Genomic DNA, 126,040 nt, shown 5'->3' with positions numbered 1-126,040 from the left:
CTAAGATACGATATGTTACGTTACGTTACGTTACGTTACGTTATGATACGTTACGTTATGATATGTTACGTTATGATACGTTACGTTATGATACGTTATGATACGTTACGATACGATACGATACGATACGGTATGATATGATACAGTATGGTACAATATGATAGCTAAGATACGATATGTTACGTTACGTTACGTTAGCTTTTGGACCTGGAGGACAAATGCCAGCCCATTCAGGAGCCTCTAATTGTGGCCCGGGAAGCTCCACAAAGCCCCCCTGCCTCCAGCTTCAATGGGCTGCCCTGCGGAGGCCCTGCGGAGGCCCGTGTGAACCGCAGCGCCCCTTCTTCCTCCCCATCCTGCCCCAGTATGGCGGCCCCCGCCCCCTCCTCATGTTAATTAATAGGCCTTACTGGCAGATCTGGATCCCGCTCGGCTTTGATTGAAGGCGGCCATTAGCATCTATTAATTTAGCCTGTGGCGTTTTATCACCAGCTCTGAAAGAGGGAATTAAGTGGTGTGAGTTATTGTGAGGGCTCGGGGTGTGAGGCTGAGTTAAAATGTGATTATTGTCCCGCAGCCTGGAGCCAGCTAACTGCTGCTAAGCCCTCTTGAAAGTGAAGGGGCGACTCCTCTCATTAGAGCCCAACAAGGGAAAGATATTAACAGGAAATAGCTGCAAATTTCTTTTTTCCCCCACTTCTAATCTCCTCTCTTTATGCTCCTCGTGAAAAGGGCACTTCAAAATGTAGAAAGTGGAGCGCGAGCGACGACGTGGCTAAACAGCCACAGTGATGATACAGTAGTCCAGCCGATGGACGTCACCCTCTTCGGGTTTTATAAGAGATTTAGATTTAATTGGGGCGAAGAGGAGCAGCTGCAGGAGGGTCAAACATGGCTGCAGTTTGGCGTCGGTTCTTCTTCATGTTCAGCTTGTTTTAGGTTTCTGCTCCACAAAAAGACTTAATTGCGATTAATCGCAAATTAATCTCACATTGGAGATTTGTCAAGTATTTAATAATCTTATCAACATGGGAGTGGACAAATATGCTGCTTTATGCAAATATATGTATATATTTATTATTGTAAATCAATTAACAACATGAAACAATAACATATATTGTCCAGAAACCCTCACAGGTACTGCATTTAGCATAAAGTGTGCATGTCTGTAAAGGGGAGACTCGTGGGTACCCATAGAACCCATTTACATTCACACATCTGGAGGTCAGAGGTCAAGGAACCCCTTTGAAAATGGACATGACAGTTTTTCCTCACCAAAATTTTGCGCAAGTTTGGAGCTCGAGCTTTAAAACTGAGCCCGCTACACCCGCCGAAATATCGATTGCATTAATGAAATTAGTGCGTTAACACGTTATTATCGCGTTAACTTTTAGACTTTTCTTCTGCCTTACTTCGGCCTTTTTTCAGACATTTTTTGGACATTTATCCAAATTTTTCACCCTTTTTTCAGACATATGTCAAACCTTTCTTCTGCCGTTCTTCATACTTTTTTCAGACATATTTCACCTTTTTTTCAGACATTTTCTGGACATTTTCCAAATTTCTTTTTGGACGTATGTTGGACTTTTCATCTGCCTTTCTTCGGCCTTTTTTTGGACATTTAACCGACATTTTTTTGGACATTTTTTTGGACATTTTCTGACTTTTTTTCGGACATACTTTTGGGCTTTTTTTCGGACATATATTGGACATTTCTTCTGCCTTTCTTCATACTTTTTTGTACACTTTTTGGAAATTTTTCAGACATTTTTCAACCTTTTTTCAGACATATGTTGGACTTTTCAACTGCCTTTCTTTTGCTTTTTTTGGACATTTATCCGACATCTTTCGGACGTTTGTTCGGAGATATGTTAGACTTTTCTTCAGCCTTTTTTGGACATTTAAAAAAAAAAAATTTTGGATGTATGTTGGACTTTTCATCTGCCTTTCTTCGGCCTTTTTTTGGACATTTAACCGACATTTTTTTGGACATTTTTCTGGAAACATTTTTTTTCAGACATCGCATTATTATCAGGTTAACTTTGACAGCCCTAACAATAACATAATATAGATTATTCTGCATAATGAGTACTTTTACTTTTGGTACTTTAAGTATTTGTTAATGCTTGTACTTTTGTGCTTTTACCTAAGAGTTTGAATGCAGGACTTTACATGTAACAGAGTATTTCTACACTGTGGTATTTGTACTTTTTAGCCTCATAGAGCTGCTAGCATGACTGAAGACAGTACCCAGACTCTTGATATGGAGGCCCAGGAGGAGGCTCACCATGCTGACCTGCAGCTAAAGACGCCACTCTGTAAGTGTGAGCGTGCAGCGCTGAGCGGATGTGAAGGGATCAGTGTGTCAGTGGCTGTTTGACAAGCTGAGACAATAACCTGAAAGCTGCAGGTCATCTCCTGCTGAGTGTGTGTGAGTGAGTGTTAGCTACGGGTCAGAGCCTCGGCTGTCATGTCACGGCGTTCCCAGGGCACTTCACAGCCACCTGGACTCACCTGGAGCAGCGAGGAAGAGTGTGAACGCAGAGGAAGGACGCATGAATGAACAGCAGGTATAGGAAAGAGATGAAGACGTGTCAATCAGAGGAGGATGTGAGATCTGTGGGTGGAAAGAAAAGAAAAACTGTAGCGAACATAGAAACATCTTAAACATTATTATTACAGTCGTCATAAACATACAGGTGAAATTTAACCTCTGCATTTAACTCATCCTCAGCATTTATTTTTGAGCTGCTGTAAAGCGCCCGAGGAGCAACTTGGGGTTCAGTGTCTTGCTCAAGGACACTACAACATGCAGACAGTAGGAACCGGGAATCAAACCGGCAACCTTTTTGTTTTTATAACACTCAGCAGGACTTTCAACGGCGTATTTTTCATACGTTTTCCTACGAATGTCCAACAACACGTGACACACGGGTCAATTTCCGCTCCAGTCATTTCAAAATAAAACTACTGAGTTAGGTTTAGTAAAAGATGGTAGTTTAAGTTATAATAACACCAGAAGTGGCGTAACTAAAGTACGGAAGTTACGGAACAAAAACTACTGAGTTAGGTTTAGTAAAAGATGGCGATTTGGGTTGCATTCAAACTCTTAGGTAAAAGTAAAAAAGTACTAATATTAAAATATACTTAAAGTATCAAAAGTAAAAGTACTCAATCTGCAGAATAATCTATATTATATTATTATAGTATTCTAATGATTGATGCATTAATGTGTTCATCACTTTAATGTTGCAGCTGATAAAGGTGGAGCTACTTTTAATTACATTATACTGTATACTGCTGGTAGTTTAATCTATAATATAATATATTTGCATTTATTAGTTAATCCACTATTTTTTCTATTTTTTTTCTCATAAATGTACAACTTTATAATCTTGCAATATAATCGTTTTTTCTTTTAAATTTGCCACTTTAATTTCAGAGAATATCCACATTTCTTTCTCATAAATTCAACAACTTTAATCTCAGAAAATCTCAGAGCTTTTTCTTGGAATATTACCCCCTCTGTAATTATTGATTCATTTATTTTTTTTACTTACTTTCTTTTCCTTTTTCTTATTACATAAAGTTGGGAACATAAAGTTGGGAATATACTTGAACTTAAGTTTACTTTGTAAAATTAACCTGAAGTTTACTTCTTTTTTCTAAGGGTACACCAATGAAGTGTTGAAAGTACATATAATGTTTGTCCAAGCATGTAAAACATAAAATATAAAGTACTCTAAACTGATGATCTTCAGCGCCTCCTGTAGACGGATCTCTGATTATTATTTGTTGTGATCTCATGATGTTGATCCCAGTGTGTTCTGTGTGTTACTCTAATCATGATGATCTGTCATGTTGTCAGCAGGCTGTCAGAGCTGCAGACATCCCAGCATCCTTCACTCACTAATTACACTAAAGAAAGAGTTCACGTTGTGGAACTGAACCGGGATGTTAAACTTTAGATAAGCACCGTGACAGTCGATGGTAGAAACGTGTCCAGCAGGTCGTCCTGTAATATAAAGTTCACAGGTTCAATCCCAGCAGCATCATGAGCACACTGTCCTCTGCTGCTCTCTAGAGGTCAAACAGCTGCGTTACACAAACTGACCGGCTTTTACTCTCAGCTTCCTCCATGAAGGACCGTCAGCTCTGGAACTAATATATATTAATATATATATACATATATATATATATGTATATATATATTAATATATATATATATACATATTAACATATATATATAAATATATAAGATTAAGCGCTGGCTAAAAGCAACTTTACTGTGTATTTCCGAGGTGTATCGTGGTATATGTATTTTACATATATACATTGAAATTGAATATATTGTTGTTAATATAGAAATTATACTCAACAGTCAGTTTTAGTTGCAGCTTTTTATTTAGTCAAGCCAAAAACAAAAAGGAAAAACAAAACGCTGGATTTAAATCCAACCAAGAAAAGATGAAATAAGTTTTTACACGTAAGAAGCCAAATTTTTTTTTAAATCTATACAACATGGAAAAACAATCTCTCTTATACAACCCCCTGGTAAGATACTGGTCAAAGTGCTAGTGCATAAGGAGAAAGAGTTGTCAAAATACTGACAAATGTTTTTTTGGCAATACAAACGTCACATCCCATAAAACCATCCTCACGTTAACAAAAACAATACTAACAACATGGCAATAATTCACATCTTTAAAAAGTAACGCAACGCAATATATCTGACAGTTATCGAGCTTTTTAAAGGCAAGATGAATACAGTGATTATTGATCTGTGACTGTAAAACTAAACATTATGGAAACCTTTATGACAGTAAACAAGCAGTTCCATTTAAAACATTTCTGACCTAAATCATTTCACTGTTATGTAAATGTAAATACTGCGATTAGTGGACTCAGTCACGGAAGTGAAAGAAACTAAATGGCGGAAGCGATCACATTCGCGGAGTCACTTCGTACAATACTCTGCTTTGCTGAAGTTTAAAACGAGTCGTCTGATAAGAGTTATCTGTTTAAACTGATTGTCTAACTAGCTGGCTTGTTAGCTGGTACTTAGCTAACTGGTAGAAAACATTGTGAGCTATTGTAACTTGCTATTGCCAGATTGTCATTTACCATTTACCATTTGTTAGCGGCTAGCGAGCATAAAATCCGTTATCTAACCACAGTAGCCTGCTAACTAACTCCTCAAGACTGAAGCTAACTACGTCCCCATGCGTTGCTCATTACACACCTGAAAACAAAATACTATGATGGGTGAAATGTTTTAAAACACTGTAATGTAAGATGTTTTACCACTGATGGAGCTAAAACACCGGACTCAACTTTTACTATTCTGAGCTGTAATTTTGCTGAACGCTAACATGCTAACGGTATATGTTAAACGTTTTGCTGACTAATGGATGTTGAGACATGGATGTCACATTCAGTGGTTTGCCATGTGAACAGTTACATGCTTCCACTGCGTATGGTGACGTGTTTTAGCAGGTTAGAGTTCTTACGTTATCACGGCACACCTTGAGCCAAGACGCTAGTATGCTTAAACTACTAAGATTAATTTTGCTGAAGCAGAAATACAGAAAATGTTTGATTCTGAAATAAAACATAAAAAGGGCTCAATGTGGTTTTTCAGCTCCTGAATACTCAATATACACTTGATGCTGAAAGTGAAGTGGTGTCTTCCCCGACAGCAGCAATATTAACTATATTAAAATGTGTCAGCTGACTCCAGCAACCAATAACATCAGTTTGTGATAACGAATGAGAAACCTGAAGCAAGGCACACAAACAGGAAAATACCTGACTACAATAGAAAGACAAAACATTCGGCTTCCGGTCTGAACAGAACAGAAGAATCAGATGATAAAAGTTGAGTGGGAGCGTTTCAGTTCGGCTTTGTTTAGTTTGTTGATAGGTTCGTGAATCAACAATACTTGAACTTGAACTTGAACTTGAACTTGAACTAGTTTGCAATCGTATGGAAACCCGCGATGGTCCTCTATGGATCACTTAGGATTGTGTTTGATTGTGAGGATCTCTAAGACGGTTATTGACTCCTTGGTCCTCACAACAACCTCCGGTGGACATTTACCAGCCTGTTCGCACGAAAGAGGCCTATAAATGCCACGACACAAATACCGGACTTTTAACCAAGAGACCCTCGTTCAAGACCTTTGTCGACCGGTTAAAATACGTCAGTGATGATTGTTTTTTACTGACGTTCGTGACGTTGTTTCCCGTAGTTGTTTCCGTAGTTGTTTCTGTACGTGTTTTACTTAGTTTACGTTTTTATTTTAAGCCCAACCATGACGTTTTTCCTTAAGGCCCAATCAAAGGGAATCCTTTTTGGATCACTTAAAATTGTGTTTGATTGTGATGGTTATTGACTCCTTAGCAAGGTGTTTAGCATGGAATAAGTACGCCTTTCTTGATTTCCGCGTCTCATTTGTACGCCATGTATCCTGTACTGACTGCAATCTGAACGTATCTGCGTATTAATGCTACGCTAAGAGTTAGTGACGTTGTATAACAAGAGAGAAAATGGGGGGAGGTGGATGGGCCCAACAAACACCGGACTTTTAACCAAGAGACCCGTGTTCGATACCATTGTTGACCGACTACGTTAGTGACGATTGTCACGTTTTTCATTGACATTTGTGATGTGTTTTGTCCGTGTAATGTCGTGGTATTTATGCGCCTTCCTGCGAGACTGCGTCGTACTTACACACCCTTTATGGGAACCTGCGATACCTTTGGGAGGATCTTAAGATCGGAACAGTTAGGGGACACTTGAAGAATCCATTTATGTAACACTGATTGTACTTTCTTTAAAAAATCTGGTAGTTCTCGGAGGAACCCTCGATGGTTTGAACCGTCAAGTACCTGAACTGGACGTCCAAGATTAAGTGGAACACAAAACCAACTCGAGTGCTTCTCGAAGCTGTATGACTTGGATACCAGGACTGGATCGGTAGCGCTCTCCGTTCAATCTCTTAACTATAATTTGAGTGCCAGTGGAGAAAGACTGGTTTTATCCGGCATGAATTGATGTGATTTGAGGATTTTCCCCCGAGACACAGAGACGTCTGGCCTCCTCCATGGAGTCGTGGAGTCAGCGTTGAGTGACGACTCGTCCAGTTTGAACCCTCGGAGGTTTTGAGGTAAATCGTGTCGGATGTCTGCTAGCTTGGAAACCAGAAGATCCGAAGATTTAAGTCGACATGATCGGTCATTATGTGAGTCTCTGCATAGTTAGCCGGGATGGTCTGAGGTCCAAACTGTTGTCTGGCTCAATACAGCGTGTTCACACAGGAAGCAGCTTACAGTCGCTGGTGTAGCCGAGTTGATGCGATACTACTTCAGGGACTGACGTGGGTCCGGACTCATTTTGAAGCCCTTGTTGTTCAGCTGTAAACCCGCTCAGCTGCATGCTAGCAGAAGAACATTTACCAGTGGAGTTGCAGGATAAAATGGGAAACATCCGGTCTCGTGGATCCATTAAAAACCCTGGAAGTTGAACCTGGATCTGCAGAGTTGTGACGATGCTTCCTGTTAACAGCCAGGTGCTCGGTAGGACCGGCAGCCCAATACTGAGCGGTAAACCAGGACCGACTGCATGCTACCTTGTGAATAATTACAAGTCTGTTTCCTATCTACATCGAGTGACGCGTGTGGTCACGTGATCATCTGGGAGCGATCTCCTGCATCATGGCGGGCAGGTGGATGGTCGGACACGAGTCTCTGTGTCTCAGTTTGAACATCAGCTGCTCTTTTTCCTGAGAAAGATTCTGGTTTATCACGGCCTGCCTCTCCAGCGCCACCTTCAGGTCCTGCTGCTCCTTTGATAACTGCCTGGAAACAGAGAGAGAACAGACGGAGTTCAGAATCATTGTTTATAACCAAAATAGGGAGGACGGAACCTGCCAAAATAAAAAATAAATACATAAATGACTCAATAGATAAATGAATGTCATTAAATGTAGAAAAAATAATATGAAAAATAAATGTAGCCATTAATTAATTGATAAAATGTGACATAAATTGATATTTCTGTTTTAATTTGCTTTTTTATTTATGTATCTTTGTATTAATTCCCTTATTTATTTACTCTTCTGTTTAATTTTCCTTTTTATTTATTCATGTAATTATTATTATTTATTTTTTTATTTATTTATTCTGCATTGGTTTTTATTTATTTAATATTTATTTTTTAAATGTATGTCTTTATTTTTGTATTTATTTATTTCTGCACGATTTTCCCTTTGCATTTCACCCCTTATTTATTCCCCCAAACTTATTTATTTCTGTATTCTTTTCTTTATACATTTCAAACTAAATATACAATAAATAAAAAATAAATGCAAAAATAATTAAATAAATAATAAAAGCAAAAAAAAAAAAAAAAAAATCCCCAAATAAATAAAAGAATAATAAATGCAATAATAAATAAATAAAAGGGAAAATGTATATAAATAAATACATAAATAAATAAAAGGGAAAACTAAAAAGAAAATTAAATAATAAATAAGGGAATTACTACAAAGATAAATAAAGCAAATTAAAATAAAATCTAAGCAAATCAAATATCAATTTATGTCACATTTTATCAATTAATTAATTTTTATTTTTAATATTATTTTTGCTACATTTAATGACATTTATTTATTTATTGAGTCTTTTATGTATTTATGTATTAATTTATTAGAAGATCTGTGTTCTTATTTAATCCCCCCAAAGTTTGAGACCTTTGTATTTTGAAACTGACTCTGAAAACGAAGCTGAAACTGATGTTTTGGAGGTGAACTGTCCAGCAGGTGACGCCACATTGCTGCAGAGAAGAGAAGACACTTACTGGATGAAAGTCTGGCTGTTGTCTATCCGGACTCTGAGATCCTCGTTCTGCTGCAGGGTGTGAATGATCTGATCCTCCAACAACAAATTCTTCTCCACCTGAGAACCACGAAGAAGAAGAAGATGAAATGAAAAACAAGGAAGTGGAAAGAAAAGAAGAAAACAAAGAGAGATACGTAGAAAGACTTCTGTTTAAAGACTACGACAGCGTTTTCCTACCAGATCGTCCATCTGCTGCAGCTTCCTGCTCTGCTCCTGCACTCGCTCACTCTTCATCTCAATCACAAACAGCAGAGACTCCTGCTCAGACTCCCAGAATGCACCTGGGCTGCCATGGGCCTGGAGACAGAAATTACTCACTTTAACGTTTATTTCAGACACAGATATTTCATCAACAGACCTTCGTTACATCTTTTAGTCATTAATAACTGAAGTTATTTGTTAAAAGCTGAACCTTTAGTGCTGATGCTGTTACACCTGAACACACCTTAATATTTCTCTGCAGGTCCTTCTTAAACGTCGACTCTTTGACTCTCCTCTTCAGCTCGTTATAAACCTGCAGATCTGCAGTCAGCTGCTCCACTTCACCCTTCACAACACAATTTAACAAAATAAAAGCATGAACACTGATGCTGCAAATAGAAAACAGCGGGTCAACATCATTTCTTCTGCTTATCTGCTGGTTTCTTTTTACCTTGAGGACGTTCTCAGCAGCCTGAAACTTTTCAGTCAGTTGAGTTTTCTCTTGTTGGTGTTTCTTCTGCAGCGCTGCAGCAAAAACAAATAATACTTTTCAACATCATAAAACCCTCTACAGACTTGCTGTGCATTCATTTTTGTTTAGCAGCTTATAATCGGTCCTCCCCCCCCACATGCATGTCTCCTTTAAAATAAATAAATATGCCATTAAATGTAACAAAAAATAATATTTAAAATAAATGAATGACAGACCCCTCATTTAATAATGAATAAATAATTATTTTTTAAAATAAATAATAAATAAATAAATATATAAATTTAAAAGTTATTAAAATGGGAAGATTAAATAGAATAGTAGATTGGGTAATTAATACAAATGTAAATAAATAAAGCAGCAATTAAAACAGAAATATCAATTTATGTCACAATGTATCAATTAATTAATGCCTACATTTATTTAAATAAATACATAAATAAATACATTTAATAATGAATAAATTAAAATAAATAAAAAATAAATGCAAAAATATACGTAAATTTAAAAGTTAAAAGGGAATATGTAATAGAATTAAAGATAAATAGGGGAATTAATACAAAGTTAAATAAATAAAGAGGCAAATAAAACAGAAATATAAATTTTTTGTCACATTTGATCAATTAATTAATGCCTACATTTATTTTTTATATTATTTTTGATACATTTAATGGCATAATTATTTATTTATCCAGTAATTTATTTATTATTTTGGCAGGTTCCGTCGTCCATACTTCTCAGCTCGTCTCTACATGATGTATAAATAAAGTCTTGTTACTATAAATAAAACACGCTCACTGAGATGGTTTTAAACTGGTCGATTAAACCTGATACGTCTGTGCCGAAAATAATCTCAACAAAAACAACTCGGCACAGAATCAGGGAGCTCTTACACTGTACGTTACAGACTTTACTCATCAGAATGATGCAGAGTGGTGCTTCTGTTTGGAGGAAACCCATCTTTGTCTGAGTGGATGTTGTACAGCAGCCAGCGTGCAGAGAGCACGTTAACACGTTAAGGTTAACAGCTACTGCTGACGGGTGAAATCTAAATAAAACTTTCACCATATCAGACATTAATAATTATAAGTTATTTAAATCGTTGCTGTTAACATTAAAACCCAGCAGGTGTCATTACAGCTACTTATTTCTAGAGCTCTTCATGTAGTTTGTTACCTTCCACGTTTCTCTCGTGTTCTTCAGTCACAGATTTACTTTTCTGTTCGTGCAGGACGTTCAAATCAGCCGTCGTCTCTGTTTTCACCTGAAAGAAATTACATCAGATAAGAGACTCGTTTCAGTTCAGATAAAAGACAAACTGACTTTGAAGAAACATTAATGACGTCTGTGGAAAAACAGCAGAAACAACCTTCCTACTGACAATAAATAATAAATAAAAACATCTGAATTAAGAGTTTAAAAACAGAGAAACATGCAGAAACACGGTAGTTTATTGAGAAGCAGTAATGAGAGAAGAACATGTGATATACAGTATATGATATGATATGTTGCTGCTGCACAGCTGCTGTCTGTCTGTGAGTCTATGAATAACTCCTCTGATCAGGAGGTCATGTGACTGTGACTCCAAGTTCATTAATGTGCTGCTCTAACAGGCTCCTCTCTGCTGGTTTCAGCCTGTAAACCAGATGTTGAACCTGCTGCACTCAGAGCATCAGTGACGTCCAACATCTGCATCTCATGTATTAATGTGAGGAAGGTCACAGCCCCGTCATGCTTCACGTACGTCATCATTCATTCACCAAGTCTGTTTCCACTGTACTTTGTCGTGTTTATCGCTATAATAATAATAAATATAATAAAAATGAAATGTTCATCTTTATTATTCTTATTTTTATTAAGTCATCCATTCATCCATTAACTTCCGCTTAACTGGGGCCGGGTAAAATAATAATAATGATAATATTAATATTAATAAAATAATAATAAATATAATAATAATAAATCAAACAGATAATAAAAAACAATAACTGATTATATTAATAAAATATGAACAATAATAAATTAATACAAATAAAATAATAGTAAACAAACAATAAATAAATATGATAATAATAATAATAATATTTATACAATTAAAATAATAATAATAATAAATTAAACAAATAATAATAAATATGATAATAAAAATGAATATTGATAAAAATATGAACATAAAAAATACAAATAAAATAACAAACAATAATAAATATGAAGATAATTAAATTATAATTATAATAAATATAATAATGATGTAATAATAATATAAATTAAACCGATAATAATGAATATGATGATAATAATAATAATAATAAATAAATGAAAACATAAATAAAATATGAACAAAAATAAAATACAAATAAAATAATAACAAGCAAAAAGAATGATGATAATAATATATATGTAAATGTTAAAAATTGTTTAAAAAGGCAATAAAAGCAAGACAAATGAAGTAAAAAGTAAAAACATAAAATGTTCGTGTCCTCTACTTGTAGTTTACTGATCGGTCAGTAAACTGCAGTAGAGCGCCCTCTGCTGACAACAAAACTTTAAGTGATTTTAATTTGATTAATTGTGTTGTCAGGTTAGTTTAGCCTCACCTGTGACCTCAGCGATCCAAATCAAATCGTTATTCTTTAATCCGGCAGTATTTCGCATTTCCAGACGTATTTTTTACAACCTTTAAATCCAACATTTCCTCAGCAGGCTGCAGGCACAGCTGCAGCCTGCTGAGGATACACAGCTGGACTTCAGAATAAGTCTCACTGTATCTTTACTGTATCCTCTTTGAACAGGTAAAGATCAACGTCCCCACACATTGATCGATAAAGTTTTATTGCTCCTGATAATTGCCCTCCTCACCTTATTGAGGATGCTCAGGACGAGGGCGCACACGTCTTCATCGGCGTGGTCTCTCAGCAGCTCCGCCCTCTCCGGGTTCCCGTTGGCCTCCTTTAAAATCCTCAGCTGCCACTCGAAACGCTCCAGCTGCTTCTGCAGAGTGACGTCCGGCTCACCTGACGTACGTTTACCTGAACACATGATGAGGAATACAGCATGAAACATAATAATAATAATAATAATAATAATATCACTGATAAACCGGCGGGTAGGCCAGTAAAATGTACTGTTATTATTTATTATTACTGATGCATTAATGTAAAAGTAGGATTTTACTGTCGTAGTTGTTGAGCTGGAGCTCATTCTGAACCATTAACTAATGATTATTTTCATTATGGATTAATCTGCTTATTTTCTCCATTAATCGATTGATTGGTTTGTAAAAATAGTGTTAATAGTGAGAAATGTTCATCACAGTCACCCAGAGCCCAAAGTGACACCTTCACTATCTTTGTTTAGTCCAACCAACCGTCCAAACCTCAACAGTATTACTACTACATTAAACATGAGAAAAAAAGCAAAACTTATTATGAAACATTATCTGTAAAATATGTGAAAGAATCAGAGAAAAATATCCAAAACATGTCTGAAAATTAGTCAAATAAGTAAAACATATAAGTGAATGAATGTCCAAATAATATCCAAAAAAATATAAGTAAAATATGTCAAAAACAAAATAGTGAAAAAAGTCCGAAAGATATTTAGAATTCTTCCAAAATATGTTTGAAAATTAGTCAAATATAAGTGAAAAATGTCCAAAAATAATTAGTACAATATGTCAAAAAATATCCAAAAAATGTCCGGAAATTATTAAAATAAATGAATAAATATAAAATGTGTGAAGAATATAAGTAAAATATGTAAATGTCAGTTATTACAATTATTAAAAGTAAAAGCAGCATATTATTATAATCTTCACATTTCTGAATCTGGAACCATGAAATGATTTTACATTAAAACATAAATCATCAAAATAGTTTCACATTAATTTTCTGTCAATCAACTAATTGATTAATGGACTAATTGATTAAAGGACCAATTGATTAATGGATTAATTGATTAATGGACTAATTGATTAATGGACTGATGGTTTCAGTTCTACTTGAACATTTGTATATGTTTTGTGTTGTAATAATCTAAATTAGTAAAGTAACTAAAGCTGTCAGATAAATGAAGTAGAGGTAGAAAGTGGCATGAAAAGTAAATACTCTAGTAAAGAAAAGTACCTTATATGTACTTAAGTACAGTACTTGAGAGTTACAGTAGTACTTCTATTTCATGTCTCTTCAGGAGCTGAAGGGTTAAAATCCTCAACGTTCAGGACGTGTTTCTGACTGTAATCTGATTTCAACCCGTCAATTACATCATCGACATGTAGACACAGGCTCACACACACACACACACACACGCACACACATTTAGTGTCAATGACGTCTTCAGTTTGGACTTCATGTCTTCGGGGTTCAACACTAAACAAAATGTCACAAACATAATAACACTGTAAAAACCTGAATATCAACTCTTTTTGAGCAGATAATGAAACAGGAAATATCTACAACTGAATAATGACAACTGGTGAATATTTAAAATGTGCGTACCGTTATGTGACACGGTAAAAAACTAGTTTTATAACGAGTAATAAATGTGACTTAATAAACTCTGTGGAGCCGCTCAGCCTCATTTAAAACAGAAACACACATGTGAAACTGATGATTCATGTTTCACAGTTTATATGTGAAACATCTGAGAAACACATGTGCACGTACAGTATGTGTCACACGTGATAAACATGAAATGTGAAGCTTAGAGCTCAACGTTAAAGTCATCGTACGTCCTCAGTGATTCACAGACGAGTGGCGACGGCGTTTTAAATGAGCGGTTTAAACTGAACAATCTGCTCGTAAACGGGAGGAAGTGATGGAACGGAGAGTGTTAACGGACTGACGGTCAGCGGTGACTCGCTGCTTCACAACAGATGCTTCATTCAGTCACATCAACTCTGAAATCACAGACCTGTAATCACCTGTAATAACCTGTAATCACCTGTGATTTCTCTCCAACACAAACCTGTTATATGATCATTCAGAGAAACTCCTGCAGCCCCGACAGTCCTCACTTTAGCATTTAATCATTTCATTATATTCTCCATATTTAATGCTTTAAACTCCCGGCTGATTTTTCCTTTTACACTCTTATAGCAGAGTTACCACGTCTTAGCTATGGAAGTTTTTATTGGACTTTAATAGTTGTAATCCACAAATATGTACCATGATCTACAAATATTTCACCATCCACAAACATGTATTTTTGTATTTGTGTTGTGTAAAGTCACATCCACAAAAATACAGGGCAATTTGCAAATATGCACGACTTACTCTGTAAACATGTATTTTAATTCCACATAAAAATGTTATAGGTTTACATGTAAAGTGATATATACGCATTTGTGCATCCATTTGAACACGTGGAATGATATTTGCGCATTTATGGATCACTTCCCGTCGCTCTGCGGGCCACGTGACATTTACAACTTCCCTCCTGTTTGTTTACATCATTTTGTCTCATTGCCCTGAAGGGGTTTATTTCACAACAATGACCCGCTAGCTGAACATTATCTCGCTTATTACACGGCTACTTACTTAAGAAATCAATTATTTAACACAAAAACGGTCCTCCAGAGTCCGACATCAGAGCTGCGCCCATAGCAACCGTCTGTTACACATAGCAACGGTCTGTTATACATAGCAGCGGTCTGTTATAGAGAAATAATCAAGTATAATCAAGTATTCAACAACGCCCTGTAATAACGTCCAATAAAAACTTAGCTAAACATGCCATATATTAATATTTTTAGGCTACTCAGAAACACCACTCTCCATGTTCTGGTGCAATTTTCTATGAGAAGAAAACATTTTTCCGTAATAAAATTAGCTTGATATTCTTGCCGGATGTACAACACAAAGTAAAGTTACTACGAGGAACTTTAATTTTGAGTTGATTTTGGCGTTAACAACCCTGTCCCCTGTGGATAAAAGCGGTCGTGTTTCTGAGCACCAGAGTCCCTTTAGAAAGAGAGAGTCTTCTATCAGATGGATTCTCATGACTTTGATTCAGAAAACAGGAAGTGAGAGAACAGAGGAGCTGAGATCAGAAGAGGAAACTCGCACACAAACATATACATATATAGATATACTGTATATATTTAACCCTCTCACCTCCTTCATCTCGGCGGCTCTTGTCTGTCTGGTTCTTCTCTCCCTTCTTGCCTTTGCTTTTCTTCTGATAACGACAGGAAGAGAAGAAGAAGAAGAGGAACGTTTCAGTGACGGCGTCAACAAACAGAGCAGATATGAACCTGAACACAGTCTGGCAGGTTTCAGTTCACACCAGACTGTTTAAACACTTTACTTTAGCATCAACAACAAAATCAATGATCAATAATTCACCTCACACATTTTCATACTTTTAGGTCAAAGAGTTTCTAAGAAGAACCCGTTGAGAACCAAACACAGAGTTCATGGAGAGTCTTTAAGTTACAAGTGAATGACAAAGCACAGAAACATTAGCGTATACAAACATCCAGCTGAAAGGATGAGGTTCAGCTGGATTTATTTTTAAATATATGATCATGATTAACTTAAATTAGAAAGAAAATTTAAGTGTCATTTACTAATGAAATTCATTTTTAAACAAAAATGCTTCATGAATGTGATAATAAACATCTTTGGGGTTTTTCGACTGTTTGTTGGATAAAATGAGACGTTTGAAGACGTCACCTTGAGCTGCTTTCTGACATTTTATAGACAAAAGAATGACATCTGTTTATTAAGAAATAATAATTAGTTGTAGCTCTATCTCAAACAACAACTAAATAATAAACTTGTATTTCATAGAGCCAGTATTCTGCCTTTAAATCAACTATTTCACACCATTTATTATTAGAAATCATATAACGGTTAAAAGAATATTTGTTTCCTGAGCTCACGGATACAGACTGACGTGAACTTATCTCTAATACTAATATAATATAATAACAATAAGCGTGTCAGGAGGAGCCTGAAGCCGGCGGTTTGGAGGGAGCTGAACCGGGTGTCGGACTGAGTCCTGGTTCAGCTGAGTCCTGGTTCAGCTGAGACCCGGTTCAGCTGAGACCTGGTTCAGCTGAGTCCTGGTTCAGGTCCCGGTTGTTAAACCGGGGCAGTGATGTTGTTATGAAAGCAGCCGATGGAGGTCTGACTCTCTCGTTAGTCTCCACATGACCGACTCTTTCTCCTCCGTTACATAACTTCAGAGAGAGCCGTCTGACGGGAGCAGCACAAACAACGATTTTAGACATTTAAAAAAATCTATATCAGTTTAATCCTACTCTATATTTAAAGTATTTTCACGGCTTTACCTCGCCGTCAGACAGTCCCTTTGTGACGGGGAACTGAAGCCGTTATATCTCTCTCTTCACCAGACCAGACTCCATTCACAAAACTAGTAATTCAACCTCTCAGAACAGGAGAGTAGCTGGTCTACCGCTGCATCCATCGTGCATCCACAGCAGGACGTTGCTGAGCTTCCTGCCGGTACTCCGGTCTGCTTCTCCAGCCTGGGAGCACGCCGACCGCCAGCTAAGTTACTGTATTAATACACGACTATAAGGATGTGTATATATATATATATATATATATATATATATATATATATATATATAGATACTGTATTAATACACTGGCTATAAGGATGTATATAGATACTGTATTACTACACTGATATATAGATATACTGTACATGTAGCAGCGTCATCATGCAGAAACCTACGTCAGGTTAAACGTTTTTAGAAGAGCTTGAAGGGGAAATAACATTGTGATGATAAAACTGATGAACTTTGACCAGAATGACATCGACGTTTCACCTCGTTGCACAAAAACAATCACAGACAATACGCAGTGAAATACCGACTGTATTGCCTCACACACCCGCACATTGCTCAAGCACAGTGAGGCCAAACAATCACACCCTGCAACCCTCCCGCTGTATAAACACCACTAACTCCGCTCAGCCAACTGGACACACCAACTTTATTTAAACTCTGAGCTGAAACAATAAATATCTCCGGTTTAAACACGTCGCTGGGTTCAGGAGGAGACTCGCTTTAAACCTCTGAGGAGGACGAGGAGGAGGAGGAGGAAGAGGAAGAGGACGAGGAGGAGAAGGAGGAGGAGGAGGAGGAAGAGGAAGAGGAGGAGAAGGAGGAGGACGAGGAGGAGGAGGAGGTGGAGGTGGAGGAGGAGGAGGAGGACCAGGAGGAGGTGGAGGTGGAGGAGGTGGAGGTGGAGGAGGAGGAGGAGGAGGAGAAGCATGTGTTCCTGCAGGCGTTGGAGGCCCCTGCTTTTAAAAAAACGTCATAAATCAGAGCGGAGGCTCGTCTCCTCTGTTTGTACAGCACTTCACCGTCAAGTTAAACCTGTCTGCACCAAACGGAACGTCTCTTTCTCAGTTTAGTTTCTGCTGAAGAACATAAATCATCTCATTGTTGGATTTAAAACCAGAAGTGAAACTAGAGAGTTAAAGTTAAAGTTCATTATTCAGAAGTTAGAAGTCATTGAGTTTGAGCTAAAAACTGGATCTAATTCTGTCACATGTCGAGCTACAACTAATAATTACCAGAATTACCAGATTAGATAGACTGATTAAACAGCTGTGATATAACGTGTTAATTAGTCATTATAGCCGAATCGATCTGAACATCTAACTCTCAAATAATTTCCCAAAATGTAGAATTATTCCTTTAAAGTTGAAGAATTAAAGCACCTTTTCCCGACGGCACCGTCTCCGCTTCTACTTTTGTTTCCACTTTGAAAGACTTTGTTTGAGCTTCACTGAGGAGGTGATACTCTAAGCCCGAGGTCCAGGTACTTTCATAGTACTACAACAGTACTACAGAGTACTACACAGATTCATCACTGCACTCCTGCAATAATTATCGTCAGAATTGATGCAGCAGAACCAGAGATGTCGTCTTTTTACTCCACACATTGTTCTTCCTTCTTGTCAGAAGCTGCATGGCGCCTACATTACCCACAATGCACCTGGACCAACACAAGGCAGAACCTAGAACCAAAGGGTTCTTTAACGTTATGAGAAGATCCAGGTCGGGGGTCATGTAGTGATGAAGAAAATGTCCAAGAAGAAGACGTCAGTAGACGTCCTGATTTGTCAGGACTCAACGGGCTTCACACCAGAAACCACAGGTTGTCTGAGGTAGAGCTCAATATAAAGTTCATAGAATAACGGGTTTGTTCGTTAACGCCACACAAAAACAGCTTCACCGTCCAGGTTGTTTCGGGTCAAATCAGTCAATTAAAAACCTGATAAATGAAAACAGTCAGTCTGACGCTGCTATAGAGCAAAGATATCAGTACAACACAGGATGCTGACTCATCACTACATTAAGACATCTCCATTATCAAACACAGAGTATCAGTGTTTCAACTGGCTGACGGGGCACATTCACAGTTAAAGCTGAACAAAGCTGACCTCTGACCTCTGAGAGGCAAAACAGGAAACACATCCTTTTGATTGAACAGGGTTCAATTGATAAGAAGAGGAGACGTGAGAATTATTAGGTTGTAGCGGCTCAGTTTTAAAGCTGGAGTGAAGATACTGTATCATATGAAACTAGAAAAACCTGATGAATCCATCGGTACCAACCAAGGGGTCCCTTGACCTCTGACCTCCAGATGTGTGAATGTAAATGGGTTCTATGGGTACCCACGAGTCTCCCCTTTACAGACATGCCCACTTTATGATAATCACATGCAGTTTGGGGCAAGTCATAGTCAAGTCAGCACACTGACACACTGACAGCTGTTGTTGCCTGTTGGGCTGCAGTTTGCCATGTTATGATTGGAGCATATTGTTTTATGCTAAACGCAGTACCTGTGAGGGTTTCTGATCAATATCTGTCATTGATTTGTGTTGATAATTGATTTACAATAATAAATATATACATACATTTACATAAAGCAGCATATTTGTCCACTCCCATGTTGATAAGAGGATTAAATACTTGACAGATCTCCATTTAAGGTACATTTAGAACAGATAAATCGTGATTCAATATTTTAATCGACCGACAGCCCTAGTAATAATATTAAAAAATGTTTGACTTTGATATTGAAGAAAACTTAAAAACATGAAGATTCTCAGTGAAGTTCTGCAGAGTTATTTTTCTCTGATTTGTAAGTGGACTTATGGACGTTTATTCTGTATAGACATTAGACATAATGACATCCTCTGGAAGTGTAAGTCACATTGAATCTAAAAATAAGTGTTTGATTTATGTGTGTTCAGATTTCACTGAGTTATGAAGAAGAGAAGAAGTGTGCGTTTCGTCTGTCAGAAGTCCATCAGGTGAACTTTGTGTTTCTGGGTCAAAGTTGAGTTAAGTTGAAAAACTTCACTTCTGCAGCTGTTTTTTATTTTTAAAGTCTGTTAGTCAGATGCTGTGCAACCGAGTTAGTGACAAACATGTTTCTGTACAACAGTAATGACTGTTTTCCTCCTCTGCAAAACCACAAAACTACACAATGAAGAAGGGATGTCAAAACGCTGCCAACCTACGAGAAACGCTTTGACCTGTCTTATTCTAGTTTGATTTCATTTCCAGACAACAAACACGTCTCTGTCTGACGTTCAGGACACATAATCTCAGCTACATGATGAAATGTTCGCCCAGGTGTTTAAACGTCCCCGCGGAGCTCGTCAGGATGAGATTTAATGTCCAGAGAGGAACGAGGTTAAACTCTCACACGGAGACGAAGAGCAGCTCTTTGATTTCCCTTCGACTTGTCAAATATCTCAGCAGCAGACGGAGGAATCAAACGATAAACTGAAGCATCTTTTAACCTGAAGTTCATCACAAACACTGAAACGTTTCCTGGTCTTTAACTAAACCACAAAGTCGAGTCATTTAACTGCTCGCTGTGGGGAAAAACATCTAAACTCTCATATCAAAGAGAAACCGTTCTAAATACGAGCAGAACTACTGAGGTTTGAGTTTCTCTTTATTCACGCTTCCTGTGAAGGATTACAAGCCCAGTTTATCTCCATTAAAGCTGCGATAAAGAGTTAAAGAAGCTCATAAAAGAGCTCATTAGATTAGAGCTGAACGATTACAGGAAAACATCTAAACGAGACTCTTCTTTAAATTATTTTCCATAAATTAAACTCCATCTGAGTGAAGAACATGGTCTTATCTCACTGATAGAAGAGAAATAATCCTTAAAACAATAAATACAGTTTGACATTTTGGTGAATATGCTTCTTCTCTTTCTCTCTGAGAGTCAGATGTTCAGATTGATTCCTCTCTCACGTCTGTGCAGTCAGTGAATATGAAGCTACAGCCAGTTAGCTTAGCTTAGCATAAAGACTGGAACCAGAGGGAAACTGCTAGCCTGGCTGGCTTTATGTAATGACGTCTGATGTTGTTTGTTTTCGTTGTTTTTCTGTCTCTCTCTTGCAAAAGAGCTCAGCTGATCTTACCGTGTCAACTTAGCAAATGTAGCGATGATGACACTAATCAATGTCACAGTTGTTCAGTAGCAATCAATACATTGATAGGTTATCAGGAAACACCTGGTCCCTTGGTGATATTTTGGGTAAAGTTCACGATCCAACAGCTGCTCTATAAAGTCTAAATACTCAACACGTGAGAACAGTTTACAAACCGCCGCTCGCTGCCTCTCTGTGGCAGGAAGTGGCTTCTGAGCTCTGGAGCTCAACAGGGGGGTCGGGGACCTGCAGGGGGTCGGGAGGTCATGGCTATTTGTTCACACTGCAGATTTGATGCCGTTGCCTGAATATTGAACTTGTTACTGCACTACATTTATTAGAAGCGTATTAGTTAGTGGTTACTTTACAGATTTACATGTTTCTTATTTATACATGATATGTTTATTATATAATATAATATAAGTAAAATAATGAAAAATATTCATAAATTATTAGTAAAATATGTGAAAAAATATATATGAACAATGTCAGAAGATCGTTAGTAAAATATGTGAAAAATGTCAGAAAATGCCCAAAAATTATTAGGAAATGTGAAGAAAAAGAAAAAGATAAATATATAAATAAAGTGAAATATGTCCAAAAATTATTTGGAAATATGTAAAAAAAAAAAAAAAAAAAGATAAATAAATGAATAAATAAATAAATAAGGTGAAAATGTCCAAAAATTATTAGTAGAATATGTAAAAAAAAAAAAGTCCAAATATTATCAGTAAAATATGTGGAAAAAACAAGTGGAAAATATCTGAAAAATGTCAATTATTATTATTATTATTATTATTATTATTAAAAGAAAAAGCAGAAAATCTGGAACTATGAAATGTATTTATTAGGGCTGTCAAAGTTAAAGCAAATTCATTTTAACGTATTAACACAACTTGTGATTTTTAGCTCGTAGCGGCTCAGTTTTAGAGATGAAGCTCTGATAAAGAAGCTCCACCTGGAGCCGCTGCTATTAACTATTATTATTATCTAATGATGTCACATATAATATTACATCAGTCACAGGAGACGTTTATTTTATACTATCGATACTTTCAGTCCATTCTGCTGATAATATTTATGTGTTTTTACTTTAATAGGGTTTTAAAAGCCGGACTGTTCGCCCTCCCTCGGGTCGTTTCTCCTCGTTTCCTCGGATGCAGATTCAAGACAACAACGTGATATTTACTCGTTGCCACGGTAACGCGGATAATTTCTGAATTCATGAGTAAAAAAATGAACAGAAGTCACAAGAAGGACTTGAGGCTTCAGCATCTCTGCAGACTTCAGGTCTGATCAGAAGACATCACATGAGGCCGTTTAATAACAGAACATAACATAAGCGTCCGTCTCTGAGCTCCACAGCTGATATCCATAATTAATACACTGTTGGGTTAGATCCACAAAACGTTCCTATTTTGATGTGTTTCAAACTAAACTCCAGTTTGATGACACAACTACCATTTAGTCATTTCTTCTGTTTAAAGTTTGAACGCTCTCTAGAAGGTTTAAACTTCCTGTTTTCTTCACTTCCTCTACTTCTTCTTCTAGTTCTTACAATGGAAACTAGTGTTAAAGTTGTAGCTGCAGTGTGACTGTAAACATTAAAAGGTCAAACTAGCAGAACTCCATTCAATTATTTGGGGTTTTAAGCTGTAACTCAGCCAGCTCATATTTTCATAACACTCTGGTCACACTGCAGCATTTCATGTTTTAAACAAGCCGTCGGCTCGGTGTGTAACACCTCACCGCCGCTCAGACATAAACTGACTTCAGGTTTACAGCGGGGCGTTCAGGTCCGCCGGTGGAAAAGTGTAACCTCAGAGAGTTGACGGGGGCGGCAGACGGACCATCTGTTGGCTCAGAGACAACTGGACGAGCTGGAGGTGAGAAATAACCTGCAGCAACATGAGAGCTGCTGAAGTCCACAGGTTCAACAACACAGACGCAACGTCTACAGCTGTTTTAAAGGCTGTTCTGCAGCTCTTTTATAAAACTATGTTGAGGTTTAATGAGACGTTTATGGGTCCTATTTAGAGCTGCAGCCAACAATTATTTACTTACTTCACTATTTTTATCTTATATTTTTGGATTAACGTATTAAAGTTATTTTTAATATCTATATCTATATAAGAAGTGGACGTAGTCACCATGACGTCACCGATTGGTTTGTGGACTGCCGTTTTGAAGCCTTGAGTATGTCATTTTGGTCGTCTCCATCTTGGTTTTGGCCGTCTCCATCTTGGTTTTTGGTTGTCGCCATCTTGGTTTTGGCCGTCTCCATCTTGGTTTTTGGTTGTCGCCATCTTGGTTTTTGGTTGTCTCCATCTTGGTTTTTTAGCCGTCTCCATCTTGGTTTTTTGGCCTTCGCCATCTTGGTTTTGGCCGTCTCCATCTTGTTTTTTGGTTGTCTCCATCTTGTTTTTTTAGCCGTCTCCATCTTGGTTTTTGGCCATCGCCATCTTGGTTTTGGCCGTCTCCATCTTGGTTTTTGGTTGTCTCCATCTTGTTTTTTTAGCCGTCTCCATCTTGGTTTTTGGCCATCGCCATCTTGGTTTTGGCCGTCGCCATCTTGGTTTTTTAGCCGTCTCCATCTTGGTTTTTGGCCATCGCCATCTTGGTTTTGGCCGTCGCCATCTCGGTTTTTGGCCGTCGTCATCTTGGTTTTTTAGCCGTCTCCATCTTGGTTTTTGGTGGTCTCCATCTTGGTTTTTGGCCGTCTCCATCTTGGTTTTGGCCGTCTCCATCTTGGTTTTTGGTTGTCTCCATCTTGGTTTTTGGCCTTCGCCATCTTGGTTTTTTAGCCGTCGCCATCTTGGTTTTTGGTCGTCTCCATCTTGGTTTTTGGTTGTCTCCATCTTGGTTTTTGGTTGTCTCCATCTTGGTTTTTGGCCTTCGCCATCTTGGTTTCTTAGCCGTCTCCATCTTGGTTTTTGGTGGTCTCCATCTTGGTTTTTGGCCTTCGCCATCTTGGTTTTTGGCCTTCGCCATCTTGGTTTTTTAGCCGTCGCCATCTCGGTTTTTGGCCGTCGTCATCTTGGTTTTTGGTTGTCTCCATCTTGGTTTTTGGTGGTCTCCATCTTGGTTTTTGGCCTTCGCCATCTTGGTTTTTGGCCTTCGCCATCTTGGTTTTTTAGCCGTCGCCATCTCGGTTTTTGGCCGTCGTCATCTTGGTTTTTGGTTGTCTCCATCTTGGTTTTTGGCCTTCGCCATCTTGGTTTTTTAGCCGTCTCCATCTTGGTTTTTGGTGGTCTCCATCTTGGTTTTTGGTGGTCTCCATCTTGGTTTTTGGTGGTCTCCATCTTGGTTTTTGGTGGTCTCCATCTTGGTTTTTGGTGGTCTCCATCTTGGTTTTTGGCATTCGCCATCTTGGTTTTGGCCGTCGCCATCTTGTTTTTTTAGCTTTTTTGGCAACCAGAAGTGACACGAGAGGGCGGAGCTAAGTACAACTGTAAGCTAAATAAGAAATTTTTAGGCGACCAAATAGGTTATAATTAACTTTGATGAAGCACAACACTGAAGCTCTTTGTAAATGAAGCAAATTAAGCTTTTTGATTAAAATCTTTCTAAAAACATTTTACAGATAAGTGAATAAAACCAATGACTCAGCGTTTTTCAGACTCACAACATGTCTGAGCTTCATATGTTGGCAGTAAAAGCTGAAGCCGTTGCAGCGTTCACACATGAGCAGCAGACGTTCTGGAGGTGAAACGCAGCTTTGGCAGATTTAGAGATGTTTAATTAAACGTCCACGTTTACAACCACAGAAAGCCTCCGTCATTCAGAACAATGAAGTTCATGATTTTCTTTGTTTACTTTTTGTCTGAAGGATGTTTTCTTTTTTTCTTTGCATGATGTTTCTGCGAGTGTTTCATCAAATATGTGAAGTTGGAGCTGAATTTAGCATTTTTCCCAGCAGTCACTGCTGCTGCGTATCTTTGTCTTTGCACAAATGTCGGCAGTAAATGACTGAAGGTTTTACACATCATGTCACAATTCTTTAAACAATTACTCAAATCTCTAAAATGTTTGTTTACGTTAAAGTTACTACGAGGAACTTTAATTTTGTGTTGATTTTGGCGGTCCCTGTGGACAAAGGCAGTAGTGTTTCCGAGAGTTCCTTTAAAAAAACTCTAATTTTACAGCAGCAGGGTCTGTTCCTATAAGTATAACTTAAAATACCAACAATGAATGAATTAATGTTAATCAAAACAAGCCGTCAGCATGTCGGTGATCTCCTGCAGCAGCAGCTCAGACTCTGAGCCTCTAAATCTGTTTCTATTCTGAGATAATCAAAAGCTCCACTGGACTCCATGTTATGCAACAGCTCCTTAAACTGGTCTGTGATTAAACTAACTGGTTTAAACATCTGAATTATATGTTTATTCCAGCAGGAAGGTGATGATTGACGGTTCTGTAGAAACTCACTTTATCAGATAAACTCAAACTTAAAATGTGATTAATTTTCTATAGATCGATTAATCTGCAACTATTTTGATACTCAGATACATTAAATGATATTTATTATCATCTTGTGACAGGCAGCAAACGTCAGATAAAAACACAGACAACTATAATACCACCACCAACAACATTACTACAGTCACCTCATATCATTAAAGTGCATTTAAGCTAAATGTTTTCTGGTTCCAGCTTCTCTAATGTTAAGATTTGATGTTTTTCTTGATAATAAACTGAATATTTTAGGGGTTTTGGAGAGTTGGTCAGATAAAACAAGACATTTGAAGGCGTCACCTTGGTTTATGGGGAATTATAAAAAGGCAAAAACCAACATGGCGACGGCCAACAACCAAGATGGCGACGACCAAAAACCAAAATGGCGACGACCAAAAACCAAGATGGCGACGACCAAAAACCAAGATGGCGAAAGCCAAAAACCAACATGGCGACGGCCAACAACCAAGATGGCGACGACCAAAAACCAACATGGCGACGACCAAAAACCAAGATGGCGACGACCAAAAACCAAGATGGCGACGACCAAAAACCAAGATGGCGACGACCAAAAACCAACATGGGGACGACCAAAAACTAACATGGCGACGACCAAAAACCAACATTGCGACGACCAAAAACCAACATGGCGACGACCAAAAACCAACATGGCGACAGCCAAAAACCAACATGGCGACAGCCAAAAACCAACATGGCGACGACCAAAAACCAAGATGGCGACGACCAAAAACCAACATGGCGACGACTAAAAACCAAAATGGCGACGACCAAAAACCAAGATGGCGACGACCAAAAACCAAGATGGCGATGACCAAAAACCAACATGGCGACGACCAAAAACCAACATGGCGACGACCAAAAACCAACATGGCGACGACCAAAAACCAACATGGCGACAGCCAAATACCAAGATGGCGACGGCCAAAATGACGAACTCGAGGCTTCGGAAACGTAGCCCGCAAACCATTAGGTGACATCATGGTGACTTCGTTCACTTCTTATATACAGTTTATGATGTTTAATGTATTTTCTACAAGACAATGTTAGAAAGAAACGTAACAGACGTTTTGTAGTTCAGGAGTCTCAGAAAACTGATCAATAACTGACTGTTTCTGCATCGTCAGCCAACAAACACAGATAACACAACTTTGATTTATAGTGTTGATAATGTTGACAGCAGCACTCTGCGGGTTCGGGAAGCATCTGAATCTGAATCTTGATCAATGTTATCAACCATCCAACCACACAGCCCCCCAGAGCTCCTCAGTCTGGAGACCAGAGACCACATGAAGACTTCTATCAATAACCAGAGGAAGACAACAGATGTCCCACTGTTCACCCTCTGTGAGGTTAAACACATTAATACTACAGTAATACAGCAGGATTACTGTAACTCTCTCCTGACTGACTGACACATGGAGGAAGTAAAATAAAGAGTATTAAAGTGTTGATATCCTTAGAAATTAAACAATAACTACTAATGTTATCATAAAGCTGTCATCTTAATACCCATTCATAAAGGCTGATGAGATTACACAGGATTATAACACAATACATATCACTGCAGAGTATCACACACAGTAGGAACTCACAGGAGGATATTACGACTATTAAAGTGATAAAACACCATAAAAACACACTTTATCTCAAATTAGGATTGTAAAAGATTAAAACGTGTTAGTGTATTAAAGTGTAAAAATCACAGTTAACGCATAACAACACACTTTATCTCAAAATGAATTATTTATTTAAGATAGTTAAGAGATTAAAACGTGTTAGTGTATTAAAGTGTAAAAATCACAGTTAACTCGTAACAACGCACTTTATCTCAAATGTAATGATTATTTAAGCTAGTTAGTGGATTACATCGCGTTAGACCTGTTAAACAGCCTCTCAGCAGCATCGTGGGAAACACAGTCAGATCAGAACCAGATGTTCAGAACAGAGAGGTTCTCGGTGTGATTGTTGTTTTGTCTGTCTGCAGGTCGGTAGATTGTAAACTGTGATTTAATGGTGAACTAGTTTAGATCTGTTAGAGGCTCATTATTAACCACAACTCGTCTCGTGTCGGTTCCCAGAGAGCAGCACCACCCGAACACACCGACCACCGACCACCGACAGCCTGCTGATGAACCTCCTCCTCCCGACACACAGTCCCCTTCTACCGACTCTCTCCCGGTCTGTACCCGGGTTCTACCGGGTTCTACCGGGTTCCACAGGGTTCTATTGTTTAGTGTTCAGTGTTTGTCACCTTGCTGTGGCTGCAGCCCATCTCCTCCTCCTCCTGCCGGTGCTCAGAGCTCTCTGTCCGTTAGTAGCCGCGCTCTCTGCTACTCTTCCTCCTCTTCCTCTTCTTCTTCTTCTCTGTTGACAACTTTCAAAAACTGTCCCGTGAACGCACCACTCGGTCCGCCGGCCTCAGGGGGCGGGGCTTATCCGTGCTGCCTTCAGGGACACTTCGTAAACTAGTCAAACCAATGAAAAGGTAAACAACAACAAAAAACACATTCAAAACATTAAATAAAACTTTATTTAACAGAAGGAATAGGATATACATATATATATATATATATATATATTGCCCTTTTTCTGACTTTTTCTGAATATATTTTTGGTATTTTCTTTGAACGTCTTCAGACTTTTTTTTTTTTTTTTTAAATATGTCAGATTTTTTTCTGCCTCTTTTTCGGACACTTTTCTAACTTTTTTTTAAGACATATGTCAGAATTTTCTTCAACAATTGGCCTTTCTTTAATATTTCTTTGGTATATATATATATATATATATATATATATATATACATATATATATTAATGTTTTATTGTGAATAAAAGTAATTGAAATTAGTTTTAATAACAAAATAAAATAATTTGGTGAATTTTAGAAAAATAATAACAGTAATAATTTCAATAAAATAAGATTAAATAAGTACATGAAAATAAAACTGAATAATTCTGATTGACTGATTTGACTGATTTTATGTTTTCATTACAAACAAGAAAACAAAAATGAAAATACAATTTTATTAATTACAAAATAAAAGGTATAAAAATAAAATAAAATAATTTTGGTGAATTTTGGAAAAACAATAATAGTAATAATAACTATAAAATGAGATTAAATAAAAATAATAATAAAATAAAATAATTAGTTTAAATAATAGTTTTTTATTTGCATTAAAAACAAACAGCTAAATGAAAACTACAAGTTTAATAATTACAAAATTATAGTAATTAAAAGTAATAAAAACTCAAATAAAATAATTTGGTGAATTTTAGAAAATTAAAATGTGATAATTATTTAAAATAAGATTAAAAGGTAAATAAAAATAAAACAGAATAATACAGTGAGTTTTATATTTGCATTAAAAACAACAAAACTAAATGAAAAAAATAATTGTAATAATGCAAAATAAATTAGTTAAATAAACAAAAAAAAAATTTGTTGAATTGTGAAAGTGAATTTCAAACTTGAAAATAAATTAAAATAAAAAAGTAATAATAAATAGATAGATATAGGACTTCATCCAAGGGGCTCATTTTACTGTTACAACAGTTCAGAGCAAAAAAAACAAAGGTAAGAAGCAAAAAAAAAGTACAATACTTTACTGGATGGTAAATTATATTGTTTGCCAAATGAAAACAAAATCATACAAATATTGATTGCTTATACATCAGATCATGTGACATGAGCAGTAGCGGGTCTGTGATGTCAGCGTCATGGTCACTGTGACGAACCGGCCTGAAAACCCCCACAAACTTTAAATAGTGACAAAAAAATCCCACATTTCATGATATTTATGAGCATGAACTGTTTATTGATGTGGAGAACATTCCTGATTAGTGCCGATATTAAACACAGAGACTGTAGACGTTATTATGCTGCTTAATGTCATTTAAAATCTGGCGTTCAGCGTGTCGTCACAGTTTGATGTAATTTCTTCTTCTTGATTATAAGAGAAACTTTTTCTTACGGTGACTCTCATCAGTTAAATGTTGTAATCATTAGAAATATAATGATTACGACATAACAACCGTGTTTTATTGAGATCTTAAAGTTGACCCGTTCCTAATGTGTGTCACATGTAATAAACTCTGCATGGTAAAGTAACACACTATTAGTATAAATTAAAAATGGCAGCTGTAGTTTTTGGTTGTAGTTTGAGGGCGAAGCTGCAGATTTATTGTCCCGCTGAGCTCTGCAGGATTTTCTGTTTAAGCCCATAAAACAACATTCACACTTCAACTCTGACGACTGTGGAGGAGGTTTGTCGTCTTTATGTTCTTGTGAGGACCAAACACACACACACACACACACACACACACATCGAGTTAATCAGCCTCCCAGTCTGCAGGTGAGATGATTAACTTTGTCTTACTGGAAGAACAACGTCAACATTTCAGTTTAAAGCTGCTCATCATCCACTCAGTGTCAGAGGTTTTAACCAGTTTAATAAACCAGTTTAATAAACCAGTTAACCAGTGAGTTGTTCATTTACAACACCGATTCTGTTGGTTCAGTGTTTTATCTAAATGTAGACTACGGCTGAAGAGAGGCAGAAGAAAAGTCTGAAAAGAATTCTGAAAAAAAATTCCCAAAAATGTAAAAAAAAAAAAAAGGCTGAAAAATGTCTGAAGAAAATTCCGACATATGTCCAAAAAAAGTTTGAAAATATCAGAAAAAATATAAGAAAATAAGCCTGAAAAAAAGTTAAAGAAATTACCAAAGAAAGACCGATGGTTGAAGAAATGTCTGACATATGTCTGAAACAAAAGTCAGAAAAATGTCAGAAAAAAGGCCAAAAAATGTCAAATTAATGTCAGAAAAATGTCCAAAACAATGGCGGAAAAGTGTTTGAAAAAGGGCCGAAGAAAGGCCAAAAAAATGTGTGAAATAAGTCGTTCCGCCTTGGCGCCCAGTAGCGAAGCCCGTTAGAGGGTCATCATGGCTAGAGGGAAACGCACACATTATGAAACTCTTGCGAGCTGGTTCAGGTTAGGCACTGACCTCGAATGGTTGAGGTCAGGAAAGGTCGGCAGGCAGCGAGTCTTGCGAGTGTTAATGCAAGTTCTTGTAGATTTGCAGGATACCTTCTAGACTCTAGACGCACGTACTCATAGAACTGGAGTTACATCCAGTAACTATTTAAAAATACAAGTCCTCTGCTACTCGTGTTTTTATTGAGTGGGGGGGGGGGATAAATGCACATGTTAAATATTGACAGGGACACTCTGAAAGATCCAGTTAGTGACATCACAACACGGAGAAAAGTGCCGATGATGTCACGGTTCGTTAAGACGAGCTCTTCTGTAAATTCATTAATCAGGTTTATTAGTTGTGTTCGTGGTTCCGGCTTCAGGTAAACTCACTTCTCTCCTCTGAAAGACTCCGTTTAATCTTTCTGTTTTCACAGCTGATCAGATTAACGGCTGACAGGTGAACTGCATCAGCCAATCAGCTTTGAGCTCTTAATTGGATCAGGTAGGAAACAGGAAGTTGGAGCAGCTGGAAAACAAACGGATGGATTTGTTTTTGTATTTGATCATTGTGTAATATTATGAAAAAAGTCAGAACTTTACGAGAAAAAAAGAAAATAACACGTAAAATTACTACTTTATAATATTATGACTTTATTCTCTAAATCTCAGATCTTTTTTTTCCTCAATGTGGCCCTAACACTCCGTCGTACCATCGTACCATAGACCTACAACAATGATAAATAGAAATCAATATGTAAACAAAAACAGTTTTTCATTTCCATTTTTAAAAGTCCACAGGGAGCCGCAGGTTGCTGACCGCTGGTCTAGTGAAACATCGACTCGTTTATCACCTCAAACAGACAGAAGAATATCAAATACTTGTACTCTTGTATGTAGTATGTGATGTATGTGATGAGTGTGATGTCATGACGTCATGATGTCATGCACGTTGTCGCCGCGGCGACAGAAAGTAAAGCAGCTGTTGTTGTTGGATGGAAAGTTATTCTGAAAACAACAACTGTTGCCGTCGGCGACGACGAGCACACGCTAAAAATACACACAAATACACATTCCACACGTGAACCGATGCGTGTGTGTTTGTTCATGTAGATCTCGATATAAACTCACCAGGCGGCTCTATTAATAGATGCCACTTCATTGTGCAACAACTATTTACCCACAATCCACCTCTGACCACAGTGAAAGTTCACTGTAAAACATCAGACAGGAATTTACTGGAATCAACTGATATTCTATTAACTTAAAGGTCCCATGTAGTGAAAAGTGAGATTTTCATGTCTTTTTCATTATAAAGCAGGTTTATGTTCTGTATAAAAGCCGTCAGGATTTCTGTACATCTGTGATGTCACAAATATACAATTTATAGACCATTTCACAGCATATAAAAAGAACAGACATTTATAATTATCATTCATTATTGAGGAGAAAACAAATGACCTGTTAAGAGTTTTAATATCATTTTATTATCACAAATTTAAAAAAAAAAGAAAAAAGGCCCAGTTTCTCTCCTGTGACGTCTGACCTTTGACCCCTGAGAGTCACCAGCTCCTTCAGACCAGGCTGAGGGCAGAGCTGAGCCCGTGCAGCAGGTCCACCTTCAGGTAAACTCTGCAGAACGTGAGGAACACGCCGAGACACGAGAACCCGATCAGAACCCACAGAACCTGAGCGCTGAAGTACATAGGAGCCAACCTGCAGAGGGAGACGGATAATCAATCAATCAATCAATCAATCAATCAATCAATCAATCAATCAATCTGTCAATTAACCAGCCAACCAATCAGTCAACCATCCAACCAACCAAACAACCAACCAACCAACCAATCAACCCAACTAACCAACCAACCAACCAACCAACCAACCCACCAACCCAACCAAACAACCAACCAACCAGCCAACCAACCAACCAACCAACCAACCAACCATCCCAGGCAACCCAACCAACCAACCAATCAACCCAACCAACCAACCAACCAACCAACCAACCAACCAACCCAAGAACCAACCAACCAACCAGGCAACCCAACCAACCAACCAACCAACCCAAGCAACCCAACCAACCAACCAACCAACCCAAGCAACCCAACCAACCAACCAACCAACCAACCAACCCAAGCAACCCAACCAACCAACCAACTGTGCATTTTATTATCTAACTTTGATTATAAAGCCCTGAAAGTAAGAATGAATCCAAACCAACGTCCATGTAGTTATGTTCTGTTATTAAATCATAAAATAATTTAGAATAAACATCAGACAGGTGAACAGGTGTGTAGTTGTCTCGTACCGTTCCTGAGCCGACTGTGAATAACCACGGAAGTATCGGAGGCGTCCATACAGGTAGAGCAGACCGCAGACCGAAGACACACCTGAAACACAAACGATCCATTTATAATCTATAATCTATAATCTATAATCACATTCATTCATATCCAGCTGAAGAACACACTGAGACTGAGACTGATCCAGGTGAGTTTGGTTTCTATCCGATCACCTGGACTGAAGAAGACTCCGGACGTCCACAGGACAGTGAGGAAGATCGGGAAATACTCGGAACAGTTGGCTCTGAAAACACAGAGAGACACTCAGTCTGATGGTTGAACCTTCCTGAATTCACACAATGAATACTTTTACGTAATACATACATACAGTATACTGTATACCTACAGTACAGTATACTGTATACTGTATCAGTGCTGTGAATGTGAATTTATTTAGTCTCTAGTGCCCTCTGGTGGGAGCATCAAGAAAGAGGCTGATCTCTGTCCTCTAAACTATAGTTATTATCTTATATTCAATATGATTTGAGATGAATTTGCATGTTTACAGTCATTGCATTTCAGTTAAACAGGTAAATCTCATTGAAAACATATTGCACACTTAGAGAAGTAAGTTTAAAAAAAAGTTTTAAAATAATTTACTGAACATTTATTGAGCATCAGGATACACTTCACATCATATATGAGCATCTAGGAATATATTTCACCACTAAAAACATCTCTAAAGATGAAACTAATCTGATGTGAGGGCAGTTTGAAATACAACCAGACTCCTTTCACTTTCCATCTAATTCAATCTTTTCTGATTAAGGACTTCTAATTTGAACTAATTTATGAAGTTCCAGCTTCTTTTAATGTGAATATTTCTAATTTAAATGTTATTTTTTAAACTGAATTATTTGTGTTTAATATAAAGCAGATGAAACTATCAGCGCTGGGAACTTGAAATGGATATCGTGTCCTTGTTTTTTGACACCAGGAGTGTCCAGCCTTTAAAGTAGGTCAAATATTTGAGTATTACTTCACAGACTTCGGGGGGGGGGGGGGGACTGCTGGACTAAACAATTAAATAGAAAACAATCTTTAGTTGGATTGTTAATCTTGTTAATCTGCTGCAGATTTTAATGAACTGTGGAAGAAATAATTGAGGATAAAGACTGACTGAGCTCTGAAGATCCGCTCAAACTCCGGGGGTCCGGCGGTGGCGGGCGGAGACACCGAGTACTTCCTCCTGGCGTAGATCACCTGCAGAGAGAAATAGGCTGAAACAAACACAAATCATAAATCATATTTAATCAGATTCATTCATACAGCAGCTGTCTGCCCAGACCAAAGGTCACTCTGTGTTTGTAGTAAATGCAAAGTTGTTTTTTTAAAACAAACTCATTACTAATAATAAAAGATGAAAAGGTCGAAGCAGACGGACGATTACAGTAACACAAAATATAGTGAAATAATAAAAACATGAATCAACAGTAAAGAAGAGACAAAAACTAAAGTCTATGAAATGAGTAATTTAAACACTCTGGCATCGTATATAGTGAAATATGTATATTGAGGACAGATTGAAATAAAACCAGACATTCATCTTTCTTCAAATTAAACCAGTTCAGTCAGTCTGCTCTCATATTACCCAGCATGCTCTCTGAGCTCGCTGCAGGATGCCCGACACGGTGACAGCGACGTGTACATTAAGTACTTTCAGTACATTTGACTTTATAAGTACATTTTACTTCACATTGAATCTTATACTTTAAGTACTTTAAGTACATTGTACGTGACAATGAATACTTTTACTTTAACTATGTTTAGGACATTTTACTTCAAAATTGATACTTTTAATATAAGTACATTAAGTATATTGTACTTGACAATGAATACTTTTACTTTATGTACTTTAAGTACATCGTACTTGACAATTAATTATTTTACTTTAACTATGTTTAGGAAATTTTACTTCAAAATTAATACTTTTACTATATACTACTACTATACTACTTAAGTACTTTAAGTATATTGTACTTGACTATGAATACTTTTACTTTAAGTACATTTGAATTCAAAATGAATACTTTTAATTTAAGTACTTAAAGTACATCGTACTTGACAATTAATTATTTTACTTTAACTATGTTTAGGACATTTTACTTCAAAATGAATACTTTTAATTTAAGTACTTTAAGTACATTGTACTTGACAATGAAATACTTTTACTATGTTTAGGACATTTTACTCCAAAATTAATACTTTCACTATATACTACTACTATACTACTTAAGTACATTGTACTTTACAGTGAATACTTTTACTTCAAGCACTTAATGTACATTTTACTTTATAAATGTATGAAATGAGAGGAGTAATTTAAACACTCTGGCATCATATATAATGAAACCTGTATATTGAGGACAGATTGAAATACAACCAGACTCCATTCATCTTTCTTCAAATTAAACCAGTTCAGTCAGTCTGCTATCATATTACCCAGCATGCTCTCTTACCTTGCTGCAGGACGCCCAGCACGGTCACAGCGGCGAGGCTGACCGCCTCCTCTGACATCTCAGCAGCGAGACGACGAGACAGAGAGACTGAACTGAAACACGGTCAGACAATAACAGAGTGACCACAGAGAGCAGACAGGTAACAGAGACACAGGTAACACAGAGAGAGAGAGAGAGAGAGAGCGAGAGAGCGAGAGAGAGCACACCTGCTGGGGGCGGGGCTAACACTGACTGACAGTTAACCAGGTTAATGAGTGACCAGTTTAAACAGTTAACCAGGTTAATGAGTGACCAGTTTAAACAGTTAACCAGGTTAATGAGTGACCAGTTTAAACAGTTAACCAGGTTAATGAGTGACCTGTCGTCAGTTTAAACAGTTAACCAGGTTAATGAGTGACCTGTCGTCAGTTTAAACAGTTAACCAGGTTAATGAGTGACCAGTTTAAACAGTTAACCAGGTTAATGAGTGACCTGTTTTAACAGTTAACTAGGTTAATGAGTGACCTGTTTAAACAGTTAACCAGGTTAATGAGTGACCTGTCGTCAGTTTAAACAGTTAACCAGGTTAATGAGTGACCTGTCGTCAGTTTAAACAGTTAACCAGGTTAATGAGTGACCAGTTTAAACAGTTAACCAGGTTAATGAGTGACCAGTTTAAACAGTTAACTAGGTTAATGAGTGACCAGTTTAAACAGTTAACCAGGTTAATGAGTGACCAGTTTAAACAGTTAACCAGGTTAATGAGTGACCTGTCGTCAGTTTAAACAGTTAACTAGGTTAATGAGTGACCTGTTTAAACAGTTAACTAGGTTAATGAGTGACCAGTTTAAACAGTTAACCAGGTTAATGAGTGACCAGTTTAAACAGTTAACCAGGTTAATGAGTGACCAGTTTAAACAGTTAACCAGGTTAATGAGTGACCTGTCGTCAGTTTAAACAGTTAACTAGGTTAATGAGTGACCTGTCGTCAGTTTAAACAGTTAACTAGGTTAATGAGTGACCTGTTTAAACAGTTAACCAGGTTAATGAGTGACCTGTCGTCAGTTTAAACAGTTAACTAGGTTAATGAGTGACCTGTTTAAACAGTTAACCAGGTTAATGAGTGACCTGTCGTCAGTTTAAACAGTTAACCAGGTTAATGAGTGACCAGTTTAAACAGTTAACCAGGTTAATGAGTGACCAGTTTAAACAGTTAACCAGGTTAATGAGTGACCAGTTTAAACAGTTAACCAGGTTAATGAGTGACCTGTCGTCAGTTTAAACAGTTAACCAGGTTAATGAGTGACCAGTTTAAACAGTTAACCAGGTTAATGAGTGACCAGTTTAAACAGTTAACCAGGTTAATGAGTGACCAGTTTAAACAGTTAACCAGGTTAATGAGTGACCAGTTTAAACAGTTAACCAGGTTAATGAGTGACCTGTCGTCAGTTTAAACAGTTAACCAGGTTAATGAGTGACCAGTTTAAACAGTTAACCAGGTTAATGAGTGACCTGTCGTCAGTTTAAACAGTTAACTAGGTTAATGAGTGACCTGTTTAAACAGTTAACCAGGTTAATGAGTGACCTGTTTAAACAGTTAACCAGGTTAATGAGTGACCTGTCGTCAGTATAAACAGTTAACTAGGTTAATGAGTGACCTGTTTAAACAGTTAACCAGGTAAATGAGTGACCTGTCGTCAGTATAAACAGTTAACTAGGTTAATGAGTGACCTGTCGTCAGTTTAAACAGTTAACTAGGTTAATGAGTGACCAGTTTAAACAGTTAACCAGGTTAATGAGTGACCAGTTTAAACAGTTAACTAGGTTAATGAGTGACCTGTTTAAACAGTTAACCAGGTTAATGAGTGACCTGTCGTCAGTTTAAACAGTTAACCAGGTTAATGAGTGACCAGTTTAAACAGTTAACCAGGTTAATGAGTGACCAGTTTAAACAGTTAACCAGGTTAATGAGTGACCTGTCGTCAGTTTAAACAGTTAACTAGGTTAATGAGTGACCTGTTTAAACAGTTAACCAGGTTAATGAGTGACCTGTCGTCAGTATAAACAGTTAACTAGGTTAATGAGTGACCTGTCGTCAGTTTAAACAGTTAACTAGGTTAATGAGTGACCTGTTTAAACAGTTAACCAGGTTAATGAGTGACCTGTCGTCAGTTTAAACAGTTAACCAGGTTAATGAGTGACCTGTCGTCAGTTTAAACAGTTAACTAGGTTAATGAGTACTAATAAGTACTTTTACTTTTGATACATGTTGCTGATAATACTTCTGTACTTTTACTTGAGTTCAGGACGTTAACTTGTAATGGAGTATTTATAGACTGTGGTATTACTACTTAGATGATCTGAGTACTTCTTTGAGTACTTCAATGTCGACACAGAAGAAACACACGGATAACAGACTTGTTTCTAAAGAACTATATTTACATAATACTCTTGTTTTACAGAGAACCATATCAAAAGTATAAAATACTTACAAAAACTCCGCTGCAATATATAAAAATAACATCTATCTTCTCCAGATCATTAGGTAAGGCATACATACATACAAAAAAATATATTTATAGACATTTACACAGTTAAACCCAGAGAACGCCGGGAGGCCGAGCGACGCCGCCGGAAGCTGAAGATTCGTCAGGAGATCGGCAGCGATTTTGGATGAACACGTGAAAACCAGCCCCAAGCTATCGTTATAGCAATAATAACATTACAAAATAAAATACACAACATGTCTGCAAAACACAAACGTTTCTTTGAAGAAGTCAAGAACAGTACAGTAGATAGAACGACCGGGTCACAGTTCCACCTTAAATAACAGCACGACCTGGTCACAGATCCGCCTTAAAAAGGACGGAGACGCAAACTGAGAAGATCAGACGATGAATCGGACGATGAATCAGACGATGAATCAGACGATGAATATGGACGTAAAGCGAAGGCCCGACTATATTTATATAACGAGAACCATGAGGACACAACTCTAAACCCCAGTCCATATTCAACGTTAAATTCATCGTCCGCCGTCCGATCTGACAGGATGTAGTTTTAACAGTTTAAAGTCTGTCAGGAAACACAAGGCGACTTTTTGAATTTGAGAAAATGTTGCGTTCAAAAACATTTTTAATGCTGAAAAAAGTCAGAATTTCAAGCAGGAACTTTTCCTTCACTGATCCACTCTGGGAATTATTTTCATATTTGGTAAAAGACACTCAAATGAAGTTGTTTTTTCACCTCATAATAAAGCCAGAAAGTTTCAAACAACTAAAGTTTAAAGTGTGTTCTCATGAAGCATCGGCACCTGCACACACACAGGTGGACTCTGGTCTGTTGAGGAAGTGGAGCTCTGACTCGGTTTAATGTTGACAACATTTACATTTTAAACAAACAGAAAAAATGTCTGACTGGGATCTACAGTGTCTCCTGTGTCTCTGCTGGTCTGTGTGCACCTTTCATAGCACGTTTCCTTTGTCTTCACACACGTTTAAAAGGAACATATTACTGATTTTTTGCATGTTTTACTGCGACTACTTTCACTGAGGATGAACACAAAGTCAAAGAGTTTCTCTGATTAACTTATTTGTCGATCGTATAATTCAGTCTGGTGAATCTGAATTAAATAAAGATTTTCTGCAGCTGGAGGGCAAACGACACCCTGCAGATGATTTTTTATTAATTTTTTATTTATTTATCTTGTAATACTCAACACAGAAGTTCAGCCGATCCGTGCCATCCGTGGTCATTTCCATAAACTAAACACGCCGTATTGTTTCAGATATTTAAATAACAGTGTTGTGTTGCCAGATTATTTCCCTACGGTATGAAAATGAACTTGTTTGAATTTGGCTCAGCCACCATGTCTGCTTTTAAATTTCATCACAGTAACATCGTGTGGTAAAATAATACCACAGTAATATAAAACTACAGACGTGATGTGATGGATTCTCTCTCTGCAAGTTGATTTTTATACCGAAGTGACTGAAAACACACACTGAGAAATTTAGTAGTCAATACCGGTACCAGTGAAATTCCACGATTCTCGATACCTGATACCACAGTAAAAAATAAAAACACAAAAACACTCCTTTATTACCGTTTGCATGCTGGTTTTTGCAAATTTATTATTAATATCTGATGATCTGCTTTAAGTTTCTCGACAAAAACTAAATCTTTAAGATTCAGAAGAAGATTAAATTTGAACACATCATAACGTTAGAATTTATTTTACTGAATAGAGCCTGAATGCGTCATAATGTAACTTAAAGGTAACTCCCATATTCCTATCCCAGGGTCATACTTGTATTTAGTGTTTCTACTAGAACATGTTTACATGCTGTAATGTTCAAAAAAAACTTTATTTTCCTCATACTGTCAGCCTGAATATACCTGTATTCACCCTCTGTCTGAAACGCTCCGTTTTAGTGCATTTCAATGGAAATGCAACCGAATTGCGTTGCTAGGCAACAGTTTGGGTCCATGTTTACTTCCTGTCAGCTGATGTTATTCACATACACTGCAACCAGGAAATAAACTGGGACACATTTAAAATGTTTACGTTTAAAACCGTGTAACGGTCTAAATATTGTATATTTGTGACATCACAAATGGACAGAAATCCTGAAGGCCCGTTTCAAACGCACAATTTCTGAATACGGGCTGTGTGTATTTCTCCGTATATTGAGCGTTTTGATAGTTTAACAGTATTTATATAGAACATAAACCTGTTTAATAATGTACAAGACCTGAAAATCTCACTTTTTACAATATGAGACTTATGAGACAATCCACGATCTTTTCCACAACATCACCAAGTAGGTTGTGTCCTAAACCTGTCAGAAATCCCTTAAGGAAACTTCACCAGTGTAAATAAGGAGCCCACAGGTAATGCTAACGGATGATTACATTATGGTGCGTTCATGCTCCTCTTAGTAAAAATGAGCATTAGGCGAAGGTAAATTATAACACTATCATGATGTGTTCAAATGTAATCTTGTAAAACAGTGCAAAGACTGACCGATACAGTTTTGATGAGTTTTATTAATTGTATGTTTTGTGCGTTACTAACTTATAATAATTGCTTAAATCCCTGTTGATTTTCTTTATTTTTTAATAGGTCTACTTTTTCCATTTCAGACAGGTAAGTTTGGCTGTCGGGCATCTCATCTACTTGCCCGACAACTGGCTGAAAAAGCTTAATGTCAAGCCCCGAAAAGTATTTGTGATTTGTAGTAAAACATGCAGAAACAGCAGTATGGTCCTTTAAAAGGATCACATAATGCTAATGTGTGTTAATTCTCTGTGCAACAATCGGCTGCTTCTTAAAGAGTGATTTCACTTCATCCTCCCAAAAACTAAAACCGTTCAAGGTTTCTGAAACCGAGTGACGGCGACGGTCTGCAGGTGGCGCTCTGAGGGAGTGGGGGGGTGGGGGGGGGCAGGTACAGTGGTTTAGCACTGAGCCATAGCTTCAGTAGTCTTAATACGACTCCTCCGTTCAGTCTCCAGTCATCGATAAACACTGCAGTGTGCAACAGGAGATATTTACACACCAATTATTATCTGCAAACATCAAACGTCAGTCTGCAGCTCAGAGGAGTCGCTCGTTTACAGATTTACACACACGAGGTGGAAACAGAACTGAAACATGTGGTGGATATTAACTCATAAAACAGATATTCTGTTAAATTTATGAAAACAGAAACCTGGTCAACCCTCACAACTTTTTTGACTTTTGAATTTATGACTTTAGTCTCAGAAATTCTGAGATTTTTCTCCCGGGATGAAACTAGTTAAACTCGTGACTGCGTGCGGGTAAACGCCATTCACAGCCAACCCTCTGAACTTGTCAAAACTGATTATTTTGTAGATGAACTTCCTGTTCAGCGGATCACTTATAGATGCTGAATTTACCAGAAGATCCTGGAGAATTAGAAAAGGCTTTAAAAGTTCTGTTCTACCACATGTGTAAATCTGCAAAGAGCAATTCATCGTTAAATTGTCAGATCTTTGAATGAAGCCTGGTGTCATTCGACACATCAGGGCTTCAGCTGCGACTGAACTGGTTTTATTTGTTACCCAGTGAGTCAGTTGATGGATTTTTAACCTCCAGCGCTCAGCTGACTGACTGCTGCACGCTGTGGGAATTAAACTAACCAGCAGGAATACCAAACTGTTTCTTCATTGCATTGCAATGGATCCGGCAGCGGGCTCATATATCTGTGATATAATTCTACCGTGATAACCGTGATATCAGGACGGCGAACAGCTCGACCACTGATCAGCGTCTGAAGGAACAACCTTCATGACTTTACCTGCCAGCCAGATGTTTATAGAGGGAGGCGAGTGAAGAAAACATCACCATCAGCTGGCTGGTCTCATCGTTAGCTGGGTGGCTAACGCTAACGCTCCGACCTCCTGTCTGCATCTTTTTCAACACGTCACAACAGTGTCGGTCTGGAAACAGAAATCTTGTCAGAAAGTCCTCAGCGACTCGTCAGTGCAGCCTCTCAGCTCAGCAGGGTTCAGGTGCTCCAGGTGCACAGGTGCGTCGGACTAGTGGTGACTGGCGAGCAGTTCGTCCAGGTCGGCCATCCACTCCTGGGTGCTCTGACCCTTCAGCAGGGAGTCCACCAGCTCGCTCTCGCCGGCGAAGCTCCCCGACGCCACGTTGTATCCAAACGACACCTGCTGCTGCTGCTGATTGGCAGTCCTGCTCACCTGGTATCCTTGGTTACACTGCAGTCCCTGGCGGCCGTTGCCCTGCGGCTGTCCGAACGCCGCCAGGTCGGGGAGGACAGCCTGGTTCTGATTGGCCTGTTGTTGTTGAGTCTGCTGCTGATTGGCCATCGGCTGGCCGAGGCTCTGAGGGTTGGGCGGCGCCCTCTGCTGGGCGGCCGCCATGTTTGTCTGCATCATCTGCTGTGCGGGGTTCAGACCTCCCATAGGACGCCCGCCAGAGTTCGCACCAAAGGGCGCAGCGCCAGGCGGCATCTTGGGAATGCGAGACTGCTGCTGCATGTGGAAGGTGTTGGGTTGGTTGTTGAAGGCGTTGGGAGGCAGGCCGGCGTTACTGGAGGGCGGCTGGTTGGCCAGCTGCTGCTGCCAGGCGGCGCCCTGCATGGAGCCGGGCAGGTTGGCTCCCATACTGTTCTGCATGGAGCCCGGCATGCGGGCGGCGGCGGCAGCAGCGGCCAGCTGCTGCTGCTTCAACATGGCGGCGTTGGGCTGCGTCTTCAGGTGCTGCTGCTGCTGAGCCAGAAGGTTCTGCCTGTAGGCGGCGCTCATGGCGCCCAGCGGCTGGCGCTGCAGGCCGGCCTGCTGGGGCGGGTGGGACGGGTGGCCCGGGTGGTTGGGGTGAAGGTTCATGTTGTTGTAGAGCACCTGCTGTACGTCCACGCCGGCGCCGCCTCCTCCGCCCCCGCAGGACGACAGACTGAGGTCACCCTGGCTCCCCGCCGAGGGCGGCGCTACACCGCCTGCCGGCCCACCACCCTGACCCATGCTCATACCCATCATACCTTGGTTCTGAGGGAACATGCGCTGGGAGCCGGGGGGGGGGCCGATGCTGACCATCGACTGAGAGGAAGCTGTGAAGAAGAAACACAACAGCATCACTAAATGTTACATTTAGGACCGTCAACGTTAACGTGATGATAACAAACGCGTTTGAATGCTACTTATTTCTTTAACGCAACTTACGATTTTGAGGTTGTATCAGGTTTAATAGTTTCATATGATACCAGCATTGAAAACTAGCTGAGTTGGCTGCAGCCTTGTTAAGGGCTTAAAAAACAACTGCAACAGGAGATTCTCAGTGAAACTTCCTCTAAAGTGTTTTATAAATGCTGCTATCAACGACGCACCATAAAGTTATTAACTATCCAGCAGTAGTAGAAGCTGTTAATGATTATCATTAGATGTCAGTTTAATGTGTCAGCTGAAAGTTTAACATCAGTCTGAGCGGCTCCATGTCAGAACAGTTTCTGTTATTTCACATTCAAATCAGCGGTGAGCATCATTTACACATTCAGACAGAGAAGTGTTTGTCTGTCAACAACAACAACAACGTGATCCAACAGTATTATAATGAAACAAACAGACTCATTCTGAGGATCAACAGGTCCTGATATAAAATGACACTTTATTTTACCAAACAGCAGCTCTTGTTGTGGTCGCCTGACTGTCATTTATCCTTTCTTTAATATTAATTTACAAAGTGCAGAGCAACCTGAAAAAATAGTTTTTGACCCAGAAAATGAAATTTAAAAAGTGTTTTCTGAGATCTATTCAATATTTTCTGTTGCACTAAAGCAAATAAAATAGAAAATACTAAATAAAAACCTGAATCTTTAAAACCTCAACTGCAAAGCAATCAATTAAAAATATTATTTTATTGATCTGATGACTTCACAGTTTAGTTTCAGGTTTTGATTTTTTTTTAATGCAACTGTTTTCCTTACTTTTTATTGTAAAAACAATCACAATCAACAATCACAGACTCATTGGCGTTTTCAGTCCAAAATGGCAGTAGTGCTACCTGCAGCGTCATCTAGCTAGCGGCTGTTATCAAAAGAGCACCAGAGTTTCGTCTTGTTCCTACCTGTAAACTGGTTGACTGTCGGCTGTGGGAACGGGTTCTGATTGGCCGGTTGCCCCGGCTGGTCCTGGTACTGTGGGGGAGGTCGGGTTAGGTGTCTCTGCAGCTGCTGGTCCTGCTGCCGCTGCTTCTCCTGCACGGACAGACACAACAGACAACTCATCAGAAGTTTTATCTAGAAACAACACAACGGTGTAAAACTGGGGAGTAACGCAGCAGCTCCGGCTGGAAGAAGAAATTACTACACTTGAATTAAATTAAATTAACTGTCAGCAAACGAGCAGTTATTAGTTTGATAATAATGAGGTTCTAGTCAAAGTTAATTTAAAGTTTGAATTTAAAAAGGTATAATATGTAACTTTCCGCATTCAATTGTTTTAAAACCACTAGACCAGGGGTCAGCAATCTTTATTATCAAAAGAGCCATTTTAGGCAAAATAAAATAAAAAAAATTTTATAATACACTTGTAGTTTTTAACTCTATATTTTAACCGGATGAAGGATTTCCTTGATCTGAAGTTATCAAGCTGAGCAAATGTTAGCGTCAGCTCGGCTCGCAGCTCCTCCGGGATGTCCTGCAACTGCCGAACAGCGTCGGAGAAACACTGATTTTTAACGTAAGCTGCTTTTATTTAGTCTGTTCTGGAGAGGAGGAGACCTCTGCTGATAATAAAAACCTCCTGAATGATGAACACTGAAGGAATCCTAACCAGGAGAAGCTGACTGACATGAAGACAACAACTCCCATGATCCCGCGCTGCTTCACCACGTCACCAAACTCCCTCTGTTGTTGTTTTGATTGAGATCTTGAAGGATTAAAATGTGAAACCGCAGCGGGTTATAACACTCTGGCTGCTTCACATCAGGAGGCTTCTACAGACAAACAGCTCCCTCTAGTGTTAAATAACAACAACATAAAATGGTGTAGTCTGATTGGTGAAGTATAAATGAATGAGGAAAAGTAGCATATTTATGTACCATGATTACCTGTTCAGCCATGAGCTGCGCTCTCTGCATGTACTGCTGCTTCTGCTGCTCCAGGATCTGCTGTTGATGCTGCTGCTGCTGCTGTTGTTGCTGCTGCTGCTGTTTCAGCGCCGCCGCCACCGCCGCCTGGCTGCTCAGGTACGCTGCGTTACCATGGTTACCCGCCATGGCGTTCGCCCCCGGCTGGGCCGTCATGGCGTTGTTTCCGGGCGCAGACGCCATGGTGTTGGTGGGGCCCGGGCCGTGCGGAGGAGCCGGGTAGGAGTTCTGGTCCTGATAGAGAAACACACATTAAGAGGACGTAGTTATGAATGAGCCGGAAACAGGAGAGAGGTGGTTCAGTCCGTTATGTCAGAGATAGTCCGATTAATTTGTGTCGAAACACCTCAATCTGCTCCTTGTTACTCCATTAAAAAAAACTTTTTGTGAGTCTAAAAGCAGAGTTTAGATCTGCTGTAACAAAACTATGTAAGCTGTTGGAAAACATATTCTCCATATTTATACGGTTTAACAGTTTTCCATAACAACTACAACCTGTCAAATTCCAGGACATTCAAGAGATTCCAGGGTTTTGAAAAGCGGACGTAGTCCCACGTGTCTACTTCCTCTAACTTCTCCAAGGTGGTCTCTAGCTCTCCCGTCAGCTCCGTTCTCTTTATCCATCCATGGTCAGCTCCATCGGGGCCGTTTCAATGCATTCCTGCAACTTTTCCACACTTTTTTTCGGATATTTTTCAGGCATTTTTCAGACTTTTATTCAGACTTATTTTTGGACACATTTTGGCCTTTTTTAGAAGTTAGCGTGCAGCTTTAGCTCTGCTCTGTGTAGCTCTGCTTTTCCTGTCAATGTGAGAAACCCAAAGTGTTTCCATCCTTTACTGGATGTGTAGTGTTTACCACGCTGGATTTAACATGGGAGGGTGCAGGTCGTATCCACGACGACACTCAAACGTTTTCTACTTTCTGAGGTTTGTTTTGGTTGACGGATACGGAACGGATATGACGTCATGTTACTCAGACTACAACAATAAAAGAGGTAACTTCCTTCTACCTCCACATAGACTCAAATACTACCCTACTAGAAGTGTATGATTCAACTTTTTCCCATGGTCTAGTGTTAAAAAAGTTAACAAAAATCATAATAAATCATAACACATATCGAATCAGCACCTAAGTATCGTGATAGTATCGAATCGGGAGATAGGGGAATCGTCCCAGCCCCAACACATATGAGGTACTTGTACAGTACTTGAGTACTTCCAACAACTGCAGACAGTACTGTATGGAGGCCTAACAAGTATATGTTAGTATAAGTTTTGAGTAAAGTTGAGCAGGAACAGAGCGTCCCGTCTGCAGAGAGCAGCAGCAGCAGCTATATTTAAATACAGAGAGAATATGAAAGGCTGCTTTGTCACTGCCTCCCTTCACCCCCCCATGAGCCTTAGCAACCAGCTGCTACACACACACACACACACACACACACACACACAGAGTCATGTTAAAGCGTGGGGCCCAGACCGGTCTGAAGCAGCTGAACAAAAGGCCTCCCTGCTGCAGACCGACTTCACCTCAACTCAACAAAAGGCCTCCCTGCTGCAGACCGACTTCACCTCAACTCAACAAAAGGCCTCCCTGCTGCAGAGCGACTTCACCTCGACTCAGCTAACTGCTCTGTACTGGTCTTCATCTGCACCTGTTGGACTGAAACCAGTACAACCAGCTACAGGCCAGTTTAACTTCAACATTCACTGTGGAGTCCTAAAGCTGGTCAACTAACAACAACCTGTAAAGCTCCATCCATCTCTTTATTAGCTTTATCTAGCGCTGTGATGCCGTCGGCACCTGTTGCTGACGTCGGCTACTTTTTCATTTTCCAGAATGTGTCATAATCGGTTTCCGATCTCGACCATCGAAATCAAAAGCACTCAGGACTAGGCAGGCATGATGGGAAATGCAGGCCGTCCCTGTCGCTACGATACCCAGGACACTTCCTGCGTGTCTGTGGTATTTTACACTGCATGAATGAGTCCAACGGCTAGCGGACTTTAGTTAGTAGTTATTCACTTTGCCTTACTCATCATAGCGCTACTCTTACTTGGTTTAACTTTAAGTCACTGCATCTCCCGACAGAACAACAAAAATGTGGTATCGGTGCATCCCTAATTATAGCAGACTCGTAATGCACTGCAGAAGGATTTATGTGTTGTTTTTTAAATGATTATGTACTGAGGTGGGTCACACAGATACTGATGTTGAAAAGATGCAGCTTTTTATACTGTAGACTCTTGGCAGTCTAATTTTTGAAATACTTTCTAAATAAAAAGGGAGTTCAGTTCACTTTTTAAAGAAGAATCTGAAAGTGTTAATGACTTGTCAGGGCATAAAACCAATGAACTGTTGATCTTTACGAATCAAGACGCCACAGTCTGACAACGACATGTTTAAATCGAAAGTCAAATCAAATCGTGGGTTTGGAGAATCGGGACACCCCTACATAATGACAATGTTCAGTTGGTTTGCATAAAATCAAACCAGTTTTATGCACTGGACCAGACAAAGATCCACCCAGCTCTCTCATCCAGCCTGTAAATCTGATGAAATCTGTGATTGACATTTTGTCGTCTGGTCTGGTGTCAGTGTGGCCTGTAGGGGGCGCTAGAAGGATTACAACTACAGTGCTTCTCCTGGTGCAGCCAAGTTAAAGCTAAACACTATAAAGAAAGCCAGTTTCCTCCTGATCTGACCAGCAGTCAAAGACAACAGACTGGAGTCAGTAAAAACCTGATTTATAGAGCCGCCCCCCCGCCCCCATGTGTCCTGTAGGAAAGAGAAATGTCTTTTTCTTTCTTTGGGTGCAGAGTTTTCTAGTCGCTGTGTCTTAACAGAACCAGCCAGCAGGAGACTCTGCTGCTGTAACAGACCCTCATTGTTCAGACTCCATCAGTCCACTAACGCTGAGTGGGAGTTTAGACCCCGTCTGAAGCTGAACCATGATATATATAGATCATATTTAATATTAATGCCAACAGGGATCATGTTCTGTATCCTAAGAATTTAGTATCAAACAGTTTAGAGAAACGATCTGCAGACCTTATTCAGATCTGGGGAGTGAAGCGGTATGAAGGCCTTTGTGTGATACAGTCCAGGAATGTGCTGCCGGCCTGGTTATGAAAGCAGAGCAGGAACACTCTGATCAGTCCGTACTGTTGTTGTTGTTTTAGAGTTGTGATGTTAGCACGGATGCTACAGTTAGCATCTGCTGCTGAGGAGGGAAAAACTCTCTCAACAGGAAAAAAACATCTATTTAAAGCCTTTAAAGTTGGGATGCACTGATTGCAAACACTCTGGGCCGATACCGATGTTTCTGTCCTCTATTCCCCCTCTTGTGCCGGGAAACAAAAACCTCTTCATTATAACAAGAAACTGAGCTGTTTTATAGACATGTCATCACACTGTCTGATTAACAAACACTGTCACTAATTTATGAAACAACCTTTAATATATCATTCTTTCACATGAAAAAGTTTATTTTTTCAAAATAACTGCTTCAAAAGCCTTTTAATCTGCTGTACAACTAACGACTCAATGAGAAGAATATTTCAGTACCTATAACCAACAGAAATATTAGTTTTGTGAAATACAAATTAAATATAAATGTAGAAGTGATTAGAAACAGAAGCAGTGTTTCTCACACATAGACTTGACCTGCTCTGCCTGCTCTTAATCACTCGCTCATATATTAACAAGTAGGAATATTTGGCGACCCAATATATATTTTTATAACCGTCCCGAGAGAACGATGCCTTCCGCGACAGATTAACTAGAGGACTAGTAGCGGCAAAACGACGCCTGGGAGCGAATGAAGAACTCCGCCCTGCTGGAGCCGCCTCCGGCCTCGCTGCCTCAGCTGTCCGGGCTTGACGGACCCACGGCGGACGATGGGACTACGATGCGGCGCCCCGACAGGCAGAAATTAGAAGGTCCCATTTTTAATAAGCTGAAGCGTTGTGAAATGTACGGGAGGATTGACCAAGAAACAAATCATAGAGGCGCCTGATAAGATATATTTTGAATAGGTTGAAGATTTCCTCCCACAGCAGTAACGTGGTATTTCTGGTGTAACTGTGAGTGTGTTTCTTACCTGTGCGTGCGGTATGTGCTGACGGAAGTTCATGCTGTTCTTCTGTTTGATCTGCTGCTGTTGTCGGAGCAGCGTCAGCAGGGCCGCCTTGTTCTGGCTCTGGGTGTTGGGGGGCCGCGGTAGCCCGGGCCCCGCCTCAAAGTGCGACAGAGGTTTGGTGTTGTTGTAGTTCAGCATGGCGGCCGAGACCTGAGCCCCTGGCGCAGGCGGGTGGCTGAGGGGCGGCCCCGACGTAGGGTGAACCATCATGTTGGGGTGTCCGGCGGGCCCCGGCATGTAGCTGCCGGGCCCCGCCTTGGGGGGGCCTTTGTTGGGCTGACCGGGCATCAGCAGCTGCTTCTGGGCATTGGGGTTAAAGTCTTGTGGGTACAGGGAGGGGCTCGTGGGCTTGTCCATACCAAACGCGCCCCCTAGTGGGCTCTGAGAGGTGTTGGCCATCTGGGGCCAAGGTGGGGGGTGGGGGTGGGGATGGGGGGGGTTGTGGAACTTGGCCCCCGGCTGTGGCGGTTTGTGTTGCATCTGGCCGTGGAGGTGCTGGGCTCTCTGCTGCTGGGCGGCCAGCTGCTGGAGCTGCTGGGCCGGGGACAGGTCTTTGGGAACCGGGGGGCCCGTAGGGAGGTGGTGGTTGGAGGGAAGCTGCCTGGGTGGAGGAGCTGGCTGGGATGGGGGCAGAGCCGGGGACGAAGCGGAGGAGGAGGCGACGGGGGAGCTGGTGGGGTGAGGAGGAGGCCCGGAGGAGGTGGACCTGACGTGGGGGGAGCCGGTGCGAGAGTCCTGTTCGAACGCCACTGATGACGGAGAGAACTCCGTCTTAACGCTGACCAGATCTGGAGGAAGCTGACCCTGGGATGACTGGCCTCCCCCGCCTCCCCCACCTCCTCCTGCTCCTCCTCCCACCGCCCCAGCACCACCCGGAGTCGGCGCCAGGTCCAGAAGGTCTTTGCGGTCCTCGAAGCCGTCATTGAGAATGTCCTGGATGTCCTCGTACGCCACGGAGCAGTTCAGCTCCTCCATCAGCTCCGTCCACTCCTGCTCGTTCAGGTTGAGGTCGGGGAACAGGCTGTTGTTGCCGCCTCCTGACGGCGGCATGATGGGCAGGATGTCATCGGGCTCCTGCTTCATCTCCTTCCGATGGAAGTCCGAGACCGACTCCCTGCTGCCGCCGTCCGTCGACTCTCCGACCGGCCCGTGGTTCCCGTTAGAGTTCAGAGAGTCGCTGATGCCCAGCTTGGAGTCCAGGGGCGACCCGTTGGAGGTGCCGTTGTCCAGACAGGCCTTCTTGTTGGGGGGGAAGCTGTCGCTGAAACCGTTGACCTGATCTCTGCCCAGCGGAGAACTGGCGCTTTCCAACTTCCTCTTCACCGTCTCCTGCAGCTGGAGGAACAAACAGAACCACTCAACGTTATAAAAGCAGTAACACGTTATCAACACCACTGTTCATCATCAAAACTGAGGGTTCTTTTACAGTTGGAGTCCAGAAACATAAATTATAAAACTTCCAACACTTGGTTGAACACAGGTTGAATATTTATAGTTTCCACTTCACATATTTTGTTGCGCGTTAAAAAAAACGAGAAAGCGAATCCTCACATCTGAAAGGCTCAAACCTGTGGATGTTTGACATTTTTGCTTAAAAGAAATGACCAATGATTAGTCGATTAATCTGATCAATTTATTTCTTAACTGTTTTTCTTAATTTAGACGGTTGCATCATGAAATGAGGATATTTGGGAGTGCTGAGTAACAAAGCCAGCTGTTGAATTATGACAGCATCTCTATTTCAGTATGTTGCAGGGTGTGTTTTCCAGCTGCAGGGGGCGCTGCAGCTGGATGGACTGGGTTATGATCCGGCAGACGTTGGGAGTAAAAAAGCTTGTGAGCTGCTGCCGATAATAGAATCAGCTGCAGGCCAGCTTACATAATGCAGTTATAACAAAGAGCTTCCTCAGAGCAGTCAGCAGATCAGATCCGTTCATTCTGCAGGACAACACCGGATCTGATGGGAACATTCAGAGCTGCCTCCACATCAGATGATCCTCAAACACTTTTAACTGTGATTATCAGATAGATCTCAACACCTGTTCAGTCTCAACAGGTGAATACAAGTGACGCTCCCTCTGGTGTTTACAACCAGAAGAGACAGACAGATGGAAACAACACTTTGTATATATAAAGAGGATATTCACGGGAGTTGAAATATTTAAATTTCCATTGTGGTCATACTTGTCAAAGCATGAAGTCAGACTTTTCACAAATAGGCATCATTATGTAGTTATTTTGGCATAATTTTGATCCGTTTACAACAACGTTGCTGCCGTATTTATGCCGAGATGACTTTATGTTGAGTATTGATGGAGCAGCTGCAGAGCCTGGCACTGATCCATCCAAACTCCATTCAGAAAACAACCTTTTTATCAGTTGTCTGCTTGTTGTCTTGGTAACGGACCTGACAAAGCATGAATTCAGACTTTTTACTAATCTGCATCATTATGTAGTTATTTCAGCATCATTTTGATCTGTTTATTGATATTAAATCACAGCACAATCTGTTTATTTTGGGTTCATACCGCAGTAGCGACATGTGGCTTGCTAGATACAGTCAGTGCGATGTCACTGTATGTGAATACAGCTCGCCGTCGGGTGATGTAATGAACCCAGACACGGCGGCGTTTGGTTTTCTGACATATCTGGGACTTCACCAACATGTACAAAGCAGCAACAGTGGTTATTTTTTCCATGGTTGATGGAGGAAATGGAGGAAAGAAAGGTTGTTGGTATCTATGGAGACAAGCTCCTCCTCTCCGGCGCATCTAGTATGAATTAACACAAATGATACCGGCGGTCCAACTCATTCGAGTAAAGCGAGGCGAAAATTTGCTTCACTCTTGGTGTGAATGCAACATAACGTGCTGACGTTTAGCAGTTCTAATGTTCACCATCTGTGTTAGCATGCTAACATTAGCTTACTAGCAGTAAACACAGCTGAGGCTGATGGGAATGTCTTTAGTTCTGCAGGTATTTGCTCATAAACCAAAGTATTGGACACATTAACATGTTGACCTAGATGAAAAGTCAGAGGATCACCAAAGTTATCATAATTCATCTTGAGGGGAATATGAAAGATGACCCACATTTCATCACCATCCATCCAACAGTTGTTAGGATCTTTCAGTGTGGAACGAAGTGGTAGAAAGACAGACCGACATCCTCAGAAGCTGAAAATGTTTAACTGAAACTAATCAAAGATCCACATCAGATCAGCTGATTCTAACGTTATTAAATCCATGTAATTTAAGTAATAAAACTCAAACAGATATAAATGGTGGGATAAAATAGTAGCCAACATCCTGCCTCTCTAACAGACTGTAAAAGAGAATACATCCTCAGATAACCAACCTGATTATTAATGAATAAAACACCAAACATTGAACGGTTATCCGTCCTGCAAAGCATCCTGACAGTACATGTTTATTTAAGGAGGTGAAGATAAAATGTTTCAGGCTCATGAGCATAGTGGCGTCACAGTGTGGAGAACGGTGACGTCTTCCTCAAACTATGCTGAGAATTTCCTGATTAGCTCGACTGGTGCCAGAATGGCAGCATCAAAACATTTGGACAGACTAGTTGGCTTCTAAACTCGGGCCAGTAACTGAAACCAGCAGCAACAGTTTGGACTATAAACTACATAAAACTTTAACTGTGTGCACACAGATCCAGTCCTGAACTGGGCTCACTGAGGCTTAAACCACAGTACATACACAGTAAGAACAGGATCAGACCCCCAACCTCAGCAGCACCGGTGACTTGCTCTGGGATTGATTAAAAAGTTAATCATATAAACATAATTTTGTGTTATTTATTTTCTGTTTTGCAGCCCTTGTATCATTTTGGGAACCTTTGGGTACCTGCCAAATTAAAAAAATAAATGAATAAATAAATAAATAAATATGCCATTAAATGTATCAAAAAATATAAAAAAATAAATGTAGCCATTAATTAATTGATAAAATGTGACAAATTGGTATTTCTGTTTTAATTTGCTTCTTTATCTTTGTAATGATTCCCTTCTTTTTTGTTGTTTATTTTTTATTCATTTATTTTTTATTTATTTTTAAATGTATGTCTTTATTTATGTATTCATGCATTTATTTATCTATGCATAATTGTCCCTTTGCATTTCACTCCTTTTTACAAAGAAATGAAGAAATGAATACATAAATAAGTTTGGGTAAATAAATACAGGGTGAAATGAAAGTGAAAATCATGCAGAAATAAATAAATGTATAAATAAATACATTCTTCTGTTTAATTTTCACTTTATTAGTTTTAACATTTTTAATTTGCATTTATCTTTTATTTATTTTTGCACTTATTTTTAAATATATGTATTTATTTATTCATTTCTGCACGATTTGCCGTTTGAGATTTTTTTTAATTAAAATAACTTATTTATTTATTCTTTTCTTTATACTACTCTACTCTCTACTCTGATCAGAGCAGATATCTAGTTAGTCAAAGTAGGTAAACACACCTGTGTGGGTTTGCAGAGACTTTAAAGGTGCTTACTGCATATTAATCTTCATAATATACTATTTTGTGTACAAAAAAAAAATAATAATTTTGCATTTCACCCCAGCAGGAAATCATACAATACGTGCACTGTTTGATAGAAATCAAACTGCAACTTTAGAATAATAAACAAGCTTTTTTTGTGTGCATACTTTTTGAGTAATTTTGTCAATTTTTTTTTACATAATTTGTGTGTCTTTTTTTACAATTTGTATTATTGCCCTGATTCTACTTTTATCTTATGATTTTACTACTCAATTTCAGGAGTCAGCAGCAACGTTAACAACCTGGTAGTGATACTGAAGCTGCCTCTGGGTCTTTGGTTTGTTTGTGTTTGGCTTAAGGTGAGTTTCCTTCTCCAACGGGCAGACCTGACACCGAGGGGAAGCTTTATATGATGCTTATTTATTTATGTTATATTAGGTACTGTCATGTGTGTCCCTGGATCAAGAGCTGCAACGAACGGTCAATTAATCAATTAGTCGATTGACAGAAAATGAATCTGCAACACTTTTGATAATCCACTAATCATTTGAGGTAGATAATCACTGGTTCCAGCTTCTCAAATGAGAATTTATTCTGTTTTTTTTGGGTTAAAACTATAACATTTGAAAACATCACTTTCATGAACTCTGGGACCGTGTGACATTTTTCGTCACGCAAATAAAGACGACTGGAAACCAAAAAGAAAAGAGAGAGAGAGAGAGTGAGAGCAGAGAGTCTGCCCCGAGGAAAAGGAAACTCTAGTGACTCACAGTTCTTAAACCTGAAATACTGGTCTGACTCCTCCTCCTCCTCGTTACCATGGCTACAGGACTGATGGTGGTGGTGGTGGAGGGGGGTGCAACAAGAGATGTACTGCCATCTACTGGGGGTGGAGGGGGTGGGGGGAGGCCACAAAGCACTGAGCAGTGGCATGCTGGGAATTTGAGTCCTTGGAGTCTATAGACAGCTTCACCTGTCAGGTAACACCGTCAACTGATACTATTACTGTATACTGCTAACTAATGATACTACTACCACTACTACAACTAATACTACTATACTGCTAACTAATGATACCACTGTTACTACTACAACTAATACTACTACTATACTGCTAACTAATGATTGAGGTTTGCGAATGAAGCTTTGAGAACTGTCATCATATTTTATGTCACCACCCTAAAAAAATGTTTTTAAAAATCCTCCAACAAAATCCTCATTTTGAATAAAGTCATTGATTGTATTAAATGAGTTAGTCTTTAATTAAATCAACTTTCTTTAATAAGTATAACTCGTCAGTACAGTTTTTTGACTGCAGTGAAAATGTTGTTTTTGAAAGGCTAAATGCCGACAAATATGGATTGAAGCAGAATACTTTGTTAGATAAAAACATGTCATTCGAATATCAACGTTATGAATAAAGCTTCAAATTTGAGGACTTTAGACTGAATTTGACACAACAGAGAAAGACTTTCAACTGGACTTGGGCTTTAACACCAGTGACTCGTGACTTGGACTTGATTCTTTTGACTTGAAAATACTTGATAACTTCCCCTCATAGCTGGAAGATTAAAAAGTCTGTTTTAGAAAAAGTGTGTGCACGAAGATGATCAACTGCCCGATACCGGAGGAGATGTTGGGTTTATTTATCTTTTGAGAGATCCTTTATTGGTTTGTTGGGGGAGAGGATTTACTCATTAACTGAAAAACTGAATTTCTATCTTTTGTTGTTTTTTGCTGAATCCCATGAAAAGACGTGTTTTTTCATTTTGTTTTGTTTTTTACTCTAGAATCTATTTTTGGTGATTATTACTGGGACTTGCATTTGATTATCTTACACTTAATTCCTCAGGTCCACTTTGTTTGAACCGATCCGATGGCATCCAATCAAGTTGCAGGAGAGAACCATGAAGAACTACTCATTATGACTCGTTTAGGACTCAAACTCAAATTTTAGGACTTGGGACTTGATTGCAAAGATTTCCTAATTAGCTAATTTCTAGTAATGATTCTAATAACTGTACAGCTGTCTCTCTGTCTACAGGGAGTTTACAGGTCAAAGGTCAGAGTGGATGACTAAAGGACACTTCAGCAGGTTTGGGGGTTTGAATCCAGGTTCACTGGTTGGACTGAATACATCATATAAAAGACATTTCAATCATTTAAATACCAGCTGAGATGTCTAATCTAATATTCAGGGTCTATTTTGCGCATTCACTCTGATAAAACAACTGCAAAGTATTGAAAACAAGTAAGGTGAAGTAACTGATTCAAACTGTGATTTGAGGTTTTCTTTAATAATAGCAACTTTAGCTGGCGGCCCGGGGCAACAACAATGTTTATACAACAACTAATGAAAAGGATGGATGAAAACAAAATCAATGTGCTGTAATTACAGGTATTGGAAAGATTTGTCAGTATTTTTTAAATTTAAACTGACTTAATGATCAAACTATATCAACAGACACACATTACGTCTTTTTTCAGAACAAGTTGAGTTTCTTTGCCAAGTATCACGTTCGCTCTGGTGTTTGTGACCCGTCAAGGTCTCTTTTAAAATCAATTATACTGTTAATTCAGAGACACAGAGGTTAAATTGACATGACAGGACCGTTAATAACACACTAAAACTGCAACGTACACAGTAACCGTCTTTGAGAATGTAAAAATAGACTATTAAATAAGCAGAATGATGAATACAGCCAAGATGAGTCTGCTCAGAAGATACTGAAAGTCTTTGTTGTGGCTAAAACAATCAAGTCTGCATATTTAACATCACAGTGAAATAAAAAGGCTTCTAAATATCTTCAGAGTGACTCATGCTGAAAGTTTTGTCTCCCGCTTTGCCACAAAAATCCAAAATATCTGGAGTGTTTACGTCAGCTTATCGTAGTTTCATTGCATTCTTTCAGCATGAATATTTTGTGTCTTGTACTAAAATTCTTGTTTTACAGTTTCATCATTGGTATTTATTTGACTTTTACTGTGTTTTTGTTCATGTTTATTCTTCTATGTGCCAATATTACTGGTCGATATCATCACAGAACAATAAGTATCACTGTACGTATGTTGGCAGGTATGCAAACAGAAATTAAAGGACATTAAGATGTTTTTTTGGTCCATCTATTGGACCTGTACTTTTGATGCAAGCTTAAAATATTTTCATTGTAGAAGTGTTATTATTAAGATGGCGACGGCCAACAAACCAAGGTGGTTACGGACAACCAACCAAGGTGGCTACGGCCAACAAACCAAGATGGCGAGGGCCAACCAACCAAGGTGGCTACGGCCAACAAACCAAGATGGCATGGGCCAACCAACCAAGGTGGCTACGGCCAACAAACCAAGATGGCGAGGGCCAACCAACCAGGATGGCGACGGCCAACCAACCAAGGTGGCTACGGCCAACAAACCAAGGTGGCTACGGCCAACCAACCAAGATGGCGACGGCCAACCAACCAGGATGGCGACGGCCAACCAACCAGGATGGCGACGGCCAACCAACCAGGATGGCGACGGCCAACCAACCAGGATGGCGACGGCCAACCAACCAGGATGGCGACGGCCAACCAACCAGGATGGCGACGGCCAACCAACCAAGGTGGCTATGGCCAACAAACCAAGGTGGCTATGGCCAACAAACCAAGGTGGCTATGGCCAACAAACCAAGGAGGCTACGGCCAACCAACCAAGGATGGCGACGGCCAACAAACCAAGATGGCAAGGGCCAACCAACCAAGGTGGCTACGGCCAACAAACCAAGGAGGCTACGGCCAACAAACCAAGATGGCGACGGCCAACCAACCAGGATGGCGACGGCCAACCAACCAAGATGGCAAGGGCCAACAAACCAAGGTGGCTACGGCCAACAAACCAAGGAGGCTACGGCCAACCAACCAGGATGGCGACGGCCAACCAACCAAGATGGCAAGGGCCAACAAACCAAGGTGGCTATGGCCAACAAACCAAGGAGGCTACGGCCAACCAACCAGGATGGCGACGGCCAACAAACCAAGGTGGCTATGGCCAACAAACCAAGGAGGCTACGGCCAACCAACCAGGATGGCGACGGACAACAAACCAAGGAGGCTACGGCCAACAAACCAAGATGGCGACGGCCAAAATGCTCAAGGCTACAAAACCGCAGTCCACAAACCACTGGGTGACGTCACGGTGACAACGTCCACTTCTTATATACAGTTTGTGGATAAAAAGATTTTTTTTCTGTAAGAATCCATATTTTTAGCTAATCCAGCAAATTTAATACCATATAAATCTATATAAAAGTACTTTATCTACTACTATTACCACCAGCAGCGACAGCGAGGCGTTTCCTGTTAGTAGTCAGGACCAACACTCAGTGATGAGTCAGCTGTGAGGGGGCGGTGGGGGGTTTCTGTACATACTGAGTCACCTCTCAGGACTCCAGAGTCACTGTTAGTCTGTTGCTGCTGAGAGCAGATCCACTATGAACCAGATACACTGAGAGTTAATACTACACAGAACATGTGTATGAACCTCCAGAGCAGCTTCTAACACCACTTTTCCATCACATACACTGATCTCGATTCTAATGTATTTTAATGAGTTTCATGCCTGATTTTGAACATGTAGTGAATTATTGTAAAGGAGAATTAGGCTTCTAGTTTGTTTTTAGCCCACACAGTCTGTAATAGCTATTAATATTTAAAACCACAACTAATTAAAATCATTAGACATTTTTTATTATTTTTACACACAGCAGAGTGGATGTCATTTATGTTGATATAATCAGACGACGCCACGATTAGAAAATAACGATTTTATAAGCAGAGCAGCAGCTTGACAACAACTGCTGGTTGCTGCGATGAAATCACTGTTTCATACCGGTTCAGTTGTCTGACAACAGAAAGAGAAAAACATATGAATGAGAACAACTATGTGGTGAATTCATCTGCATTAAAACAGTTTTTCGTTATCTCAACCTGTTTCTAGCGCTGTACAGCGTCTATAATCTCTACTGTTTCTACCCGGACGACAATACAGCTACATCTAGTGTAGTTTCCCGGCGAAGGAGAGAGGTCTATGCTCGCGACACAGCACAGTTTGAGCTGCTCTCACTAACATCACAGCGTGCAGCGCCAAAAGTTGGGCTTTGCTCGATGCAGCAAAGCGCCGTTAAAAATAACGGGTTTCAGAGGTCAGTGGTGGCGTTGTTGCGATGTGTCTGAAAGGACCTTCAGTCAGTGAGACGGAGAGAGAAATGGAGAAAGATAAAGAAATACTGAATGAGTGAATAAAAACCGATGAATATTCCTGAGAATTAAAAGTAAAATTAAAAGTTGAACATAAAATATTGTTGCAGTGTACTTATTATTTTCATTCTTTTAAAGACACCAGAATGCAGGAAACAAAATCTCTGACACTAAAAATTTTCTGGGGGAGGACCACCAGATCCCCCACAATGGTTTTGAAATGTTTGCAAAGTATGAATGAAAGTCTCCAGAGCAGCAGGTACATTTGGGTATTAGTTTGAATTCCTCTCTGTAGGTCAATTCAGACACAGTTTGATTGAACCTGCAGCCTGTTTGGTGTCTTGAGCTGCAGTTTAAAACCTGATAAATGCCACCGACAGTATCACCTGCTGAGAGACTCAACTATCAGACGGACTTTAGACTCTTCTGTTTCCTAACAGCTGAGTTTCTGCTAACACACACACAGTCAGTCTATCTGGATTCAGACAGAACATGAAGACGTTAACAGGCTGTAATACAATAAAGGAGTAAAACTACAAACCAAACTGAGAAACTCTGCACAATTTTGGACAGGTCAGAATAATCTGACATTTAATCAACACAGATTTAACACCTTTACATTAATACATTTATCCGACACTATACTTAAATATGATGCTTTTGTTTTGCTATATAAACTATTATTGAAGAGTTTAATAAGAGATATATAAATAAGAATTGTGTGTGTTTACAAACATCCCTGATGTAAACAAGCCTTTAACAGCATGAGGAAATATGAATAATTAAGATCTAGTTGTTGTCCAGTTAGCACCTTTAAGTAGATGCAAACAGGTACAACTAATTAATAAATTTGTTTAATCTATGAATTGTTTTTTTAGAACAAGAATAAATGCCCAATTCAAAAGTCTGAACAACAATCATAAGACTTCAAAGTGAGTCAGTTTAAACTATGCGATACAGAAAAGCCACTGATTGTAAAAAAAAGTTTGCCATTTTTATCTAATAAATTAGTTAAATGATAAACAAATTTTCTGTCAATCAGCTAAATTGAATAACTGTTTCAGCACCAATACTGCAACAAATACTGAAACAAAAGGGGATAGAGGTCAAAAGGGCACTAAGGCTACATTGACACTGAATAAAGTTTCTTCTGGAAACGTGTAATGGGATGTGGCGCGACGAGTCAGGGAAGGACATGTCATGACTGATAGGATCCAATCGGGTAGCAAACGTGGGCGTCTGCGTCATCGTTTTCAAACTTCTCCGTTTTTGTTCGTCCAGACTAAAACTCAACTAAAATGGCGTCAGCGGCGTTTTCAAACGTCTCCGTTTTAGGGGCTCGAAAACCCGGAGTAGTGTGGACGCTCGGCATAAACATAGCGAAAAGTTATGCATAAACAGTGTTGCTGTGCTGAGCTTGTTGTGGCGCATTCACGCCAAGAGTGAAGTGAAATTTCCGTGCAGCGTAATTACATACAAAGTTGATGCAAAGAGGCAAATAGACGCAAATTTGTGCAGGAGTTGAAATATTTCAACTTGAGCGAGAAATTTGCGTGCTGCTGTGTGGTGAAAGCCTCCAGGCATTGAGATTGTCCTCCTGTCGTTGTTGAATCAGAGATGGAGGAAATAAATCTTGTATGTGTCTGTGGTCACCCAGAGCTAAGATAGTCCATCATATCTGTACAGAGAGCAGAAACCACAGACTGTCTCTGGTAGAAACAACAACGTCTCTAGATGACTTTATGTTGAGTGTTGATGGAGCAGCTGCATAGCCTGGCACTGATCCATCCAGACTCCATTCAGAAAACAAGCATTTTAAAAGTTGTCTGCTTGTTGTCATGGTAACGGACCTGACAAAGCATGAATTCTGAGTTTTTACTAATCAGCATCATTATATAGTTATTTCAGCACCATTTTGATCTGTTTATTGATACTAAATCACAGCACAATCTGTTTATTCTGGGTTCATACCGCAGTAGCGACGTGTGGCTGCTAGATACAGTCAGTGTGATGTCACTGTATGTGAATACAGCTCGCCGCCGGGTGATGTAATGAACCCAGACACGACGGCGTTTGGTTTTTCTGACATATCTGGGACTTCCACAACATGTACAAAGCAGCAACAGTGGTTATTTCTTCCATGGTTGATGGAGGGAAGAAAAGTTGTTGGTATCTATGGAGACGAGCTCCTTCTCCTCTCCGGAGCATCAAGAGCGAATGAACACAAATGATACCGCCTGCGAGTAAAGCGAGGTGAAAATTCGCTTTGCTCTCGGTGTGAATGCAACGTTGCTCTTCTGCATTGTAAACTAATCAATAAACAGCAAATGAGACCTTCAAAAGACAAACAATGGATGTGCAAACTAGTTTAGCTCTTGTGCAAACTGATTTTGCTGGTGTAATCGCACCAGTTTAATAAGAATAAGTGCAGTAACCCATCACTATTTGGTCCACATCAGACATCAGTGTCTGGCCACATACAGCAGAGCACACACCAGTCTTGGTGTGAATGCAACGTTGCTCTTCTGCATTGTAAACTAATCAATAAATAGCAAATGAGACCTTCAAAAGACAAACAATGGTTGTGCAAACTAGTTTAGCTCTAGTGCAACTGATTTTGCTGGTGTAATCGCACCAGTTAAATGAGGATAAGTGCAGTAACTCTTCACTATTTGGTCACTGATGTGTGCTCTGCTGTATGTGACCACACAACAGTCTGTTTGTACCACCATTATCATGAGACACATGTTGTGATAGTATTGTAGTGGGAGTCACGCTGGCATTCCTGATTAAAGCAATCTGCAAATACCAAATAACTGATTCAGACTGCCACTCCGAGCTCTGCCTGAAGCACCTCCAGCTGTCCCTCTTGGTGGTTTATTAATGCCCCTCCAGTAGTAGTGTGTGTGTTTGTGTCCGGTGCTCACTCACCGCTATCAGGGTGCTGTTCCTGCTCTGCTCCGCCGCCGTCCCTCCGCTCTCCCCGAGCTCCGCGCTGCCTCCACCGCCTCCTCCTCCACCTCCTCCGCCGCCTCCCTGCGCTCTCTGGCCGGCCTGGTCTCCGCTGGGCTGCGGCTGCCGGTGCTTGTTGGACCGCTTGGCCTTGGCCTGCAGGCAGCGCTGGTGCAGGGCGAAGGTCTGCTGTCTCTCCAGTTCCAGCCGCTCCAGCGTCGCGTTCTCGTAGCGGCTCTCGCAGCTGTTGTGATGCTGCCGGAAGAGCTCGATCCTCCGGCGGAGCCTCTCCATCACCGCGCTGTGTCGCGGTGTAACAAAATCCGCCATCATCAATATAAAAGACTCGTAGTAAAAAAACTCCCCGGCTCAGGTTTCGTCCATAAAATGCTGAATTAGTGTGTTTTGTGTCTCTGTCCCTCTGGGCGTCTCTACACCCCCCTCGCCCTCTACAAAGACTCCTCTGCTGGCTCCATGGAGGCGACCTTTGTCTTGCTAATGGCCTTCAGTCACAGCGACTCACTGCCGGAGACAAACACTGAGGTTTCTGGGTGCAAAACCATTCAGCCTCCTGATTCTAACCACTATAAACTTCATTATAAACATCAGCTCCTTTAACTTGCTGTGTTAAAGATAGTAGCAGAGCTGCTGGAGTCTGGTGGAGTTTAACCACAAAACACCTCTGATTTATCTCTGATTTATCTCAAACCAAAGCTTTTTGCAAAAACTTTCTATGGTAAATTCATATTTTTCATTCCCATGTTAACTGACTGAAGGATGAAGCAGAGAGCTGTGTGTGTACCAGACTAACTCCTCTGAGCTGGTTCAGTCAGCAACATTCCTCCACTCACTAATCAAAGTTGGAGCGTCGAAAATTCCTTAAAAACCTTCAAATAGATCATTAATATGAGGTTGTTTCTGGAGCTATCTCCCGTTAGACTCTGGCTTCCCCTCCAGGTGTCTGTTCCTGACAGTGTTCTCCGCAGTGGAGCATCACAGCGGAGCTACAACTCGGCTCAAACTTTTATTGTAGCTCGAGTATTAAAGTAGTTAGCTCGGTTAGCACAGAGCTAGTTAGCATGTTAGCTGGATAAGTACTCCACTAACTCTGCAGCTCAGCTGATAATCAGCTAATAACATGATTATTATTTATATTATATTCATCTCACACTGAGGAGAACACCAACGCTAAGACTCTCCAGATGAGCTGATTTAAACTCACTTACTGTGAACGTGTTGCTGTCCGCTCCTTCTACAGCTTCTACAGCTTCTGACTGACTAACAGCTGATCCTGCTGCTGCTAGCTGCTAGCTGCTAACGGCTAACTCTGTTACTATGGGTTAGACGGGCTAACAGTTAGCAGTTAGCTGCTAACTGTTAGCTGCTAACTGCTAGCTGCTAACTCTATGTCTATGGGTTAGACGGGCTAATGTTAGCTCCACTAGCAGGCTAGGTGGCTAGCTGCTAACTGCTAACTCTATGGGTTAGACGGGCTACCGTTAGCTGTTAGCTGCTAGGTGGCTAGCTGCCTGAACCGTTTAAATACAGCTTCATCCTCTCTCTGTTTATCTGTTTATCTCCCTCCGTTTCTCCCGGTTGTAGATATATTCCTCCTCCCGCCTGGCCGAGCCCGAGTCGGGTTATGTGTGGTCTTTAGAGCGGAGTTAGAGCGGAGTTACAGCGGGCTAACTCTGGAGCTAACTGTAGTAGTTCTATTGTCTCCAGCGCTACTCCGCCATCTTGGAAACTTTCTCTTTTTTCTTCTTTCAGCGACATCAGGAATGATCCCGCCTTCAACTCCCCGATGACTGACAGCACGGACAGCCAATAGAGAGCGAGGAATACTCGGTGACGTCCAACAGGAAGTAATGAATGAGTAATGAGTTAACTGACAACAAAAACAAACAGTGGTGTTTGAATATACTATACTATACTATACTATACTATACTATACTATAATATACTATACTATACTATACTATACTATACTATACTATAATATAATATAATATAATATACTATATTAAACTATACTATAATATGATATAATATACTATACTATACTATACTAAACTATACTATAATATGATATAATATAATATAATATAATATAATATAATATACTATACTATATTATATTGTATTATACAATATAATATATCATTTAATATAACATATAATAATATAATATAATATAACATAATATTATATTATACATACAATATAATACAAAACAATACAATATAATAAAGTAATAAATAATAATGTTACCACAATTTAACTGGATCTTTATGTGAATTTAAAGAAAATATTCAAGAGTTCACCTACAGTTTTATTACTTTTTTTGTGTTTACAAGTTTGACAGTCTTAAAGAAGTTCAGAAAAATAAAAAAATTGATATATTTAAATTTTCCTATGACTGAATATATTTATATCTGTGTATATATACATTCCTGTTTTTTTATTTTTTAAGTAATTTCTATTATTCTCATTTTATGCTCTTAAGTATTTGTATCACTTATTTCTGTTCTGTATGTGCTGGTATTGTTCACCTGTTTTTTTTTTTTGTATATTATCCTTTTGTCTAAAAAAGAAAAAAAAGAATTAACTGACAATAGCCTCAACAAATTGAAAGAAATGCGTTACAAATTGGGCTATTATCACACAAAGAAATTGTCTCAAGATGTGGTTTTTAATAAAAAAATGAGAATTTTGTAAAAGAAAATTAAGAGGAAACAACTTAAAACTGATTGATGAATTATCTTGAAATAATCACTTAGTATCTCAAAATAAAATCTTTGGATCTCAAATAATGCCTTTAGATCTTGAAATAATGACTTGAATCAAAAACACATTAATTAATAATAAAACCACTTGTTCAGCCTGTCGTTCAGTTTCCATTTGGCCTTTTTATTCATCAAAACAAATGTTGACTGCGTGTTCACACACACACATCAGGCTCCATCGTCACAGTATTTCTATTCAAAGCTGGACCTCTGGTGTGGCGTCTCAGCGGTCCACCTCTCTACAATAGTGTGTACATCAGAAACAGGCTGCAGGGCCAACCATTAAAGTTTAGTTCAAAACACAATGTCAACAAAAATAAAAAGTACAGAGTTACAGAGTCATGTAAAGGTTTTACCAGCAGATACAGTGTTCAGTCTACAGTCTGGTAAGCTAGGCAGCTTCTGCCGGACACAAAAATAATCTGAGACTAAAAAAAAAAAAAAGGGAGACGATGAAGAGCTGAAACATACATTCTGGATGGGAATGTACAGTAACGCTGCTGATGCTGCTGGAGGAGGCGATACGTCCTAAAGCCCAAAGAAGCATCATATTCTGACACTTTTCAGGAAAACAGTAAAGACTACAAGTAGTAGAGTTTATAGACGAAATGTAACTAGCTTGTTTACCCCTAAAAAAAAGGAGGGAAATGAAGGTTATGGAAGCTCCAAGATCACCTCGAGCCCCAAAATCTGACCTCACCAACAGCCAGAGACTTAAAATTCCCCATCCCGCCCCCCATTCACTGTCAAAACCCCATCAGCCAATCACGTCGTTGGTGGGAATCAACAGAAAACAGACCCTTTAGTTGCTTTCACTGTACGATGATACAAAGAGGACACAAACAGACACATCAACAGTCACGTCCCGGATACAGGACTGGACTAATGTAGTTATTTCTTCTTCCACACACACTTTCAAGATTCACAAAACCAGTTTTATTTCAGATATATTTTTTTCTCCAAAGCTGTACACTGACGCCACAGAACGATGCTCCATCAGTCACACTGAAGTCGGGGGGAAACCTCGTTACAGTTTGTGATCTGCTTTATAATCCTTAAATGATTTCATGATGAATTAAAAAAACATAATTTAGGATCTTTACAAGCAAAATTCATGAGATTATTTGTCACATATTGTTTTTCTCTTTTTTGTCCAGATGGCGGCGCTAGAGGAAAGGTCAGGAGGTCAGGATTAAACTACTGTAACGTGCAGTTTTTCGGTGGTCGTCAGACGGCGGCGGTAGATGTTTCAGTTAAAATCCTTTAAGATTTCAGCTGGTTTTATTTTGGCGACACCTGATGGTTAGTTTCCTCTTCAAAAATGTCCGTGATTGGCTGTTTCTGCTCTTCAGGATGACATCATTACGTGATATATATGCGCATAAATTATAGCTGAATTAAATGCCTGCCATAAACAAAAAATTATGTTTGATATGACTTTTTTTAACTTTGAGTTTCTATTTTGTCTTCACTCAAGGTCCACTTACTAGCTTTTTCTGAAGCTTTCAACAGCATCTCAGTCTTCATCAGTGGATAAAGTTTTAACCCATGTATGGAACTTCTGTTACGGATGAAAGCTCTGGAGAAAAGCCAGTAAGTGAACCTGTGAAGTAAGACGACAGCAGCTCGTTTTACACACTGAAGGTACTTTAACAACAGGAAAAGCTACACAGGTGAGTCTGGATGTTTTACACCTTAACGAGGTAATCAGATCAGGAGGAGATACCGAGCTGCTGTCATGTTTGTTTGGACCAATAAAGACGGAGGAGGAGCTCTACATTAATAACGGACTACTAGAGGGAGGAAACCTTGTATCTCCAAAGTGTCATAAATGACACCAAGACAACAACTGGAGGTTTTCATACGTCGGTATCGGAAGAAAGACCGGTCTGATGAGATCCACCTCAGCGCTAGGTAACCAACACCTGTCACTCAGCTTGAACTGACATTTACAGTTAAATCTCTCCAACTGTTTTAGGCTCTGACCTCTGACCTTTCCCCCGCCGCCATCTGGACAATAAAACAGTAGAAAAACGGAGGAAACATGATTGCTACATGTGGCGCTAACATGGAGCTAACAGCTTTAAAACAAAACACAATTAAATGACAAGAAAAGGAGACAAGAAAAAGGAAGTTTTAAATATTAGCAAGGTGGCTAATCACGAGCTAACTTGTAAAATCTAGGCTAACAACTGTTAGTAGGTGAATTAGCTTCGTAGCAGGCTAATTAGCTAGGTGTTGGTAAGTAAATTGCATTATTTGTGGGCTCGTTAGCGGCCCGTTGTTAACACTAATTAGTTTGTAGTCCGAGTGGATGATAGTGGGCTACTTTAACATCGTAGTACAAGTAGCCGGATTGCTACCAAGCGGCTCATGAGCTAATTAGCATGCTAGGAGGCTAATTAGCAACGCATTTGGTGGGTTAATAAATAAATCTCCCAGAAGGCTAATCAATCAACTGTTAGCATGTTGCTTACAAGCTAGCTGCTAGCCTGGCAAACTACACAATTGTTGGGAATGTTTGCAGGCTAATTGGCAAGAGATTTGGTTGTTGAATTGTTGGAGAGTTTGGACTACTGTTAGCCTAATTAGTAGCCTGTTGGTGGCCTAATTGGCAACACTTTTGGTGGGTTAATTCCCTGATCATTTGTTGGGTAATACATCTCCCAGAAGGCTAATCAATCAACTGTTAGCAGGTGAATTAGCATGTTGCTTACAAGCTAGTTGCTAGCCTGGCAAACGACACAATTGTTGGGAATGTTTGCAGGCTAATTAGGCTCATTGGCAAGAGTTTGGTTATTGAATTGTTGTTGGATACTTCAGGCTACTGTTAGCCTAATTAGTAGCCTGTTGGTAGCCTAATTGGCAACACTTTTGGTGGGTTAATCCCCTGATCATTTGTAGGGTTATAAATCTCCCAGAAGGCTAATCAATCAACTGTTAGCATGTTGCTTACAAGCTAGCTGCTAGCCTGGCAATTGGCAAGACTTTTGTTTGGTGAATTGTTGGATCATTTAGGCTACAGTTAGCCTAATTAGCACGCTGATGGTGAGCTAATTAGCAGCCCAAACAGGAAGATGGTTACTCCAGATTGACGGCTAACTAGTGGTTGCCGTCTGTCAGTAGATTTATAGCAAGTTGCTGAGCGCTAATTAGCAGGCTGTCGGGAGGGCGGGGCTTGCTAGCTCAGGACGGCGCTGGGCGGAGAGCGGGCGGTGGTAGTGCAGCAGACGGGACGTGCTGATCCCGTGGGTTCAGGTCTGCTCACGTGTTGTTAAGGAATGATGCAGGAAGTTTTAGTTAATCTCAGTTAATCTCTTTCAAAAACAAAAAAAAAGAATCCTTTAAATCACGCTAACTCAGTCCTGTTCATACTGGAATCATCATCATCATCATCATCATCATGAGCAGGCGTCCATTTATTGGAGGTCTTGATTAGTTTCCTGTCGGCTTCACTGCTTCCACGGGTTCCATTTAGGCGTCATCGCCTCGGAGTAGAAGACGAGGAGGAGGAGGGGGGGGGATATTTTAGGGGAGATGGGAGGAGGTGATGAGGTCAGGGCTGTGGATTCAGAGATATCAGTCCTTTCTGACCTTCCTGTTCCTGGGAGATCTCCGCAGAACGTCGTCCTCCTTCTGCAGAGAAGAAGAAACGTTGTGGTTAAATTTATTCATCCAGAGAAACGAGGAGATTAAAAACACTTCAGCTCCATCTGAATCTTGAACTGTAGAAAATAACTGGTGCTGAACATAGATATTAAGATATTAACCGGTTTACTGGCTGGTTTTTGACCACAAAGTTGTCTGAAAATTCAACATATATGAAATTATTCTTCATCCATCTGGTTTGTTTTCACTACAAACCACAAAGAAAAGCACTTGAACGCATCATTACACTGATATTAGGCGCTGATCATCTCCCGTCTCCTCACCTCGTCAGCCGTCCCATCCTTCTCTGCTTCCTCTTCCTCTTCCTCTTTAGGACTCTCCTCTTCTTCGTCACTCTTCTCTTCTGCAGCTGAAAGAAAAATAAAGATTAAATCAGTCAGACCGACAGTGACGGACAGCAGGAGACCGCAGAGAGGAAATGAACAATCTGGACGTTGTAGCAACCTGGACTGCTCTTCTCTGCCTCTTCAGCCTCTTCAGCCTCTTCAGCCTTCTCCTGCTTCTCCTCCTGCTGCTCCTCTTCCTCCTCCTCTTCCTCCTCCTTTTCCTCCTCCTTCACGTCGGGCTGAGCTTCGTCCGTCTTCTTGTACTCTGCTGCCGGCGTCGCTGGGGTCTTCTTCTGCAGGACAAAAACAGGTAAACTGTTCAGTTCAACTTTACAGGTTCAGAAATTTCAGTCGAAAATCTAAAATGTCCAAAAAATAAAATATGCAAAAAAACATTAAAAAAATCCCCAAAAATCTGAATTTGTAAAATGTCTGTAAAATATCCAAAAATTATCAAAATGCGTGAATATAAATGTGAAAAATATCCAAGAAATTATTAAAATATGTGAAAAAAATAGTGAAAAATGTCTGAAATAATGTGAAGACTATCCAAAAAATTTATCAAATTATGTGAAACAATTTGTGAAAAATCTGAAAATTTGCAAAATGTCCAAAAAATTATGAAAAGTGTGAAAAAAAATTGGGAAAAATGTCAATTATTACAATTATTAAAAGAAAAAGCAGCAAATTTTCACATTTTAGAATCTGGAACCATTAAATGTTTTTACATAAAAAATTACATCAAAATAGTTTCACATTAATTTTCTGTCAATCGACTGATTGATTAATGGACTGATTAATTAATGGACTCATTGATTAATGGACTGATTGATTAATGGACTGATTGATTAATGGACTCATTGATTAATGGACTCATTGATTAATGGACTCATTGATTAATGGACTGATGGTTTCAGCTCTACATGTATAAACTGTTTGGGAGTTTAATTTATAACTAAACATCATATTTTATAAAGTATTCATATGTTTTGAATCAGCAAAGTGACTGAAGCCGTCAGATAAATGATGCGGAGTAGAAGCAGAAAGTAGCATGAGAAGAAAATACACCAAAGTACAGGTACCTCAAATTTAAGTACAGAACTTGAGTAAATGTGCTTATAATTCTATTCCACCACGTATCTGAAATCTCTCTGTAGGACACATGATGTAATAGTGGTGTTGTCGGCGGTTTCTGACGACGTTTCACAACAACAGACAGAAACTAAACTACAGCACCACAGAACCAGAACCGGCACCGGCAGCACACACAGAACCAACACAGGAAGCTACTCTAACAGCGTCAGTCACCGGGCCTGAGGAGGCGGTGGCGGGTCCGTTTGGGCGTCCGGCTTCCTTTAACTCTTCCTGTAAGCTGGTGAGACTCAACTGACCCTGATCTGATCCTGAGGACTTCTGTGGAGTCACAACACACACACACACACACACACACCAGACTGAGACGTCAGCGCTGGCAACACGCTGCACGATGGTTCATACAACAATCCAGGTAGCAACTTCCCAGCTCTCATTTCCCTCCAGGTATAGAGATCCGTCTATCCAGCTGACAGTACAGCGTGTGTGTGTGTGTGTGTGTGTGTGTGTGTGTGCGTGCGTGCGTTACCTTGCCGGTGCAACAGAAGACGATGATGAGGACGAGCGGTAAAGCCACGGTGAGGACGTAGACGACCCAGAGCCACGGGCGCTCCTCTGCAGCGTTCAGCATCTGAGTGGCCAGACCGGGCTGCAACAACGACAAACGCATTAATGAACACACAAAAACAGGAAAAAAAAGACTTTCCTACATCCTGCTAACTTGTGTTTATTATTTCTTTGTTTTGTTCTATTCTATTGTAGTTTTATTTATATTTGACACACTGACAAATATAATTAAAGTACACCCACATCAGCGGCGCCCTCGGCAGCCTTCTTCAGCCCCCAGCCGTCGTTGGCCCAGCGCTCGGCGGTGTTGCGGTCGTCGGTGATGAAGAAGTTGTCGAAGTAGATGTCGTTGGTCATGGACCAGAGCTCGAGACCTACGGCGCTGAACGGAGTCATCCTGAACGGCTGCAGGTCCTCGAAGAACGCCGGGTTGGCGACCTTCCTCGGCTTCCAGACGCCCTGAGGACAGAAACGGGATTATCACCAAAGAACGGTTATCGATAAATTAGTTAAAGTCAATAGTTTGTCCACGTCAACATCAGCGCCCAGCAGCAGAGCTACGCTTCAGCCATTTTGGACTGAAAGTAAATACTGGACGCCACTAAAACGTCTGCCTAAAAACTGCCGTACAAAAGTAAAATTAAATTATTTCTATTCTATTGTCATATTCTACTGAAATGGCCTGTGTTGAACAATAAAATATTATAAATATAATAAGAGTTTCAATTGGAAATTTAGTAAAATGTCTAAAAAATGTCCAAAAAGTATTATTAAAATATGTGAAGAAATGTGTGAGAGTTTCGTTTCTATGCTTAGATACCGGTCCAAACTACGGGAGGAGGCGGGGTTTATAAACTCACCTGGTAGTTGGGGTTGTCGATCATGGACGGCTTCCACTTGCCCTTGTGGTTGGGGTTGTCGATCATCGGCCTCTTCCAGGCGCCGCAGCCGGGGGCGGACTCACAGGCGGGGTTAGGGATCTGAGGAGCCTCCCATTCGCCGTCCATGTCCACGTCCCTGACGGACAGGAAGTACAGACAGACAGGTGAGCGGGGTCTAGCTACAGTTTAGCTACATCTTAATCAGCCATCAGACGTTAACACGTTATGACTCACCAGTCTTCAGGTTTGATGGCTTCGGGGTCTCCGATGTACTCCGGCTCGTCGTCCAGCCAGCCGTCTGGTTTCACTGCGTCTTCGTCTGGAATCTGAGCAGGAGCGTCCTCGTCCCTACGGACAAACACATATAGAAATATAAATATACAGAAATTACCACAAACACACAGACGATTATCAAACATGTACGGACCAGTATTATATATTATAAAGTCTGTGAACTGACCAGTCTTCGGGCTTGGCGGCGGCGGGGTCCTGGATCTTGGGCCTCTCGTCCCAGTCCTCTGGTTTCTGGTCGTCGGGGTCCTCGATCTCAGCGAGCGGGTTCACAGCGGGGGTCATGTCCGTCAGCAGGCTGCCGCTGTTCACCACCGTCTGGTCCACCAACACCTCGAAGGTGTTGTCAGGGTTCACCACTGGGGGGCGACAGAGGAGAGGAGTTACACACCTGAACCGTCATCAATGTGTGTGTGTCGTACCCAGTGTGGACAGGTGTGTGTGTGTGTGTGTGTGTCTTACCCAGTGTGTACAGGTGAGTCTTTTTGTCGGTGTAGTACGTCCTCAGGTCGGCGTCGGGTTTCTTGGCGTGTTTCTCTTCGTACTCTCCAGTTTTGGGGTTTTTGTGTCTGAAGATGAAGTGCAGTTTGTAATCTTCTCCACACTTGTCGGGTCCGAACATGATGGTGTACGGAGTTTTATCCACGAACTGGTCCTGGAGACACACAGAGAGGGACCACGTTTAGTTTCTCTACGAGTTTAAAGTCTATTAACGTCATGCAACAGTAAATAACAAAGATGTTTCCTCATTATTTAATCAGTCGTCAGCTGCGTTGGAGGAAGGTAAGGAGTCAAACTGACCAGATCGAGGTCCGGAGTCTGAGTCAGCAGCTTCACGTAGGCGCCGCCGCAGTCGATCCCCAACTGGAAGTTCACCTCGTACCTGAACACAAACAGATATATCGTATAGAGAGATGAGAACACCTGGCAGGTAAAAGAAGTGAGTGAGAGAAACCAGAGAGGAGAACGTCGTCTTCTTACTGGATGATGAGGGGCCGGGTGTCAAAGGTGAAAGGTCGCAGCAGCTGGGCCGAGATGGCGTGATGTTTGGCTCGAGACTTCAAGACGAGACCTTTATCACCGGGCAGCTTGCTGTCCTTCATCTCCTCCACCGCCCATTTACCTGTGAGTGACAACAATAATCAGAAGTTCAAAACGAGCTCCAGCTCAACCAGGAAGTCCTGCTTTTAATAATTATTATTAAAATCTTTTAATACTTTAACTTTTACTGAGTATACTGACGTACTTTTACTGCAGTAAATGGCCTGAATACTGCATGTGAAAACATTGAGAGATGTACCTACCGTCATATTTAGCGATGTCTTCATCGGTGTCTTCCTTCTTGGCGCTGGACATCACCCAGCTGAAACCAACACACAGGTGAGTTTAGATACCAAACATCACGGTCGGAAATGAACTCTTTCCACTTCCTGCCACTGTGACAGACAAGTATTTTTTTTGTCTGCCACTCAGAAATGTTATCTGCCACTTTTGAAATGTATGCGCTAAATGATGGAATAACATTTTAGATCTGATGTAATTTAATGTTTGATATATTTTACATGTAAAACATTATATACACAGTAAATTAGTGTTCAAATTACACCGTAGCTTCTGGGGGAGCCCTGTTTTTGGGGGGTGGAAGGGTACTGTAGCCTACACAGTACTGTACTGTACTTTGTTATTGACATCCGTTGGCAGTTATTTGCATAAAAACACAATTCAAAAGATTATGATTATTTAAATATAATATTTATAATCAGGTTATAGTTCCCTTTCCATTATTTATTTTATATTGCTGTGAAAAAAATAGCATTTGGTCGAAAACATTTTTTTGCAAAAGGCCCCCAAAAACTTTAGGACCAGCCCTGCTAGCTGCGCGTGAGGTAGGAGATGATGTAGGAAAGGAGACAGAAACTGGAAATAAAAGGAAGAAGGAAGTGAGGAGGTAGGTGATAGGAAGGTGGAGGAAAGGAGACACGAGGCAAAGGATGGAAGGAGAGATGAAAGGGGGAGCCAGGGAAGTGAAAAAGTGCAGGTAAGGAGAAGGAAACCAGGAAAAGGGGGAAAGGAGGAGGAGGAAAGGGAAGGGAACAAGTGATTGTGGAAGGAGATATGGAAGAGAGAAAGTACTGATGGACGTATAAAAGAAAGAAAGAAAAGAGAAGAAGAAAGAGGAAAAGAGGAAAGAGGAGGAAATGAAGAAGAGGAGGAGGAAACATGGAAACAAGTGCTAGTGAAGAAGGGTAAGGAAGGGAGGAACAACAGAGAAGGGGAAGACTGAAGGAAGGAGTAAAGAGAGGAAACAGGGGAGGATGTGCTCACCCGTCTAGTGTCCCCCGGTCAAAAGACTCCGCGATGAAATGTTCCCCCATCGGCTCCGGAGCCTTGTAGGTCACCTGGACACAAACAGGAAGAGAGGAAGGTGTTAACGACGGAGGAATTTCTTTTATTCTGTTTGATGAACTGAAGGTTTTTCTATTAATCTGGATCATCTTTACAGGCGAATTCTCTCTTCAGTGAAAATATTTCAGGTGTGTTTATGTTTCAGCAGAAGGATCAAACTGGAGTTAACTGGCATTAAAGAGACTTCAGCTCTCAGACTATAATCACTTTAATGACTAGAATGACTAGAATGAAAAACACAGACAGCTCTGTTAGTATTAATCATCTTCTGGGAACTCTCTGCTCTCCTGTCTCTTACCATTTCCTCCTGTATTTAGTTATTTGTTTAGTTTTTAGGCACATTGTTGTTGGATGGTTTTCTGTCTAAAATCTGATTAGTAAAGAAAACAACAATAATTTTGATTATTTTTAAGTTTCAGGAAGTCTTAAAGGGATAGTTGTGGTGTTTCTCCGTGTGGTTGTATGAGCTACTTCTCCATAGTCAGTGTATTACTGCAGTAGATGGAGTTTGGAGAAGCAGAGAGGAAATTAATAAAATATAAGTGCAAAAATAAAAATAAATAAATGAATAAATAAAACACAAATGCAAAAATAAACAAATTAAAAAATATATATAAATAAAAGAAACAGAAGAGTAAATACATATAAGAATTAATACAAAGATAAAGAAACAAATTAAAACAGAAATATCAATTAATATCACATTTTATCAATTAATTATTTTTTGCTACATTTAATGACATATTCATTTATTTATCAAGTCATTTATTTATTCATTAATTTTTTATTTTGGCATGTTCCGTCCTCCATAGTTATCCAAAATCTAACTGAAATACAGGATGAGATTTGCACAAATATGGAGGACAGAACCTGCAAAAATAAATAAATAAATTACTCGATAAATAACTAATATACCATTACATACAATTTAATATTGAATAAATGTAAAATTAAATTAAAAAAATAAATGCAAAATAAATAAATGTCTAACTTGATCAAAATAAATTAAGATAAAACAAAGGTAAATAAATAAAGAAGCAAATTAAAACAGAAATATCAATTTATTTCACATTTTATCAATTAATTTATTCCTACATTCATTTTTAATATTATTTTTGGTACATTTAATGGCATAGTTATTTATTTATCGAGTCATTTATTTATTTATAAATGTTGTATTTTAGCAGGTTCCATCCTCCACAAATCTTCCTTTCAGCAGTAATCACGTCCAGAGCAATATACTGCTGTGGACGGGGGCAGCAGCTATATTTAGAATACTTTCAGCGCTTTACCTCGCCATCAGACAGCCCTTTCTGACGGGGAACTGAAGCCGTTATCTATGCGCTCTTCAAAGCCACCAGACTCTGAGAACATAGGAGTTGCTGGTCTACCGCCGCATCGATTAGTTAGTTTGTCTGTGTTATTGTGTGTCTTTGGTGAATCCAAAATAACCTTTAAAACACCAAAGTCACACTCACTAACTGATCGATGCAGCGGTAGACCAGCAACTCCCCTCTGTTCTGAGAGGTTAAATTACTGTTTTTATTAATGGAGTCTGGTGGCTTTGAAGAGAGCATAGTTAATGGCTTCAGTTCCCCGTCGGAAAGGGCTTTCTGACAGCGAGGTAAAAGCAGTGAACATAATCTAAATATAGCGTACACTTAAATTGATTCTTTTAGGTGTCTAAAATAGTGTTGCTGCTGCTCCCGTCCACAGCAGAACATCACTTTGCTCCCATGCTGCTACTCCTGTCTGCTTCTCCAAACTCCATCTACTGTAGTAACACACTGACTATGGAGACAAACCTCATACAACCACACTGAGAAACACCTGAACTATCCCTTTAGGAGTTTGTCACATGAGACTGAATTATTCTAGTTATAAAAAAAAAATAAAAAAGTTTATTTATTATGAAATTGGAGTCTGTGACAGAAAATCCTGCTGTTTTCAGCCTCTGAAATATGGATATTTGCTGCTTTTTTCTTTTATATTTCACATTAAACTGAATATCTTTGGGTTTGGACAAAAGGAAGACATTTAAAGACATCACTTTGGAGAAACTGGGATGGTAATTTTTCACTATTTTCTGACATTTTATAGACCAAACAATTAATAAATTAATCTAGAAAATAAGGGTCAGATTAATCGATAATTAAATAATGGTTATTTGTTGTGTTTCCAGTGTGAATGTAGGTCAGTAGATCAGCAGGTCACTTCACTGCTCTGTTATCAAACTGACTTCCTGATTCGGCTGGTTAATGAGCAACAGACACATCCTGTCAAATGATTGATTTCTTCAGTAAGTAGCCGTGTAAAAGCGGGATAATGTTCAGCTAGCGGGTCATTGTTGTGAAAGAAACCCCTTCAGGGTTAATATGCATGTATGTGTGGAAGTGTATACATGGATATATAATCCTGGAGGACTGAGTTACGGCCCACAGTTTTTATATACATGTATATACAGTATGCATGTGCACAGAAACGGTCTGCAATGTTGCTTTTTCCAAAATAAAAATAAAACCTACTTGTTTTGGATAAATACTGGATACTTAAATCAAAATTAAAATGGAAAAACGTACAAAAGATCAACATCTCTACATTTCCAGGGTCTATACAGTTTGAGCGGCCGTATATAAGTAACGGTCCAATCAGCTGCTGGAGTCTTACCTTGGGTATAGGAGGGGTTTTAGGTTCAGCTGGAGCTTCTTCATCCTGCATGTCTCCCTCCAGGTCTAACTCCTCCTCTTCCTCAGCTCCGGCCAGACCCAGATCCAGCTCGTCCTCAACGTCCACGTCATCACCCAGACCGTCGTCCATCAGGTCCTCGGCCTGAGAGAGGGGGGCCAAACCGATGAAGATGAGGCCCGCAGCCAGAAGAACGAACAACACGACCTTCTGATCCATAGTCTGCAGAGAGGAAGAGGAGGAGGAGGAAGAGTGAGCTCCACAAACCCTCCACTGACTCCTCTATAAATAACTACTTCTTTACAAACAGTGACATCCCTCCATCATTAACACACAGGTCGTTAATGTGTGCTTCCCTGGCAACCATCCATCGCCACGGTGACTAACCAGCACCCACAGGACACGCAACCTTAATGAGATTACACCCCGTGGGATTACTGCACCCCACAACACCAACACACATACTTAGAGCACGGTCAATTTACTCTGCACATTAACACAAGTTACTCATTACACCAACACACACACTGCAGTAGTATTACACTAACACCCTGTGTTTACTGGTAAATAAAGTAGAGTAGAGTAACTATAGATAACCGAAGGCAATAAGAAGTTATTTTCCCACTGTCATATTTTGTAAACAAAGCAACAATGAAATGCAAAATATTTATTTTTGTCTCCCTTTGGTGGAGGACGGAACCTGCCAAAATAAAAACTAAATGAATAAATAAATAAATGACTCAATAAATAAATATTATATATAATGTTAATAAATGCAGCAAAAATATTATTAAAATAAATATAACCTTTAATTAATTGATAAAATGTGACAATTTTTTTATATTTTGTATGCATTTATTTTGTATTTATTTATGCTTGCACTATTTTTTTTATATATTTATTTTTAAAAGTATGTATTTATTTATGTATTTAGTAACAGCCCCATAATTTGTATAATGAGGCAGAAATGTATAAAGGAATGTGTAAAAATAAATGTATAAAGAAAAGAATACATAAATAAATAAGTTTGGGTAAATAAATAAGGGCTGAAATGCAAACGGGAAATTGTGCAGAAATAAATGAATGAATGCATAAATGCATAAATCAATACTTACTGTCAAAAATAAATATAAAAATAAAATAAGTATATATATAAATGCAAAAAAATAAATGAATAAATAAAATGTAAACGCAAAATTATTAAATTTAAAAGAATTATGAAAATAAATATATAAATAAATAAAATGGAAAATTAAACAATAGAGTAGATAAGGGAATTAATACAAATATAAATAAATAAAGTAAATTAAAATAGAAATATCAATTTATGTCACATTTGATCAATTAATGGCTACATTTATTTTTATTATTATTTTTGCGATATTTAATGATATATTTATTTATCTATCGAGTCATTTATTCAGTTTTTCATTTCTTTATTCTTCTGTTCAGCATAACTTGAAAATGATAACTCACTACTAGAAAAGTGACCAATAAATAAATCTATAAAAAAAGATGCTGGCAGATAAATTGATTAGTAAGAAAAGACAATAATCCTGCAGTTCTATGAACCTGCTACACGGCTCACTCAGCAGATTGCCGGGCTAATCAGATTAACCTGCAGCAGGATTAGCATGTCCGGCTAACAGCCCGGCTAACGAGTGAGATCACCAGCGCTAGCTGTTAGCTTAGCATCCAAGCCGACTGGCCACGTGGCGTTTCAGGGAATTAGTGGAAAGTGGAATTATTATGTTTCCCTTAAAAATGTACAAAGACTGGACGCAATCGAATAAAACTGAAACAATAAATTAAAATGTTCTGTTCAATGACTAAATCTGTGACTATTTTGATAACCGATTAAGTCACATCTCAAAATGTTTTTCGTGCTCCTCGAATGTGAGGATTTCTTTTCTTCGGTTTCATTTTATTATAAACTTTATATCTTTGGGTTTTGGACTGTTGGTCAGACAAAACAAGACATTTAAAGACGTCACCTCGGACAGGGAAACTGTAAACTGACATTTCACAGACCAAACAACTACGTGATTAATTAGAAATGTTTCAGCTGAAAGCATCAATCTGGTGGCGTTTTATATTTTACTTATTGTCAACAAATCTTCTTCACAAATATATAGTTTCATTTAGGGCTCAACAGAGGAAATGATTGTGATTTTCCTCACTAATATTGTGATTAAATTCTCTATAAATTAAACTTAAGGCTCATATTTGTGGTCTAGATAATTCCACACAACATATGTTTGTACCATAATCACAAATTTACTTATTTATTTAATCAAATAATGCCGCTGGTTGTTGTTTTGTTTATTTTTAATTATTATTATTATTATTATTCACAAGATTAATTAATTTTTTTTCTCATTACAATTATCCTCAAAACTGAAGAGAGATCACAGTAGACATAAAAACATTTAGACAGACAATAAAAATAAAATAAAATAAAAAAGAAATGTAAGCAGAATAAATCATTAAAAAAATGATACGACACTTGTGGTATATTTGACATTACTCAATAATATTTAAATATAATCATGATATTAAAAAGCTGTGTTTTATTTATTTACAACACATACAGTTACCCAGTTAAATTATTATTATTATAAGTTATTTTTAAAATCGTTAACTCTTGCAATTTGAAAATCCTTTTTTCTTTTAAAACTGTGATTAAAGTATAAAAATAAATTAAAAGTATATATATTTTTTTTTTAAAAGGCTCAGTAATTTCCTAAAACAGCTGCTACAGAGGAGATAGTGATTTTGTTGGGGACTATTTTCAGCGGCGGATGAATCCACATGTGGAGCTGTAGTGAGTATTAGTGGCAGCAGGACGGTGTATTTGCGGGATATTGAGTGAATAAATATGTTTTTTTCCTACATCCTGTTACAGTAATAACGCCGTTAGAGTCTCTCTGATTGGCTGATGAGTGAAACCAGCTGAAGTTGCTGTTCTCCACCCATACTGGAGGTCTGGAGTTAATCTGATATTAGAGTCTGTTTAGCCTGCAGGACATCTGCTGCTCCTCTGATTCACCGGCTGATATCCAAACTGGTTTCTAACTGGGTTTGATGGGAGGAAACATACTCTGAAATAACGAATCAAGTGTGTCTGCAGCACCAAAATATGGAAAACATTGTTTTAAAGATGTGTTATCAGTTCATCTGTGGACCTTAAATCAATTTACGAAATGTGATCAGACTAGAAAATGTATAAGAAGTGAAAAAGACTTCAAGGAGACGTCTTTAAATGTCTAAAATCCAAAATATATTCAGTTAACTGGGATATACCACAGAAAAAAACACTCACATTAGAGAAGCTGAAACCGGCAAAACATTTGTGAATTTAGCAAATAAACAACTGAAATGATCAATCATCTAATCGATTGTTTTACCCCCCTAACCATAACCCTAACCCTAACCGTCTGGTCAGATTATTGGTTATTTAATCTCTGACAAGATGTTTACCAAATCAAATCCTAAATATAGCTAATTTAAGATTATATTTTATTTATTTTTTATAAATAGTAAATCTTAATCACCTTGTTATTGATGATGTGACAATATTTTGATTTTAAATGCTTCTGCAAGATATTTAAACACCAGAAAATGTTGATAATTATTAATCGTGGATGTGACGAACAAGCTGATTCGATATGTATTGAAATTTGTAAGTATTGTGATTCAATATTACAATTTATTGGGATTGTTAACTTTTTTAACACTGGACCATGAAGGGAAACAGTTGAATCATACACTTCTAGGGACTTTTACTTTGGAAACTCTCTAAATTGAATCCAGTAAAAATGTTTGATTTTCAGCATGTATGTAGTCAGAGACGTCCTGAAGTCAAATATATTAGGATCATTGTCAGGGATTATTTATTAGATTTTTTTATCCAGCAACCCCAAAATCAAAGAATAAAGACATTTCCCTCACAGATTAGTGGTATTTTCTTTTTAATTTATAAGGGACATGTAATGTTTTATACCTATGGGGAATATAATCCATCAATCTTATTATCAAATATGTATTTTATATATACAATTCCCCTTGTTCGCTGCAGTTTGTTTTGGTTGACGGATACGGAACGGATATGACGTCACGTTACTCAGACTACGACAATAAAAGCGGTAACTTCCTTCTGCCTCCATACAGACTCAAATGAAGCAAATATATCGATTCTGGTGTTAAAAACAAAAAATCAATTTCCCACCACTAGTATTCATTATTAATCATTTCACTCAACAGCCAAAAAATAATCAATGTTTAAGAGCAGAGAGACTAAAGTTAATAAATAAATAAATAAATAAATAAATAAATAAATATATATATATATATATATAAACCAAAAAGTGAGACAACCATCACAATATATCAACTGTATAACTGACTATAGTGCCTCTTATTTATGCAAACGTCTGATCTGGCTTCGCGTTGGAGAATTTGATTATTTTGTTGAATGGTTTAAAAGTTGAACATGTTTCAGTCGTTTGTGGGCGTGGAGATGATTTAAAGACATCTATCAGTATTATGAGCGCCTCATTAATAATCAGCCGTTATCAGTTAACTAACAGCCGGCAGACAGGACAGACAGGACGGACAGGTTACTATTTAAACAGGAATAAACAGAGAGGAGCCCTCAACCTTTAGAGAGGGATGAATATCAACACTGGATTAATGACTACAAAGGTGTCACTCAAATGTCCCTTTAAAAAAACACTGTTTTCTAGTTAAATATCTCTTCCTCTTCCTGCATATATTAAATTCTTGGGATGAACAATAAAGTGTGAGGAATTTGCGATACTGACAATTATTGACATTTTGTTAGTATTACAGCTGTCAATCGATTAAAATATTTAATCACGATTAATCGCATGATTGTCCATAGTTAATTGTGATTAATCTCACATTTTTTTATCTGTTGAAAATGTACCTTAAAGGGAGATATAATAAATATAAACATACATTTGCATAAAGACGCATATTTGTCCACTCCCATGTTGATAAAAGTAGTAAATATTTGACAGATCTCCCTTTAAGGTACATTTTGAGCAGATAAATGTGAGATTAATTTGTGATTAATCGTGATTTAATATTTGAATCGATTGACAGTCCTAGTTTAAATGTTTTACTCTGCTGCTCGACTAACCAGCTCCAGAAACTCAGGTGAGAAACTGTAATCTGGCAGTAATCTGGGAGCTGGTTTCAGTTTGAATGATTTGGGATTAGAGCGGGTGGCGGTCCGACAAACCGCCCTGAATCCTTGAGAGAAACCAGCAGGTTGAACCGGTCGAGTTGCTGCAGGCTTCAGCTGGATCCCAACACGCAACAAAGCCCAACTCTAAACACATCAACCCGGTTCTGACTCTGTTAAGAGCTTTAACCAAAGTCACTGCAAGATTATAACCGTTTTATAAATGTGCCCAAGTTTCACCGTACTTGAGGACACGCTGGTAAAACTACACACTCATTAGTGATCTATTGACCAGTTGAAGGATAATTAATTACTACTTCCAGCCTCTTGAATGAGGATTTCTAACAGCTGCAGATTGAACACCGTCGGGGTTTTTGGAGTAACCGGCTTCCAGACCTTTGAATCACGGCCAAATAAGCCAAAATATATTCAGGTCCTGGTGTCGTGCAGGAAGTCAGACTGGATGATGAAGTGACTTTGGGGAACGTGTTGAAGGGCATTTGACCTTATTTTCAGGGCTGTCAATCAATTAAAATATTTAATTGCAAATTAATTGCACAAGTTTATCTGTTCAAAATATACCTTAAAAGGAGATTTGTCAAGTATTTAATACTCTTATCAACATGGGAGTGGACAAATATGCTGCTCTGTATGTATATATTTATTATTGTAAATCAGTTATCACAAAACAATGACAGATATTGTCCAGAAACCCTCACAGGTACTGCATTTAGCATAAAACAATATGCTCACATCATAACATGGTTGGTACCAATGGATTCCTCAGGTTTTCCTACTACAACCTAAAAACCACAAGTTGTGTTAAAGAAATTAGTGCCGTTAAAATAAATTTGCGTTAATGCCTTATCACGTTAACTTTGACCTACTTATTTTTTACAGTTAATTTCAAGAGGACAAAATGTTCTCGACACTGATGAAGGGATTAAACAATATGTAAGTTAATAATTAAATGCAGGCAAATATTCAACATTTAAATAGTTGCTTTGCATTTTTCTGAAAAGGGGCCTTCTGTGTGTTAATGTAGGGTTTAGATGTTATTTATTTTAGATGTTATTAACCATTAATAACTATTTACATACTACAATTTGCAACAAGCAAATCAAAATAAATATCCTGCTTTTGAGTTAGAACATTTTATCAAGTAGTATATCATATTCATTCTGTGTTTGTTTCAACACGTCATTGAACATGTGATGTTTACAGTAAAATATTATTATAGTAAAGAGTATAATATGAAAGGTGAAGATTTAAAGGCTGCACCTTCACATCCAGAATAAATATTCTAGATGTCTTGTGCATCATTTTAGAGCTGAAACAATCAGTTGATTGATAGAAAACTAAACAGATTTAATGATAAATTAATCCTTTAAGACATTTAAAACAAGCCCAAATACCTTCTCACGAGGATTTCTCTGATTTAAATAATATTAACTGAATATTTTGTTTGTTTTGTTTGACTGTCGACATCTGAAGACACATCATCACCTCACAATATGTCAATCTGTGACATTTCCTCCATCTTTAAAGTGAATGATTGATCCAGATCACTAATTGACAGGTTGCAAATAATCATTAGTTTGCAGCTTCAGACCTTTTTCTACTGGTTTCCACTAAATCCAGCCTCACAGATTTAATATCTTTCAACATTTTAGAATCTGTGATTCTGATTATTTGGTTGCAGCTATGATGGAGAGACAGATGAAGCTAACATGCTAACATGCTATCTGTCACTCATTCATCTGTTTGTTTTTAACATCCTGTTTCTCTCATCCTTTCATCTGAGATGAATGATCTTTATCAGGTCATTCATCTCTGCTCAGTGTCCTCAGAGGAACAACTGGTTAGCAGCTAGCTTAGATTAGCTTAGCTTAGCTGCTAACCAAAGCAGATACATGTTAGCTTCTTTATAATAAACACAGCAGGTGCATCACCTCTACTGAGAGCACAACCATTTAACTACAGAGAGAACTAAGTCAATTACATGTTAGTGGAAGGCCAACACAGCATGCTAACAGGCTAGCATGCTAACAGGCTAACTAGCTGGAGTCACCTGTAGTCAATTAGCCTCAGTTAGCCCGATGCTAACAGCATTAGCCTGATGCTAAATGATGCTAAAAGTTAGCTTGATGCTAACTGATGCTAGAAGCCTGATGATAACAGCATTAGCCTCCATTAGCCTGATGCTAACTGGTGCTAGCAGCATGCTAACTGGTGCTAGCAGCATGCTGTAGTCTCGCAGTTTCGTTATTAACGGCTCATAACGTTATTTATGTAACTAATGAGCATCCAGAGAGTTTAAGTGAGCGGTGTTCTGTCACACAGCGCTGTGTTAGCCCGGTTAAAGGCTGTATTCAGAGTGAGATCTGGAGGTCTGTGTGTGTCTGTGTACTCACCTCTCCGGCTCTGTGATGTGACCGCCTGGGAACTGCTGCGGAGCGTCACGTCACGTGGTTCAGTGAGGGGAGGCCCCGCCCATCTGCTCGGCGCTGATTGGTCCGCGAGAGGGACCGTTTGACGTTTCCTGTCAACTGTCAACAGCTGATTGGATGAAGGGTTGGCTCGGTCGGTTAGACAGGGCCCGCCCCCTCCGGAGCTGAATCTCGTGGACAGCGCTGATTGGTCGAGCTGTCGGGGGAAGTGCGCGTTGATTGGCAGGATGGAGGCTGATGAAAATCCCTGCTAACAGATTTTATTATAAAAGCGAACCAAAGCGAAGAAGAAGAAGAAGAGACGAAACTCAGCTGTTTTACTGACGATGGCTGCCATTTTGGACTGAAAACGGTTATTATATATATCATATTTTATTGTTCAACTCAGGCCATTTCAGTACAATATGACAAAACAATAGAAATAATTTAGTTTTTCTTTTGTAAGGCAGTTTTTTATTTATTTAAGATAAGATGTGCAGAGTACAGCAGCAAAGGGGAGAGTGCAGAAAACAGGATGCATCAGCTAACAGTAAAAAAAGAGCTAAACAAAGTATAACAAAATATGAACCATTTAAAAAGAAGGAAGTATAAAAATAGAGGCAGTATATACAGCATTGACAATAAACAGACTATTAACAAAATTGCACAAATGGAAAATGATATTGCACAGCGAGAATTAAATGAAAATATCAGGTTATTGTCAGTTTATTTATTTTTTAACTGTCTATTTTGATATTTGCTCAGTTTTGAGGATGTAACTTTGTTATTGTAATGATTTTGCCTTACTGTTTTGTAATTTAATTCACGTGAATTAAAAAAAAAAAGAAGTTTGTAGGCGGACTGGCATCCGGTAGTCTCTTTCAGTCCAAAATGGCGTAAGCGTAGCTCTGCTGCTGGGCGCTGGCGTTGCAATGGAACGATCAATTGACTTTCACTTCTTGGCGATATACGTTCTTTGACCGTGTAACGCATTAACATTATACATTCAGTTATTTTTTGGACTCAAATGAAAGATTATATAGGCCTATTGTGTAAAACTAATTTTTAACACGATAAATATAATTAATTGTAAACGCATTGATTATAGGGTGAATCAGCCTAATGTGGGACATTTTTTGCATTTCAGATTTCTAGAATATATTGCGATATGAAGCCAGTACATTAAATCCAAACCCAGTACCACTTCGACATCCCCACGATGTGTCCTAATCAAACCAAAAAAAGAAAGAAACTGCAGATATCACACTCATAAAAGAAACTGTAGACATATCAGGACTCTAATGCCAAGTTTTCTCAGACAAATCTTGATTTCCTAATGTGGGACAGTCATGTCTGGAATGTGGGACACTGAGACGTCTGTTAAAAGACCTAAAAATCACCTTAATTAATGTAGGAAACACTCATGTTCAGTAATTTTACCAATAAAGAAAACCGAGGCTTATGTGTGGATGTTACATGGAGAATTGAACATCAAACAAACAATAAGACTATAAATAATGATAAATAAATAAAGAATAATTTATATAATTGTTTTGAAGCATTTAGGAATATTAGAAAGACATTAAATATCAATCGTTTTATTGACTTTTTATTTGTTTGAGGACGACCTACAGTACACCCACTGGAGCTGAGGCGTCACTTTACGGCAACTCGCCCTATATCGCAACATTTTAAATACATAAATGCAAAATAACAAAAGTTACCCACACTTTCAATGGATTTTTAAGTGAATTAAAAAAATATATTATCATGTTGTATCTCGTTAGTTTAATCTCTAGGCTACACTCCACAGTTTGTGGTTTTAAGGGGAGTTAGTAGGTGTAACACAGTTTTGGTCTCTAACTAAGAAATAGTCCCTGCACCTAACCCCCCCTTAAAACCACAAATTATTACATTACAGTCTCTACAGATTGAAAAAACATCAGATATAATGTGTTAATCAGTGAGCGTGTATTTTTTTAAACTTTAGACAGAACCAGGCCAGCTGTTTCCCTTGGTTTCCAGTCTTTATGCTAAGCTAAGCCGAGCTAAGATAACCATATTGTGCCTCCATTTCTGTGCTGAACATGAGACTGACATCCATCTGAACATCTCTCAGGAGTATTTCCCAAACTGTTGAACTTCTCCTTTAACTCTCTGTGAGCCGTGAGAGTCATGTGATCTTCCTCCATGTGACCCATGTGACCGCCTCCTCATCAGACCCCTCAACAACAGGCTGCTTTTATTCACTGTGATGAACCATGAAGCTGCTTTTATTCACTGTGATGAACCATGAAGCTGCTTTTATTCACTGTGATGAACCATGAAGCTGCTTTTCAATGTCCTCGACCCAAATTATCCCTCCCCCCCGGATATTTACTGTTTTTATCTCTGTTCAAACATCCACATTGTTTGTGTCATTAAGAACATTTTCTCTGCATCTGCTTGCTAAATTTAGATTGCAACTTGTGAAATTGAAGACTTTTATTGTGAAGAGCACAGTTTTTAGAGCCTCTCAGGATCACTTCCTGTCACCTCACGTTTTTTTTCTGCATGAAATTGAAATAAATTCACATCTTCTCCTGTGATTAATCAGCTCGGTACCAGAGAGGAGTGATGTCGGGATTTCATCATTTCCTCTTTGATGAAATCTGATGACATTCACAGAAATCTGCCCCCCCCAACACCTCCCCGAGTCCTTCAACACAAACCTACACCCCCGCCCCAAAAAATAAATAAAATCATTTAAATTTCTGTCTTTATTACAAGTCACAGATTGGATAGACGTTGGAGATCATTTAAATAGAGTTTATCTAAAGGATACAAAAGACAAACACAAGATTATATTAATGCATTCCAGTGCATCTTACAAAGAAAAGAAAAGAAAACTCGGGATGTTTCCTGAAGCTTGAAGACGCTCCGTTCAGAGTTCTGTTGGGTCGGTTCTCCGTCCGAATGAAAGTCCAGTTTCTTCTGGAGGAAATGTTCTGCTGAATCGCTCCTTTAAATGAGTCATTTTGTTCTCTTGAATCACTTTGTTTGTTCCCTTTAATGAATAATTCAGTGCGTTTGAATCACTGAGGACTCGATGGGTTCGTTGATTTGAAGGTGACTCGTTTTTTGGGGTTAAATTAGGTTGAAAAATGAATGAAAGTCACATAAAAACATAATTTAACTGTTTAACTGGTTATATCTTAATGTGAATTCTGCATGTCGAGTGTATTATTACTGATTCTGGATGTGAAACCTCGTTATTCAGGATCATAACAATAATAATTGACATCATTTGAGGGAACCAATTATTGAACCGAGGGAACAAACAAAGTATGAAAAGAAAACAAATGAATAATCTGAAGGAACACGAGGAGACGACATTAATACGAGAGGAAGAAGACGGCGTCTCTACAGAGAAGTTAGAATTAAACAACAGTATTTTATCATTTATACTATTTATTACCAAACGCGTCGATGAGAGACTGAAGATGGAAACATGTGAACGTCTGGATGGAAATACTACAGTAAAGTACAACAGGGTACAGCAGAGGAAACTAGAGTACTGTAGAGTACTGTAAAATACCTTAGAGTACTGTAGAGTACTGTAAAATACTGTAAAGTACCGTAGTACCACTGTACGTTGGATTACTGCAAAGTATGTTAGAGTACTGTAAAGTACACTGGAGTACTGTAAAGTACATTAGGGTACATTAGAGTACTGTAGAGAACATTAAAGTACTGTAAAGTACATTAGAGTACTGTAGAGTACATCAGAGTACTGCAGAGTACATTAGAGTACTGTAAAGTACATGAAACTCCTGTGAAGTACATTAAAGTACAGTGATGTACATTAAAGTACTGTGAAGTACATTAAAATACTGCAAAGTACATTGGAGTACTGTGAAGTAGTACATTAAAGTACTGTGAAGCAGAGCAGTAGTCAGTGAGAAGGCCTCAGTAAACTCAGAATAAAACAACTTTAAAATACTTCCTTATAAAAGTAAAATACCAGCCGTCACCGTCAGTAGTTTCAAGAAGGTCCGAGGTCGCAGCAAAGGATTGTGGGTACTCGTTGTGGCTACATTTGGTCAGTCCGGGGCTCGTCTGTGGTTGAAGTAAATCTGATGTTGGTCTCGGTTTTAAGGCAGATCGCTGTCGGACGGGCAGCAACGACGGACACACATCTACACACTGATAGGGCATTCCTATGGTAGTGTGTACTTCTCTACGCATATACGCACATACATGGTTACTGTGGGGGGGGGTAGTGTCGGTAGAAAGGTCCGGACCGACCGTCTGCAGATCAGAAAGAGGCCTTTGAGTCTTTGAAACAGCAGTTTCAGTGGACGCGGGCGGCGCTGTCGCCCGCTGCCTCGACCGTTACCAGTGTTTAACATTTACCTTCCTGTATGTACACATAAATACAGACTCTTAATTACAGCATCGACAGCTTGGTTCTGTCTGAGTGATCCGTGGTCCAGTCTCTGGTCTGTTCAGTCCTGCAGCGGCGAGGTCCGGCCAGACGGCGGCGCTGTGGCACCGCGGTGTGGATCTGGTGAGCGGGACTGGAGCAGGACGGCAGCCGACGGGCCTCCGGGTCAGCTCGGCTGGACGCTCGGAGGCGCTGAGGTATCGCTGAGGGGGAGAGGAGCTTCACTCGGCTTTCTTTATGAAGATCTGAGGCAGGACGAAACCACAGGAACCAGTTTACAGAAACCAGTATGAACCAGTAAGAACCAGGATCAGCATACAGGTAAATGATCCAGTAAGAACCAGGATCAGCATACAGGTAAATGATCCAGTAAGAACCAGGATCAGCATACAGGTAAATGATCCAGTGTGAACCTGGATCAGCATACAGGTAAATGATCCAGTAAGAACCAGGATCAGCATACAGGTAAATGATCCAGTGTGAACCTGGATCAGCATACAGGTAAATGATCCAGTAAGAACCAGGATCAGCATACAGCTAAATGATCCAGTAAGAACCAGGATCAGCATACAGGTAAATGATCCAGTAAGAACCAGGATCAGCATACAGGTAAATGATCCAGTAAGAACCAGGATCAGCATACAGGTAAATGATCCAGTAAGAACCAGGATCAGCATACAGCTAAATGATCCAGTAAGAACCAGGATCAGCATACAGGTAAATGATCCAGTGTGAACACGTAGATACTGGTTGAGATATTCAGTGTTTCCTCTCTGAGCCGGACATTCTTTAAAGGGTTAACATGGAGAGAGACTTTCTCCTCAAAGGGAGGTCAGAGGTAAGAGGTCAGAGGTCAGGCGTTCACACTGAACTCTGCATGCCACAGTCTCTCTGGAGCAGTGAAACTAATCCTTTAACATCAGCTCTCAGAACAAAATGGACTATTTCTATTTTTGATCATTTGATTCTTCCAGTTAATTGGGACTTTATGTTTTTGGGGCTTTCTGACGTCGTTGGACGTCTGTGAATGAACCAGATGTTTAGAGGTTCCAGTTGTTTATTCTACTGTTTGATTGAAGTTTGTTTTTGAAAATAATTATAATGACTGAAAAGACAAGAATCTGGTCTAATAATTAACTAATTGTATTTCACATATTCTAATAAGAATTTTGGGATATGTTTCTCAATTCTTTCTGACTTTTTTCACTAATTGTTTTCACATATTTTAATACGAATTTTTGGATACTTTCCACAATTTTTTGGATATTCTTCATATTTTTTTGACATTTTTCCACATATTTTAATAAGAATTTTCAGACATTTTTCACAATTGTTTTTAGATATTCTTCACATTTTTCACAATTTTGTTTTACATATTTTAATAAGAATTTTTAGATATTTTTCACAATTTCTTTGGATATTCTTCAAATTTTTCGGACTTTTTTCACAATGTGTTTTTAAATATTTTAATACGATTTTTTAGCTATTTTTCACAATTTTTTTTTAAGAATTTTAAAAGATTTTTCACTGTTTTTTGGGATATTCTTCACATTCTTCATACATTTTTCACTAATTGTTTTCACATATTTTATTAAGAATTCTTGGATATTTTTCATAACTGGCAGCCAACAACACAGCAAGATAACATTTTAGATGTGTAACTTTAGCCCACTGCTAGCGTTAGCCTCCAGTCTTTCCTTTGTTTAGCCTCCAGCTAACACCGAGACGTCGTCATGACGGCGACACTAAAAGGGTCTATTTGAAAGTCTCTTATATCTGACATCCTTACATCCCCTGGAACATTTTCAGACCGCTGGAGGCATTTCCATATCTCCTGCATCTCTTTCAAGTTCCATCAGGAACCCCCTCAAGGACGCCTGAAATCCCATCAAACATCAAAACTTCAGTTTCAAGCCCTCTTAGAATCTCCCATAACACCCTCTGATTATCAAGGATGCCAGGGATGCCTGGGACCACTGAAACCTCTTCAAGACCCCTTGTACCCTCCCCCCAAATACCTTGAAATCCTATTACACACTAGAATGGCATTCCTAGAGACTTCCCCTCCTGGATGCTTAGAACCCTTTGAACCTCTTCAAGAACTCCTTTAACCCTCAATGAAACCTCTAGAACCTCTGCAGGAACCCATGAACTCAAACCCTTAGTGCCCTCAGAAACCTCCTCAAGGACCCCTTTCTTCTTTGACTCTCTTCATCATAGATAAGAACAGGAGTTGTTGTGGGTCACTCTGGTTTTAATGTGGTTCCGGTCCAGGCGGTCTCACCTCGCTGAGGATCACCCAGACCGGCGAGTCCGTCAACACCGAGAGACGCATGGCCTCCAGGGGCCCGAAGGTGGGGTCCACCTCCCCCTCCGTGATCCCGTTCTTGAACGCTCCTAGAAGAGATGAAGAAGATCAATGAGATCAATAAACCTGATGGACAATCACCACACCGGTTTCCCAGAATGCATTGCGACCACTTTTAAAACCCAAAACAATAAGAGCGGTGTTGATGGACTGCGTGTAGTTTGTCTCACAGGTCGGTTTCTTCTGTATATGGACAGAACTATTCATCTTTGTTGTAAATATCATTTAGTTCTACTTGTTTATACTTTATTCTATTTAATTGCAATTTCAATGTTTTATTCTATTCTGATTTAAAATATATGAGTAGTTGTTTGTATACTTTCTGTTTGTAGCGAGCTAGCGAGGAGGAAACAACTGCATGTTTATATTGATAATAAAGATGAACTTTGATCATAATGTTTAAAAAATCTAAAAAAAAAGATGAAATGTAACTAAACTAAATTTAAACTAAACTAAACATAAACGAAATGTAAACTTAATGTAAACTAAATTTAAACTAAACTAAACATAAACGAAATGTAATTTTTTCATTGTTTCTTTATTTCTTTGCTCAGAGCTTTTGATTTATTGATTTGCTGTCGGGATATAAAGAAAATTAAAATAGACATTAGCAACCCTGGCTTTAAATAACGTCCATATCTAAAGACAGCAGTGAGAGTTGGTGTCTTTAAGGGTTTTTAAGGGATTTGTTGATGGAGGTGAGTAATTAAAGTTTTGTTTTGAATGCTCTTTGTGCATCTTTACGGGGTTATTAATGGTTATTGAGACCCATTAAAGTCCATTAAGTGACCCCTGTGGTTCTGTGAGGCTGTTCTGCTGTTTCTGTTGTTATTCTAATGTTCACTCGTCTCCGTCGGAGCCCGTCTGGCCTCCCGCCGCCGTTCAGCCTGATTTCAGCTCAGTGGTGGTTTTTGGTGTTTCTGCACCTCAACAGAGCAATAATCCCTCAGAGGATTTACTGGGATTATCCTACTGGCAGCGATGCTTCCAGGTACAAGTGTGTGACCGTAATCCCAACAAAGAGCAGCGTCGGGGGTTATTGTTATTGTTTATCACGGAGTATTATCTGTTATTATTGTGGGTATTATGGTTTTCATTCAATATCCAGAGACTGCCTGAGAGCTTTTCTCAGAAACAGAGACACATGATGAAGACAATAAAACACAGACGATGAGGACAATAAAACACAGACGATAACAAACACACAGTAAAACACAGAAAACACAGATTGTACTGTGTTAGACAAATTCAAACGTTGACCTGATGAAGGCGCTACAGAGAAACTCAGGAGGATTCATCCTCTGGGGAACATGAACGTGGGACTCAATATACATCCAGTATTTCCTGACATATTTCAGTCAGGACCAAAGTACAGCGAGATATAAAAGTATATTATATATTATAAGTATATTAAACAGAGTTATTGATCAGGTTCATTCAGTGGACTTTGTTTAAATCTAAAAGGTCTTCTAATATTAATAATCCTATAGTAATACTACTGTACGTTGGAGTACTGTAAAGTACACGGGAGTACTGCAGAGTATGTTAGAGTACTGTAAAATATATTAGAGCACTGTAGAGTACATTAAAGTACTGTAGAGTACATTAGAGTATTGTAAAGGACGTTAGAGTACTGTAGAGTACTTCAGAGGACTGTAAAGTACATTAGAGTGCATTAGAGTACTGTGAAGTAGTACATTACAGTACTGTGAGTACTCTTAAGTACTTTTCCTACAGCCATAAATAAACATGTATATTAAACAGAGTTATTGATCAGGTTCATTCAGAGAACTTTGTTTAAATCTAAACGGTCTTCTAATATTAATAATCCTACAGTAGTACTACTGTACCTTGTACTGTATGTTGTACTGTACCTTGTACTGTACGTTGAAGTACTGTAAAGAACACTGGAGTACTGCAGAGTTTTAAATCTAATTGGTCTTCTCATATTAATAATCCTAAATAAATGAATAAAATCCTGATTAATCCCCTGAAACCAACCCTCAGCCTTTTAAGGCCTTTTAAGGCTTTTTTAAAGGAAGATTTGTGTGTTGAAGGAAACATTTAAGGGTGATTTAAGGGATAATATAAAGTGTTTCTCTGCAGGACGTCTGAAGGCAGCGAGCTCAGATTAATAGAGTGAAGCAGAACCGGACGATCGATCCGCCGACTCTTCTGAAATATTGATGAAGGAGATAAAGAGCTGCTGGTAATTTATGATGTCACATTAAAAAGTGTCCTCATCTCCTCCTGAACTCCACATCCTCTGTTTCTTAAAACCTCCTTTAATTCTTTACTTCCTTCTTCAAACCCTGAATTTGCAGATTAAACTGGCTCACATGTTTGAACGTGTTTATCCTGGGATGTAATATTATATCATAATATTCATATGGTGCTAAAGTACATTATAAGTTAATTTATAGCACTAGTTTGTGAAAGAATATAAAGAAACATCTGTATTAAGCAGACAAATATGTAATAATATGTACGAATTTAAAGTGAAATGAGTAAAACAATAAATAAAAACTATCTATGATCAAAACAAGAAGTCAAAACTATCATATTTGTATATATTTTTAGTGATTGTGTATAAAACTCTTAAAACAACTTAAATATTTGTAAAATAAGTCAAACTGTTATTTAATTAGAGTTTTTTTGATCCTGTAACTCTGCTTCATCAGTCCAGCTGCTGAAGTTCTGTATGAGAACCGTTGGGTTTTATTTCATGTTGATATATCTATATACTATATATACTAGAGCTGTCAAAGTTAACGCCATCCATTTGTTTTAGAGCCACTAATTTCTTTAAGAAGGAGGATTTACTCTTCATCCTTCAGTTCATCACAAACATCAACATCATCTGATCAAGTTCAATCCTGCAGCTCCGTGTCGACCTGCTGCTGGAAGCTGTTTTACTGCTTTTAGAACTTTTATAACTGTCGTAAAATAAAATGAGTTTTATACCAAAAACAGTGAACTTTACGTCATCGGAACAACTTGTAAATGTCCCATAAACCCTTCAGTGTGTGTGTGTGTGTGTGTGTGTGTGTGTGTGTGTGTGTGTGTGTGTGGTCCTGTATCTTTGTGAGAACCGATCTGATATTAGACTCCAGACTGAGGACATATTTTCTGTTCCTCTGTTCTTTAAAGGTCCCATATCATACTCATTTTCAGGTTCTTACTTGTATTTAGTGTTTCTACTAGAACATGTTTACATGCTGTAATGTTAAAAAAAAACATTATTTTCCTCATCCTGTCTGCCTGAATATATACCTGTATTCACCCTCTGTCTGAAACGCTCTGTTTTAGCACATTTCAACAGAATTGCGTTGCTAGGCAACAGTTTGGGTCCATGTTTACTTCCTGTCAGCTGATGTTATTCACATCCACTCCAACAGGAAACAAACTGGGACACAGTTAGAATGTTTAACGTTTAAATCCGTGTAATGGTCTTTATATTGTATATTTGTGACATCACAAATGGACAGAAATCCTGACGGCTTGTTTCAAACGCACAGTTTCTGAATACGGGCTGTGTGTGTTTCTCCGTATATTGTTTTTAGTGTTTTGATAGTTTAACAGTATTTATAAAGCACTTGAACCTGCTTTATAATATAAAAGACATGAAAATCTCACTTTTTACAATATGGGACCTTTAAAGGGCCGTCTGAAGATCAACACCTGGTTTTAGGGTTTAGATCAGTCAGAGTCCACAAATATAGAAGCACCAAAACAGAAAAAGGACCAGACAGCCTCTCTGTGTGTCGTCACTCACCTATCCGGATGAATCCGTCTTCTGTCCGATGGTACTTTGGTGTTTTCTCCCTCCCTTCTGTCAACGCCTCTTTATCTGCCTGAATATTCTGGAAAACACACAAACAACCTCATGTTCACTATGAATTATACTCTATAATAAAAACACTTCATAATGTCCAATTAAAGTTTGTTCTGTACAAACATCATGTATTAACTCCTTCAGCCCCGTGAGACCTTTACATTCTCTATTTCTCTGCTGTATTGCACTGAGCTCTTCAGTCATACTATGATACCAGTATCTTCACTCTAGCTTTAACTCTGAGCCGCTACAACCTAGAAATCTCTCAGTCTTCATCAGCCTTCGTCTCATCGTCGACCACAGAGGAGGAGGAGGAGGAGGAGGAGGCAGCGATCCGTCACTCCACTAAAGTAAAGTTAACTGGTTCAGAGACTCACGTCGAACGGCAGAACCTCCACCGACGTGTTGAAGAGTTTGTCTCCCGGATGTTCGATGTTCCCGCTCCGAAAGAAATACCTGAAGGACAAAGAAGGAAAGGTCGGTTTAAAATATATGAATAGAATATTTATTATATATTTTATTATATATAATGTATGAAATAATCAAAAATGTTTATTTGAATCAGTACCCTATCCCAATACCCGGTCCTGGTATCATCTGGTACCCCTCACACCCTGTAACCCCTAGTAACCTCTGACCTTGTACCCTGTAACCCCTAGTAACCTCTGACCTTGTACCCTGTAACCCCTAGTAACCCTGACCTTGTACCCTGTAACCCCTAGTAACCTCTGACCTTGTACCCTGTGACCCCTAGTAACCTCTGACCTTGTAACCTCTGACCTTGTACCCTGTGACCCCTAGTAACCTCTGACCTTGTACCCTGTGACCCCTAGTAACCTCTGACCTTGTACCCTGTGACCCCTAGTAACCTCTGACCTTGTACCCTGTGACCCCTAGTAACCTCTGACCTTGTACCCTGTGACCCCTAGTAACCTCTGACCTTGTACCCTGTGACCCCTAGTAACCTCTGACCTTGTACCCTGTGACCCCTAGTAACCTCTGACCTTGTACCCTGTGACCCCCTGGTACCGACCTCTCGATGCGGACCGGTGTGAAGAAGCGTATCCGTATGAAGTCCCCGGCTACGGGTGTGAAGGCCCAGAAGAAGTCCTCCCCCAGGTAGGCCTTCTCCAGGGTGAAGTGCTGGTAGGTCTTCAGGCTGGTCGTCACCTCCGCCAGCGGGTTGGCGTGACCCTTATGGAGGGTCTGTTTCCCAAAGTCCTTATCCTGGTGGGGTTAAAGGTTAGTTATCAGTAGATTGATGAAGCTGTAGCTGCTTCTTAATGATGAAGAGTACGTTTTTTGGACAACAGCCTGAACTGGACTGAAAACGCTTGGCATATTTATTATAATTTATTGTTCAGTAGAATATGACAATAGAAATGATTTCGTTGTACTTTTGTACGGCTCTTTGTAGGCGGACGTTTTACTGACGTCTTTCAGTCCAAAATGGCGCTGATGCTGCAATGGAACGACCAATTGACTTTCACTTCTTGATAATATGCGTCCTTTGCTAGGGGACGCACTGCTCCACTCAACTGGCCGTTCAAGTGGTGAATACCCTCTCATTGGTCCCTGGTGTTCTGCTCGCCGTTTCAAACAGGAAACAACATGGCGGCCTGCTCATAAACTTTCTTTTCTATGTAAACAATCCACCAAATCTGCTTCTGAAAAATGAGAAATAGGCGATGACGCCACTGCTGGATCTGGTTTCATTTCACAACTAGATCACCTAGTTTGGTCTAAGTTTCGTGAGCCGGACGCGTCACGCCGGACGGGCTCATTTGCATAAAGGAGTTTTCCCGCCTTTTTATTTTGAAAGAGCAACAACCAATGAGGAAACTCCAACACTCGGCCGACCAATCGTGTAACTTCATCACTCGGTGACAGACGTTTGTGTTTGTAGGGCTGATCCTCTGAGGTCACACCAGAGGTCGTATATATTTCCTGACAGCCGCCATCTTGTGGTCCTGAGAGTGATTACTGCTCACTGTCAGTAACAAAGGTGGAGGTGAGGTGACGTAGCTTATTACAGGAGAGAGAAGTGTCTCCCATTAGAACAAATCTCTCGACTCTCTACAGACGAATAAATCCCACTTTAATTCTTTCAATCTAACTTTGATTTTTAAACCTTGGGGCTGATTTTCTGACTGAAGCGCGGCGAGCGTTCAGTTCTGGAGGGTAATAGCTGTGTTTAGCCTCCATCTGAACACGGCCCCATGCAGGCCGGCCTCCCCGGTTCAATCTCCACATCAAGGAGGCGCTGGACCGGGACGGACCGATCAATATCCGATTGATTGGAGCAGACTGCGGCAGCAGTCGGCGGGGCTAATATCCATCGCTCTCTGAACGCAGTAATCAGAAGCGAGGCGAGACGCTGCTGCTGCTGGCAGGAAGTGAAGCTGCCAACCGCTGTGAGATACGGCCGCTTGTGTCTGAGGCTGCAGAGGCTTTCAATCTTCATCTCTCCAGAGACGCCAGACTGAACTTCCTATGAACCTCAGGGAACTTTACTCTGACAGCCGACCAGTTCAACCAGTTCAGTTCAACCACTTCAACCAGTTCAACCAGTTCAACCAGTTCAACCACTTCAACCAGTGCAACCAGTTCAACCAGTTCAACCAGTCTGCTGCAGAAAGATCTAATATATCACTCAGCCGTATATCTGAGAGAAGACGTTCACATTGGACCATCCCATCCTGCAGCTCAGATTTGTAAATAAATATTGTGTCCTGTATGTACAGAAGTGTACGAGGTGGAGGTGGAGGTTGAGGTGGAGGTTGAGGTGGAGGTTGAGGTTGAGGTGGAGGTGGAGGTTGAGGTGGAGGTGGAGGTGGAGGTTGAGGTGGAGGTTGAGGTGGAGGTGGAGGTGGAGGTTTAGGTGGAGGTGGAGGTTGAGGTGGAGGTGGAGGTGGAGGTTTAGGTGGAGGTGGAGGTGGAGGTGGAGGTTGAGGTGGAGGTGGAGGTTGAGGTGGAGGTGGAGGTGGAGGTGGAGGTGGAGGTTGAGGTGGAGGTGGAGGTGGAGGTGGAGGTGGAGGTTGAGGTGGAGGTGGAGGTTGAGGTGGAGGTGGAGGTGGAGGTTGAGGTGGAGGTGGAGGTTGAGGTGGAGGTGGAGGTGGAGGTGGAGGTGGAGGTGGAGGTTGAGGTGGAGGTGGAGGTTGAGGTGGAGGTGGAGGTGGAGGTGGAGGTGGAGGTTGAGGTGGAGGTGGAGGTGGAGGTTGAGGTGGAGGTGGAGGTGGAGGTTGAGGTTTAGGTGGAGGTGGAGGTTGAGGTGGAGGTGGAGGTGGAGGTGGAGGTGGAGGTTGAGGTAGTGCACGACTGTGAAGCGAGGTTTTCTTCCCGCTGTAGTTTAGGGTGACCAGGTGTCCCACTTTATGAGGAACTGCACAGCATTGCTTTTAGGGATGTCAGTAATAGATCGTTTAACCGTTAACCAACATTAAGCATTTTAACTGATTAATGCTATCGATTAAAACGGTTAAAATAAATATTAACAATTAACTCAAAAGCTGAGCGGCTCAGAGGAGCGGCTCGTCTCTTTAAGGAGAATAGCTGGTCCACCTTAACAGCCCACCTTAAGAGGCGGAGCTGGAGTTGCAGGATACAGGAAGTCGGCTCCGGTCTCTCCGGCTCGTTTGAGCGGAGGAGTTGTAGTTTAGTAGCATTTATTCACCGACAAATAAAGTGTCCACACACTGCTACACCTACGATCACAGCTAGAACGCCACCAACAACCTCACACTCACCACCAACACACACACACACGGTCTGTTGGAAACTCACTAAAGTTACCACGGCGGCGAGCACGGAGCCTCCGGCAATGCTAGAGATGCTAATGTAGCACAAATACACACACTGTTTGTTGGACACTCGCTATCGTTACGCCGGGCAGACACACAGCGGACTTTTTTTTTACATTTTTATCTGATCATTTTCAAACATTTTTCGGATATTTTTCAAATAATTTTTGGACATTTTTCACTATTTTTTTTCCAGTTTATTTTACTAATAATTTTCAGATATATTTCAGATTTTTTGGCACTCAGCGCAGAATAGCACCTCGTCACGCTGCTGGCGTTTGTAGCATAAAGTAAATACGCAGCGCTCCCATTGCAAAGAATAAAAAAACAACATAGAGGTCGTGGCGGTTGGTTTGTCATTACCGCGGTATTTCAATAGTGCCCTTATTGCGACAGCCCTACACACACACACACACACACACACACACACACACACACACACACACACACACACACACTCATTGGTTACCTTGAGTTTCTGTATTTTTCCAGCCAGAGACGAGTGTGTGCCGACATGTTGGAAGAGAGACGGTTTGAAGCGAATCCTCAGGTTTGCTTTCTGTCTGTCGCAGTGTTTCTGATAGAGATACACAAACACACACACCGATCAGCCATCAACATCAACATTAACTCCTTCAGCAGTTTGAGCTCCAGTAGCTCTTCTATTGGATCAGACAACACGGGCCAGCCTTCGCTCCCCACGTGCACCAATGAGCCTCGGGTCTGACCCTGTCGCCGGTTCACCGGTTCTCCTTCCTTGGACCACTTTTGGTCGGTCCTGACCACTGCAGACTGGGAACATCCCACAAGAGCTGCAGTTCTGGAGATGCTCTGACCCAGTCGTCTAGCCAGCACTATCTGGCCCTCGTCAAAGTCGCTCACATCCTTACGCTGGCCCATTTCTTCTGCTTCCAACACAAAGCTCAAAATGTTCACCTGCTGTCTAATGTATCCCCCCCACTGCCAGGTGCCATGGTAACCAGATAATCAATGTTATTCACTTCACCTGTCAGTGGTCTGAATGTTATGGCTGATCGGTGTATATAAATAAATACACTTTTTAAATCCTTCAGTACAACACAACAAAACATCCATCAGAGAACATCCAGTGTGTGTTCCAGTAGTCCACGGTTCAGGCTCAGGTGTGTGTTAATCAGCTGGTGGTTCAGATATTTGCTCTTCAGGGTAAAAAGGGTCCGATAGATGAACGTAATAACAGCTACTCACCGCGTCCTTCTCGGGGTTGCACACCTTGACCCACATGATGTGGTCCAGCAGCCAGTCGATGGGTTTGTCTTTGTAGAACATCAGCATGAACTCCACGATGAGCGACAGGTCCAACGACTTGAACATCTTACCTGTCAGAGAACCAGACGCTGGATCAAACTCTCGTTTATTAATTCAGATTTCACACAGAAACGACTGCGAAGTCGGGGCCACATCTCAAAGTCTCTCATCAGCTTCAAACATTACACTCTTTTCTTCTTCAGAATAACCAGGACTGTGATACTTAATAACAGATTGAATAGTTTATTATTTTAGGTTCGCCTGAAAGAAATGACATCATTCAGAAATTAATATGATTATATATATAAACTGGAAAAACAAAGTTTGGAAACTTGTGTTTGGTGGATTATTTCTCTGTTGTTACAGTGCTAGTGGTCATTGTATTTTACATCGTTGGAAAGCCTGTTTATTTACCTTCACAATGATGTCCAACTTGTAAGGATCATGCATTTGTGGGATGAGCAGCACAGCTGATTATGTGGGTAGCGCCCAAGAAAAATTTGCCAAAATGCTCAGCCAAAGGTAAACAGTGTATTCTCATAAGGCTACCAGGAAGCCTGCAATGACTGCCCTTCACCGTCAGGCCCATTGGCGCTGGTGTCTCCAACACAGACAATGGAACCTGAACATGTGGGGGAATGTCATGTTCAGTGATGAGTCCAGGTTCTGTCTGCCAAAGCTGGATGGCAGGGTCAAAGTATGGAGACGACGTGGAGAACGCTATGCTGATTGTTGCACCGATGGAGTAACAGCTTTTGGTGGGGGCAGTGTCATGGTGTGGGGCGGCATCTCCCTCACTGGCAAAACAAGGCTTGTCATCATTGAAGGCCATCTCAATGCAGGGAGATATCGGGATGAGATTCTGCAGCCAGTGGCGATCCCATATCTCCACAATCTGGCACCTAACTTCATCCTCCAAGATGACAACGCCCCCCCCCACAGAGCCAGGGTTATCACAGACTACCTCCACAATGTGGGAGTACAGAGAATGGAACGGCCTTCCAAGAGTCCAGACCTCAACCCAAATGAACACTTGTGGGATCAGCTTGGGCGTGCTGTACGTGTTAGAGTGACCAACACAACCACGCTGGCTGACCTGCAACCAATCCTGGTTGAGGAATGGAACGCCATCCCACAGCAACGTGTGACCAGGTTGGTGACCAGCATGAGGAGGAGGTGCCAGGCTGTTGTGGCTGCGTATGGATCTTCCTCCCCGCTACTGAGGCTCCTGACGGTGTATTAAATGAATAAAGTGTAAAATAGCCAATATGTCTTGTTTGTTCCTTGTTACTGATAGAGAGTTCAATCATCCAATCCACCAAACAACTCAAAACAAGAGTCAATTCCAACAGGAGAATACACTGTTTACCATTGACGGAGCATTTTGGCAAATTTTTCTTGGGCGCTCCCCACATCATCAGCTGTGCTGCTCATCCCACAAATGCATGATCCTTACAACTGTGACATCATTGTGAAGGTAAATAAACAGGCTTTCCAACGATGTAAAATACAATGACCATTAGCACTGTAACAACAGAGAAATAATTCATCAAACACAAGTTTCCAAACTTTGTTTTTCCAGTATATATATATATGATTACAGAACAGTGATCAAACACATCAGTGATGTTTGTGGTGAAACTGGCAGCAAATATGAACTCATAATCAATAAATAAAAGAGTTTGATAAAGTAGAACAACAAAGATTTACAGAGAGTACCTTTTCATTTTTATGTCACTAGTTATTTAGTCAATTGTTTACAAAATCGTAAACATCATAATAATAAATGATAATCAACAAATGACAGAGAACTATTCAGTAAAATCTTGTTGCATACAATAATAACAAACTGTGTACAAATAATAAAAAACAATTATCTTTCGGGACCTTGAAGGCTCCATGTACAGTAAAACACTCTGAAACTTGGCAAAGTGAGTTCTACAGTTGATACTACAGTTCAGGACTATGTCATTGTTTTTTACATATTTAACTAATCATTTTTGTTTTTTTTAAAAATAATTTTCAGACATTTTTTAGGTTATTTTTTTTATTTTTCACAAACACTCTGAAACTTGGCATAGTGAGTATTTTTACTTTTGATTCATACAGTTCAGTTCATCTTTTTACATATTTGTCTAATCATTTTTGGGATATTTTTCAAACACGTTTTGGAGTGTTCAGTATTTCTTTTACATATTTAACTAATAATTTTCAGATATTTTTGTGATATTTTTCATTAACACTCTGAAACTTGGCATAGTGAGTACTTTTACTTCTGATACTACAGTTCAGTACTAAGTATTTTTCTTTTACATATTGAACTAGACACTTTTGGACATTTTCGGGATATTTTTTAAATAATTGTCGAACATTTTTCACTATTTTCTTTTACATATTTTATTAATACGTTTTTTGGATATTTTAAAACAATTTTCAGGCATTTTTCATGTTTTTCCACATATTTTACTAATAATTTTCAGATTTTTGGGGGATATTTTTCATTAACACTCTGAAACTTGGCATAGTGAGTACCTTTACTTTTGATACTACAGTAATACATTTAGTTGATAATACTTATATACTTTTACTCAAGTAGAATTGCGGGACTTTTACTAGTTACGGAGTATTTCTATACTGTGGTTTAGTTACTTTTACTGAAGTAAAGGATGTGAATACTTCTTCTAACACAGTTGTTGATGTTTTGTTGTGATGATTGAACTCGGAGAGTTTCATTAACGGACTTTAAGTGCAGGAAGCGTCTGAAATAACCTTTAATAATCTGTACTGTCTTCACATTTATCTGGTGGAGCAGCTAGGGAAACCTTCTCCGGGATTAAAGGTCACAAACTGAACTGAACAGAGCGTCTCACTGGACCGGCTGAATTAAAAGTCCAACATGGAGCTCAGCTCTTCTCCCGCCCCCTTCAGGTCCACCCTGATGTGTCTGGACATTTCAGCCTCCGAAGGGCCGGATGAATAAAGGAAACGAGACCCTGCAGACGTGAACGAGGCTGAAAGCTAAACTTAGCAAATGGAAATTCAGATCTGAACAGTTGAATTAGAGAACGGCCCTGCAGCTCTCTGCTCTCCGTCTGATTTAACTCACTGAGTCAGTTTCACTCTGATGAATCTATTAAAGCAGCCGCCGCTCGGCTCGCAGGCCATCGCTCGCAGTGCACTTTTGCACAGTACTTGAGTATTTAGTATTAAAATAAGTATTTTTAGACATGAAACATATGAAGAGTTTATAAAATCTGATGTTTAGAGATTCTGAGATAGTTTTGAGATATTTCTCATGAATTTTTTCACATATTTTACTAATCATTTTCAGATATTTTAATAATCATTTTCAGATATTTTACTAATCATTTTCAGATATTTTAATAATCATTTTCAGATATTTTAATAATCATTTTCAGATATTTTTCATCAGATTTTTCATTATGTTATTTTGACCGGTATGCACAGAAAAACACCAAGGCAAATATAAATATGTAAAATGTATACATTAAAAACTTGTATGTGAAAACTTGTCAATAAACCTGATTCTGGTTTATAAATAATCATCTGACACACCTGAAATTTCAGCCAAAGATTAAAAAAATGTAAATCTCTCAAGTCTCCCGTTGCTTGAAATCAAACAATAATATACAATTTAAATATTAATATTATTATATTAATATTGAGTTGATCTGGAGGACGTTGGACCGTTTGCTGTCCGACACAGTTTGTCTCTTTATAAAGAACAAAGAACGTGCGACGAACACACACTCCTCCATTAACTTCACTGTCAGGATACCCACAATGCAACAGTTTCATCAGCCTCACACACCAGGAGAATCACATCTGAGCGTTTCTCTTCAAATCAACTGAAATAGGATCTTATTTTCCAGCTATAAAAATCTTCTGCTCTGGTCACATTTATTTAATAATCAAATTAAATCAGCTGAGCCTCTAAAAATAAATCAGCGTCCCCGCGGGTTTCAGCAGCGGAGAGCATATAACACACATAAAGACATAATTGATTGTTTTCTCCGCTGCAGTTAGTCAAATCAATAATTCACACTTCAAATGTTTAATTTCTTCTGATGGAGGAAGCGACGCCTCGAGCAGAGAGACGAGGCGGAGAGAGTTCACACTGATCAGTTATCACCAATAATGTTTTCATCTCATCACTGCAAAACAACTCATGTTTTATAAGACGATTAAAGCAGTTTATTAAAGGATTAATTATACGCTGCTCTACACTCTGAAATCATGACGAAGACGTTTTCTCATTATGGATTAATCTGCTGATTATTTTCTCCATTAATCGATTGGTTTGCAAAAATAGTGAAAATAGTAAGAAATGTCGTCACAGTGACCCAGAGCCCAAACTGACACCTTCACTATGTTTGTTTAGTCCGACCAACAGTCCAAACCTCAGCATTATTACTAATACATTAAATATGTGAATATGAAAATATGTGTCCGAAAATGATTATTAAATATGTGAAAAAAATGTCCTAAAAATATGTGAAATATATCCAAAAACATTAGAAAAATATGTGACAAAATTAGTGAACAATTTCCCAAAAATCAGTGAAAAAATATTTAGGGAAATGTGACAAGATTATTAAAAAATAAAAGTAAGTAAAATAGATGAAAGAAATCGTGAAAAATGTCCAAAAGATATATCTGAAGTTTCCAAAAATCATTAGAAAAACATATGAAAAAATTGTGAAAAATGTCTGAAAGTATCTGAAAATATGGAAAAAAAATCAAAAAAGTATTAATAAAATATGTGAAAAATGTCTGAAAAATAAGTGAAAAAAGAACCAACAGTCCAAACCTCAACATTATTACTAATAAATTAACAAATGTTATCAGTTTACTGTCACAGACGACAACGAAAACCAGCAAATATTCACATTTGAGAAGCTGGAAACAGAAGAATTAGTGTTTGTTTTTATTAAAACAAGGCAAACGTGAATAATCAAGTTTCAAGTTTCAAGTTTATTTGTCATATGCATTTCATCATGAGCCCGTCAGTCATGAAGGTCACATGGTTTTTACTGCAAAATATCAGTTTATTACAGAACCGTCTCATGTTGTTAACCAGCGTCTAAAACACTATCTGGAGCATCTTTAATTACGTAACATTGATCCTTTTATTGATCAGCTTCAGTGTTGTTGAAATCACAACTTAAACAGATACCAGTACTTCTACTTTATAGCCACCATAATGTCATATAGTTGTATTTATACTGTATACATTTATTCAGAGAGGCAGACGTATTGACATTTTATTTGACTGTTTATTTTATTTTTAATTAAGTTTTATTTTATTTATTTTAATATATATTTTGTTGGAGAAACCTGAACACCAGGAGAAACCCCTTACTGAAATATGATAGATTGAAGTTTTCTTAATGATGATGGGTGATGGGGGTGAGGGGGCGGTTGAGACAGGAAGGTGAGGTAGATGAGGAGGGAGGTGAAGGGGGGAGGAAGAGGGAGCTACTCTTCTCCAACAAGAGCTCAATTGTCACAGTCACTCTTCTTCTTTTCTCCTTCTTCTCCACCTCCTTTTCTCCCACTACCTCTTCCTGCTGTGCTTCCTGTAACACCACAGCTTCCTGCTCCATCTCTTCCTGTAACACTACAGCTTTCTGCTCCGTCTCTTCCTGTAACACCACAGCTTCCTGCTGTGCTTCCTGTTTCACCACAGCTTCCTGCTCCATCTCTTCCTGTAACACCACAGCTTTCTGCTCCGTCTCTTCCTGTAACACTACAGCTTCCTGCTCCATCTCTTCCTGTAACACTACAGCTTCCTGCTCCATCTCTTCCTGTAACACCACAGCTTCCTGCTCCATCTCTTCCTGTAACACTACAGCTTCCTGCTCCATCTCTTCCTGTAACACCACAGCTTCCTGCTCCATCTCTTCCTGTAACACTACAGCTTCCTGCTCCATCTCTTCCTGTAACACTACAGCTTCCTGCTCCATCTCTTCCTGTAACACCACAGCTTCCTGCTCCATCTCTTCCTGTAACACCACAGCTTTCTGCTCCATCTCTTCCTGTAACACCACAGCTTCCTGCTCCATCTCTTCCTGTAACACTACAGCTTCCTGCTCCATCTCTTCCTGTAACACTACAGCTTTCTGCTCCATCTCTTCCTGTAACACTACAGCTTTCTGCTCCATCTCTTCCTGTAACACTACAGCTTCCTGCTCCATCTCTTCCTGTAACACTACAGCTTCATGCTCCATCTCTTCTTCAAGGCTTGGTCCTGGCCGCGGCGGCCCAGGTTCGAATCTGGCCTGTGGCCCTTTCCGCATCCACTCTCTCTCTCCCCCCTTTCCAAGACTCTATCCACTGTCCTCTCAATAAATTGGAAAAATGCCCCCCAAAAAAAACAAAAAAAAAAACAGTGATGTCATCACAGTTAATTTAACATTTGGTTAATTTAACATTAGGTTAATTAGTTTAACGTTAACAATCGACTAGGGTGACTACAATATTTACAGCACCGTGGATCAAGTGTCATCGTTACCAAGCTCTTTCGAGCGGTTGAGCCAACAAATCTTAGAGACTGTGAAAGCCTTTAACGAAGAAGGACTGAAAGACGGAGGGACAGATAGACGGACAGAAGGACGGACACCACGTTGTCGCGGGGGTATAAAGACTACTCAAAATGATCGATTATTAAAATAGTTGTTGATTAATTTCCTGTTGATGGATTGATCGTTGCAGCTCTATTTACCAGGTTTTTCAGGAAGTTTATCGACTGTGAATCTTCAGACACAGATGTCTGCTATATTGGAAGTAAAGTTTCCCGTCAGAGACACATGTCTTGGTTTCAGCTGTTCCAGATCAGAAATATCTAATCAATAAGAAATGTTTGGCCGATCGGACCTCTGGCCGTTCTGATTTCTGTCTCTCTGCCCGCCGGTCCGGACTCCATCTGTCAGAGCTGGAAATAGTTCTGAGGAGAAATCTGACTTGATCAGCTGGTGTTTCCAGGAGAGTAACTCCTGCGTTCCACATGTCGGCGTCGGCTGATTGGATCCAGGAGGACGCCGCTCATTGATTAGCCTTGGCAGAATAATTAGAGAGCGGATCAGACGGAGGCCGACGCTTCGACTAATCTGCTGGAGCTCAGTTTAGTTTCCAGCTCCAGCGGCTCCGCGCCATCCTGACTCTCTGACTCCAAGTCAAACATCCAGAAAACTTAAATACAAATAATTTCCCATGAGCCATAACGTGACCTTTTTTAACTTGTGGTTGTTACCTTTAAACTTATTCCACTGCCTGTCAAGACAGAATCTAATATAGTCATTGTAGCTGTATTTTGCAAATTTTCAAGTTTTTTTGTGCATGTGAAAACAACCAGCTGGTCAAGCTGGAAGATTTTCATTATTAAATGTCTGTAAGTCACTATCTATGAGCTAACACGATGGAAATCAATAGTGTCTATCAGTTGGTGTTTGTAGTGCTGAACGTCACTGATTGGTTAAATATTTTAGTCTTTTTCCTTTTTTAAAAACCTGCACCAGACACCACTGTTTGTTGGTTTGCAGATTTTGGTTTAATTTAGAGGAAATTTAATTAGTTCAGGATTTATTGAGCATTTTTTCAGAAGAGAAAATCTAATAATCTTTTGCAGACACTTAACACATTTTTTCCAGATATTTTACTGATCATTTTCGAATATTTTACTAATACTTTTCCAGATATTTAACTTTTTTTCCGATATTTTACTAATTATTTTTTTGATATTTTGCTAATAATTTTCCGGATATTTAACATTTTTGGGGGGGTATTTTAATAATACTTTTTGGATATATTACTGATAATTTTTGGATATTTTACTAATATTTTTCAGATAATTTATTAATAAATTTCTGATATTCTAATAATACTTTTCGGATATTTTACAGATAATTTTTGGATATTTTACTAATATTTTTTATATATTTTCTTGACCATTTTTGAATATTTTACTATTAATTTTTTGGATATTTTACTAATAATATTAGAATATTTTATTAATACTTTTCAGATATTTTACTGATAATTTTCAGATATTTTACTAATAATTTGCAGTATCACGAACTGGCGACATTCCCGGGAAAAATCACAAGTGGCGTCCAGTTGGTTACAGTTTTCCATCACCCAGCAGTGGTTGGTCCTCCAGAGAGGGCAGGTGGAGCTAACAACAGACTCACCCTTCAACATACTGTTCTTTCTGGTCTCTGCCAGCGTTGCAAGTGAACAATTACTATGACTGAACAAAGAAAGAAAAGAGCGATCACTACAGACAATGAAACTTCAAACACTTAACGCGACAGGAGCCGCAAAAAGAGATCTTTGAGAACTTTAACATAGGTCTTTATCCTCAGTAGATCTCTTCATTCTGAGCACAAATGAGTAAAAACAGCTCAACAGTAAACCTGTCCTCATTTATGTATACCTCACACCTGGAGACCGTACTCTCCTCTCATTGGCTGAAAGGTCCACATGAAGTCCAGAGCACTCTGACTCTGTTGCCACCTTCACTTGTCACTCAAATGACAAAGATGGTGTCCAACCAGCAGGAAACCCATTCATAGAGTTATGGATTATTATTATTAATGTGATGGTTGACTCACCGATGAAGCCGAGCTGAGAGAACTCCAGGATCATCCACTCCTCCGACGGCTGCTGCAACGCAAAGTTCTTCATGGTGGTGAAGTAGTTCGGACGAGCGACTATATCGTCCTCCAGCTGAGAGAGACAGACGGAGAGAGAGACAGAGAGAGAGAGACAGAGAGAGAGAGAGAGAGAGAGAGAGAGAGAGAGAGAGAGAGAGAGAGAGAGAGAGACAGACAGAGAGAGAGACAGACAGAGAAAGAGAGAGAGAGAGAGAGAGAGAGACAGAGAGAGAGAGAGAGAGAGAGAGAGAGAGAGAGAGAGAGAGAGAGAGAGAGAGAGAGAGAGAGAGAGACAGACAGAGAGAGAGACAGACAGAGAAAGAGAGAGAGAGAGAGAGAGAGAGAGAGAGAGAGAGAGAGAGAGAGAGAGACAGACAGAGAGAGAGACAGACAGAGAAAGAGACAGAGAGAGAGACAGGTGCAGTGGAGTAAAAAGTAGAACCTCTGAGATGTAGTTGAGTAGAAATAGAGCACAAAACTGTTTACTAGAACACAGAGCTCTTCATAGATCTATCCTCTTCATTTTGCTCTCAAAGTGCTCCAGATTGATGCATTTAACTTTAAAATGGACAATATTTTCTTTCAGGGTATCATAACCATCATCACCATCATCACCACCACCTCCCTACCATCACCACCATCAACATCACCCACAGTCTCACAAAACCCTGTAGAAAACACGACATAAGGGAGTTAGGGTTCCTGCCTCAGCTCAACCTGCGGTAGTATAGTGAGTCTGAGCGGTTGTAGTTTACAGAGTTGATTCTTTTTCAGTAGTTTTAAGTTTGTATTAAATAATAATATTTTACTAATACATTTTTGATATTTTACTAATTCTTTTTGGATATTTTACTAATAATTTTTGGATATTTTATTAATCATTTTGAGATATTTTACTGATCATTTTCATATATTCTACTAATAATTTGCAGTATTATGAACTGGGCGTCTTTGGCGACATTCCTGGGAAAAATCACAAGCGGCGTCCAGTTAGTGATCAGTTAGTGATAGTTTTCCATCATCGAGGATTCGTTAGTTAATTAATTATTTAAGGAACCAAAGTTATCCAGCTTCCTGACAGACATTTGCATCCTCCACTATTGTCACGGGGAGTCGATATGGAGTAATCACCACCTCCTCCCCTCCTCCTCCCATCACTACACACCACCGAGGAAGAACTGTGCAGAGTTCAGAGGGAGTTTAGGTGTCAGAACATGGAGTCTGGCGCTGTGCTCCTGTCAAAACGCTCGGCGTGGGAGCAGCTGAAGCTCCAGCAGAGACGACGGCGAGGAGAACGGCGTTCAGCTGCAGATCACAGCAGGCCTTCACATTAAGAGTCACACATCCAGACAGAGAATCACTGAAAACCTTCCTGGAACTGTGGAGCTGAGAAAACGCTGAATTCAAGAGTTTATTTTTATCTCCAGAAGTCATCAGAGGCCACGCCCACTAATGACATCACCTGTCTGGATTCATTTTTTAATCTCGTCACTGATTGGTTCAATATGTTTTTGCCATTTTCCTTTTTAAAAACCTGCACCAGACACCACTGTTCGTTGTTTTGTAGATTTCTGTTAGAATTTAAAGGAAAGTTAATAAATCAGGCTTTGAACATTTTTACAGAAAAGTAAATATGAGATATTTTTCAGATATTTTACAATTTTTTTTGGATAATTTACAAATAATTATCAGATATTAAACAATTTCTTTTCAGATATTTTACTAATTATTTTTGGATATTTTACAAATATTTTCTTAATATTTAAAACATATTTTTCAGATGTTTTACTAATTCTTTGTGGATATTTTACAAATAGTTTTTGAATATTTAAAACATGTTTTTCCAGATATTTTACTAATTCTTTTTGCATATTTTACTAATATTTTTTGACTATTTTACTAATAATTTTCCAGATATTTAACAAATTCTTTTTTGTATAGTTTTGGAATAATTTTCAGATATTTAACACAGTTTTTCAGATATTTTATTTATTAGTTTTGGATATTTTACTAATAATTTTTGGATATTTTACTAATAATATTTAGATATTTTACTAATTCGTTTTGGATACATAACAAATAATGTTTGGATATTTAACACATTTAAACACATTTAAAATAAAAACTGACACAAAGCTAATTTATCTTATTTTAATTTTAATATTTGGCTATTATTTTGTTATTGGTAAGAATATAGTGAGATTGAAATGTGATGTCTCTGTTTATGAGAGCATAATGCCGTGATGGTGATGATGGTAGAGGAAGAGGAGCTGATTAAAGCTGTGATGTTTTATATTCTCTCTCTCTCAGATCATATTTTTATTTGGAAGGTGAATATAATCCGTCATCATGTGAGAGATTTCTGTCTTTATTAACCTTCAACAGGTGAACTCAGTTCAACACCTGATCCACAGAGTTTCTCTCTGAGTCCGCCGTCTGTTTCTTCTGCTTTTCATCTTTAAAGGGAACAAAGACTCGTGTGATGAAGCCACAGAGACACCACCATTAACGTCCCCGTCACTCTACCCACAATGCAACAGTTTCATCAGCCTCGTTCCTCCAGCAGCAGCAGGAGGAGGATTACATCAGAGACAGTTTTTATTTGTTGAATGATTTATTAGTCAGTACAGTGACATCAGGTGGAACCGCCGACTTCATCATCATGTTGTTTATCTATTTATTCATATGGTGAGAGGTTCGTATCGTACACGCTGTCAGGTCAGGGTCGTAGCGCTGAGAACACCGAGGTCACATGTTCGATAATATTTATGGGAGTGATTTATACTGACATGAATTAACTAATTTTACACTAATATTTAATCTTTATTTAAAAGTCTGTTGTTTATTGTTTCTATAAAATCATCACCTGACTTCCTCTTTTGCTCCTGACAGACAAGAGTCATGATTCCTACGACCTAAGACCTCTAGGGGGCGCCGCCACTTGAACGTAATCACGTCTTTTTTCTTTTTAGACATATGTTGAAACACTAATCACTAATTCAGGTGCTTTTACTTTAACTGTTTTTCTGTTAAACTCAGTGAACACTTCCTGCCGATGTTTCACATTAAAAGAGGATTTATTACGTCCTTTTAGCCGCCGGAAAGCTTTTATTGTGACAGGGTTTTCTCTCCTACCTGGACGTAGTAAGTTCCTTTAGACTGAGCGTACATCATCAGGTAACAGTAGTCCAGGTTCTGCTTCGTCCTCCACCTGAGGAAGAGGAGGAGGAGAGAAGAGGAGGAGAATGAGTGGGATTTTCCTAAAAAACAATGTATAGACTCATAAAAATAATCCCTCTCACAGGGCTGGCTGACATGGCTTATAAATAATATCTCAATAGTTTTAAACTTTTTATTTTATATATATATATATACATACATGTATATATATATCAGACCTATAACCGATAAATTATTGAGAATTATTAAAGGCTAACCCAGTAACACAAAGACTAACCCAGTAGCACAAAGACTAACCCAGTAGCACAAAGACTAACCCAGTAACACAAAGACTAACCCAGTAACACCAAGACTAACCCAGTAACACAAAGACTAACCCAGTAGCACAAAGACTAACCCAGTAACACCAAGACTAACCCAGTAACACAAAGACTAACCCAGTAACACAAAGACTAACCCAGTAGCACCAAGACTAACCCAGTAACACAAAGACTAACCCAGTAACACAAAGACTAACCCAGTAGCACAAAGACTAACCCAGTAACACAAAGACTAACCCAGTAACACAAAGACTAACCCAGTAGCACCAAGACTAACCCAGTAACACAAAGACTAACCCAGTAGCACCAAGACTAACCCAGTAACACAAAGACTAACCCAGTAACACAAAGACTAACCCAGTAGCACAAAGACTAACCCAGTAACACAAAGACTAACCCAGTAGCACCAAGACTAACCCAGTAACACAAAGACTAACCCAGTAACACAAAGACTAACCCAGTAACACAAAGACTAACCCAGTAACACAAAGACTAACTCAGTAACACCAAGACTAACCCAGTAGCACAAAGACTAACCCAGTAACACAAAGACTAACCCAGTAGCACAAAGACTAACCCAGTAACACAAAGACTAACCCAGTAACACAAAGACTAACCCAGTAACACAAAGACTAACCCAGTAACACAAAGACTAACCCAGTAGCACCAAGACTAACCCAGTAACACAAAGACTAACCCAGTAGCACCAAGACTAACCCAGTAGCACAAAGACTAACCCAGTAACACAAAGACTAACCCAGTAGCACCAAGACTAACCCAGTAGCACAAAGACTAACCCAGTAACACAAAGACTAACCCAGTAGCACAAAGACTAACCCAGTAACACAAAGACTAACCCAGTAACACAAAGACTAACCCAGTAACACAAAGACTAACCCAGTAGCACAAAGACTAACCCAATAACACAAAGACTAACCAATTAACACAAAGACTAACCCAGTAACACAAAGACTAACCCAGTAGCACAAAGACTAACCCAGTAACACAAAGACTAACCCAGTAGCACCAAGACTAACCCAGTAGCACAAAGACTAACCCAGTAACACAAAGACTAACCCAGTAACACAAAGACTAACCCAGTAGCACAAAGACTAACCCAGTAGCACAAAGACTAACCCAGTAGCACAAAGACTAACCCAGTAGCACAAAGACTAACCAATTAACACAAAGACTAACCCAGTAACACAAAGACTAACCCAGTAACACAAAGACTAACCCAGTAGCACAAAGACTAACCCAGTAGCACAAAGACTAACCCAGTAACACAAAGACTAACCCAGTAGCACAAAGACTAACCCAGTAGCACAAAGACTAACCCAGTAGCACAAAGACTAACCCAGTAGCACAAAGACTAACCCAGTAGCACAAAGACTAACCAATTAACACAAAGACTAACCCAGTAACACAAAGACTAACCCAGTAACACAAAGACTAACCCAGTAACACAAAGACTAACCCAGTAGCACAAAGACTAACCCAGTAACACAAAGACTAACCCAGTAACACAAAGACTAACCCAGTAGCAGTAGTTTTTGGTCTGATTATCAAAGCTAAGCTAGGCTAAGCTAAGTTATGTCAAAGTGAGCAGCAGCCTCTGATGTGAACGTCTGACCCTTTAAACATGTAGAGAGTATCAGAAACAGCTCTTTGTGGAGGTTTATGTAGCATGTGATGAACACATGGCGTCCGACTCCTTCAGCCCTGCGGACCAGAAACCCCCTTCCTCCACCCCTCCGCCCTCCACCCCTCCACCCCTCCGTCCTCTCCCTTCCTCCACCCCTCCACCCCTCCGTCCTCTCTTTCCCTTTATTGTGCCATAAATAAACGAGCCCTCCTCCCTCCTCCAGCAGCCTCCACTCATCTCCACACACAGCAGTTTATCCAAAGTGTTTTTACTACAGGGAGTCAATAGGCTTTTTATAATCCCGCTGAGGTCTAAAAACAATCCTCTTTTTATAGAGAAACAGTAAAGTTAACACAGAAGCAGCCTTGTCTCTGACCCTGCGGCGGTCGACGGGACGCTGTAACGTCAGCTGACACACAACAACAACAACCAGTGTTTTTAAAATAAAAAGGCATATTCCTCTGATCATAGTGGGACTCCAAAGTCTAAAAATGACTTCTAATGTTTCATCAGCGGTGTCACTACACGTCTTTAAAGTTAAAGTTCAAATCAAAGTTCATGTTTGAGTCACAAGGTCTCAGTTTATGAACTCAAAACATCCTGTAACCTCATACAACAGTTCATAGTAGTGGTACCTGAAGGCCATACTCGAGTAAAAGTACTCATATCTAACCACTTCAGTAGAAGTTAAAGTCACCTATTAGAATATCACTTGAACAAAGTCTGATATTTACTGTACTTAAGTAGTAAAAGTAATTTTCTGATATTAAATTTACCGAAAATAAAAGTACAAGTAAATTATAAAACATAAACAGTGGTGGAAAGTAACTAAGTACTTTACTCAAATACTGTACTTAAAGAGTAACTAGAGTAGATTGAGCATGTAAACAGCAAAACGCTAATTATGCATTGCAGCATCAGTATTAGCGAGTACTTTTCACACTTAAAGTACATTTTGCTGATAATACTTAACGTTTTGAATGCAGTACTTATACTTGTAGCGGAGTATTTTTAAACTGTGTTATTAGATTTAAATACTTCTTCCACCACTGATCTTAAACAATGCATTTTAAAAACGTGTTTTTTTAATGTAAAATCTAAATCTAAAAAATATTATGAATGTAGAAGTATAAAGTAGCATTACATGCAAATACTCAAGTACAGTAAAAGTGCCACAACGTCGTATATATCAGTACAGTACTTGAGTAAAAGTACTTGAGACTGAATAGAAGACGATGAGGTGAAGAGTGTTTAAACGGTGTTTAGTATTCGAGGCCTCGACTCTTTAACGCTCCTCCGTCTCCTCAGTGAGAACATCAGCGTCCAGAGAGGAAACTCTTAATGTTCTCCTCCTCCTGCTGTTTGCATACAAACAGTGTTAAACAGAGTTAATCACCGCCGACATCTGTCCGTCTCCCGTTAACTCAGTCTGTAATGGCGTTTAAAGACCAGACAAGTTCCACATATTTAAACCCGTTTTACTACAAATCATCGACTCTTAAAGTCAGTCGTCGGATGGATTTCCTTCCTTCCAGACGGCTGTTGGTTTCACTTTATGTGGATAAAAATCAATCTGTAGAAGTTTAAAACAGCTGCAGATAAACGATCCATCACAGCCGACATTAAGACAACTTTATTTATCGTCAAAGGTACGTTATCGGTGAATTATAACGCAGTCGTGAGCAGCGTCAGGAGTGGAGGAGTGTTGCATTCAAGAGCCATGTTGTTGCAAAATGGTGGCAAAAATCTATTCATCTATCGGTGTGTTTTATTCGGCTGACAGTTTGTTATATTATTGTTTATGATGACAAAAGAGATTTAGTTCAGTCAGAGTCATTTCAATGCAAAAGTTCTCCATTTTAAATCCTGGCGTGTCCAGAGTGTACCAAAGATCGAATATCGCTAAGAAGTGAAAGTCAATAGTTTGTTCCATCGCAACATCAGCGCCCAGCAGCAGAGCTAGGCTTCCACCATTTTGGACTGAATGCGACCACCAGACGCCGGTAAAACGTCCGCCTACAAAAGTGCCGTATAAAAGTAAAACTAAATGATTTCTATTCTATTGTCATATTCTACTGAAATGTCCTGTGTTGAACAATAAAATATTATAAATATAATAAGCGTTTTCAGTCCAAAATGGCGGCAGCTGCTGTTGTCAAAAAAAAAGTTTTGTCTCTTTTCTTCTTTACTCTTTGTCTTTATCCTCCCCCTATGACCTGTCTGCTTCTCCCTCTTCCTCCCTGTTACTTTACTCCTCCTCTACCTTCCCTCACCTCCTCCCCTCTGTCTCTCCTGTGTTACCACGGTAACAGGGCCAAAGGGGCAGAGCAGCGGTTTATTAACTAAAATGATGTCATTTCCATCTGCACACTGACGGAGAGAGAGTGTGTGTTTCCTTTTAGGATGTCAAGGAGACAAGGAGTCGAGGAGACAAGGAGACGAGGAGGTGAGAGAACCAGTTTAAGCGTGTGTGTGTATAGTTAGCAGCTCAGTGAGGTTCAGAGCTTCATGAATTAGCCATGACAGGCTGACAGACGCCTGGGGAGCGGTTTAACACACACACACACACACACACACACACACACATAAACAGACCTGACTCTCTCCTTCGGGTCTCCGAAGGACTCTCGGAGTCGAGAGAAGTCGGGGTAGAAGTGGACGGACGGAGAGACGACCTCCAACAGACCCGCCTGAATCTCTGCTGGAAAACTGACACACACACGGAGAGAGAGTATTATTATTATTATATTAAATAATATTACAACATATTACACAATGTCTTCAATAAAGTTAGTTCAAAGTGAGAGAAACAGACAGACGACATCATAAAGTTCACTGTGATCACATGAAGACAGAGAAGGAACCTTTTTATTCAAGACTGATAGATCTAAAACAGAGAGAAGGAGACGAGGAGGTAAAGAAGAGGAGAGGGATGACAGTAAGAGAAGGAGGAGAGAGGGAAGGGAAGGAGGAGGTAGAGAAGGAAAGAAGGACATAGAGAGGAGGAGGTAGGAAAGAAAAGAAGGATGAGAGAGAAGGAAAGGAGGACATACAGAGGAGGAGGTAGGAAAGGAAGGTAGGATGAAAGAGAGAGAAGGGAAGAGAGGAAGGATATACACCCAGTGGAAAGAAGAAGAAGGAAAGCAGGATTAAGGAAAGGAAATGAGGATGTAGTGAAGGAAAGGAAAAAAAAGGAATCACTCTTGATCTTTGAGAGTAAAAATGATTTTACAAAAATGTTCCTGCTGCTGACATCATCACTGTGTGTGTGTGTGTGTGTGTGTGTGTGTGTGTGTGTGTGTGTGAGTGTGTGTATGTGATATATATGAATCATGCTCTAACATGCTATCCTCTGACTTCACGCGGTGAACAAAGACACACACAGCTGTTCACACACAGCAGCGATCAAAGAACCGCCGCGTACGAGCCGACATCAAACACAACACACACACGCGCCCCCCCCCCCTCAGGCCTGTTGCTGTAGCAACGGCATCCCATCATGCAGGTGGACTTACAGGCGCTTCAGGTTGTCTGCTACACTGGTGGCGTACTGCTGGTCAGCCTGAAGACACAGAGACACACACAGAGGACGACGTTATACATCCTTTATATATATTTAACACTTTATTCTGTTTAGCCAGCGGACCGCCAGGACGGGCCAGGACCGGGCCAGGACCGGGCCACTTCTTCTTTATACTCTCTTTATTGTACACATGTTTATATGCAGAGGTATAAATAGATATGTGTCAAAGTTATTGTGATAGTAATGCGTTAAATTCATTTTAACGCATTAACACAACTTGTGATTTTTAGGTTGTAGCGGCTCAGTTTGAAAGCTAGAGGGAAAAAAAGTCTGAAAAACGCCTGAAAGATGTTCGAAAAAAAAGTTAAACAAATGTCTGAAAAACATCCGAAAAAAGTATGAACATTTTTCATAAATGTCAAAAAAAAATCGCAAAAGTCTGAAAAATTTCCAAAAAATGTTAAAAAAGATTTCGAAAGTCAAAACATGTCCAAAAAAGTCTGAAAAATATATAAAAAGATTTCCAAAAAATAGTCCGAAATATGTCTAAAAATGTCTGAAAGAAAGGCAGAAGAAAAGTCCGATCCTGGTATCATAGTAAACTATAAAACCTGATGAATCCATCGGTACCAACCATGTCAGACTAGCTGGTCATGAAGGAGGTTAAATAACGCTCCACACTTACACTAAATGTTGACGAGGAAAAACTGTCATGACCATTCTCAAAGGGGTTCCTTGACCTCTGACCTCCAGATCAGTGAATGTAAATGGGTTCTATGGGTACCCACGAGTCTCCCCTTTACAGACATGGTTATTTTAACCCAAACCACCATCTTCTCTTCTGGAGGACGTAGTAGTTAGTTGTTATACTGACAGGTGTTTCTATTATTTTGTCCACCCCAGTCATCTTAGTCAGGGCAGGCTCTGCTTCCTGAGCCCTGATTTGTTGCTTGTTTCCCCGGCAACATGTTTTCTCTCATCGCCAAACTTATGGCGTTCATTACCGCACGCACGCACGCACGCACGCACGCACGCACGCACGCGCACGCACACACACACACACACACACACACACACACACACACACGCACGCACGCACACACACACACACACACACACACACACACGCACACACACACACACACACACCGACTGAGATCATCTGAATATTTTTGTTCCCACTCGAACATCAACAACAACTTGAGCAATCGATGACATCAGAGTTCAGCCTCCCGCTCGGCCAATCAGGGCCCAGATGGGGTTCCCTTCAGGGACCCGATCATGTGGCTCCGCAGGTCGCTGTGAGGTCACACACACACACACACACACACACACACACACACACACACACAGGTTTGGATGGTGTGTGGTTTGTTTTGGCGTCCTGGAGGTGCCAGCTGGGTGGAGCTTACCACAGAGCTCGGTGTTAACGAGGAGCAGACGGCGTTCTGAGCTGCTCGCTGATGAAGCTTCGCAGTCTTTACTGTTAATATTTACTGAGTCTGAGTCTCTTTGACCATTTGAAAACTAAAAAACGAGATGTTTCGTCCTCTGAAGCTTCCCGGGAGTCTGAAACAGCCTTTATTCCGCCGTTCCCTTCTCGTTCTGCTGCTGTTTGTTTTCATTTCTGTCTCCGTTTGTCATCCTGGTATCTTTCTCTTCTCGCTGATATAATATTTAAAATCCCCTCTGGGTGTTTTGTTTTCATCTCACAGACACAGTTTTAAATGTGTGTTTATTTCCTCTCTGATGGCTTCAGACCGGAGTTAAACCGGAGCTGGGCTCGTGTCGGATGTTCATGTTTCAGAGTGAACTCATCACACGGCGTCTCAGCAGGGTTCGTTTCTGCAGACGGACGGCGAGCGGCGAAACCACTTAAAGCTTTTAAAGTGGAGAGACATGTTCTGTAGCATGAATTTTACATGACTGAAGCATGTCGCGCTGCTGAGAGAGCAGAAGAACATGTGACGTAACGCAGCGGGGAAACACAAATCCACCGAGGCCTCCTGCAGACCCACAACACAGGAACAGGTCTGAGATCAGAGCTGCTACCTGAACATCTACCGTTTAAACTTTATTCAATCAGAGCTGCTACCTGAACATCTACTGTCTGTTTAAACTTTATTTAAACGACACCAAACACAGGCAGGTGGGCTGCAGGTGAAGAAGGACAGGGTTGAGACGGCTGGTCACAATAAGGACATGTTCCTGCAGCTGGGAGGCGTGTTCATGTGCTTCAGTTAGCGCTGCATCAAGTTCAACAACTATTGTTGGCAAAAAAACTCTAATTTGTAAAATACTAACCAGATTAGCCGACTCCTACGCCGCTGGAGATGACTGCAGGAGGAGGAGACGGCTGGATAACGCCTGCTCTCCTCCCGGTGAAGTCGTCTCCTAGCGGCGAGGAGTGAGGCAGAGGGACCGTGACCCGGCGCTGTCCTCTGTTGGACAACTTAATGCTTCATCCTCACACTCTGGTCTCAGCGTAGGAAAGCACCGTGCTATCACCAGATGAGGGACGACTTTGTTCACCTCATTTTCTGTGTTTCATGACAGCGTGGTGGAATTAGCGAGCTAAGTAGCCGGCCGTCCGACCAGCGGGCTGGTGGCCAACGGCAGCGCTGGAAAGATAAATTGAGGGCGTATAAATCTCTGGATGTCTATAGTTAACTATCCTTCAGTAAAGTCAGTCAGAAAGAGAGTCGGGCAATATCGGAGAAGCGTTTCAGAGACGGAGAGAAAGGGTTGCTAATAGTCGGAGCGGTCACATCCGTAGTGATCAGCAGGTTTAGGAAATTACTGAGTCTTTTTTAAATGTGAAACTAAAGTATAAAGTAGAAACCAAACGGGCTGAGAGCCACAGACAGGAAGCACGTGAGATTTAATGAAACCAGTGAGACAGTCAGATAAATAAAGGTTCAGAGGTTCAAATAACAGACGAGAAGCTCTGAATACAAGAACAGCTCAAAGTGTGTGACCTTCATCACTGTTACTGCACACACACACACACACACACACACACACACACACACTGACCTCGGCGATGAAGACGACGATGACGCAGTCCTCTTTCTCGGCGGGACTGAGCTCTGACATCAGAGAGGTGAGTGTGTCGGTCAGGTAGGAGTGGACCTCCCTCTTCACACTGGGAACCCCCATCACTATGGAGACTGCACACACACACACACACACACACACACACACACACACACACACACACACAGATAAATATATATTAATATATATATATACATTTCTTCTTCTGTGTTTCCTCTCTTGTTTTTTTATCTCTGTGTCCTTTGCAGCAGCATAAAGCACTTCCTCTCCGACTAACCTGTTTTACCCAGAGTGCATCATAAATACATCTGACAGACACACACACACACACACACACACACACACACTATTATCTTACATTGTGTTGTGTTTGTTCTCTCTGGTTTTATCTGTATTTATGTCCTCTGTGTAAAAACAGGCTTGTCAGGAAATGTTTTAGTAAGCAGAAAAAATGCTTTATAAATAAATTAGAGTTGACACACACACGCACACGCACACACACATACACACGCACACGCACACACATACACACACACACACACACACACAGACGGTGACCTTGGTCCAGCCCGGTTTGGTCGTAGCGGTGTGTTTTACTCTCCAGGACAGGTGGAGTGTATCAGGGGGCCTCGGAGGGCTGTCTCCCCAGGGAAGGTGCACTGTGCCTGGGCTGCTGATCCTGTCAGGAGCCCAGGGGCTGGGAGCGGAGGTGTGTGTGTGTGTGTTGTTGTTGAATAGATGAGTCCATCATGTGACTCATGTTTTATTGTTTTAATGTTGGTGTGTGGTTGTGTGTGTGCGTGTGTGTGTGTGTGTGTGTGTGTGTGTGTGTGTGTGTGTGTGTGTGTGTGTGTTTGTTTTTACCTCCGGTGCGTCCCTGTCCCAGGTGGACCGCCGGCTGCAGGCTGTCCTCTCGGTTCAGCAGGTGAGGAAGATGATGGAAGATGGAGGGAAGCTGCAGGACGTTTTTACTGCTGCTCACGTTCCACAACTTCAGCCTCGTCTCCTCTGAAGACAGGACAAAACAAGACCAGGTGAGACCAGGTGAGACCAGGTGGGACTGGATTAGACCAAGTGAGACCAGGTGAGACCTGGGGAAACCAGGTGAGACCAGGTGAAACCAGGTTGGACTAGATTAGACTAAATTAGACCAGGTTAAATCCAGCCTCGTCTCCTCTGAATCCAAGATAAAAAAGACCAAGTGAGACCAGGTGGGACCAGGTTGGACTAGGTGAGACTAGATTAGACCACGTAGACAGTGACATCGGACCAGGTGAGACCAGGTTGGACCAGGTGCGACCAGGTGAGACTAGATTAGACCAGGTGAGACTAAATTAGACTAGATAGACAGGGACGTTGGACCAGGAGAGACCAAGTTGGACCAGGTGGGACCAGGTTGGACTAGGTGAGACTAGATTAGACCAGGTGAGACTAAATTAAAACCAGATTATAGCACACTGGGCCAGTTTAAATTAGATTAGAACGGGTTAGATTAGATTACCAGGTTAGCTTGGTGAACAGAAACTCAGTAATCTGCCGCTGATTGACCGGAGAGGCTGCTCCAGGTGGGACTAGATTAGACCAGGTTAGATTAGATTAGACCAGGTTATATTAGATTACCAGGTTACTGAACAGAGAGGCTGCTCCAGGTGGGACTAGATTAGACCAGGTGAGACTAGATTAGACCAGGTTAGAATAGATTACCAGGTTACTGACCGGAGAGGCTGCTCCAGGTGGGACTAGATTAGACCAGGTGGGACTAGATTAGACCAGGTGAGACTAGATTAGACCCGGTTAGATTAGATTAGACCAGGTTAGATTAAATTAGACCAGGTTAGATTAGATTAACAGGTTACTGACCGGAGAGGCTGCTCCAGGTGGGACTAGATTAGACCAGGTTAGATTAGATTAGCAGGTTACTGACCGGAGAGGCTGCTCCAGGTGGGACTAGATTAGACCAGGTTAGATTAGATTAGCAGGTTACTGACCGGAGAGGCTGCTCCAGGTGGGACTAGATTAGACCAGGTTAGATTAGATTAGCAGGTTACTGACCGGAGAGGCTGCTCCAGGTGGGACTAGATTAGACCAGGTTAGATTAGATTAGCAGGTTACTGACCGGAGAGGCTGCTCCAGGTGGGACTAGATTAGACCAGGTTAGATTAGATTAGCAGGTTACTGACCGGAGAGGCTGCTCCAGGTGGGACTAGATTAGACCAGGTTAGATTAGATTAGCAGGTTACTGACCAGAGAGGCTGCTCCAGGTGGGACTAGATTAGACCAGGTTAGATTAGATTAGCAGGTTACTGACCGGAGAGGCTGCTCCAGGTGGGACTAGATTAGACCAGGTTAGATTAGATTAGCAGGTTACTGACCGGAGAGGCTGCTCCAGGTGGGACTAGATTAGACCAGGTTAGATTAGATTAGCAGGTTACTGACCGGAGAGGCTGCTCCAGGTGGGACTAGATTAGACCAGGTTAGATTAGATTAGCAGGTTACTGACCGGAGAGGCTGCTCCAGGTGGGACTAGATTAGACCAGGTTAGATTAGATTAGCAGGTTACTGACCGGAGAGGCTGCTCCAGGTGGGACTAGATTAGACCAGGTTAGATTAGATTAGCAGGTTACTGACCGGAGAGGCTGCTCCAGGTGCGGTTGATGTCTCTCAGCGCCTGTTTCTCAGCAATGGCCCTCTTAATCTCCTCCAGGACCAGGTTCAGCTCTTTGGAGCGCCGCAGGTTCTCCTGCTCCGCCGAGTGGAGGCGCTCCCTCAACGCCAGGAACTCCCTCTGGTAGATGTCCACCACATCTCCTGCAGAGGGACGAGGATACGGAGGGTTTACTACGAGGTTTAGATGCAGATTTAAGGTCTCGTTATCACAACATCAAAACTGTGTTTACATCACAAATCAAATTCCTCCCATTGAAGGCAGCAAAAAGACTAAAAAACATATTTTTTAACCCATAAAAAATCAGAAACAAAGCCATTTAGTAGTAAAAAACAGAACTAAAAATAAAATGAACAGACACCAGGTTAGACCAGATTAAAACCAGTTCAAACCTGGTTTAATCTGTATGTACAGAGCTCCATTAATCAGTGAACCTCACTGTGTCACTGGTGACATCTTCCTTCATCACCATGAACACGCCGTGGCCGTGGCCGTGTTTCTGATTTATCATCAGCATGATGTGACGGAGAGAAACAGAGAGGCAGATTTATAGGATTACTGGGAGTGGACAGGTAGAGACGGGAAAAAAAATAAAAAGCTAAATCCTTCATCTGCTGCAGCAAACATCACCCAGCCATCCATCATCCCTCCATCATCCCTCCATCATCCCTCTCTGGGTTAATGCTATGTGAAGGTAAATCTGCAGTAATCCCTGTTGGACTCACACGAAGCCGTTCTCCATTCACTTTATTCACTTCCTTCATTTCATTCAGTCCACTGACTGTAACATCACCTCTGGTTATCAGACTGCTGGTGAGCTTTATAAAATAACAAACGACAACATGAACAGTCAGTCTGAGCAGATAAATAACGAGCTTCAACGCCTCGTTTCCACGTCGCTCTGTGTACGTGTGCCAGTCAACAGGAAGTTCATTCATTCCTATGGGAACCTCTGTGATCTGTTTGCGAAACTCCTCCGTTACGTTTGGTCCATAATCTACGTTGAAAAACATTTAACTTTTGCGTCAGATTACAGACAGACTGTATGATGCACTGTGTGCCACAGGAAGTTAACATCTTGTGCAAACAAACAAACACGTCACATGTTGTAAACTCGGAGCTTTCAGAAACTTTCCACTGACGAGGTTGTGAATACGACATGAGGGGGGCGTTGATATGGACTCTACTGGTGAACACATCTGGAGGCACCATTATGTTTAAGCTGTGTCTCAATCCGCATACTTCCGTACTTAAACTTGATATTTTGAGTGCATACGTGCGTTCACACTGGAAGTACCCGGGCGTTGTACTCAAAACGTTGAGTGTGGAACGCCGGACACATCTCACCCTCAACGGTCGCCATCTTTGCTGTGTAGCGAAAGGGGAGGGGCCACCAACCTGTTTCAAACTTGTGAAAATGGCGGGCGAGGAAGCTGCAGCGGTTGCGTTTGAAATGCCGAACTATACAAATTGAATTATATATATATACTGTATATATATGTATATATATGTATATACATATACATATTTACATGTGCTTTTTAAGTACCACTAGACTGGAGTCAGATAGATGCCATTATTTGGTTAATTTATCCGTCTGAATTGAATTACTGCCGATACGGCGTGATGTCCGTGGTACATAGGTACACATAAGTACATAGTGTGCACAGTGTACTACAAGGAAGTGTACTAATGGAAGTATTGCTGATGTTGTTCACATACACTGCAACAGGAAATAAAGTGGGAGACATCTGGAGTGTTTGTGTTTACTGTGAAATGGTCTACAGTCTGAATTGGGAATAAATAAGTGACAGTGATTACAACTGATGCTACGATGCTGTTTATGTCCACACCAAACTGCATTTCATTTTTAATCAATTTAATCTTGACCTCTTTATTGTCACAATAAACTGAAAACACAATAGTTGTGAAGATATAAGCGAGCTCAAAGATGACCTTCTTTGAAAACCCAAATATTAAGACACACAGAATATATATTCAGACATCATTTAGTTTAAATGTTGAAGCCGTTTCATTTCTATTTCTTTCATGTTACTTTTTATCACCATCTTAATTTCACTGTAATTTAATTCTCCCTTTTACTTCCCTCCAGTCGTGGAAGCACGACTAGGATTTCTGACAACATAATTAGAAGTTTCAAAGCAGAAATCCTGAAAATGTTAAGTAAATATAGTAGTAAATATCCTTTACACAGAATTTCTGTTGGTATTCTACAGAAAATCTATATCTAAAATAACATCTCTGATTATTTTCTGTCAGAAAGTCTCGTGTTTTCATTTCATCCTCTCAAAATTTCACTTCATCTCAGCTATGGATAAAATAAATTCACTCAGTTCAACGTAGTTAAAGAGCCGGACAGTTAGACCTGACGGTGGCGCTAAATGAGGAACATCTACAGCTGAGATTCATGTTAATCCGACCGCTGGTCGTTGAGATATCTGCTGTTTTTCCTGGAATATAAAACCAGTGTGTTGTGCTTCTGTCTCTGATGGAAAAGTAAAACTCTCATTCTGCTGTAATTATTCTTATAAACCCTCATTAATGGAGCACAATAGTCACATCTGTTTGGCTGATAACTGAACACACTCTCTGTCTGCTGGCTGATGACTTTTTAATGATGCTCCTGCCCAGTTATTTATCTGCTCTGATGAAATAATCTCCTTCCTGCAGCAGTCGGTCTGTTCAACACTGAACTCTGTGTTTCTGCACACTGAAGGAAAAAATCACTGCTTCCTGTTCCAGCTGGTTTAAAGTCCTCACATGACGACTTCACATCCAGCACCATGTGAAGGAGTAGCGCCATGTTTATGGGAAATATTTAGTGGTCAGGACGGGGTTAGCTTAGCTTAGCATAAAGACTGGAGGCAGGGGGAAACAGCTAGCCTCTAGTCTAAAGCTCACTGGTCAACAAAAGATGAACAACGCTGGAACTATTTCTTGACAAACAACTGCGTATTCATCCGCCCAGTACTTTTGTGCAGCATCTGCAGCTAAAGCTGAAGTTGTCTCTGACCAAACTCTGTGTAGAAACCACAGACAACAGCAACGTCGCTGCCGTATTTCTGCCTAGATGACTTTATGTTGAGTGTTGATGGAGCAGCTGCAGAGCCTGGCACTGATCCATCCAAACTCCATTCAGAAAACAAGCATTTTAA

At 39.9% G+C, this 126,040-nt stretch overlaps 6 protein-coding genes across 11 annotated transcripts in view; all 6 read right to left on the bottom strand.

Moving 5' to 3' along the window:
* Positions 1-4,385: 4,385 nt before the first annotated feature.
* Positions 4,386-27,873, bottom strand: ccdc69 (coiled-coil domain containing 69). Of its 2 annotated transcripts, XM_074649566.1 has the most exons (9): positions 27,759-27,873; positions 15,706-15,769; positions 12,452-12,621; positions 10,769-10,856; positions 9,554-9,627; positions 9,347-9,448; positions 9,079-9,198; positions 8,861-8,958; positions 4,386-7,860 (listed from the first exon to the last, which is right to left on the bottom strand). In XM_074649566.1, exons 1-9 carry the CDS (start codon positions 27,777-27,779, stop codon positions 7,692-7,694), a joined length of 906 nt encoding a protein of 301 aa, XP_074505667.1. In that variant the 5' UTR covers positions 27,780-27,873; the 3' UTR covers positions 4,386-7,691. The 2 variants fall into 2 exon arrangements, with proteins under 2 accessions (XP_074505667.1, XP_074505668.1); XM_074649567.1 differs by lacking the exons at positions 10,769-10,856; positions 12,452-12,621; positions 15,706-15,769; positions 27,759-27,873 and adding an exon at positions 10,486-10,739.
* A 3,281-nt stretch (positions 27,874-31,154) lies between these two features.
* ltc4s (leukotriene C4 synthase) lies at positions 31,155-35,627 on the bottom strand. The gene is made up of 5 exons (XM_074647683.1): positions 35,288-35,627; positions 33,949-34,048; positions 33,002-33,072; positions 32,795-32,876; positions 31,155-32,199 (listed from the first exon to the last, which is right to left on the bottom strand). Exons 1-5 carry the CDS (start codon positions 35,343-35,345, stop codon positions 32,058-32,060), a joined length of 453 nt encoding a protein of 150 aa, XP_074503784.1. The 5' UTR covers positions 35,346-35,627; the 3' UTR covers positions 31,155-32,057.
* Positions 35,628-37,684: 2,057 nt separating this feature from the next.
* maml1 (mastermind-like transcriptional coactivator 1) lies at positions 37,685-63,552 on the bottom strand. Of its 3 annotated transcripts, XM_074649562.1 has the most exons (6): positions 62,969-63,552; positions 61,722-62,043; positions 49,003-50,376; positions 44,853-45,134; positions 43,878-44,007; positions 37,685-42,864 (listed from the first exon to the last, which is right to left on the bottom strand). In XM_074649562.1, the coding sequence occupies exons 2-6, from the start codon at positions 62,034-62,036 to the stop codon at positions 41,831-41,833; spliced, it is 3,135 nt and encodes a 1,044-aa protein (XP_074505663.1). In that variant the 5' UTR covers positions 62,037-62,043; positions 62,969-63,552; the 3' UTR covers positions 37,685-41,830. The 3 variants fall into 3 exon arrangements, with proteins under 3 accessions (XP_074505663.1, XP_074505661.1, XP_074505662.1); XM_074649560.1 differs by having other exon boundaries at positions 61,722-63,551; XM_074649561.1 differs by having other exon boundaries at positions 44,862-45,134; positions 61,722-63,548.
* Positions 63,553-64,631: 1,079 nt separating this feature from the next.
* On the bottom strand, positions 64,632-84,204 carry canx (calnexin). 2 transcript variants are annotated; one of them, XM_074649564.1, is made up of 15 exons: positions 84,069-84,204; positions 76,428-76,667; positions 73,680-73,753; positions 72,659-72,717; positions 72,336-72,477; positions 72,156-72,237; positions 71,817-72,009; positions 71,524-71,713; positions 71,298-71,411; positions 71,043-71,199; positions 70,426-70,641; positions 70,145-70,264; positions 68,642-68,816; positions 68,461-68,546; positions 64,632-68,164 (listed from the first exon to the last, which is right to left on the bottom strand). In XM_074649564.1, the coding sequence occupies exons 2-15, from the start codon at positions 76,662-76,664 to the stop codon at positions 68,108-68,110; spliced, it is 1,902 nt and encodes a 633-aa protein (XP_074505665.1). In that variant the 5' UTR covers positions 76,665-76,667; positions 84,069-84,204; the 3' UTR covers positions 64,632-68,107. The 2 variants fall into 2 exon arrangements, with proteins under 2 accessions (XP_074505665.1, XP_074505666.1); XM_074649565.1 differs by having other exon boundaries at positions 67,072-68,164; positions 68,424-68,546.
* A 2,620-nt stretch (positions 84,205-86,824) lies between these two features.
* Positions 86,825-126,040, bottom strand: part of mgat4b (alpha-1,3-mannosyl-glycoprotein 4-beta-N-acetylglucosaminyltransferase B) — an 80,513-nt gene continuing 41,297 nt past the window's right edge. Inside the window, exons 3-17 of the mRNA XM_074649557.1 lie at positions 122,828-123,007; positions 121,064-121,207; positions 120,179-120,312; positions 117,135-117,181; positions 116,215-116,328; positions 111,610-111,685; positions 108,433-108,547; positions 99,740-99,870; positions 98,982-99,089; positions 95,746-95,939; positions 95,090-95,168; positions 94,653-94,740; positions 90,794-90,906; positions 87,691-88,754; positions 86,825-87,660 (exon numbers count right to left, since the gene is read on the bottom strand). Coding sequence (XP_074505658.1) covers positions 88,731-88,754; positions 90,794-90,906; positions 94,653-94,740; positions 95,090-95,168; positions 95,746-95,939; positions 98,982-99,089; positions 99,740-99,870; positions 108,433-108,547; positions 111,610-111,685; positions 116,215-116,328; positions 117,135-117,181; positions 120,179-120,312; positions 121,064-121,207; positions 122,828-123,007 — 1,547 coding nt within the window. The 3' untranslated portion in view covers positions 86,825-87,660; positions 87,691-88,730. The remainder of the gene's footprint in view (positions 87,661-87,690; positions 88,755-90,793; positions 90,907-94,652; positions 94,741-95,089; positions 95,169-95,745; positions 95,940-98,981; positions 99,090-99,739; positions 99,871-108,432; positions 108,548-111,609; positions 111,686-116,214; positions 116,329-117,134; positions 117,182-120,178; positions 120,313-121,063; positions 121,208-122,827; positions 123,008-126,040) is intronic.
* Positions 101,942-106,134, bottom strand: LOC141775831 (uncharacterized). Of its 2 annotated transcripts, XM_074649559.1 has the most exons (2): positions 105,478-106,134; positions 101,942-105,381 (listed from the first exon to the last, which is right to left on the bottom strand). In XM_074649559.1, exons 1-2 carry the CDS (start codon positions 106,117-106,119, stop codon positions 105,208-105,210), a joined length of 816 nt encoding a protein of 271 aa, XP_074505660.1. In that variant the 5' UTR covers positions 106,120-106,134; the 3' UTR covers positions 101,942-105,207. The 2 variants fall into 2 exon arrangements, with proteins under 2 accessions (XP_074505660.1, XP_074505659.1); XM_074649558.1 differs by having other exon boundaries at positions 101,942-106,134.

Source organism: Sebastes fasciatus, chromosome 10 (assembly GCF_043250625.1).
Source record: "Sebastes fasciatus isolate fSebFas1 chromosome 10, fSebFas1.pri, whole genome shotgun sequence".
Lineage (NCBI taxonomy): Eukaryota > Metazoa > Chordata > Actinopteri > Perciformes > Sebastidae > Sebastes > Sebastes fasciatus.
The sequence above is the reverse complement of the archived record's forward strand: the minus strand, read 5'-3'. Positions and strand labels throughout refer to the sequence as shown.

What these genes read in the sequence shown, in the direction of transcription:
- LOC141775831 (XM_074649558.1), bottom strand. Translation starts at nt 106,119, where the DNA reads ATGCGGAAAGGGCCACAGGCCAGATTCGAACCTGGGCCGCCGCGGCCA.
- ltc4s (XM_074647683.1), bottom strand. Translation starts at nt 35,345, where the DNA reads ATGTCAGAGGAGGCGGTCAGCCTCGCCGCTGTGACCGTGCTGGGCGTC. An exon ending in GCTGGGCGTCCTGCAGCAAG is followed by an intron (nt 34,049 to 35,287) that starts GTAAGAGAGCAT and finishes TGTTTGTTTCAG; the next exon opens with CCTATTTCTCTCTGCAGGTG. An exon ending in GAGCGGATCTTCAGAGCTCA is followed by an intron (nt 33,073 to 33,948) that starts GTCAGTCTTTAT and finishes CTGTGTTTTCAG; the next exon opens with AGCCAACTGTTCCGAGTATT.
- ccdc69 (XM_074649566.1), bottom strand. Translation starts at nt 27,779, where the DNA reads ATGGGCTGCAGCCACAGCAAG. An exon ending in TGGGCTGCAGCCACAGCAAG is followed by an intron (nt 15,770 to 27,758) that starts GTGACAAACACT and finishes TGTCGTTATCAG; the next exon opens with AAGAAAAGCAAAGGCAAGAA. An exon ending in CTGCTGAGAACGTCCTCAAG is followed by an intron (nt 9,449 to 9,553) that starts GTAAAAAGAAAC and finishes TGTGTTGTGAAG; the next exon opens with GGTGAAGTGGAGCAGCTGAC.
- maml1 (XM_074649560.1), bottom strand. Translation starts at nt 62,075, where the DNA reads ATGATGGCGGATTTTGTTACACCGCGACACAGCGCGGTGATGGAGAGG. An exon ending in TGGCTGAACAGGTAATCATG is followed by an intron (nt 44,008 to 44,852) that starts GTACATAAATAT and finishes CTGTCCGTGCAG; the next exon opens with GAGAAGCAGCGGCAGCAGGA. An exon ending in GACAGTCAACCAGTTTACAG is followed by an intron (nt 42,865 to 43,877) that starts GTAGGAACAAGA and finishes TCTTCTTCACAG; the next exon opens with CTTCCTCTCAGTCGATGGTC.
- canx (XM_074649564.1), bottom strand. Translation starts at nt 76,664, where the DNA reads ATGGATCAGAAGGTCGTGTTGTTCGTTCTTCTGGCTGCGGGCCTCATC. An exon ending in AGACTCCGGACCTCGATCTG is followed by an intron (nt 72,010 to 72,155) that starts GTCAGTTTGACT and finishes GTGTGTCTCCAG; the next exon opens with GACCAGTTCGTGGATAAAAC. An exon ending in TCTTCTGTTGCACCGGCAAG is followed by an intron (nt 68,817 to 70,144) that starts GTAACGCACGCA and finishes TTTGTCCTGCAG; the next exon opens with AAGAAGACCCCAGCGACGCC.